The sequence below is a fragment of the Henckelia pumila genome, chromosome 1 (assembly GCF_033568475.1).
Source record: "Henckelia pumila isolate YLH828 chromosome 1, ASM3356847v2, whole genome shotgun sequence".
Taxonomy (NCBI): domain Eukaryota; kingdom Viridiplantae; phylum Streptophyta; class Magnoliopsida; order Lamiales; family Gesneriaceae; genus Henckelia; species Henckelia pumila.
In genome coordinates, this window is record NC_133120.1 from 94,409,836 (window position 1) to 94,523,901 (window position 114,066).

Consider the following 114,066-nt stretch of genomic DNA (forward strand, 5'->3'; position numbering starts at 1 on the left):
AACTGGTTCAAAAAACCAGTCCGATAGTTCGACATGTTTTTTTTTCCAAATTTTAAAAAAAAATGGAATTTTTTGTATTTTCTTATATCCCTTCAAAAAAAATTTATTTCCTATATTTAATATTTTATTTTTTGTTATATTTGATTATTTGGTTTTGAACCACGTTAAAGATATATTTTTTGATAATATCCGAGCTTACGTTGATTTATTTTTTTGTTTCAAAAATATATACAATTATATTTAATATTTTGATTATATATATGTTGAACTTTATTTTAAATTTTATAAATATATATTTATTATTATATATAAACACAAATTTAAGGTTTTTAATATAATATAACAACATTCCGGTCGATTAAATCAGTTTTAAGAGTTTACTAGTTCAATTAACGTTTCAATTATGAAAACAATGCCGAAAATATCACGAATCTTAATAAGTGAACTAGTGAAGACAAAAAAATAATAATACGCATCATATTATTTAATTTTATATAAGATGTTCGTGTAAAGTGTAAACCTAAAAGACAAATGAACTCTGGAAATTTTCAAGTTTAATGACTTCGAAATTACAATAGAGATCAATTATCAACTACAACATCCAACAACTCACTGAAAAATACAAACGAGCATCGGGCCTTGCAGCCCAAATACAATTGGTTTTTTTTTAAAGAAAAAGAAAACTGACAAAAGGGCAAAAACAAAAGAAGCCTATGCCCAATTAGAATATGACGTGTTGCGGCTAAATCCAATGTGCCAAACAATTGACCAATCATCAATTCACCATATTCATGTGAACAAAAGAGTTATATTTCTTGCAGTGCACCCAAAGTCATTTCAAGCCAGACAAGAAACCATGCCTATGTAAAAACAAGGTAAATTCTATGTCACACAGGGTAATCTCACTCACCTGGTGTAAAATCCATCGTTCATTTGATGTGTGGTCCACACATATCAAATGACACACATGACTATCATCTATCAGTTGTGTTATTTCGAGTGGACTATAGAACTTTCCTAAAAACAAGCGCAAAAAGACTTCCATAAAATGGTTTCAAGGACATCAAAAAAAATTTTCCCCGTCCCCGGTAGATAAGGCTTACAGCTTCTCGCGTTCTAAGGGAGCGCCTTAACTCCATTCGTCTCAGACAAGCCATGTTGTTTCTGTAGCACAGAATTCAAGCGGCTAGATCACATTCTCTTTTCCTGCCAGTTTAGTAGGCGTATGTGGGACGATATTCGTGCATGGCTTCAGATGAGCTATCATACAACAACCCTTCAAAGAAGGCCTATAGAGATACATCTCACCTTGTCGAGGCTCGCCTGCCTTGAAGCTTTTTGGGCCACGGTCTACTGCCTTTGGAATGGGTGGAACTTAGTGCTGCTTTGGATTTAGATTCTCTATTTCATAAAATTAAAGTTCTTATAGATGACAGAACCAACAAAATTTAGGCTAAAATTTACCAAGTTTTGTAGGTACATGAATACAAAGTATGTGATACAGACTAAATCGGACATGCAAGCGCGGTGATATTAATTATACAAATCATTCTTGCATGTACCAAGATACGGGCCAGGAGTGGAGATAGGAGGGCCATAAGAGTATCTCCATTCCCCACAAGCCATGCATCTATCTGCTTCAATGCTGTTATCTAGGGTGCAAAATTTGCACGACCAGACTTTTAACTTCTTGTTATCGCCCACGTCTATATCCTTTGGGGCTCCACAAGCTTCACATGTAAGAGCTAGTGTCTGTAATCAATAAACTGTATCAGTAGAATCCAAATATCAAACATCCCGAGACCATGGGGTGGATGAAAGGGGGGGACGTGATTAAAGAAACTAGTGTATATACAAGCGGCGTGAGGTGTAAAGAATGGCTAATAGCGTGAATGGCTAATAGCTTGTCTCTGTGCTACTAACTACGAGCTTGTAAGATATTTGTTGATCAAGTATGGAGGCCAAAAACTTTGTGACTAACCACCACCAAAGTCGAAACAAAAGAGAAGCCGGGAGCAGTGAATCTTACCTGATTTAACAAGGTGCAGGTTGTGCACTGCCACATCAAATCATCTTTTCTACCCTGGATGGATACGGGTACAACAAATGAAGTTTGAGTAGAACTATCGCCCTGTGTAACTGGAATTTCCGAGTTTTTAGAGGACCCCTCGCTCTCAACTGATTTGGATCCGCACCACAGATCATCATGTAATCTTCTTTCTGCAGCCATAGCTGCTGCTTGGATTGGACTTAGTACAGCTTTAATGCTGCTATCACCACCAAGGCGTTTAGGCCCATGAGGCAATAAACCTTCACGCTGTACTCTGGTTTCTGCAGCAGCCCGAGCTTTCTCGCGGAGGGAAGATAAAGGAGGCTGACGAGAATACCCACCCAATCTTCTCCCCGGAAGATCAAATCCTTGCCCACTGCCGGTAACGCCTTTGGCCATAAGTTCTTCACATTCCTAAAGAACGAGAAAATCTCATCAAATGAATGATAACCATCTAGCAGAAGGAAGAAGGGAATATCAATCCATATCAGATGAATGCCTATGCTAATTGATCAATCACAGAAGAAACATCTAACATACACAATCTAGAGAACATAATAGACATCCATCTGCCGGGCTTCTATAACCGAAAGATAAGAACTTTGAACGAAGAAAAGACATTAGAAAAGCAATAGAGTCAAGAGGCCAACCACACCAAAAATAAAGGGGTGCTGTATTGAAAATTGAAATCACAACCTTTCTAATTTCATCCAAAAGATTGTAGAAATCAGCATTATGTGGGCCATATTCGTTGTGACAGAGCTCATGAAGCATGGTGTCGACAATCTGTGGATAAGGGAAAAAATCCCACTCGTTGTTCGGCCTGCGCAGTCTCAACTTAACCTCTGCACCTCCTCCAATATTCAACCCTAAAAGAGATGGATTCGCTGGCCTGCAAATTATGTCTCACGATAAGCACATGGACTAGGCAGGAGTAACAAAAGAGTAAAAAACATAAAGGGAATATAAAGAAAGCCACATTCTACCAAAACTCAGAAAGAACCCTGACTTTCCACTTCCTTTTCCGCATGATGGGTTGCACTTGCTTCGCTACCTTTTCAAGAATTTCCCTGGCTTCATCTTCCCTGACTTTCTGTAGAGGCTTGACTTCCCAAACTTTGTTAAGATCATTAAGGTCCATGTCGATTGCCCGAAATCCCAACCAAACTGGTGAGGGATATATTCCAATAAGTTAACTATAATCAAATAGAGCCACATAATTTCTAGTCCTCCAAACATCTAACCAAATCATAATCATAAAAGTTGATTAAAAAACTACACAAATATGTTAATTGATTGCCATCACCAAGATTAACTTAGTCCTGGTATCAGTTTCGTCTGGAAATTAAATAACAATAGAGTAGAAAAACGGACCAAGGGTACGAGATCTTCCCTAATCGTAAAACGACTGCAAGGAAAAATCATTAACGACTCAAGAACTCTCTTGTGAATTTACCAAAAAACACAACAATCAAATTACACGAAGCGGAAAGATGTTAAAAAATATGGAAGTACCTGGGAATTGGGAACTCAAAATAGCAAATAACAATCACTCCAACCGCATAAATTTTCTGTCAAGATTATGAAATTCAGCACTTAAAAACGAATGCGACTTTTGTGGGCAATTGTGTTTAACTTCTGCAGCAAGGCACCACCAATCAAAGTCGGGCTTCCGTCTTTAAGTAGCCCATCATCTGTTTGGGTTATATTTAAGAAGTAAATTATTTATTTCATTATCCTTTTTCCACAAAATTCATATCCATAAAACGCAAAAATAAAATTGTTATTTACAAGATTTTATTCCACTAAATTTTCAAACTAAAGACTCAATTTTGTCGATGTCATCTAAATTATTTCTAGATAATATTCTTGAAAAAATCTAAATTTTGTATTAAAAATAGGTATTCTTAATCTATCAAAATTAATAATAAATTGAAGGCTTTGAAGCCGTTGGACAGATGCGTCAAAATTGAACTGAATTTCCCACCGAAATTCTACTGCTCGTCTCTCTACTCCACCTGCAAACCCCAGAACACTTCCTCTTCCTCTCTCGCACATCTACTATTTCATCATCGGGACCAAAAAATTCTAAACTTTACAACAATGGCGGAAATACCATATGTTCTTTGGCCCCCATTTTTCGTTTTCTTGATGTTCAACACTCTCATTTCCCTACCCATATTACACTCTCAACAAAGTAATGATCTTCCGCTACTTCTTGTCTTTTATTCTTCTTTTTGATTTAAGGCTTGATTTATTCTCAATTTCTTGTTCCATTTCATGGATAATTCCTTCTTCTTTTTCTTCTTTTTCACTGAGTTCCTGGAATCAACTGTATTGATATGATATTTTATGCTGTGTTTGCAGGTCCAGTTTATATGGGGTTCGTGTCAAACGCCACGGAGTTTCCCTCAGAGGATTATTATGATTACATCATAGTGGGAGGTGGCACTGCAGGCTGTCCATTGGCTGCTACCCTATCTGAACATTTCCGGGTTCTTGTTCTTGAGAGAGGGGGTGTTCCTCATGGGCAGCCGAATTTAATGACTCAAGACGGATTTCTCCAAACCCTAATGGAAGTTGATGCCTATGATTCCCCTGCTCAAGCCTTTACATCTGAAGATGGAGTCCCCAATGCCCGAGGTCGGGTTCTTGGGGGTAGTAGTGCGATAAATGCTGGTTTCTATAGCAGAGCGGATCAAGATTTTTACCAAAATTCAGGGATTAATTGGGATCTCAGGGTGGTTAATCAGTCATATGACTGGGTTGAGAAGACTATAGTTTTCAGGCCGGAGCTCAAGAACTGGCAATCTGCGGTTAGAGATGGGATGTTGGAAGCTGGGATTGACCCTTACAATGATTTCCGTTTAGATCATGTTTTGGGAACCAAAATAGGGGGTTCAACATTTGATAGCTTTGGTACAAGACATAGTGCAGCGGATCTCTTGAACTATGCAAACCCATCAAACATTAAGGTGGTGATGCACGCCAGTGTGGAGAGGATTCTGCTGGCATCTTCATCCTCGTATTCTAATGCGAAGCAATCAGCTATTGGGGTGGTATTTCGTGATCAAATGGGCCGGTACCACCACGCAATGGTGGTAAATGGTGGCGAGGTTTTGCTGTGTGCAGGGGCGCTTGGCAGTCCTCAGCTCCTGCTGCTGAGTGGAGTTGGGCCAAGGCCTTATCTGGCTTCATGGGGAATTCCAATTGCACACCACTCGCCGTATGTTGGCCGTTTTTTGTACGATAATCCCAGAAATGGTATCTCCATTGTGCCACCAACTCCTCTGGATCATTCTCTGATTCAAGTTGTGGGTGTCACAGGTTTAGGGGCTTATCTGGAGGCAGCCTCAAACATTGTCCCTTTTGCATCCCCTGCTCGACCGGTCTTCATAAGAAATCCTGGCACTTCGGTTTATCTCACTGTTGCCACTCTAATGGAAAAAATCATTGGGCCGCTGTCCGCCGGTTCCCTAACATTATCATCCACAGATGTGAGAGTGAATCCCACTGTTCGTTTCAATTACTTCAGTAATCCTGATGATCTTGAGAGGTGTGTGAATGGCACGCGAAAAATTGGTGACATTTTGAGAAGCCGAGCTTTGGATGATTTCAAGTTTCATGAATGGTTTGGATCTAGAGAGTTTAGATACGTTGGGCCTGAATTGCCTGTAGATCAGTCAAACGATGCAGCGATGAGAGAGTTCTGCAGGCGTACGGTAAGCACCATATGGCACTACCATGGTGGATGCCTAGTGGGAAAGGTAATTGATAAGAATCTCAAAGTGATAGGAATTGATGGTCTCAGAGTTGTTGATGGTTCAATCTTTAAAGTGTCACCTGGTACAAATCCTCAGGCTACTCTTCTGATGATGGGAAGGTAAATATCCAGCCTTGTCTGTGCTCTGAATGAAGTACAACTTTTCTTAAAAAGCTCAAAGATTTTATTATTACTAATTTTTTGGGGGTCTTCTCTTGTTTCAGGCATGTTGGTCTGAAGTTACTTAGGGAGCGGATGAGATAAAGATGAGGTCCTTCAACTAGATTGTCTTGTTGGTTGTGGATGAAGGATTTTGCCTAACGATGGAGTCATGTTGTATTGTGTTCTATTCTTTGATTCATAGGGAGATTATGATGTACACAACAAAGGAATGTTGCATCTGAAAGAAGTTTCTTGTTTAATAATGAAATGTATATAGCGCTTTTCATGTATTCTACAACTCTTTTTTTCTTATTTTCTTTTTGAAGAAATAGTGAATGACATTAACACGACAATAAGTATGAAGTACAGAGGAGTTCAAAAACAAGAGAATTGCATTCAAATAAACCAGATTGCTTCCATTTTGTAAGCTTCTTCTTGCAAGTTCATTAGCCGCTTGATTAGCACCTCTCGAACAGAGGAGTATGGTAATCTACAACTCTTGGAGATCATCCTAGTGGTTTAGCTAGTTAAGTTTATGCATTCCAACACCTAAAACAAACTTGAAAATAAAGCGGTTGCCAGCATCTGTAAGTTGCAGGCCTTCGAGCGACAATCTTTAAACACTATGGCCAAAGTAATACCGAAATCCCCTCGATCAAAGGAGGACTGAGGAATAAGGGTTTACATGTTGCAAATAAATCTGAAATCTCAATACAGAAAGAGCTAATAAAATGAAAATTACATTTCTTGGAGATCATCCTAGTGGTCTAGTTAGTCATGTTATGTGTCGAATTGAACCCTGGTAAGAGTGTTTTGCTTGATCAAATCATGCTGCTGCAGGGGTGGAGGAGAAGTGGTCGATAACATCATTCTTCATTACGCCAAGCATATCTGTGCAATTAACGCCTTCAAATTTTCCCAGTTTCATTTGGAACAAAGAATTGATTAGATTCTCTAAGCTCTCAGCTGTGTACCTTACACTGTTTCCCATATCAAACTCGGGCAAATTTTTTTGCAAATAGCTCTTATAAGATGGAACAATAGCCTTTGCAACAAGATGGCATGTATTCAATCTTAAGCCTTCGTCCAAAAATACCCATTTGGATTGCTTTTTATACATGCCATCAAAGGCGTCACAGAACATACCAATTCTTTTCTTGACAAGATCACGATCAATGGCCCTGCCCCCATCGAACAATACTAGGTCCTCTTCGCCTAAAACCACCAATAGTTTCTCCCAACTTTCTTTCAAATACAATGCAACATAATACTCCATTGATTTTTCTTTTGCCCAAAACCAAGAATGACCCATCACCTCTCCAAGCTTGGTCTCACTGTTATTGTTGCACAAGTACCAACAACTATTCATCATGAAAAGGCAGGAGAGCGCCGAATCATCGTATTTTTTGGCCCAACTCTCTAAATTGAGCTCAAGTGCTCCCATTATGTTGCTGATTTCGCTAAAAAGCAAGCCCTCTTCTAATCTCGTGTTGTTCCATTCTTGATGTATCTCCAAAATACGCCTAAGAAGTAAGCTATTATCATAATCGAGAAGCTGGTTGCAGTATTCAGTAACGAAGCGAACTGTTCTTGGGACACTACCATCTGGTGGTGGGCTAGTTTCTTTCTGCAGCTCCACCTGCGTCAAAAGTTCCCGGAAAATTTCATATGTCCCTTCAACAACTCTCTTGACAAGATCCCTCGTATGATTTCGAATCTCAACACAAGATTTCCCTCCGAACAGTTGGTTGAAGCTTAACCGCAGTTTGTCTAATGTGCCAAATATTTTCAGCAGCATCAAGAGCTTGATTGCATCTTTCTTGCATTTAGTAACACTGCTTCCAAAATTGAAAATGTCATTGAACCCGCATTGTGATGTGATCATTGCAAAGCAGTTAGTCCATACCTCGGATCCAGCTTTCCTGAACACCTCATTGCAAAGCTTGTATTCCATCTGTAACAAATGCCTCACACAAAACTCCATGTGTTTGTCCCACACATCAATATGGCCCTCCACAATTTGAACACTGTCAAATTCAGATAATTGTATGGAAACATAATCGGTACTGAGGGATTGTAAAGTAGCTTGAACATTTGCACTCCGGACCCCAGCGAATATTGATATGCATCTGTGAAGCCTATTTTTAGCTGCCAATACTTCAGTAATAGACCGCAAATCTTGAATAAAATTAACTGGAAAGTAACATACGCTCGAGTAATCCTCATAATATTCCTGGGCTGGAAATGGAGAACTATAGTCCGTCAAGAGATGCACATACGCACTCTCCAACTTGTCAAGGGCATAACCCAAAACCCCACCATTTTGGCAAGCACAAGCGCCTCTCCCCTGCAGTGCCATGAATGTTTTCATGACTTTTGAGACATTATCAAGGTACCAATCATCATCAGCGGCTTGAATAGTTTTCAAAAGTTGCATCACATCATCAAGCCACAGGACAACCAATCTGCAGTTATCCTCAAGAAGCTTTTCCGCCTCTTGAAAGCGTTTGACATTGGCAAGATAGGGGTGCAAATTGGTTCGAGGGTCCGTCGTCAGTAATGAATCTTGCAGCTCACGTACCACGTCCAAGACCTTCAGAACAGCAGCAGCAGGCCCAAGGGTTCGATCAATGGGATCTCTAATCTCATAAACAGCACATTCACGAGCCATCTTTTTAATAGCAGCTTGTAAAAATGCCACTTCATCGCTTGTTTCTTTCAATCTTGAGCCAGTTTCTTGAATTGCTATGGCCACGTTCCTTGATTTTTCTATGCTGCTCTTCAGAATTTCTCGAGCAGAATTTAAGCTATCCATTCCGTGAAATCCTTCCATCATTATTGGATCAAGGTTGTTATGGTTTTATAACAAAAATATTTATCGTGATATATATTTACAACAACAGAGGAGTGGGGAAAATTTAGGACACACTTAAAACGTACAGAGACCGAATATAAATTTAGTTTCCTTTTCTTCACGGTTACATTGTTTCTTTACCTAACGGCAACAAGCGAAGTGAAAACAAGTCCACCGGATTCCAACCAAACTTTACCGCCAGTGTAAGAATCCACACCTACCCAACAGTTAAAGAGCCTGGCTTGCTTATATTAATGCAATATAAGTATTTTTTTTTTGTCAAGTCAAACATAAGTTCTTACCTGCATTTTACCCATCTCAGACGTACCCACAACATTCAGATTTTATACCATACATTAAACAAGAACTCGTCATTTCACGTGCTTTTGCTTAACTCACTGCTTTTTGAAATCCTGTGAAAATTTTTGTTTCTTATGGAACAATACTCTAGCCTATTGTTTATCCAATTAATAAACAAGCAGCAAGACAAGAATGAGTCGGATTAAATAATTTGCAACCACAATGATGTCATGGAGGATCAACCACGTATAGAATCAAGCTTTGCTTATGAAAGTTGAGCATTATTCCCACTACATGTAATTCTCAATACGTATGAGAATTTTTTCAAGAGTCATAATTTTTGTTAGGAAAAAAAGAAAAAGAGTAATCCTTCTAACTCGAATTTCAACACCCGTATCAGTTAGCAAGGGCAACGAGAAAATCAACTTCCGGTGATACGCCATCCAGCTTCAAATATATAATGATTTCATTATTCACATTAGGCAGTAGCGCAAATACAATGGCTACCTATTGATATCACCTGGAGTGAACAAATTTCAAGGTTCAATTATGCATGCCGCAACCAACAATATATATATTATTATCAGGGTGATGGGCTTATAGGATTGGATTGTGCGCTTCAATATCTACATGCCTAATACCAGGAACTATTTCCTGGATTTCTTTTTCCAGTCGATCTACTTCACTCCCAAGAGCCGTAACAACCTCCTCACCTGCCACAAAAGACAATGAACATGGTTGTTACACGGCACTAGCAAATCGTGATTGCTTATTTTGTCGCATACCGTAGTTTGACATGATCTTGAGCAATGCAGAATCATCTCCTTGCTTGGAAGCCTCACGAAACTGATCAAATCACATAAATCAGGATTGGATAAATTATGAATAATTATTAGCAGAAATACACAGCAAAATGCTAAAAAGAATCGACAGGAAATAGAGCAAGATATTAGTGGCATGAGAAGTAGATATGCAAGGTTATGCTATTGCTTCTCCCGTGTTCCATAGCTGCACAGTTCTGGTATGAACTGAAGTCTGTGTGAAGAATTAACAGTAGACTCATTATTTTACAACCAAGATCACCATACTCTCATAAGAAACGAAATTTAAAGAAATAGGCATAGATAGTAATCAGTCCACAAGCAATAATTTAGAAAGCAGATCTCTGAAGTGCATAAAGTTTAGGACTTTGAGATCACCTGCTTAGCCCACTCTTCACGCCCAGTTCTTTTTAGATAGTTTTGCACCAACACTACACCATTGAAGTCTGTGACACAATCAAACTATATCATTCAGAAACTGTGGAAAACTGGGATGGGACTATCAACAGGCAAAAGTAAGTCGTACTATGTGTATATCAAGATGATATTTATTTTTGGATGAGATGATTTTTAAATACAAACCAATTTATTACCTATTTCGGCCTTGAATCTGAAAAATCCAGGCCCAATCACCTCACTTTTGCAATCATAAACAGAATCGACAACCTACGGCAAAAACACCATAGGTTCAGCCTGGATATCATTTGTTACAAGCAAGAAAATTAGGAGTTCGTATTTCCAAATACTGGGTCATTTTGGAGAAAGTGAAGAACTCGCTCCATATCATTGTTATCGATCGCTCTACCAATCAAAGCATGACGATTCCTCTGAATCAGAAATATTGCAACCTGCATTGTATACGTCATAAATTAAGGCTCAATATCACGACAGCTGTTCCCCATTCATCAATCTTGCAAAGATGAATAAGGAGGAAAATTGTAAGTAGCATTCAAATTGTTAAACGTAAGTTGCAACATTCTCATTCACATTGTTTATTTTCCGTAGTCATTGAGCAAATTCTTCTCCGACACACCAAACCCAATAGGTTGTTAATGTAGCATTGAGATTTACACTATTCAAAGCTTTCTTGAAAGTAAACTATTGATTTTTTACTAAAAACTATTCTGCAATCTAAACCATCCAAGAAGCTTTAATGATTGATTATTTTCTAACCATTTTATACTCTAGTCTGAATAAAAGATTAAAAACAATTAATGACCAACTGTGTACAACTATATGCTAGTGCTTCTTTTTTATTCTTTGACATCCTTTTGAACAGTAATACTAAAAAATGCAGATCAGGAGTCGGAGACACAGAGTTAATAAATATATACCATGCCCAAAAGGTTGCCCACTATAATTGAACCTATGGGATCATAAATTGCATTTCCAGTGGCATTAACAGCCACTAGTGATGCAGCAGCAATGGCCAGTCCAGCAACGGCAGCACCATCCTGCATAATTGAAATTGATATAAGTATCACCAACATAACTTGAGAATATTGTTTCTTGCTTGTGGTCTCCAACAACATGACAGCTATAGCTGTCAAGCCTTCAGCGAATTTTCTAAATACAAACAAATACCATCTCTTACAGAAACATTTTTTTTTCTCCTATGATGCCGCACGACAAAATCTAACTCACAATAGCTGGAATAAAACAATTCTTCTGCACTTTAGCATGCTCCATTGTTACATTATAAATACCTATGCCCTCAAATATCAACAAATATGACATGAAGTGAAGCATCAGATGAATGTATAGATATACCAACATCAGCCGAAATGTTTCCAATCATTATGAATCTTTACTCTATGCTATTTCACTTTTTAAAAAAATAAAAAATGTGAACTACCAAAATGGGAAAGCTACAACCTCTGTCATGACAGCAACAGCCGTTGGATCATGACCTCGCCAGATGTAATCTCTCATTTTCATTCCTTCTGCAGCAGCACCTTTTCTAACAGCATGGATGGCCACAACAAGAGAAACACCTGAAACAAAACCATAGTCAATCTAATAACTATAAAGTATAAACAAGCAATGAAAAACTGATTTGTAGTAAATCCAGCAGCCAAACATGTAAAATGAGAATCCCACCTTCTATAATGAATGATCCACCAATCACTAAGGCAGCATACTCTATATGTTCAGGAGGCTGGAAAAAAAATGCTAATTTTACATCACATATCCCTATAAAATAATGCCGTTTAATAAAATGATATTTTTTTTAACAATGTCCATGGTACGTTACCTGAGAAGTCCACAAGTTTTGAATGCCATGAATGATTGTAGCTCCAGAGCCAAGACAGAATATACCAACAGCAGATATCAACGACCAAACAAATCTTTCTTTGGAATAGCCGTATCTGAGATAATTTAAGGCACAAGGTTCAACATCTTTAGACCACCATATTTCCTCCCAACATGACGCATTCAGATTTATTAAAGCTGGTGCTTCATCACAATGAAAGGAGTTACTATGCTACATGGTAGATAACAGTTGAAATCATTAAATCATATATATGTATATACATATATATATATTGTCTTAATCAGATCCATGGTGCCAGGTCGAACCCCCCATTTAAGCCCTTCATAGGACTGTATGGCAAAATATGGAATTTGTCACCATTACAACAAGCTTAGGTGTGAGACTGAGATCTTAAAAGATGCAAATGGAAACAACCAACTTATATAATTATTCCATCTATATAGCTTCAAAGTGCATTGGACTCCTTGAGGTTTCATAATTAAAAGAAGTTGAAAGCTACCTATTTTTTTCCTTCAATTTGTTCATGATGCTTGCTCTATAATAAGGAATACTTACGGGTGCAAAGCATCAGGGGCACGGCGTGAACTACTCAAACCATATGCGAGAAGAGCCTATAAATAAGCATGAATTATATTATTTGTTTCTGATATATTCAAACACTAAATAAATAGATAAAATTACCAAAAAAGAAAAAAATAAACAATGACCTGATTTGCAAAATCTGCAGCAGAATGCACGACTTCAGCCAACATAACATGACTTGAGGTGGATAACCAGACACCAAATTTGAGAGAAAACACAAGAAAGTTGCACCATAATGCTGTTGTCACTGCTCGCTGGCTGAAAAAAAAAAAACAAACAAACATATCGGGTGAGCAAGGAAACCAAGACCAAAACATTTGCAAAGTAAAAAAAATTCAATCCAGAAAATTTTGTCAAGTTCCAGAAACGAAGCAAGAACGTAATAAACCTCCTTGAAATGAGAGGGACACCACCAGAAATTACCTGTGACCATCCACCTCGATAGCCTCGATTTTTTTAGCTCTAGTGAGAAAACCTGCAGGAAAACCGCCAAATTGTAGTACCGGCTTTAAACTCGCACGATAATTACCAAAACTAAACAAGATTAAATAGTCCATCAGAAAAAAGGGGAATTCGTTTACTTCGCGTGTCATGACGCTGGTGGTAACTAAAACAAGGTAAAGTCAAGTCAGCTGAATGTAGGATAGAAGACGAATTCGGCCTCAAAAATATCCCAAATGGTGCAAATCCCTTCCTTTGAGCAGAAAAATTGTTAAAGTGTTTGTTTTGAAGATGGCCTGATTTGTTCTCCGGGGAAACCGGATTCTCCTCGGTGGTAATGATTTGGGAAGCGGAGCAGCTCAACAAGCTGTGCTGGTGATGAAATTGGCCACAACGAAGGCGAGACAGAATACGAGAGCGTCGCATTTATCGATAAATCGCAGTAGAATCAGCAAGCAGATTATGATCCAATGATCTGTGAAAAATTTCTCCTCAGTTAACTAACCCTCTCGAAAAATGGCTTAGGGTTCCGCCATTGCCAAATTTTCTTTCTTGGAACACCTCTGCTTCCTCAAAAGAGACTCCCAACTGTGGTTTAAAAAAAAAAAAAAATCCCAACTGTAAGAGTGCACATATGTTAATTAAATCAATAAATAACATTTTGTATTGCCTGTCAAATAATAATAATAATAATAATAATAATAATAATAATAATAGCATTTTGTATTAGAGGTTTAGAACACTGATTTTAAACCAAATTGTAATATTTTTCCAACTTCATCCTATTCCTCGTCCAATGTAATTTGATAACGAGAGTATTCAATTTTAGATTTTAATTATGTAAGTTTAATCATGTTTAGGTTTTTTTGTCTTTTTTAATTAATTTTAATAAATATGTTGATGTAACGTCAGAAAATTGACAAATCACATAAACTAGTGTATTTGCACACACGTTGTGTGTGACGAAAAATTTGTTTTTTTTTATTAAAATTAATTTTGAAAAAAATCTAATAAATTTATGGGAACAAAAAATAAATGTTTTTTGGGTTAAATATTAGCCATAAATATATGAGGAGTATGTTAAAAGACCATAAATTATATATTTTTTCAATTAATTTGAATTTCAAATTAAGTTCATACCAAGAGACCAAGTTGGTTTCTCTAAGGTCTTCTCACTTAATAAATAAGTATAGATAATTGCAAAGTACTCAGAAATATTAATATGTTTAAAGTCTCAGTATTCAATGAAAAAAATAAATAAAAACAAAAAATAATTTAATTTATAAGACAAAAAATGTAGAATCACATTGTTATATCATATTATAAATTTGAACAGAAGATAAATTTTATTTTTCACATTAAAAAGAAAAACTATAAAATGATTCGTATATACAAGTATATTAACATATATTAAATATGAATTATTTTACATTGAATAATTGGATATAAATATTTAATACATCGAATAAAATAAATTTAAATTAATATTTTTAAAAATTGGAGAGGCCCTGGCCCATTATGCAAATTTAGACTGTTTGGTTATGGAGGTCCATGTAAGGCCCATCATCAAGTCGTTTCCAGCTCAGCCCTAAATCGATATGTTAAATTTTGAAATTACCCCTCCCAAATCTACATATTTACTTCTCTGCCGCAGTCATCGTCTCCTCTATATATGCGACCACGGAATCGGGTTTTTGATACATTGGTTCACATAATTCGGTCGTACGACGTATGGCAAGAATCGTCTCTCAAGCTCTGTTTAGATCTGCCTCCCCGTTCGAAAATCACGTACGGATTCGATTTGTGGCGCAGCGTTTCCTGTCAGACCGTCCGCAGAGCAAGGAGCTGAGCGCGGCGGAGGCTGAGGCTAGGGCCGTGCAGAGGATCGAGGACGCGATCCATAGCATCATTATCAAGAGATCCAAACCGGATTGGTTGCATTTCGTGCCTGGGGCCTCCTATTGGGTCCCGCCCCGCAGAAGTTCGTACGGAATCGAGCAGATTGTTGACAAGCTCTCCAACACCCTAACTGATGAGGAGTATTTGTCCCTCACAGCCCTTCATGGCTGGCCGTCCTCTTCTTTCTACATTAACAATGGTAAATCTGATAGCTTTCGATTTCCCATGTCCAGTTTTGTTTTAAATTTTATGACTATCGTGTAGCGTTGCATTTTACTACTGGGCATGGTATTTTCCCGTTCACGTTTAAACCAAAGGTTCCACCTTTTATGTGGAAAAAACACCCATTAGTCGTTTTTGTCTGTCCATGGCCTATCCCCAAAATTAATGTATGAATACTTTGTCAAAATATTTTTAGTTATGGAAAATTGAAATGTAACGTTTTTTCTTCGATCGAGGGAAGAGGCGCTCTGAGTCATGTGCCTCCTTCTGTATAATGGGTGTTTCTTTTGTTCGTTAGCTGCCTTGTAGTTCTAGGGTGTGTGTATTGATCCCACGCTGTATGAGCGTGAATTGGCAAATGATGTACTCTTTGCAGTGGAGTGCCCAATTCACATTGGGTGTGATGACACTCAGCTGAATAGGAAGATCTGATGCCTCCATTGCTGGTTTTATACCTGCATTTTTCATTTAGCTGTTCATTCTGAGCTATGACTTGTGTTTTTCAAATTTCGCATGTTTTTTTTTATTTCTGGGCATGACGTGGATTGTTGATGTGAACAAATCCCAATTTGTCATCACCCTTTTGATTTAATCTTTGGAAGTCTGCCATCTTGATAATATATCCCCCGTTAAGAATCTGTGTTGCTCAAATTTTTAGGGCCTTATGGTTTTATAATTCTTATGTCCAGTCACATGTGGAAGCCGGTGATGACATCTTATGGTTATCCTGAAATAAACATCAGTAATAATGATGACTTGGATTTGAACTAGGACGGACTGAGGCTTCCCGTGCTTGTGTAACTATTGAAACGACAGATTTGAAGTAGCTTCGACAAATGGCTTTGTTAGTTTTTTTCACCAGGAATTGTAAACTATTGAGTCTGCAATATTCACGAGTGATGATAAAATCATTTACAGTTATCCCTGTCTGATAACTTATGCTGAATGTTTGTGATCTGATGTGAAATGCTGCAGAAACTCATACTTTTCCGGACTGGATTTTATCTTCAATTTCTTTTGCTGTTCTAACTCTTATTTTCAATCTATTTGTATTTTATTATATTATTATACTATGCTAACACATTATTGTAGCTATTGCAATTTTCATATATTTTCTCTAGTATGCTGTGATAATATCTGCAAAAGAGCTATTTTTTGCTACCAAATGAGCAATTTTACTTCTCAAAATTGTATTTGTTTGTTTTGATTGTATAATTAGTCACTGAAATGGCCAGTGATGACACTTGGAATCACAACTGAAGTGACATATCGATAGTTGAACTGTTAGTGTTTTTGAACTAGGACGGTCTGAGGCTGTAAATCTCATTCATTGATTTGATGATACACTCATACAAGTTGATGAATTGTGATTATGTTTTTTTATGGTAACATTATATTTCTTTTTTTTTCGTGGAAATTTTGATGGTCTGTGGGAATGATGAGACAAAACAATTCACAGTTATCCCTGTCTGATGCATTACTGTTGAAAGTTTGTGATCTGACCAAAGTTGAACCGTTAGTGTTTTGAACTAGGACGGTTTGAGGCTGTATATCTCATCCACCGACATGGATGATATAAGTAGATGAATTTTTATTCTGTTTTTTATCACAACATTATATTTCTTTTTTCTTGGAAATTTTGACAGTCCGTGGGAATGATGAGACAAAACAATTCACAGTTATCCCTGTCTGATGCATTACTGTTGAAAGTTTGTGATCTGACCAAAACCATTTGAATTTTTTCTTTGTTTTCACAAGATATTTTTTCCCTTCTGTATTTGAGTGTATTTTATTTTGGGCGTGGCAACACTATATTCTACTATGAAATATGAATAAATTTACCATATTTTTTAATGCAGACGCACTGTCTCATTCATCCAAAGATGAAACAACATCAACCGACTCATCTTCACAGGAAGAGGAAGAGGGAAAAGGATGTAAAGATTAGCAAGGATTTCAAGGGTTGCATGGATAGAGCCAGTTGATTTTGTGTGCATATACATATGATATGGTAATGTCCATCACTCCATCCTATTGTAGGAAATGCTGTGTTTTGCCATTGCAACTTGTAATATTTGTAAATAACATAGTGTGAGGAGAAGAATTGATATGTTCCTAAATAAACACCCTAGTGGTTTACAAGGGGAAATACTATATAACCTTTCATCATGCTGTATATATATATGTATACATTTAGTATTATAGTTGCATATGGAAATGGAAATGGAAATGGAAATTTAGAAAACAATATTACAATTTACTCCTATATTTTGTTGGTTGTAGTACTTGTGAGTTGTGATTTCTCAAACAGAGGGCCAACAGCATCTACATTTCAACACCAAACACTGTAACCTGCATTTCTCAAAATGAAAGCAGATAAAGGCAACAATTATTCAAGCAAGTAAAATCTGACTAAAAAAAATGTTTCAAATGTGTAATAGTGAGCGATGCAAACGTATACAGTTCAAGGAAGCAAATCAAGAGGCTAAGAATAGACGAATGGACGCTTACAATTGCAGCAGACAAGAGGGGTTTTCATGATGGGAGGTGTGATCATAATCCAAGGAAAACGCTGACCATGAGGAAGCGAAGACGTTTTCGGTTAGCAGAGAGTGGTGGTCGAAGGGGAACGAGTACCTGTGATGATCAGGTCCTACACTGACGGGTAAATTGCCATCGTCGTCTTCTTCTTCAGGTGTTGGTGGAGTCGAAGTTATCGGAGAAGCCATTTTCCTCCATCCCACGCATTCTTTTTTGGTTTTTTCATCATATATAACCAAACGGTCTGTGCATGTGTTTGTTTGTCTACCAGTCAGCTTCATATATTTGACATGAAAGAATCTACCTGAATTTCTTTGAGGTTAAACTTGATCAAAACCATCTGTCCGAAAAAACCGGTGGGCAAACTCTATAAGAAGCATGCATGAGTTGACTAGTAGACGAAAAATGAACAAAATTGACTCGAACAAAGAAATATGTCGGAGAATTTGGAATTAAACAACTGTTCCGACACAAATCGTTGCTTCAGCACCACCACTCAACAAATGCTTGCATGATAGAGATGTGATGGTAATATACTCTTGATGGGTTTGAGCTCATAGGCGTTTTGATAACATATTTTTTCCTTTAACTTCATTAGTTTGCAAAGGCGAAGAAAAATTGCGGGCGATTAATCTCATCTTGATTCTTGTGTGAAGTTTACGGAGGGTTATTCGAACTGAAAATGGCCATGAACAACTGCAAAATCTTTTGACCCAATATATTTGTTGCACTTCTTTTCTGAGACATAAGTTTATATAAATTCCCAGTTTGGTCAAAAAAACAATACTGCGTAACATTAATATCATTACAAAAAACATAAATTTGTTGTTTTTTGGGGACGAACTGAGTTATTGGAAATATATTGGTAACCACGAATTGAAATTTGCTATATTCCACAAAATGTTTCCAAATGAAAATAAAACATTGAAAATTTTTCTTACCATTCACCCTCGAATTCTTTAGGAACCCACTTTCAGTAACAACACTTGCTTGTTTGAATCAATTGTTTATATGGATAAATAATTGCACATCTACAGCTTATTCAAGCCACAATAGAACTAACACAATGTATCTCTTGGCTGATGCCCTCTTATTACTCACCAAAACATGGGGCACTCGTAAAAGTACAAGCTAAAAAAACCATATTGGACCAGACAAAGAACCCCGCAGATCTCTTTTTTTTCTTGCCACTGTATATGAATTTCCTCAATAAATACTGATAGATTTCACCTGGTTTCATCCTCAAGATTGCGGAAACCAGCAGTCAAATCATCATAAAGTTTCTTAAACTTTGTGACCAGGGTTTCCTCGCCTTCTGCAGGATCCTCAAATTTTTGAGACCTGCATCATTGAAGCGAAGAGAAGTCAGAATGATCATAAATACACAAGCTCCATATAATGTACACTGCAGTACAAGGTTTTTCACCCCTCTAAATTTTCATACACATCACAAAGTTTTGTTCCTTGCTGATGATTACGGGTGAGTGCAATTGGTCATTTTGGTCACCAACCAAACAAAACTTACCTCCAAACTGTACTAAGTGAACAAATTTTAAGCACAAACAAACTGAACCAAGATGCACAAACCAAACAAACTGAACCAAAAACACTGAATTACCCCAACAGAACATGTTCAAGAACGAACCTTTTACCCCATTTGGCTTACTCGTCTACTCAGTTTTTTTTAAAAAAATAATCAAATCAAATCAAATAGCCAATGCTTTTAAAAGCTAGATCACCAATTTGTCGAAAAATTACAAACTAAACATCAAATTATATTAATTATGTTGGACAGTGTTAACTGGTTTTTGCTTATTAATGGTTTCACTTACACTAGACGATAAAACAAATCTCCTAGGCGATGCTTGATGAGGGTGTAAGTTATCTTCTGCCCATCCATGCCAGCTCCTCGCTCCACTGCCTGCATAGGGAATCACATTTCAAAGCAATAGCTGCTGGTTAATATGCCAAAAATAAATAGTTCTCAAGTAATGTATCTTGAACAGTTCTCCATAACATAGTAGTCATGACTCATGATACTAATTAGGGAATCTTTTAGGTCAGGGAAACAGAATAAATGAAGGTTTTCTTCAGATATATATATGACTTATTTACTTTTACAACAACTCTTTACGGAAAATCAAAACGAGAATCATTAAAATCCATGCACTAGCTACTTTACCTGATTAGCTAAATTATAGAAATGAATAATGTTGCGCATCATCCAAACAGATTTGTAGAACGGGCAAAATTTATCATACCTGTCACCAATTAAACATGTAAATAACTTTCAAGGGGAATAATACCAAGTCAAAATATGTAAGCAACCACTAACGGAGTAAAAGCATTCTGTGCGAGATAGTCCTCCCTCAAAAGCTTTGCAGTTTCCAGGGTAATTTTATCTGTTTCAGCTAAAGCATCTTTTCCAACTAGCTGCAAGAAGCAAAATAACCAGACTTTAATCAAATATCCTAAAGCTCAAATATGATGTTTAAGCCTCCCATTTTCTTTTCTCGTATCATATTTCTACAGCTTGCAAAGTTAAAGATACAAAGTGGAATCTGCATCATTTGTCTGAGTATAAATCAAATGCAACAGTTAATTGCCAAACAAAAACCAAATTCAAGATATGCAAGGGCAATTTAAGGGATCGCTTCATAACTCTAAATATATGCATTCTAATTGAAACTTCATATTTCTGATGGTGGCAGTAACCACCAAACATTGGAAAAAGAATGTGCAGGTTAGTTTATTCCACGTGCTAATAATGTCCCTTTAGTAGAGTCTCCAAATTGTTCCAAAAGAGACACAAGCCAAGGCATTCAGTGATACCATTCTGCCCACCAGAAATGTAAAACACAGACACAGTTGAGTTCTCTCAGCGTCTCATCAGAAGCTCAATAGTTTGCCCCCTACTTATAATGGAAATGCAAATTCAAAACTAAAATAAGCACGAACCTGCACAATCTCATTCAAATCATCCTCTCTTTGCAGCACTTCACGTGCTTTTGTCCTGATATCAATGAAATCTGGATCGAACTTCTCATAAAAGGACTCCAGTGCCTTGAAAAGGTTCAGAATTTCGGTGTGTTCAAAAAATATTTCAAGTAAGGATCAATCATAAACAGAGTGGCAAAAAAAATACACAATATTATTCAAAACTCAAAAGGCTATAAATATAATTGGAAGAAATAAAACATACCCCAGAATATTTTGAATAAGATATAAGCCAATTTACAGAAGGGAAATGCTTCCTCTGAGCCAATTTTTTATCAAGACCCCAGAAAACCTGAAACAAGGCAATATATTGCTGTGTAGAATGTATCGCAGAATAATTTCAAGTTGTTCAGTATCTGGATTAATACCTGAACAATACTGAGAGTTGCAGATGTAACAGGGTCTGAGAAATCTCCTCCTGGAGGAGAGACAGCTCCAACAATTGTCACACTTCCAGTTCTTTCAGGTCCACCAAGACATTTCACTTTACCAGCACGCTCATAGAAGGATGCCAGACGTGCCGCTAAATAAGCAGGATATCCACTGTCGGCAGGCATTTCTGCCTGTAAAAAGAGAAAAAAAAAAACCCGAAGAAAAGTGCGTTTAAACATGAAATGAGAAAAATGTTGGTTAATGTCTCCAGTCTCTGTTAACTAAACACAGTAAATGTTGTGCATTTGGCTGACAGTTTTTCCACCTTGTTTTATGGTCAATAATAACAATTACCATTATTGCGCATAAAGATAATATTCTTATGCATTCAGTATGATATTTAAAAGCATTTCTGCATTAAAAATTCTCAAAAAATTCAGGTCCGCGGAGGTTTTAACAATGACCGCTGCCTTAAGCCAATTATTATGGTGGAGAAATTAAATGATACATACCAATCGACCAGAAATTTCACGCAATGCCTCTGCCCATCGAGATGTCGAATCCGCCATCATACTGACATTGTAACCCATATCTCTAAAATATTCAGCTATTGTGATTCCTGAACATCCAAAAGTCAAGATTATCACGAGTTACTCCACAAAACCATCGTTTAATGGTTAAAGAGGACTGCAGTGACGGAGATGGACTTGATCCATGATTCTTTCTTTTTCTTTCGAGGTAACACACATCTCCAAATATGTACGTGTAGAATGAAAAGCAAGTCACTCCAGCAAGTAGGGCTTAAGAATTAAGAAGATTGAGAATCATAGTTTACTATAACTTACAGTCACTACAAGCCATATGAAAATGTAATAAAATATAATCAATAAAACATGAAGCCAACTGGAAACTGAAAAAAAGTGAGCCTTGGTGTCACCATAATGGTTAAAATAAGACTAAGTTTTGATCGAATTTGTCTGGCATTTTTACCTCATAGAGAGGATCTCACTCACTTCCACGTGAATGGGATTTAAGTACTTTTAAGTTTTAACATCATTATTAAAAGAAATGTGATGGCTTGACGTAATTAAAAAAAAGTTGCGTACGGTTAAAATAGACAAAGTTTTGATCGAATTTGTCTAGAAAATTTACCTCATAAAGAGGATCTCACTCACTTCCGCATGAATGAGATTAAGTACTTTTAAGTTTTAACAACATTTTCCAAGAAACAGATATATTAAGAATAGAAACCAAATAACAGTTCAGTTACCTGTATAAATTGAAGCCTCACGAGCAGCCACAGGCATATTTGAGGTGTTAGCTACCAGTGTAGTACGCTTCATGACAGATTCCTCTCGGCCATCAGGTAGAGTCATTGTCAATTGAGGAAAATCCATAAGCACCTGCATTTGATATCTAGTTTAAACTATGAAGATGCCATGACAATATACTGAATGAGCGAGTGAACTAAATACCTCTGCCATTTCATTTCCTCTTTCCCCACAGCCAACATAAACTACAGTGTCGGAGTTAGAGTACTGCATTTATGTCACCAGAACAAGACACAATAAAATAGGTTTCATAACTGGTGCATTTTTGTCACAGAAAATTACCAACACATGAAATAGATTACTAAAATTAATGTACTTCACCTTGGAAAGAGCCTGACTAATAACTGTTTTTCCACAACCAAATGCGCCAGGAATGGCACAGGTACCACCAAGTACAGAGGGGAATAAAGCATCAAGAACACGCTGAATAGAACAAAGGCATCAATTTGTGTAACCCTTACAGAGTAAAAATAATGAAAATGGAAGATGTGCTGGGAACTTGGGAAAAATAATTCAGTAGGAATGGTCACCTGTCCAGTCAAGAGAGGAGTATCAGCAGCAAGTTTTGAAGCTACAGGCCTAGGTGTACGCACAGGCCAAGTCTGCAGATAAGGAAGTATATTTAATGGAACTCTTCACTCATCCGACAACAGATGAAGCAGTCACGCATATCCCAAAAAAAATCATAATTTGAAAGATGACCTGAAGCATGGTAAATTTCTTTGTGACGCCTTGAAACTCAAGCTCAAGGACAGTGTCCTGCATAGGAGAGATAATACAGTGAATATAAAGTTGATCTATAACATAAAAATATGATGGGGATATTAGATATATGCATCAATTGCGCTATTTGATGGAATACCTTCAATGAGTATTGACCAGCCGGGGCAATGTAGGATATCTTCCCCATTGCATCAGGAGGAAGTGCAACATGATGTTGCATCAAACTGTTCTCAAATACGGTCTGCATTGTGATTATTGCAACAAATTACAAAGTGTAGACAAACTGAATAATAGCATTTCACTGTCAGATATTCACTGTGTACATTAGCATATTTCAATCAAACTTACAGCATATAGGTCGCCCCCTGTCAAAAGATCTCCCTCTCCTGCCATTGAAAATTTCACTAAATTAATTACCAAGGATAACTTTGTGTAAATACAAATTTTCTACTTTGAATTAACGATGTTAAATCTATTCATTTATGAAATAAACAATCAGTACCTATTTTCTTTGGCTGAAATTCCCATAAGGTATCTTTATCGAGTGCAGGGACAGATACACCACGAGGAATATAAACATCACCAGATTTTATGGCAATGGTTTTTAGAGGCCTCTGCATTGAGTATTTTACCAAACAGAAAAGAAAGAACCACCATTACATCAAGCTGCAAAACAGCTATACAACTATTGTACGATAAAAGTCATTTTTTTTAGTAATAGAAATTACAGACCTGAATACCATCAAAGATATTTCCCAAAATTCCAGGACCCAATTCAACAGATAAAGGCTGTAAAAAGTTGGTGGAGTAGGTATAGTGAATAATAAGTAGCTAGAAAAAACAAAAGTTCCACACTTCAGGAATAAAAATGGAAGACAATAACCTTGTGTGTTCGAAGAACAGGATCATTCACCGTCAGCCCAGCCGTTTCCTCATAAACTTCAATAAAAGAATAAAATGACTCCCATAATCATCATCCGGATATCATATTATATTTGATTATTGAAAACAGATGAGGAAGAAGACAAGGGTTTTCTCTTTTGTCTGATTCATTTGAAAAGTGTTTATAGACTTGATTATGTTGGACAACGGCAGAAAGGCAAGAGTATGGCATTGCTAAGATCTAGTCTTAAAAGGCTTGGCATTGGACGGGATCGGTGAACATTGAAGAAAAGAATAGTTTGAAGGATTCAAAAAACACCAACCTTGAATAGTAGCAGAATCCCCTTCCAATCGAATAATTTCGCCGATAAGATTGTCATGTCCAACGCGAACAAGTTCATACATAGCAGCTCCTGCCATTCCATCAGCAACAACCACAGGTCCAGAAACCTGCAATGAAGAAACAATATGTAACACCAGAAGAAAAGGAGATTGTCATTTTGACATTAAACCCTTTGCATCTGTTAGACTGTTGCAAGTGTGAAAAAATTTGTGATGGCAATTCCATGAGGGAAATGCATCCAAAAATAAAAGTTGAAATCAAAGTGTCAAATAAAAAATTAAACGGCAAAACCAATATTCGCAAGTGGCCAAATTTACCTTATGTTTTACAATGACAATGTTACTTCCAATAGGAGCATGGAGTCAATTAAAGAAAGAAAAGAGCATAAGAAATCAATTATTCAAAAAACCTTTCCATAAAACAAACTTCGGTTCATTATTCAGGCACGTCGCCTTTTATGCACTGATTGTATGGAGCATGAAATCCTAATCAACACCACTATTGTGACTAGAAAAAAAACACTCACACACGCACACACACAACTCTTTGTAACATTCACTAATTATACCAAAGTTACACTTATTGAGTTATTTCCAAAAGTACATACTTCATCAGACTACCTAGAACCTAGAACCTAGAACCTTCAGTCAGATTTGCTGGGATTGCGACACCTTCTTTTTTGACATGTTAAATGGAATGATAACACCAGAAAAGACAGATGCCATCGAAACCATAAATACTAAGAAGCATTTACAAGCACCACCAATGATGCGCAACCATCTACAGCAACCAACCATATGTGCAGACTAAAGTGAGGCAAAAAACAGTAGCAATGGAATATTTCCTGGTTCTGAGTTAGAAAATCCCACAGAACCAAAAAAAAAAAAGAAACGAGGTAAAAAATATCACAAATTGTTAACAAAGTAATGGATCCAGGCCAGAAAAGTCTGAAAAACAACAGGAAAGAGATCTGCCCAAATTATAAGAGGGTGGCATTCTGTAAGTTGGAAAAACAAAAGCCAATCACCCTTGTTTAGTACCAGTTCTCGATTGGTTCAACAGGCACCACTAAAGCCAGAAACTTTCGACTGTCAAACAAACAATAAGCACTTCCACCTTTAAGGAACTGCTAAACACTCGACTTCATGTCACGGAATCAAGAAAATTACATAATCTAACGAATCAACAGGATTAAACAGTCGAAGTATCGCGCAGCAGATGGCGGAAACGTGATCAAGAAAATTATGCCAACTTGAGGATACACAGGCATAAAGTATATGATTAAAAAAAAAAAGGTAAAACAAGTTAAGAAAGTTAAATCTAAGCAGGTGGAAGACCTTGCGAACGTATCCATACTCGCTCTCCTTCTCGGCATCCTCGAAGGTGGTCAAGGGACCTCCAAAAACAGACGGCATTTTCAAATCAAACAAATTCCGATGGCCAAAGAACTCTCAGTTGGTTTTCCAATGGGGAAACTTGACCAGATCAAGTTTTATTGACAGATGAGGAGAGAAGATGACAGGAGAAACTCAAGTGTGATTGATTGTCCAAGGCGCTGCTGATTTACCAAACGGGGATCCTTTTTTCATCTTAAATTAAATATAGGAACCGGGATTGCAACATCCTTGGTGCCTTGTAATTGATAAATTCTTTCTCAACCCCAAAATCGTTTCACGATTCTATATTTCTATTTATTAAAATTATTTTTTTCATACAATATATATATATATATATATATATGATCATATTGGCTAATCTTATCTTATCTTTTTTACAAATATAAATATAAATATATGAGGTCGTCCCATAATAAAATTACTCGTGTTTTAGTTGCAAAAATAAATGGAACCGGGTCCGGGTGAGGTGGTCTAGTAAATGACTTAAGTATGTTCGGTTAGAAAAATGATGGAGATAAAATCACTTTTTTAAAAAGAAAAAAACATTTTTCTTAAAAAGTTTTGTGTTTGGTTATGAAAGCTGTTTTTTAAAAAAATTAAATAGTTGTTTTTTTAAAACCAATAATTTCTGGTTTTTGGATTTTTACTTCTTACTTCATTTAAAAATTAAAATAAAAGTATTTTTTAACATTATCCAAACACCGAAATTACTTATTAATACTCACTAAAAATTGGAAGGTTCAATCCAAGGTCCGAATCCAACCTAAGCCCAAAACTTCAAGTCCGAAGTGAACCTGAAACCAAGCAAAGAGTGTTAGATGAGGCCGGAAGGGTGTCCCGACATAGCCCCTCCGACGCTCAAGTCAGAGTCGAAAAATAAATAAGAGAAGAGGAGAGCTTGGGCGCCCCACAAAATAAAAGTAATAAGTTGCAAATGAAGTGAGCAAACCCGATATTTATAGGAGAGAAGATCCCACACATATTCCGTAAGGGACCACGTGAGTAAGAGTCACACGCTTGCTCATTCGAGACTCGTCCTTCCGGGGCGGTTCAAAATTCAAATTGTGACCTCGCCCTTGAGGCGAGGTTGAAGCTAAGTGATCTCGCCCTCGAGGTGAATATTAAGCTAAAGGCTCGCCCATCTCAGTTTGACTTTACCCTAGTTACTCTCCTCCGTTGTTGTCATCCTCAACTCCTAGGCTCATCCCCACCTCTTTAGCAGCTCATTGACTTCCCAACTCATAAGCTCATCTTCAACTCCTGTGGCTCTAACTCCAACATATCTAGCCTCCACCACCTACTGTCTTGGGTCAATCTTACCACTTAGATCTGGACCTGATTCTTGTTTTTTGGCCATGATTGAGCTTAAACATGTGATGAACCAATTCGTGGGGTATCAATTATGTTTTTTTTTTAAAAAATAAAAACACTTCAAAAAAACGAACTTATTTAAGTGTGTTTTTAAGTTACAGCTTTTGTATTCAAATTGACTCTTGTACTCCACCTTAGATCAAATTTTAAGTTGGGACCATTCTTTAACTCAAATATTAAAAAAAATAAAGAAAATATATCGGGATTGCTAACCTCGGTCTTGAATATTCTAAAAAGACACATCTTTTTCTAATGAGAAAATATACTTGTATTTATAAATAAATAATTTTTCAAAAGCATAACATATTAACATTAGGTACATCATAATATAATATATTTAAAATATCTAAAAATTCCTTTTGTTGCAAGTAGATAGGTGATAGGTTACACCTAAAAGTTTAACTGGGCCTGAGCCCAATCATGAAGGTCCACTTCAAATATTTTTGAGGCCCAAGCTTATTTAATATTATATATATTTAATTCAATCAAGCCCTGAATTCTACAAAAGCCCATAAGAGGCTCAAGCCCGTGAAACTCTCCGAATATCTATAAATAGTTCAAGTCACCTCATTATTAAGGTACACACTTTCTTTAGCACTATACACTTTCTTTAGCACTATAACGCTCTACTCTAGATTATTATTCTTTGAGTAATCGCTGACTTGAGCGTCAAAGTGCCTTCGCCGGGAACCCTCCCGGATCCTCTGACTTTGTTTTGGGACGTAGGAATAACCCACTGAGGATCTCCATCGGGAACATACAAGGATCCGTTGATACTCCAGACTTTGCAGAAGCAGCGTGTCATATACAAATGATTTTTGGCTACATCAATAGGCAATAATATGCCTCATAAAAGTATAATTATACGAATCATTTGTTTTTTCTTGGGAGAAAAAAATTTAAGATACTTTAAAAAAATTGGAGGATTCATATCGGAAAGTCTATTGTGTAGTGAGTGACCTTTTAACTTTTGTAAAGTGGGAGGATTTATTGTCCTTGCCCGGTTTTACTTTAGAACCAATCAACATCAAATATTCATATTCCTATCATTTTTTAGTGGGATCATATTCTATATATCATCCAGTTATTCTCTTTTATATAATTATATATTCCTTTGAATGCAATATTTATATATATATATTTTTTTAGGGAGCAATATTTATACTTACACATCACACCACATCACATTAACTTCATTTCATCGTAAAAATATATATTGGGTCTTGATAAAATCATGAACGGGGCCCGATAACAATTTAAAGGCCCGTCAAGTTCGAGGAAAGATACCATGGTCCAGTTAGCCCATTATCTAGCAACAATCAATCCATGTAGGTAATATAATATTTTATAAATTACACTCTATGATGAGCGTATTCTGTATTCAATTATTCACACACCATATACTACCATGAAATAATATATTCGATCAAATTATTGAAAAAATAATTAATAGAAAATAAGTATAAAATATGCACGCGTTTATATAAATAATTTTAAGAATATCATCGCATCCATAATTTTGATCAAAGACGTCTTATAGCTTCCACTTTCGAACTTATTAAGGGAGTGTTTGCAAAAGATTATGATTTTGTATAGGTGATTAAATTTATAAATTATAAAAAATTTAAAAAAAATCAAAAGTTGGTAGTGTTTGGAAACAAATGTGAAAATCTAAAAATCAAAGTTGGGTAGTGTTTGATAAATAAGTGATCAGAGTAATTTTAACATTAACCTTTTTATTAGAATCACTTTTGGAGAATCATAATCACCGTATGACTAGCTTTTGGATTTCAATTAAGTTAATCATAAGTTAACACATAATTTGAGTTTAAAAAACACACAAAAATGATTTTTTTAAAGCCAAAATCTAACAATCATTTTTTTAGTGATTGCAAACACTCCCTAAATATGAAAATATTATACATGTTCGAATCGAACTAGATTGGCGTCCTTCAAAACTTGCATTAAGTAGTAGTTGTTGCTGCTGTTGTTTGTCCTGTTGCTACTTGAACAATGACGTGACAATGATTTTTGGCCTAATGACAAGAGTAAGGTCTTAAAAACATTGAGTATTAGTAAATTTCACTTATTTGAATACTTGGTACTGTTTGGTTTCCTTACTATTAATATATGTATAATTTATCATATCCAATCTCACGTTCTTTTTGTCATATTATTTATCCATCTACTAATTATTTATCATACATCAATCAAATTATTGAATTTAAATTACTAAATTACTCTTTATAAATAATATTATTCATATTTTTTAATTATTAAAAAGACAAAATTGTAATTTTATCATTTTATTTAAATTTTAATCAATCAAATCAAACAAACTGTAATCTATCAATCAAATTAAATAATATTTTTATTTTTTAACTATCATTTTTATTTATTTTTTTATTACATTATATTACTTATCTCTATATTATTTATCTTATTTAAGTAGAAAAACTGTCGTGTCTCTATATTTCATGAGGTTTGAACCAATATTACATGCACATTAGCAGTTGATTTTGAAAATTACATATAATTCACTCGATTTTAAAATTATTCACTTGAGTTATTTTTAATTAACTAAAATATATGAGAGAATATGTATGTAATTTTCGTCACAAAAACGCTCATTAAATGACATTCAAATCAATTTTATGATAAAAACATTCTATTCAATCTAACTCAAGAAAAATTTTCAATGTAGATAAATAACTTTCAAACATAGCCATAAAAAACTAAACTTTTTTTGCAATTATTGTAAATATGATAGAAGTATTATAAGTTCACTGTTCATAATGTCTTGATTTTATGGCCATGGAAAAAAGAAGCAACCACAGGTTGGCAGCGGCGAAGGGGATCGATGTGTGTTCTGCTGTTTCTGACAATATGCTCTGTTTGGATCCCTCTCCCCAATGTAATGCACTAAAGTACTGTTTATTAATGCCAACCAATTCCTTCCCTCTGTCCTTCAAATCTTGTTTTTAAGATGTAATTACTGCAGCTTTGCGGATCTCAAGACATAATTTTTATTATAGTTATAGTGAAATAAACGTGAAAACAAGAATAGGGACGCGAACGTACCAAAATCTAGGCCAAAGCTCGTTCGAGAATCACATTCAAATTGTGAAAATCTGGCATTTATTGCATGCCACGGATTTCGTTAAACCCACCGTATATGTGTGTACTCTGCAAACTCCAACGAACCGCTGTCTTTCTCTCTCTTAGGGTTTCGTCCCTGTGAGGTGGCTGCGTGATGGAGTCTTGAATGTTCCGACGTTCATTTTTGTTAGTGTTCTGTTGCGCTTTACCTCTGTTGTTGCGTAAGTGTATTGTTTTTTTTAGTTCTTTCTTTATTTTGCGTTCGTCGATTTTCTTTTTCCCTTGTTTGGTTTCCTCTGTTTCTGGGAGCACCGAGGGTGGAGGTTCGAGATGTTAATGAGGCCGGGGACTCGTTTTTTTTAGAGTTTCTATCTTCTTTTTTCAGAGAATGTATTCAGGGTGGAAAAAGCACTGAGCTTTATAAATTTTCTTTGTGGTGGTGACTCCTAGTGACATCTTGACTTGTCCTTGTGCGTAAAGCTCGCCTTTTAACTTGATCAGAAGCGTTTGAGAAATATCCCTACACCACTGCACTAAAGATTGTGGATCTGATGACAATTTTAAATATTCGTTGTATGGTTGAAATCATTGATAATAACATATGCCTTTTGAGGGCCCTATAATCTCGTTTGAATTTTACCAAAAGGGGTTTAGATTCTCTAGAGATTAAGAGCATGTTGTTTTTCCTTGTGGAATTATTATTTTGTTGTCTTACCATATAATCAGTTATATGGCTTTTGGCATATGTTGAAACGAAAAATAGAGTTATGGTGATGCTAAATCTGCCAATCTTGCAGGAGAAGGGCCATAGAGAGCAGCTGTACAACCATTTCATTTATGGATTTCTTCAAACTGAAGAAGTTTAGGAATGCCCACAAACCAGATGCAAAAAATGTTAATCATGATCAGCCAGTGAGACAGCCAGAGGAGCCCAGGAATGGGGATTGTGATGTATCGGGTAAATCAGTTCATGTTGATTCTACAAATGCTGAAATGGAAGATGACGATGATGATTTCATCACAAATGAGGTGAAGAAGAGGCTGAAAGAGTTGAAAAGAAACAGCTTTATGGTGTTGATACCTGAGGAAAGTTCTCCGGTAGATGAGGAAGAAGAGGAGGAAGAAGGGGGTACCAGTGCTTGTGAATGGAGGGACGTAGAAGCAGAAGGGCGACAGTTTTGGTCTGGTTTCGATGCTGTGTATGACATATATTGTGAGCGCATGCTATTTTTCGACCGCTCAATTGCCCAGCAACTGCAAGAAGTTGGTAATTTTTCTTCGGCATTATAAATTATAAGGATCTTTATTTGTTTTTCTTTTTAATTTGTTTGTGCTTAGAATCTTTACCTCTGCTTTTTTAGTATATCCTCAATCTGACGGCATTCACGCAAAAAAAGGGTACTTTCTTTATATTACAGGATCACTAAGCAAGCTAATATCATCACTGTATTAAATGCAAAGGGTGAACAGAATATATGCTGAATGTTAGCTAGCGGTTTGGATTTTAAAATGCGGTTCATTAATAAGGAGACCAAAACCAGAGATTGTAATTCCAAATTGTAGCATAGATGGCATCGAAGTATAAATATTTACAAACAAGTGCTTTTGCCTTGAAAATATCTGAGATTTTTGGTCACTGCCCGATTCAGTTTTGTTGCTTATTTCCAACTTTTCAGCTGTGCTTGGATTCTATTCATACTTCTGTATTGATGTAGTTGATGCCATCATGATATGCAAGCTCATAAAGAAGAACTTATGTCCTTATATGGTTGTTATCTAAAATCATCTATCAGTGAAGATTATAATAATTTGTTTCAAAATTTCTAATAATTTTCATTCTTAATTTGTCTGTGACTGTTTGAGGATGCTTAGTTCCAACGGCTCATTTAGATTTTAGACTCGGTGTACTATGTTGTTGTAAGTATTAATTGGATTATTTCATGAAATGGAAGTCAAATTGTGTGAAATAGGTTTTCAGGACTTGGTGAGGCAGCTTTATTTTTGTGTTTCTAAATCTATACGCACAGTAAAGCTTAAAATGCCTCAGGATCTCAAATGCTGTCAACTCCAACCCCAAGGTCTTCATCTAGAAAGCTTTCTTCTCCCCTTGGGTGCCTTTCTTTGAGAAAATTTGAGGCATCGAAAGAGGAAAATGAGCATTTGCAGCAGCCTGTTAATGACCCTTTACAAGAGCTTGAAACTGCGTATGTGGCTCAAATGTGCTTGGCTTGGGAGGTGCTACATTGCCAATACACTCAATTGAGTCAGAAAATATCTAGCCAACCTGGAATCTCCACCTCTTACAACCATAGTGCTCAGCAGTTCCAGCAGTTTCAGGTTCTGTTGCAAAGGTTCATTGAAAATGAACCTTTTGAGGTGGGTTTGAGACCAGAGATCTACTTTCAATCAAGAAAATCTTTGCCCAAACTTCTCCAGGTCCCAAAGATCGAAGGTATGGATGGTGTAAATGACATAAAATGTTGTGGGCACATATATATTTTTTCCTGTTTGTTTTCCTTGCTTTAAGAACATGTATTCTGACCTTAAGATATTACTAGAACAGATTTCCTTGACCTATTCATCAGGAATTTCTATTGGTGGCTATTTCTGCACTAATATTTATGCAGTGTTCATTGTGACTTCGAATTTCCAAGTTCTTATCCCAGATAGATGAAGGCAATTCCAGGACTTGATGATATTAACAGCATTATCAGATCTTCTAACATTTAATAAATGTTGATCCATTTTCTACTCTTCCCTTTCTAATTTTGAGAAATATTAGAAATTGACTACAATTATTTGAAAATGCTCACTTTTATCATCCTTGTTTTATTGATGTCTTAATTCAATGTTATTCAACTCCTCGAAATTTTGTGATGCAATTCTTCATCGTCCAATTATTTTTTGCGCTGATGAATTCCTCCTTTCGAATTATTATTATTTAGCCCTGAGTTTGTTTTGTTTTTCTTTCTTTCCTTTTTTTGCTTCTTCTTTTTCTGAGTCAATCTCTGTTGACTTTAGGTTTTGACGGGCAAAACACTGGAGAAGAGGCATCGGATATTATAGTACTTGCCTCAGATTTCATCAGGATAATCGAAAGCTCAATCTTAAGCTTTCACCAATTTGTTAAGATGGACAAGAAAAAATCCAGCAGCTCGCGTAATTTATTTGGAACTCAAAACCAAATGGCTACCCCTGTTGAACAGATTCAATCTTCTCTTGAGAAGGTGAAGCCTTTCTCTTGACTCGACTTCTCTTTTACTTCATGATGCTGGTCATTTCAGATTGGTTTCCTAAGGTTATTTTTCTCCATTAGAGGAGGAGAGAACATAAAATTTGGTTGGTTGTAAGGTGTCATGATACTGAGGTTTCTTGGTATTGTAAAATGTTATTACATGATAAAATTCAATCCATAAAATTGCAGAAAGCAATAAAACTGAAAGAGCTGCAGAAGCGGAGTAAGGGCCACAAAAAGAAATCAAGAGAGGGCATGGACATGGACATGGTGCTTGGGATCGTGGATGTGAAAGTATTGTCAAGGGTCCTCCGATCATCGAAGATTAGCAAAGAGCAACTCTTTTGGTGCGAAGAGAAGATGAAGAAGTTAGTTATAGCTGATGGAAAGCTGCAGAGAGATCCCTCCCCCCTCATTTTTCCTTGTTAGTTTTGACGAAAATGGTAAGAATTGTTGGACTAGAAGGAAAAGTTGCTCTGTGGACAAGAAAATCATTTATCATTTTACATACGTCCGTTACTTTAGAAGCTGGCAAGTGGCATGAAACCCACAAGTTTATTGCTCAAATTTTTGCAGGCAAATATGAAAAAAAAAAATACAAAATGTCAGAGAACACACAAACACACTCGTGCACAAAAATAAATACCGCCGAGCTAGAATGTTGCATCAGCCAGAGGGGTTGACATAACTTATGACACTGTATACAGTCTGGATTATGGTGAGTGCAAAAAGAAATATTGCAGCAGCAACGGAAAGAATGGCCCATGGATTAGTGAAATAGGTATGGATGAGATTAGCTCTCCATTTGTGCCATGGCCTCTGGCAATATTGGATAACCTCCTTACGCACCTTGTCTAAGCTGCTCTTGGGATCAAGTGTTACGTCTTTTGACAGAGAGTTGAACAAGTTAGCCACTGCTTTGTCACTGCCCAGTGCATTCTGTAAGACACCGCAAGAATTCAACGAGATCACATCTCTAGCATTGTCGATTATGTTATCCATGAAGAAAATGTATGAAGTGATCTCATTCCCCGCACCCACATGGAACCTCTCGAACGCTATCAAGTTCAGGTATAGTGACTCGAGCGCGTCGTCTACCACAATCAGCGGAAGCTTGAGAACCCCTTTACGGAATGATATGTCCTTGAGGCTTCTTGTCTCACTTTCCTCTATCCGAATTCCAGCTTCGATGAGCTCTGTGGCTGACCGTATGATCTCGTCTCCACCGTGGTTAACTTCATGTTGGGGTTGATCAGTACTCTGTTTTGTGTTTCTTTTTCCGCGATGGTGGACGTCCTGGAGTAGGCTCTTTCTATACACGTCTAATATGTGCAAGCAGTTGTCGAACCCTTTGTTCTTCACAGAGGTTTGAGCAAAGAAATCAAGAATCGCTCTCGTCAAATCCTTGCCTTTCTGGAATACAGATGAAATTACGTAAAAAGAGGACAACCAACATCAACAGAAAGCGGGTAGTGCATTTAAATAATACGTAAAAACGGATTTCATTCGACCTTTGAGGGATGATCATTTTGAACGTCAACTAGCTTCTTAAGAACCAGGATGGGTATTTGATTCTCGATCATCAGCATGTCACGCTTCAGATAGGGAACAATGTAGAGCTTGCCATGGCTGCTAAAGATGGGATCATTCGCAGCATAATTGTGGTTTGTTGTCTGATCAACACCACCATCAGTAGTAGGCTCCGTTTGGGACGTGGGCTGGGGCTCGGAGGTGGTACGCAATATTTCCAAGATGAAGCAGCCATCCATGATCATGAGCTTTATGAAAGCATCATTATCTTGGTGCCACTCGAGGTCTGTTAACTGATCATAGGCGTCCTTGAGCTCCAGCACCACTGGAGTCAACTTGTCGATGAAGCTCTGGAGGGGTTTGTTGGATCGTTTGAGAAAGTGAAGGAGAGCGCGGTGCTTGTGCTCCTCCATCGGCCTCAAGTTTTCCTCCCCGTGATGGTATGGCCCGATGGATACGAGCTGTGGCTTGTAAGCTCGCTTGTTGAGATCGGTAACACAAGCTGGCACTCGGTAGATGGATCGCTTTCTCCATTGCTCGGATTGAGTAGAAGTATTCGACATGTTGTTCAGTTGTTTGTTTATTTGGATAACCCATGGCTCATCGTTTATTTGGACAACACATGGCTCATCGTCTCCCATTGGAACTGATTAATGGACAGCCAACTGATGATCTCTTGATAGATAAGTACATAATAGATGTGTGTTCATGTATATATATGTATACACATAGAATCATGTCTTACCTAAGATGGAAAGCAACCCATGTATTCTCTATAATCATGCAAGCAATGAGCTGGAGCTATTCCTTAATTGGTTCTAAGTTTTATTCCTTCCTTGAGACTTAGGCACATGTAAAAATAATACCTTTTTTAAAATATATATACATGATGCTATTCATATATTATAACTTAACAATAAACAATGCATGCAGTATATATATGCGATGTTTTTTAAGGGCTTTTTACACGTGATTTCACAACACTCGGTAGATCTATCTAGGGGTGCAATCGAGCTCGACTCGTATTTAACTATTCGAGCTCGATCGAGTAGTTAGTTTCGTGCTCGAGTTCGAGCTCGTCTATAGCTCGAACTACTCGAGCTCGAAAATTATATATATATATATAAATACAAAATATATGAATAAATAAATAAATAAAAATATTATATACATTATATTTATATTATATTTTATATATATGTGTGTTATCGAGTAGAGCTGTAATCGAGTCGAACTATAGCAAAATTTTAGTGTTCGAGTTCGAGCTCGAGTTCGAATTGAGATAATCGAAGTTCGGCTCGAAGTTCGAAATTTTTTTATTTTCGGCTTGAGTTCGATTCGATAGAGAATTCGAGTTCGAGTTCGAGTTCGATTCAAATATATTATATAATATTATCTATATATAATATAATATTATTTATAATATATATAATATTTTATATAATATATATTATATAAAATATTATATATGTATATTATATAAAGCTGGTTCGCGAGCCGGCTCGCGAACTTTCGAACAAAAGATTTTAGGCTTGAGTTCGGCTCGTATAATAGTTTGAGTTCGGCTAGAGTTTGAAAAATTCAAATCCGAATCGAATATTTTTTCGACCTGACTCGAAAATTTCGCGAGCCGGCTCGGCTCGTTTACAACCCATTATCAAGTAGCTCGCGAGCCACTCGAACACATATATTTGAAACTTGAGCTCGAGCTCGAGCTCGATTGTATGCTTGAGTCGAGCTTTGACCGAGCTATTCACGAGCTGCTCACGAGTAGCTCGACTCTTTTGCACCTCTGGATCTATCTATTTTTGTCTACTTTATTTAGACTTTTCTAAGTCTATATTTAATTTGTTGGTAAACAAATTAAAGAGAAGATTGTATCATGGGTTCAATACTCAAAATCTTACGATGATCCTATTATATATACTGATTATATATCTTTTTGGCAAGAACATAATTAATACTCAAAATTTGAGAGTCCTCCATTAATAAATATTTAATATGCATGTTATAGTCAGGCAAATAAAAAGCATTCAAAATACGACCAATATATATATAAAATTTGTTTGGTTCATTAATTCACAAAACGTAAGCGGGATAAAATGCAATATTTTTATGTTGGCGGGGAGCCAAAATGCTGATTCTACAGCTTCTGGAACATGAGAAAGCTGCACGCACGAGTCAAATAAAAGCAGCTCCTTGATTGGAATTTTGAACAAGTTGGATTTGATCATTTGGTAGATCAACTTGCATTCACGTACGTGACATAAAAAAAGATTAATGTTTTTTACGTCTTTGACGATCTTTAATTTGGTCGTGAATTATATTATTAGATATAACACAGTTGTGAACATAGGGCCCCAGCTCCACAGCCCCACTCTTTGGTCATTCTTTTAGTCTGGTTTGTTCAATTGTTCTATATATCAAAGTACATTATGTATTTGTATATTCTGGATATTCGATCTATATATTGTCACCTACCTTTTTTTTTTTTTAATAAAAAAAATAGTGTCGTGCACTTTTATTTTATCAAATTACAATTAATCATCAATATCATATTATACATGCATATTTCATCATCTCAAATTCATGAATCAACAAGAATAATTAATATATCGTATACTGAACATATATATTTCTCATGTATATAGATATGCTTTTTTTTTTTTTGAATGGCATGAAGAATTACAGAGACTTAGTTTAATCTATTTTTAGATATTAGAAACAAAGTCTGAAATAATTAATATAAAGAAAATTCCTATTTTAAAACATACATGACTAGGTTGACTTTTTGTGGTAAATTAATTATGGATAGTTTTCATAATTTAAAATCAATTAATATTTATGAGTGAACGTGTATATAATGAAAGGATCAGGTGCATAATAATTAGGTTCGTGTTCCTTCAACTTCCTATTGTCTGCTGTACGCAATATAATCTGATCATATACATATCTCCTCATGAAATGAGTCGATCGACATATCCCATCTGAAAAAAGTAACTGTAGTCTCATGAAATAATTAATCTTATATACATGTAGATCAAGTGTTCGACCGACGACGTGCAATATCAACCAAAAAATGGCGACTGCGGGTTGCTTCGGCATGAGAGGCCGGATCGTGCAGCCCGGAGAACGCCGGATCAAAACCATAAAGCTCTTAAAGTGCGACGGCGAAACGAGGATCTACGACCGACCCGTCAAGGCCGGAGAGCTGATGGAGGAGTTCCCGAAACACATGGTGTGCCGCTCCGACTGCTTGTACATAGGCCAAGAGATCCCGGCTCTGCCCCAGCACCACCGCCTCCAGCCGGGCCACAACTATTTCCTTCTTCCGGCTAACTTTTTCCAGTCCACCTTCACATTCGCCTCGTTCCTGCGCTGCTGCTCCAGCTTCGGCGCCGCCGCTTTTCTCATAGAAAAGACTCCGGCGGGGAGTCTGAGGATCAAACTTTCCGAAGAGTACGGACAGGCGCGGCAACATGAGGCCGCCGCTAACGCATTGATCATCACGACGCCGCAGTTGCGCAAAGACTACGAGCAGCTGGTGGCGCTCGTGCGACGAAACCAATGGAAACCGAAGCTCGACACCATCGCCGAGAAGAAGAGCAGTAAACGGAAGCCCAGGAAAATCAAGAAATCACCAGTAATTTTATAATTAATTAATTGTAACTAATTAAATTGGTTCTTAATTACCAAACTTCATTAGGGGCCGGGCCAGGTAATTGTAAACTAACGGTAACGGCACTGGAAATTAATACATGGTCCATATTTAATATATCTTCTTGCTTTTCTTGATTTTTTTTCCCCTTTCTTCAACATATAATATATATAGTATAGGGATTCAATAATTCATGTGAAGAATATGATATATAGTTGTATTTCGAAAGGTGATTTCTCCAAATTCTGTAATTTCTGTGGAGAATATATATATATATGATAATTGTATTGATCAATCAAGTATATACATATTTGCATGCATCTCTTCAATCGACACTTTTTTGCTCGTATTTAATTTCGAACTCTGCAAAAGTTTATATTATATTAATTACTTTACCACGCGATCAATCCATAATTCATTAGATCATTAATGAACAAAATATTTTCTGAAAAAGAAAAATTGGTAGAGAAATATAATTATATATTGCATGGGGAATAATATTATCCGATCCGTAATGTTGGCTGGAAAATGAATCTGAATGGATGGATCGGAGAAGAAAGCCAAATTAAAGGTCATGAGATATATAATTGGATGGGGTAGCTCGAATTTCGAATATTGGACAAAACAGTGGTCAATTGTAGTCAGCTCGTTCCAGTCCACATGACAACAAAAACGTATGCACTTTATATTTTTTTAATTAATCAGATGCATATATATAATATATATGGATGCTTACGTTACGTACGTTAAATAAATAAAATCAAAAGTTTTGTTTAAGGGTCCTGAACAACATTGGCACCTGTGTTTAAAGTCATTTCGTTTGTTTGATTGATGACGTATGTACGTTATTATGTGCAAATTATTAATCAATCCGACCAATTTATTTGTGAATTAATGAGCCACCATTTGAGCACTGTGTTTGCCAAATAATAAAATTGACTGGTGAGTCGTGACTCGAGAGATCGTGTTGTAGAAGTTTTTTTTGGTGCTATCGTGTTCTACCATACTTGTATTTGTTTAGAATTGTGACATGTATGCTATCACATTGAGATTAATATCGGTCTTTTTTTTTAAAAAAAAAAAAAAATCTATATTGAGAATTGAGATCGAGAAATCTAATATAATTGGATTTCACAAAAACTATTATAAGATGATTTATATGTTAATTTTATGAAACGAATCTCTAACTCGATCAAACTCATAAAAAATTATTATTTTTTGAGGCGCAAAATATTATTTTTAATTACATCTAAATTAGAAATTTCTCTTAAAAATTATATATATTCCACAATTTTCTATATAAAAAATTTGAAGAATTTTTTTATTTTTAAAATTTTAAAATGACAGCTACTTATTTGATGAATAAATCTATACTATCTATACTATTATATAAAGATTGAGAGCATTAGAAAAACTGTTTTTTTGTGTGGCATGAACACACCAAAATTTCTTTCTTATTTGCCCTTTTCTAATGTAAATTATATATACTAGCAACCGTGGCACATGCGTTGCGTGTGTAACAAAAAATATGGCAAACACGTTCAAGTGTAACTTAATACATGTTCTCAAAATAAATTTAATGCAATCAAATAATATAACTAAAATATTTAAAACATATATATATATACACACATGTAACTTTTATAAAGAGGTTGAACTAAAAAAAATTGAAAATGCAATCCTAATATATACGTGTTCCACGAAATAAGTAATTATATATATATATATATATATATATATTATGTTGAACATGCAACGCGTGTACTATGCCACTAATATTAATTAAACGATAATATTAGCTAATTCAAGTTTTTGATCATATATATTACTTTATGGAATTCAGTTTTCGTTTTTATCCGTCAACCAATATTGATGCATGTTCGATTGCTGATGATCATCTAGTTATATAAATATAACTTATTTTTGTGATTCAAAAATAAATTATTATAAATAAACGGAAATCTTTTTTTTATTCTGGAAAAATTTATTTTCACAATGATTTAATTTAATTTATTTAATTTAAAATGACATCGTAAGGAATTTAAATCCATTATTTTATTTTAACTTCGAAGATACATACATTTTATTATTCATTAAAATTTATAGTATACCAACAATATTACAAGTTTGATTTATTAGTGAATTTTATTTTTAAAAAATTAAGCTAATCACAACACAAGAAAATATTTTTGGATGTAAAGATATTCTTCGAAGGTTCTTTTATTTTATTTTATTTTATTTATTTAATGACCTTTCTTCTACATTTTAACAGAATTGAGTATTGGGCTTCAAACCTACTAAAAATAGAAAATGAATTGGGCTTCAAACCTATATATCCTTTCCTTAGTGGACCTCTAAAAATTTGCTCGTTTAAATTCTGCAGCTCTGGTTACTCTCGAGTCTCGTCCGTCGAGTGTCTCCGCCGAAGCCAAATTTCTCCTCCGATCAGGTTATCTCATCTGCTCTTCTTAGTGATTATTTGTTTGTCTTGTACTTTTCCAGATTGAGCCAGTAATGTAAAGAAAGCCTATACTATTCATTTTTTTTTCCTTTTAATAGCATTTCTTAGATAATTATTTGTTGCCTACGCTTTAAATTTGTTTTGTGCTTGCCGTTTTGATTTTTCTCCCTCCATTTAATCTTCTGTTGCTTTAGTCCATGAAATCGAAAAATTATTAGTGATCAAGAACATGGCCCTATCCGATGCTCGTGTGTTTGGGTCAAAGGCTTCCCTTTTTCTCGTGCTATCAAGAATCCAGCTATTTATGTTTTGTTTTGATGCGTGAGTCTTACCTGCCCTGTATCTTTCGCTTTTGTTGGATTTTTTGTTCTTATTTTTTGGGCGGCTTACCCGCGTTTAGGAATCCTTTAACCCCCACCTCATTGCTCATACTCCATTTTGCAATCTCGTTGGGTTAAAAGTAAGACACTCTACGGCACGCACACTCAATCACGTTCATACGACTCGAGCCCATTTTGGAATTTCTTGATCATTTCTATTACTCCAATCTTTCAGTGCAGGTTCCACGGATCCAAGTGTCTCGAAATCGATCGAACACGTTTAAGGTGAGCTTCATTCTAGGTATGTATTTGCGTTTTATTTTTAGATTTGATAATTTTTGTGTGAATTCATCCTGTCTGCACTTAAAGATTCGAAATGATTTCTGAAGTTGATTGAAATAACGAGCTATTATTTGATCACACTCTGAATTTGATATTGTGGTATTATTAGGTCGCGGTTACATATATTAATCCTATGTTTTGTGGTATTTGGGCTCAAATTTCCTTGACCTTTGTTTCATTTTGATAAATTTATAGTTTTATAATTTGATTTCAGTGTTCTTGTTTTGGTTTTAGTTTGGTTGTTAATGTCAACTGAGAAATGAGGATAGAAAAATGTTCCTTTCCGTTGTGTTACGTAGTTTATTAATTTTTCAGATGAATTAGGTGTTAGGTGCATAGAAACAACCTGTGGTTATTGTAATTGCGTGATTAGATAACAAAGTGTGTTGGTTAAGTTCAACAATATTTCACTCCAGCATCTTGGTAGCGATTTGATTATGTCTTGTGGTGTTTTGCTGGATTTAGAATATATTTACCTTATTTGAAGTTGAAATATAGTCTTTTCATTCTTGTAAATCCCTCCCGATGTTATGTTTCTGAAATCATGGAAGTTTGTGAATTCAGGATTTGTACACCTCTATTAGCAATTTAAATGGCTGGCTCTAGGGTTGCTCATGTCACTCTAAAAGGACCAAGCGTGGTGAAGGAGATACTGATAGCAACTGCACTTGGCCTCACTGCAGGCAGTTTTTGGAAGATGCACCACTGGAACGAGCAAAGAAAGACAAGGGCGTTCTATGATTTACTGGATAAAGGCGAGGTCACTGTCGTTGCTGCGGAAGAGTAAAACTTCTGTATCTTTTCTTGGTTATTGTTACTCATACTGGTGTGATGCTGGTCAGAATTTGTGTTGCTTTGGCTCTTTGTGATCATAATTGGGTTGTTTAGTTTGGATTTCTTGTCAATAATTGCAGTCCCTATATTCAATCTCCTGCAAATACTGAAGTTTCTTGGTCTCTGTTGTCTTGCTTTTGGTTGCTAACCTGATATGTCCTGGAAATATTCAAGATATCAATGCTTTCAATGTTACAATTGAATATGTGCTGCCTGTATGTATGTAGTTTGATTTTAGTCCTGGATGTTTGATTATTGCCATTCATTTGTATGGCAACACATCTGCTATGCTAATTTCTTTTATCCAGATTAACTTGCAATAAACTTCAATGAGGAGGATATATGTTGTATGAAATCCTCTTAGATTTCAACAAGATTCGGAATGAATCTATAATAAGTACACAAAAACTCCTATCTGTGGGGTATAAAGGTCAGTGGCATGTAAAATAGAGGAAAGCAAACATTACTCTAAAATGAACATGATATATTAGCCTTACAAAGTCAAGTATCCAGAACACAAATTGCGCTTATCAAACAATATAAAATCATAATTATCTTCCAAGTGATAATTAATTTCTTGTTAATGTATATAGATGAATGATTTATGATTTTAGAACACATACAAAAATGACTAAACACACACCTACATATCATTCACTTGCATACGTGAAAAGAAACAGATATCATGTATTGATAAAATTAATTGGAATAAACAAAATATTTATTTAAAAAAGAAAAATTGGTAGGAGAAATATATATGCATTGCATTCGATTAATATTTTCCATGACTTTGGCTACTAAATGAATCTGAATCGATCGAGAAGCTAGCCAAATTAAAGGTCAGATAATTAATTGGGTGTGGTCGGTAGCTCGAATATGGGACAAAACAATAATCAATTGTAGTCAGCTCGTCCACATGACAGCAAAAACGTATGTTATTATAATATGATGCGCAAATTATTAATTTCAACCAATTTATGTTTGTGAAATTGGCCATAGAATTTGAGCTCCATATTTGCAACTATTCCATAGAAAGTATAATGCCAAATTAACAACAGAAAACGTAAAAAAAAACACCAGATAAAGATGAGAATACACAAAACTGTAACCAGTAGCTCTTTTATACATCTAAGCGGACATACTCCAGTTATGGAATCAGTCCAAATGTACAAACATTTTTTATTTGATCAATTTAATGACCATTCAAGCTGACCTTGTACAATCAAGTTCAAACCAATAACACCACCTCAAGAACATCAAGTATGGAAATCCTCTAAGTCTATTTAAACAACAATTCTTGAACTCATGTTTCATGAGATACGGTCAAGTGATCAGCCGGTCCTCCTAAGCAAGAACTCGATCTTATACATATCAAAAATGTAAATCGGGTTGGACGATATCCATGATTGGTGCTCTACATATTGGACACTTTCCGCCACCCCGCTGCAGTTCTTGGGCACACTTCAAACATGTGCACATGTGCCCGCATCTAAACACCGCGGAAAAGATGTACAGCTAGTTAGTTAATTCTAGGACATCTGAATGATGTATGCAAGAAATACACGGTTTATTTAATAGAAATTTCACTTTTACTACGAAGTACCTGTATAGGAGAGAATCGACTTTCCTTTTGTAGCATATGTAACATCTCCCTCTACTACCTCGATTCCGTTGTCCATTCTTATCATCTGCATTTGGTCACATAAAATTGCAGTTTTCAATTTGCATTTGTGTCATAAAAGAGATTATACACGTGTTAAAGTAAATTAAAAACTATAATTTTCATGGTAGTTCATAATGGTAGGTAATCCCACAAATCAAGTACTAGATTTTTTTTCCAGTAGATACAGATATCATATACGAAGCATTGGTTAAAAAAGACCAATCACCTGGATGACTGGAGGTTATGGCTACCTCTTGCTTTATGGAACGTTGTAACATCATCTGCATGCTCATGCAACATTTAATCGATCTTCGCAGTTCAGATATCTCTTGATGTAGTTGATCCATGTGCCCTTTTAGATCATACAAGAGGTCCATTTCCTGTTTTTCCACCATAATTTTCTTCAATCACATAAGTAAAGTAAATCCCTGATATGTATCCTACAAGAATATAAAGAGTCTGACTTACGTTTGCAGAATGGATAGCACTGGATGAATTATGATCCTGTGAATAAGGAGTGGATGAAAGAGATTGGTATGTAGAGGAAGATGGAACTGGATATGAATAATCACTCACGTCGTGACCTCCATGTTGGGGCCATGAAGGTGGTGGGGTGGATGTGGTATCCAAGTAATCATTATATTGTTGTCCGACTGAGCTTTCGGTTTCTTCATCCTCATCATAATAACCACCGAATTCATCCCTTTCTTCATCTTGGACGTCCTCTACTTCGTCCTCTGCTTCTACTTCCTCGGATATTACAACTTCCGAGTCCTTGTCTCGAGCTTTCTCCAAGGGCAATTGTTCTTCTTCTTGGGTCTGATTTCTTGTCAACGTTGGCTGCCCTTGAGAACGAGATAGCATAACTTGATCTATCTGCTCCCTCAGACCACTAGAAAGAAAACTAGAGACTGTTCCTCTGCACATTTTGTTTTGGGGAAAAGAATATATAAAATCAGACAGCACGCCTATTGGAAATTTAATCATATACACAAGCTAGCATGGGATAGTTGAACTCTAACTTTGGAGCTTTTATACATTTGAATATACAGTTGGAAATCCTCTCTGTTTTGATTGTCCGATTCATCTTTCATACTCGAAAATTTAATTGTCCTCCTCTAGGCGTTGGACACTGATAAAGATCTGATGGGGCATACATATAAGAAAATAAATGTACTTGTGTGATTATACTATAGCGGACATTCAGAAAAATGGCACACCTTTGAAGTAGTGAACGAATATCTTCATTTTTTGAGAATGGATCGAGCATCTCTTGATATCTTGCTTTCCTGAGATCCTCCCAATCACCACGAGGACGTGATACCTCAAAAATCCAGTCTGTGTTTTTCACTTCTTCCCATCCAACCTCTGGATGAGAAACTTCGCTTCCTGCTAAATGTGGGCTACCGCAGTCTTCTCCTTGCGAGTAAGCAGAATCTCCTAACAACTCATTATAATTGTCTTCTGCAACCTGCAGTTGTGTGGCCTCTTCAGGTTTCATGGCAAGATCAAAGCCATGGTTACTTTCCTCACAGCCCGAGCCTGAACTTCCTTTATCTGGGAGAGGTGGATGTTCAGCACCAAACAACTGTGGTGAGTTCTCCTGTACATTTTCTCTAGCTTCATGGGAACCATGGTCAAAAGAATATTCTTTCGAAGTTGTAGAGCTTTCTTTGTCCATGATGCTATCTTTCCCTACAATCCGCACACTCTTTGAGCAAATAACTTCCTCTTTCGTATTTTCTATTTCTTCTTGGTTGGATGTGGGTGCATTTTCCGTCACTGAAGTAGCATCCGCTACTTCTCTGCATGAGTGGACACTTGAATTGAATCTCTCCCTGAAGTAGATCGAGTAATTCAACATAATTTGCCGTTGCTTTTTGTGTCAATAATGTGTATATATACGATTAACTAATTCATTAATCCATTAAAATACTAGAAATTTAAATCAGGTTCACATATACCAACAATTTATGCTTGAAAAAATGGAGACAAATGGTTTCCTGGAGCAGACCTTATCTGGAAAATGGCGGGTTGTGTTAATCTTTTTGGATCAGCTGGTGCTCCATTTGCTTGACGGCCTTCTTTGGCTTCCAGGCCACGACGTAGAAATCTAACCCTAAGCAAAGCCTGTTATAATTTCGAACACAACCCTTAGTTAAGACAAAGAATGAACCTTGGAGAACTGAATCATACATTATTCCAAACTTTCATTAGTACCTGTATGCGGCCTCTATGAGAGTACTTGGAAACTGCTTTACAGGCCTCAAGTCCCCGGAGCTCGTTGTTCCTATCGCGCTCCATCTGCAAGAACAAATCCTGAAATGCCTGACGGCCCCGGATCATACGCGGTGAATTGATGACAGGAGAAAAACACCTCTGCTCCGATTGATCCAACGAGGTTCTAACATGAGGCAATGAGTCGCAGGTAATTCGATCATCAGTCAATTTCTTGATGATGTCTGCTACCCTCAGCCTCTCGTTCTCCGTGGCATCAGAATCTCTGCCTCGAGAAGAAGGCGGACCGCTGACAGCGGTCCTATCGGACTCCCAATCGCCAATGGAATCATCCTCGTTCGAGACAGATGGCGCAGGCGCTGGAACGACAATGCTGTTGGGATTTCTCCTGCTGCTGCACTTAGCATCCACCTCGAAGCATCTCCATTTCTGAACCAGGGAAGAAACTCCCACCAAACATGGAATTTCTACCGACGAGGCCCGAGAAATAGTGGGTGATTTCCCATTACTATCCTCGCAAGAGAAAACCATTTCTCGAGCTCTTGCCCATTTATCTCCCCGGCGTCCGCCATGGTCGTTGTTCTTGTTATAGCCGCGTTCATGGTCGTTCCCGTTGCTGTTGTGGCTGGTTTTGGTGTCTGAACTCGCTTGCCTTGGAGGATGGTGAACCCACAAATCGGTGTAATCAGAAGTATCGGCGGCGCCAATGCATGAGGCCACGAAAGGGTGATTGGGGATGCATCTACCAAATGGAGAGGAGCTTGAGATCATATCCAATTGAGAAGACGCTGTTATCATCATATAATGATGATGATACCGCTGATTCCAATATTTTTCTTGCAGCACCTCGGATTGATGATGATGCAATAAATGCTTGACCAATGATCCAATAATCAAGGACAAAATCACTCCAATCAATTCCTTGATTGCTGCAAACGAGTGCTGCTTTTCTGAAGAAAATATTTGATTCATTCAACATAACATTCCCCAACGACCATGATCTCGATGAAAAATTGTGTCATAATTTGGAAAGAAACTAAATTTCCGTAATGGGTAATTAGAAAGATTGTTTTTTTTTTTTTGGGCAGAAGATTGAGGAAAAGAAATACCAATGGCCAAGAAAACGAATGCTATGAACGGAAAGAAAAACGAATGGTTGTTTGGAATGTATTGCATTGTAGTTTACATCATTAAGAGGAGAAGAGAGGAGAAGAAAGAGGAGAGTCCTTGTAATATAAATGTGTACACCGTTGAATTAATACGCGTATATTTTTAGATTATATATACACGTTAATCTATACTATTCGTACAGCTTACCATATTCAAATTTCTATCTGATCCCATTTGTTTTTTATTTTAATAACAATCTAAACTTCAAAAAAAAAAACAAAACTATAAACATCATGGGAACAAGTAACAACAATTAATGTTTATGTGATTTGTATTAAAAACATGCAACCACGTTGAATCGAACCTAATATTTTATAATTATTTATTGTTCGAAATTTAATCTGGAGTCCCTTTCTAATCAATTTCAAGAAAATTGAAGAAGTAGTTTATATATGTATAGAGATTTTAGTAGAGTAATATATATTCTTATAACTTTCTCAAATTGATGCAGTCGATTGATTATTGTTGATTAATGCCGTGGGAAAAAAAAAACTTGGAAAACAAATTTGTCTGTACGTCCATTTTCTACTGATAATAGATATTACTACAACTTATTCTAATTTTGTATTTCATCTCGATTCATGCATGGAAAACAATTTCTTTTAATTACATGCATATATAGATCTTCATAATTTTTCGAAATAATAATTAATACATATATTCCTCGTACACCGATTGCATATCCAGACAATGATCACATGAAGAATATAATGAGAGACGAGGTGATCTGGAGTAAATTACAAAGGATGAATTTAGATTGATACGTGCGACAAAATGTAAGACATTCAGACAATGTATTGTAACGGGTGTGTGTGTCTCAGTATGTTAAACGTTAATTGACATAATTGCAGTTGTGTCGAATTTCGCCATGTTCATCATCAGCTAAGTAGTCCTGAATGTTGCCAAGCTTGACCATGGAAGCCGCAAATTGATGGCTGAAGATGGATGATTCGGAAGCCAAAGTGGAGACGAGTGGCGCGGTCCTCGAATCCGAGTAGAGCAATTGATCAGTGGAGAGGAGCCCCATTTTCACCTGGAGATTCTTGTAGTACTGAACATCGAACGTGTGGGGCGTGACAGGGTCGAAGTCCACATATTCAGAAGCCCATCTGCATTTTCTTCTCAAGAAGTTGAGATACTTGGGGTTGATGGATGGGTCGGGCTTGTGGGTTCCTTTGTAGTTGAACAATCTGTACTGTATAGCGTCGCATGTGCTTCTGCCGATGGTGTGCGCCCCTGACAGCACCACCAAGTCTAGCACGTTCAGTCCCTTGGACTGGAAGAGCTCGATCAAGTCCGTGATTTTCTCGTGCCCCATAGGGACCGATCCCGCCTCTTTACCCGACGATATTCGACCGTCTTTCCTCCCATAAGGCACCGACCAGAACGGGCCGCCGGCCGCCACCGTGGCGTCTCGTGCAGCCGAAGTGAGGATGTCGGCGCAAGACACTGTCTTGGGGCATTTCTTCTCCACCTCGGCCTTGATGTCGTTGATCACCTCGAATCCCCTCAGGGTCTTGCTCGCGTTCGCCCTTCTTTCGCTCCCTTTGTGGTTTAGAAGAATTGATGCATCACATCCCTGAAACATCGACATATATACGTCTTATTTTTAAATTTTGCAAACACCACCTAAATCATTTCAAGAAATCATGAAACTAGATGTACCCGAACAACGCAGTCGTGGAAGTGGAGCCTGATGAGAGCAGGAGCCAAGGTGGGGTCTTTTTCGACCCAGTGTTTAACCTTGTCGTGGATGATCTTTTCCAAGCTAGGGCAGCTACTGTGATAATACGAGTAGCTGAGGGGATCATCGTACTCATATTCGCTCCCCGATGCGCCTGAAATCGTCATCATCAACGACAATAGTAACAACGTCGCATAGCTGATGCTGATCATCCCCATTACTTGTCTCCCCAGAATATGAATTTACTCGTATTAACTTCGATCGATCTCACTAACTTCACATCTTTAATGGGAATATTTATACTATGCAATTTAGATTATTGCAATTCGTGATATTTCTCAATTCTAAGTACACACAAAAACGTGACAAGCACCCCATCGAAATTTCGTACTCGGCGACGTGCGGCCAATTTATATGCATGATATATAATATTTCTACTCGAGAATCATTAAGCGTTTCAATTTTGTAAAACGTGGGCACGACTTACCCAAACTAATTTCATGTACCGATTACATAATTTCAATATAAATCTTTGACAAGTTTTGAATATCTAAGTTAATTATGATAATTTTTTCTTCTATCTAATGAAATTTTCTCTGAAACACTTGTTAATTACAATTAGTTCACTATCGCAAAAGTCAATGTTCAACAATTTATTTTACATGTATAAAATTCAAGACATAATAAAATAAGGCATAGTTAGAAATATTCCAACAAATTCTCCAAACAAAGTAATTTTTATCTTATGACCTCAAATTTCGTCAACAATATAATTTATGCCTGTGATCAATTCATGGGCACTTGCGATCAAGAAAGCTTCGTCTTCTTCTTCGCCTCTCCAGGCTCTCCAACTCTATTCACAACTGCATCGCCAATCTCTCCCTGTTGATAGCTTTTCCATCCTCTTTGCTCTTAATTCCTGCTCCCATATCTCCCATGGCATCAACATCGTTCGCCACCTGCACGCCCACCTTCTCAAACTCGGCTTTGGTGCCCACACTTACGTCGCCACCTCGCTCTTGCATGCATATGTCATACAACACTTTCATGATGCGCGTATGTTGTTCGACGAAATGCCCAGTCGAAATGTAGTGACATGGAATGTAATGATAACCGGATTTTCGAGACAAGGAGATGTTAGGAATGCCTACACCTTTTTCCATGATATGCCACTTAGAGATCTTGGTTCTTGGTGTGCTCTGATTGCTGGTTACATGCATAATGCCCGCTGGAAGGAGGGATTGGCACTTTTTCGCGAGATGGTTGATGATCAATGCCTAAAGCCCAATCAAATGATCCTCTGTTCAGTTTTATCAGGTTGTGGGCGTATCGGTTCTGCCGGATTACTGTTAGGAAAATCCGTACATGGTTTCGCAACTAAGACCGAGTGGAAGTTGAATGTGGAGTTGAGCACTTGTTTAATTGACTTGTATACTAAATATGGGCTTCTGAACAATGCTTTCTTGATGTTCAACATGATAAAGGATAGTAATGTGGTGACCTGGACAACCTTAATCTGTGGCGCTGCACAAAATGGTTATGGAAAAGAGGCGCTGCTCATCTTTGAGAAAATGATGAAATCTGGAGCAACGCCTAATGAGACGACATTCACAGGATTACTTACTGCCTGTGTGCAAGCAGGTATGGTGGAAGAGGGCAGGAGATATTTTAGGATGCTCAAAGAGTGTGGGTTGAGACCAAGGATTCAGCACTATGGCTGCATGATTGATTTGTTTGGTAAGGCAGGTTTGCTGGGAGATGCGTATGAGGTGATTAGCACGATGCCTTTGGAGCCTAATGTGGTTATTTGGAGTTCTTTCTTGTCATCTTGTAAGTTGCACAGACAGTTTAAGATGGCCGAGAAAGTGATTGATCAGGTGATGGGGATTGTGCGGCCAGAAAATGATGGAGGGGTTTATTCACTTATCTCTGATTTGTATGTGCTGAGTGGTAAGTGGAGTGAAGCAGAGAGTTTAAGAAAGTATATGTGCAATCAACATGTGAGGAAGGTTCGAGGATCCAGTTGCATCACTAGCGGAGTCTTGTGAAAGAAGTACCAGAAAGTATATGTGCAATCAACATGTGAGAGTTTATCTCTGATTTTTTAAACGGATTTTTCCGTGTGCGATTTTGGTGTAAAAAGAAAAAAACCACGAAAACCCAGATTTTAGTGGTCGCACGTATATATACATATAAGCTCGTGCTTGAAAGCCGTGAGTCTTGCGATACTCGCGCAACACACTCCGTTTATGAGCAAACAGGGCTTACGTTCACTTATATGTAATTGAGTAAGTTGGTCCAAGATTTTAGTACAGATTCCGTTTAATGACCACAATTTTTTTGGGTTTGGATCCCCTACTGTGGCTTAGCCACAGAGGGGATGCTGGGGGGTAAAACGGCAACGTTTACCCCCCACAGCCAAATTTTCTTCTTTTTTTTTTTCTTTTTAAATATTTAATTATTTATTTTTATTTATATTTTTGGGGTTTTTCTCTCTTTATTATTAATTTTTGTCTTTTTTATTATTCATTTTAATTTTAAAATAATCTTATTATTTTATCTTATTATTTTCTTGTAACATTTTTTTCTTATAATTTATATTTCAATACTATATAATAATACACCAACGATTTAATGTTAATACTTAATATGGAAACACACGTAAATAATTCAAATGTTTTGTTGTTTCATTTCAATTAACATTTTTATAATTTCAAAAAAAAAGAAGACAGTTGATTAAAAATATTTAGTAGATATACATTACTATTGAAATTAATGATTTCAAGATAATTATGGATGAATATTGTATTAGTTAAATCAAATTAACCCACGGAATGAATTCAAAAACTGATCAGTTCGGTTAATTCAGATATTTGATTTTAGTTCTAAAAAATTTCGATTAATTCAGCTCGATTATTGGTTTTAATTAAAAAAAATTGGTTAACTAAATTAACGGATTATAAATAATTTATATTTTGATTTTTTTAGACTTTACATATAATTTATTATACTTTAAAATATTTATATATTTAATATTTTTCTATTTTTAATTTGTCTAACTATAATGTGTTTTATTATGATAAAAAAATCTAATATTCAATTATTAATTAAATTTAATTTCCAATGTTTAGAAAACAAATCGATTAATTTGATTTTTTTAACTTTAGATATAATTTATGATATTTTTAACTGTTTATATATATTTAATATCGTACTTCATTTTTATTATTTTTTTCAAGCATAATAAAATTATATAAGAAAATAAAAAGATACAAAAATGATTTAAAATGTATAATAAAAAAAGATAAAATAGAGAAAAAAAAATTGCAAAAAAATCCCAAAATTTTGAATAAAAATAAATAATATAACTAAATTTTTAAATAAAAAAAAAAAAGAAAATTTGGCTGTGGGGGGTAAACGTTGCCGTTTTACCCCCCACAGCATCCCCTACTGTGGCTAAGCCACAGTAGGGGATCCAATTCCCAATGTTTGTCCAAAAAATGTTAAGAGGAAAGCTAATTTATATACATGCATTAAGACAAAAGTTTCTCGAACATCTCCACAATTGATTTTTCATGGTTCTTTGCTATTTACAATAAGGTCTCAAGAAATGAGAGGACTGCCATACTAGCTGCCCAAACATCATCATCGGATACATGCTCGGATGGGGAATGACTCACACCCCCACGACAACGCACAAAAAGCATCCCAACCTGTAAAAATTATACCATAACCAACAACGCTATCACACCAAAAATTACCATCAAAATGGGAAGCTTCTTACCTTTGTTAGATGAGACATGGCCATTGCGTCATGTCCTGCTCCACTCATTAATACAGGAACATCATCTGGATTCTCATCACTCATTCGTTTCAAAGCAGCAAAAGCTGCTGATTTTAGTTTGGAACTCAAACCAGGATCGCAGATCACTCCATTAGCATCATGCTGAAATGATCCAAACTTTAAATGAGCCATAATTTACAACTTGGTACAAGTATCAAGAAATTTGAGGACCCAAATCTCTCACCTTCCGTTCAATAGCACATAGGACTGAACGCCTATCACATATTCGGTGCATTCTGTTTGACACTTCATAGATAATAGCTTCTCGTCCTAGGTCATCCATAGCACGAATATCAACAGTAAAGGTTACCTATGAAAAAGTAAAATAAATAATATCTCATTTTCCTAAAATTAATCAGAGGTGAGTTTTCAGGGCCTATACCTGCCCAGGAATTACATTACTTGCGCTTGGCCATGTTGAAATTTCTCCAACAGTACAAACAAGGGATCCTGCAAGAGTTTGTACAGTAGATGATGTGCACTGACCATCATAGGACAAGTAATGCTCAGGTTGTTTACAAAGACTTTCCAGCAACACAATCAGTTCAGCAGCTGCAGCCAGAGGATCCTGCCGCATGGTCATAGGGACCGTTCCTGCATGCCCTTGTGAACCTTTCACAGTTACCTATAAAATCATGAAACTTCACTCAAAACCAGAGGAAACGTGGAAGATGGTTTCAAAAGTATGTCAAGGTTATTCACCATATGGTTAAAAAATTAATGAAATGCGACCAAAGTCCTTGCTTTTAGACATGCCGATCGGGAATTATATTACACGGGCTAAAATGTATTTGAGTTTACACTTGCTAGAGTATGTTTTGTGGTTCTTAGTTTACAATAGCTAATAACTGAAATTAGTAGAGGGAATCTGTGTTAAAGAATACTTAGTACCCTCATCCGGGTTTGCCCTGCAATGCCTTTCACCAAACCAAGAGGAAGACCAACAGTCTCCAGTACAGGCCCCTGTTCAATGTGAAGCTGTGACACAAAATATGAATCACAGAATCAGGATGACATCTTATGTATTTCACAATTGTTAAAATATGGCGTCAAAGGGGAGTCGTCTGCTAAGGTGCAATACTTGGCCTACCTCAATATATCCCCAGACAGATTCTGGGTCATATTTGAGCTGCAAAAAATTTTCCTCAGTAATCTCAATTGAATTCTTTCTCAAAGCACCTTGCACTGTCACACCGCTGAGAAAATTGTTTATTAGTCAGACAGCACTTCACCACATTTTCAAGCAAACATAATTTTGTAAACCTCTTATCATGTGCATGCAGAGTTGAAGCAGGTAGTATGCCCGCAATTGCTGCACTTCCTAAGAAGGTAGATTGGAACCTAACCCCTTCCTCATCACTAAATGCAATAACCTGAAAAAAATATATCAAAAGATAGAAAGAGATTGTCACTTTCATAAAGATTATCTGAACATGCCACCACACTGTGTTCAATAATGATGTTTCATATAAACAATGTCACCTCCACTGGCCTCCTAAGTTTTCCAAGCATTCCAGTTATGTTCAACACCTTCATTGCCATTATTGGAGTGATAATTCCCAATGCACCATCAAACATTCCAGCATCGATAACCGTATCCTATAAAAGACAAAAGTATACTTCGACTTAACTTCGTTTGGCCTTCTATGATTTGATCAGAAATAGTTCATATGAGACATAAACATATTTTATTATAGAAATGTTAACCAAATGAGAGCCGACTATCAGCACTTTCTCACTTGGGTTCATTCCATCAATTCGACCATGGACGTTGCCCATTTCATCTGTCCATCTAGAAAAAAAAGTGATGTCATTCAAGTCTTTTGAACATCATAACATTCAATATTTGACGTTTGAGAGCTCACGTCTTTAAGCCAGCCTCCTCCATCCATACACGGATGAGATTTCCAGCTCTCACAGAAGCTGGGGATTGGAAAGTTCTCTCAAGATATTCCTCTGCATCACTTACCTGGCACGTCAAAAGCCATAATATCTTGTTTTTATTATGTTTCATTTTCAGCCATAATATCTTGATAACCAGGAAGTACAAGATATTTAGTCACTTACAATATCTAAGCTGAGCATTTACAGGATACCGTTTTTATCTGAGCAATAGATGGTGCATGATACCATGTCATATAAAAATGCCAGATCATAAACAACTAAACAAGTTTTGTAGATCATAAACAAGTTTTACCAGATCATGTGTATTCATAGTGTTTTAGCATGTAATACAGCACAGTGAGGTTCAATAATGTACCTTTCCAAGCTCAATGAGTCTTGCCACAGCCTCATCCCTAAGTACATCTCGATGCAGATGGTTTGTATCTTCTGCATGTTTAAGATATACATTGTGAGTTGAAAGAGTGTTCAGTGAATAATTCTATAACTAACACATGTTGCTTACAAAACTATAGGCTGCATATGGTAGGTCCGTTTACCAGTAACATAACCATGTTTTATGGGCTTTTTTTTTTTAAAAAAAGGACAAATAACAACTGGAAAGTGAATAATAACCATGTTTTATGGGCATTTTTTTTTTTAAAAAAAGGACAAAGATAACAACTGGAAAGTGAATAAGGAAAGATTCACTGGATCAGATCATCAGAGGCACAAAAGAAAAAGGAATCGTTACAAAGTTTAACTACAGCAGAACTCTAATTCCTTTATATATACTTGCGACTTGTTAGAGATAACAGTCCCAACTTATGAAATACAGCGACAAAATGATGAAAAAAGAGTTATCTGTAATGATGCAAGTTGAGTGTATGACATGTATACATATAAAAAATAATTTGCAATCTAAAAGGTGACCGAAGAATGAGGGCCCCAGTTTCAATTTTTTACATACATATCATGGAACATCCAAAGAGGGTCTAAATCATATAATGGCATTTTAAATTTAAACAGAGCAGAGTAAACGAAAAAATGGCCTGAAACAGCATAAAAAATAGAGTGTTCGGTGTTCTCGCAGTAAAAACTCGAGCAATGTAACGGCATCGACCACAACGATAGAGGTCAGCAATTCATTAAATAAATCGAATAAATGGATCAGGAATTCCTTAAAGTGCCTTTCTGAAGTAGAAGAAGAAGAAGAAAAGATTACCAGAGAACTCGTTGGCTGAGGACAAGGCACGAGGGAAAGCTAGCGTTACTACCAAAGAAGATACGAGCCAGAGAGAAGAAATGGAATGCACGCAAAATCGCAGGTCCGCCATGGCCGCGAGTTGAAGGTGACGAAACGAAAAGAGAAAGAAGAAGTGGATTTTGTGGTAATGGCCGCCAGCACTTTGTGGTTGCGGCCACACTGTGAATTTCGGGCAATTGGGCCATACCAGCCTAACTTTAATACATTTTTTTATATCGTATTTATTAGGGGTGTTCAAACTTCGGATAAAACCGAAAAAACCGGAAATCCAAATCGGAAAAACCAAACACCAAATCGAACCGAAAATCGAAATTTGAAATTCGGATATAAATGTTAAAACTGAAATTTATTTGGTTCGATTTCTGATTATATATCTCAAAACCGAACCGACCGAAAAAACTAAAATTTTATTAAATTAATAAATTTATTTATATAATTTTTTATATTATATATTTTTTGAGACGATACCTAGTGAATAAAGAATCATTTTTAATAATTTTTAGTTGATTGTTGTTTATTTAAGTCATTTAAACTTTGAATTTAAATATTTTACAAAAAAATCATTTAAAAGATAACATATTATATTTTAAAATATATTTATAATATTAATTAAAATAATTATATCAAAACCGAAATAATCGACCGAAATAACCGAACCGATTTAGTAAAAAACCAAACCGAACCGAAGGAAAATGGTTCGGATATCGGATTATATATTTCTAAAATCGAAAACCGGAAAAATCGAAATAAAAAACCGAAAACCGGACCGAACCGACCGATGAACACCCCTAGTATTTATATATCCATGTTACCCCACGTCGTCCGCTTAATCCTCCAAGACATAATAAATCAATTTTTGCCCATGAACTATTTGTGTCAATGGATTAGTTCGATCTACCACTAAAACGCGGGTTTTAGTGGTTTTGGGTTTTTTTTTTTCATCACTAAAACTCACGATCGCGGACGAAATGGTGAAAAATGATTGGACAGCTGAAAATTCATATATATATATATATGAAATTATCTTTCTAAATTTATATGGAATATATTAACGGAAAGATCTTCTTATTAGTATAATTTTATAATTGCATGTATATTACACATAATAATAATAATACGTGTATATATAACATTTTTCTTTTCTTATTGAACCCATTAAGTTGCAATTGTGATTCAATTTTACTTCTTTCTCATTTGAATATTGATACCCATTATATAAGTTGCAATTGTGATTCTATTTTACTTCTTTCTCATTTGAATATTAATATAATATTAGAAAATGACATACTTCTTATTGAAAAATTCTGATGTAACGTCGGATACGAGCTTTCGAAGAAAAATAATTAATTTTTTTTTAAAAAAAATATAAGGTGATATATTAATTAGACAATGACTTGAGATAACATGAATTTATTATTTTTTTTAAAAGTACACACAGAAATATAATTTTCTCGCATTTGATTGAAAATTAACATTTAATGACATATAAAATAAAAGCAATTCGTTCGAAAGTGGGCTAAAAAGTTCCCTTTGTATCTATATAAATAAAGATAATCAGGTTTATTACACGCATTATACATATTAATTAAAACATTTTAGAAATCTGTTGATGCATATGTGATTAGATAGCACCGTGTCCCATTCATGTTTGGCAAATGTCACGGGACACCGTTATATATATATATATATATATATATATATATATATATATTATTTCACTATATTTATTGATACTTACCGTTGAGACAAGAACAAAACATTAAAAAAACCGTCCACAAGTGACAACATTCAAGGGTATAGGCGAGTTGGTAAAACCTAAAGAGATGTGGGAAGAAATTCTCCAGCGTTATTGGTTCGATTCTCGTATGGAGCATATTTTCTACTAAAATATTGTGAAGATATGCTCTGAGGGTTGACCATGGTGTCCCTTTTTTAAGATCATGTCAACTTTTATATTGAGAACCTACACAAATATGCATGTTTTACTTCTCCGCAAATAAATATTCATATAAAATTAATATAATCTTTAAATAGCTTTTTTTTAATTTGATTGCATAGCTGCTATATATATTTTTTAAAATAAAGTTGATTTATTCCTTTTTGTTTTGTTCTTACGGAACTATATATATACGAACATATCATTGACACAATATTATAAACTCTTAGGCACCGTTTGGTACAAATAATAGGATAAGTGTATGATATATAATACAAAGACAACTAATGGATAATTAAGATGGTTGGATAGAGTATTGAATGTTTGGTATCATTTTGACATGGGTGATTAAATTTGTGTATTTGATTGAAATGACAAAATTGCCTATATCATAACAAATCATTATTTTTGTGCTGTTTAGATTGTTATAAATACTTGTAAATTTTAGAAATCTTTTTTCCTCACACGCGCACACAATTTATTTATTTACACTAGTCCTTATTATAAGTTAATTAATTTATATTTTTTAAAAAATAATTGATGCTCGTATTTAAAAATATACTCAAATATTTACACTTGTAATTATTTCTCAATGTTTAATTTTTTTTCAAAAATCAAACAGAATATATTATTATTTTTTAAAACTAAAATAGAGAATAACACAACAAAGAGACAACAATTTTCAAACCAAATAGTAACATTCTTCTGGTGAGTCAAACAACCAAGATAAAAATTCAATGGTCAGTAGCATTAGATTTTAAAAACCAAAGCAATGAACATATCTAGGAATCCCACTGTCAAAAACAATAAACCATAGTTTTCAACATCAAACCTCATAAGATAACTACTAGTAAGGTGCAAAACATCACAGCATAGTCTAGCGAATATATATCGAACTTACTCTTTCTTCAAAAGTTGTTTGACCATTGAGTTTCGGCCCTCGTCAGGTAAACTAAAGAAAAGTGTCAATTTCTTCGGATTTTCCACTAGCTTGTCAGCTACAAACACTTTCTCATCCACTGTCATTGATGGAATTTTTCCCAAGTCACCGAACACATTTTTAGTTGTGTTGTCTCTGATGTCTTTAACACGAACGGCAACACGGGGACATGCAACAACGATGGTTGGAAACCTTGCTTCAGAATTCTTCAAAATCTTCACTCGAATTCTTCAGAGTATGCGCAGAGTAGTTTTCGTCTGAAGCCTCACTTTTCTTGTGCGTGGAAATCCCCTTTTATAGATAATCATCCAAGCTTTGAAGATTTCCTTAGATAGAGTCCTACAAGAATATGTAACAACCTTTTAGTAGGAAATAAAATCTATCAATACATGGAAATCAAATCATGATAATATCAAATTATATTTTATCAAATAATCACATTATGACGATATGATTTAAATTTTGGCAAATATATCTTTAACATATACGAGATATACATGGAATATTTACCAAATAATCTATCTTGTCTAGAAAGCAAAATCTTCTAATTTCCAATTAATTGGGGCCAAAATATACAAGGAATAAAATTCCTTTCAATCTCCCCCTTTTTGCTTTCTGGACAACACAATGCACAAGTATGAGATACTTATAAACTCCCCCTGAGTTAAAAACTCTTCTCCCCCTGAATTTTAAAGTCTCCCCCTGAAGTGTTGTCCCTCATGTCGTAACACGGTGGATAACATGAGCAAATACCCATGAGATTCTTTAATTCGAATATCAGAGCATAAGTGGGGTAGAAGATGTTAGTCTAGTTAACACATATATGAGCAATTAAGGCACGTAACTAGAACGAATAAAAACAGTTATATTAAAATCAGAATGAAGCAAATAAAATAAAGAAAGGATAAGAGAAGAAACAAAATCTAAATTTGACCACTATCAGAGCTATCTTGATTAAAGGCTTCATTCTCACCATCCTTAGTCCCAGATAGAACAGCTTCATCTTCATCTTGTGCACTATCTCCCCCTGTTTGGCCAGAAATGCCAAGTTGTCGCCGACAATCAGCCAAGACCGTGCTATAGAAGGCAATGTCTTCCTGAGCTTGAGCAATCTTTTCCTCGGCACGAGTCATCAGCAGCTGAATGGTGGCAGTGGTGAATTCCAGAGAGGTAGGAGTAGGCACTGTTTCTTCAGTGTTGTCTCCGTGTTGGCAACATCGGGGGCAACACCAGTCATGTCAGCAGCAGGAGTAGGAGTGGCAGTCCAGGGTAAATCCATTACGCGATTCCCCTTTAGAAGCCCAGCTGCTAACTTCAACGTCTCAGGCAAATCAGTGAGATCTTCTGTAATATTGCGAATGAATGCCTGAGATTCCAAAATGCCATAAATCAGAGATGGGAATGGCAGCTTGGTAGACTTGAGACCTCCATCAGCAAACTGGAGTACCGTCTTGAATACCATCTTCCCAAAATTAAAAGGACTCCCAGTCCCAATGGCATATAGAATGACCGCCTGAGGTCTTGTGATAACGGTGGAGTTGGAGGAGGACGTCCAATTCCTCACAGCTATCTTGTGCAGCACAGAATAAAATGATGTGAGCTTGGCTGCAGAAAAATGGTTAGAGAACTTTTTGACCATACCTCCAGTGAGAACAGTAATCACTTCGTTGATCTCTGGAGGATTTCCTTCATCAACATCTGGGGTTGAGTAGTGAGAGTTGATCACGGCTGGAGTGAACTCGAACAGCCGACCCCGTAGATACACCAAGCCATACTTTGCAGACTCTGGATCTTCAATGCTTGATGTTAAGTTGGCGTAAAATTCCAGAATCACCCTCTTACAGTAGGGTATTACAGCAACAACTGTAGAATATAGCTGTCGAAGCTTCAAAAAGTCAATGAGATTGTACCTATCATAGGAGCGAACATCAATGTTCCTCTCATCCAGTAGACCTCTGTGAGCAAGGAGAGTCCAAGTTGCAGCAGCATCACCAGAGTAAAACATGAGGGAATGAGCAGCATCCATGTCATAGTCCTCATCAACAGTGTTGTTCGTGGTGTTGACACACCAACAGCAACACTGGCAGCAGCAGCAGAAACATCCTCTTGATTCATAGGGTCTTCATCAGTGTCCATGCTAGAAACATCCTCAGAGTCTTCTTCTTCTCCAATATCTGCACTCTTATCAGAAGAGTCAGCAACAGAATCGGCAGAGGAGGAAGAGGAGGAAGAGACAGAATTTTGTTGAGCTTTTCCTTGTGCAAACTCCTCCATTATCTCAGCATCAGGCTCATCATCGGAGATATGAGCAGAGGGAAGAACAGAAGAGGAAGCCTTTCCTTGCTTGAGGCTTTCCAAAATTTGTGCCAGAGTGGCATCTTCATCCGAATCAGCACTTGCTTGAGGCACAGTAGCTGCAGGGGTGACTTTAGAAGGAACACCATCAGAAGATTTTGAATCTTCGCTATCAGAAGCGGATTCAACTATGGGAGCAGAGGCAGAGGCAGCAGTCGAACCAGAGGGTTTTTTCCTTGCCACAAATTCATAGTTGGCATCATCAGAATCATCACCGGAGCTGCGGTCTTCTTCAGCCATAGATATGCGTGGACCCTTGTAAAAGCGTTTGGATTGAGTAAAATCAGGGTTGTATCCAGCCTGCCTTTTTGATCGGCGAGCCATTGGTGCAGCAGGATTCACCTTATTCAAAACGGAGAAATCAGAAAGATTTTCCACATCAATTGCGTTCCCTGGTTCTCCAGGCATGAGAACAGCGAGAGGAACAGGTTCCATGGGTACTGGAACTATCGGCATAGAAGAAGTGGAGGATGGGTTTCCTGGTGTTGTAACACCGGCAGCAACATCAGGCTCTTTGTAGCCCATCTCACTTCGAATATCCTGTGGATCAAATCCTGCCATTGAACGAAAATTTGAGAGTGAGAGAAGGGTAGGGTTCGCAGAGAAAAGCAATCGGGAACAAAGAATTGAGAGAATATGATAATGCCCGATGATTAAAAAAAATATTTATAGAATCCTTATCTCAAACGGGAACAAAATCCTAACAAATCCATAATTACCCTGATCCTTGATCTCTCTTCAGTTACAACGGTAACTTTTCTAACGGACGAAAATTAAAAACCGAGATTAAAGAGATAAAATCCCATAATTAAGGCAATAATCTGAGATAAATATTTCAATCCAAATATTCCAGAATTACCTCCACATCAGCCTAACTCCACTGAACCAAAAATCAATCACAAAAATTCAATTTTTTAGTAAATAGGGTAAATCATCAAAATTCGTCTATTTAGAACCTTACCCAAAAACAGAACCTTATGAGCAAGAATGCATATGCATGGCCTATTTTATGCCTAAACAGAGTGTAACATAAAATAAAAATGCAATTACAAGCAAAACAATATGTTGACGAGTGTAGTGTTGCCTCTCGTGTTGCCAACATCAACTCCAACACCATAGTTTTTCAAAAAGCATTTGAGACATACACACTTGATTACCCTTGATAAAGAAAATTTCAAAAGTGGTAGCTTTCACACTAATCGAACAGTTTTCATTGGACTCAATTAGGTAGCTTTTTCCATTTTCTTCCAATTTGGATAAAGTTCGTATTTATGACATTGGTCAACAAACTTTATAAAAGATTATGACACTGAATTTGCGAAACCACCTTTCACATGGAACAAGAACATGGAATACACGTACATCCCTCAACTACTTAGTGGTTTAGTCAGAGTCTATTTTGCAAGGTCCAGTGTGTTTCAATAACAGTTTGCAGAAAAACTTGGCATTGAGTGAATCAACGAACTAGAGAATTAAACACCACACAAAACAGAATGAGTGCAGAATGTCTAAAAACAAAAAAAAATGCATGACAAGAAAAACAACAGTGTTGTCGGTAGTGTTGTAACACCAAAGACAACACATGCAAGAGATTATAATGCACACATGCTGAGAGACCTTCGAAGAGTTGAAAATCTTTCATGATCTAATGCTTTAGTAAAGATGTCTGCCAATTGGTTATTGGTTTCAACAAACTCCATTTGAATCATACCTTTTTCTACCAAATCTCGAATAAAGTGATGACGAATATCAATGTGTTTTGTGCGTGAGTATTGAACTGGATTTTTTTATATATCAATAGCACTCGAATTATCACAATAAACAATGGGGGGTTCACTCTTAAAACCATAGTCTTCAATCATTTGGTTCATCCAAAGAAGTTGTGAGCAACAACTTCCGGCTGCCACATATTCAGATTCAGCAGTCGAAAGTGACACACAATTTTGCTTACGACTATACCATGAGACCAAATTATTGTCAAGGTAAAAACACCCACCCGTAGTGCTTTTTCTATCATTCACATCACCAGCCCAATCGGCATCACTAAAACCTACAAGGTTAGTGTTGGTTTCCCTTGTATACCACAATCCCAAGTCCAATGTACCCGAAACATATTTCAAAATTCTCATGACAGCTTTTAAATGGGTTACCTTTGGATCAGATTGGTATCTAGCACATAAACAAACACTGAACATGATATATGGACGACTAGCAGTCAAATACAAAAGACTCCCTATCATGCTGTGATACATGGTGTTGTCAACACCAGACGCAACACTGTCTTTTCCTAATTTTTCACTCGAGCTCATAGGAGTTTTCATGTTCTTAGCATTCTCTTTGCAAAACTTTTTCACCAAGTTCTTTGCATACTTACTTTGACAAAGAAAAATTCCTTCATTTGTTTGCTTAACTTGCAATCCAAGGAAAAAAGTTAACTCTCCTATCATGCTCATCTCGAAAGTAGAAGACATGCATTCAACAAAATTATCAACATGTTTTTGGGAAGACGCACCAAAGATAATGTCTGTAACACCCGGTATTTTTAAATACGTAAATCTGCATGCATAATTAGGGAATTTAATTATTTAAATTTGTGATTTATGGGTTAAATAATTATGTGAATTATTTGTGCATGATTTAATTTATTTTTAAGCATTTAACCCATAATTAGTGATTTTACGATTTTTAGTATTTTAAGTGTTTTGATCGCGTAGACGGGACCGTGGACGGACGAGATGACAACTTTCTAGCCAATTTATTTCATGAGCATTTTTAGAGCCCAAGAATATTATTTTGAGTTTTATTACCTCAAAATTCTTAGTATTTAATTTTATATAATTTTAGGAGTCCATTTTTATCCAAATTTAGCCATTTTAATGACTTTTAATTATTTTTAAAATTCCCTAAATTTGTAATTTCGGGATTTTTATATTTTTAACTTAAGTTATCAGATTTTAAATTTTATTTGGAGTTTTAAAATTTTATATTTTATATTTAAAACTTTTAATTATCCTAAAACCTATTTTAATTAAAATAAAAACCCAAAACCTTATCTACCCAAACCCACCCGATCACTCACCTTATTCAGCCGCCTCCCTCCCTACTATTCATCATCTTCTTCCTCGAACCACAGCCAAGGAGGTTCCATAGCCGAATTTCTTCGAAGTTTCAAGGGTGCTCGTCGTCCCGTCGTCCCGGAATCGTCCCACGCACGTTTTTCTCTTCAATTTCGATGAAAGGCATGATTCTTTTTATTTTGGCGTACTATATCAGTGTTTATATGTGTGTGTGTGCGTGAGCATCATTCTCCCTAAGAGAATTTTCAGAAAACAATTAGTTATGTGGTTTGAAGTTTGTGTATTCCTTGTTCATCCATCTCACGTTTTTTGTCATGCTTGGATCGAGGCTAGCTGCTGGTCGGGTCTAGGAGGTTGTGTAGAAGGGGTCTAGGCTGGAATGGCTCGAGTGGTTCGAGCCAAACGAGCCTAGAACCAAGGTTGGAGCAGTTCGGCTGAGGGAGGGGTGCGCAGGTAGGGTTTTGGAAGAGGGATCGGGTTCGGTCCTGTGGGGTGGATGGGCCGGGGTCAGGGGCTAGGTTCGAACCGCCCAGACGTGGGCTACGTCTGGGAGGCGGGGCTCCGGCCAGGGGTGGCCGGAGCAGGGCGGCAGCAGCCCTAGAAGGGCTGCTGCTCGCGGCGGCCGAGAGGAACAAAGGGGGGGGGGGCTTCGGGTTTAGGGTTAGGGTTTGGTTCTGGGTCGGGTCTGTGGTCCGGGTCGGGTCAGTAGGGTAGTGGGTTGGGTTAAGTTGGTCTGGGTCCGGGTTGGTGGGCCGGGCTCGAGTTTTTTTAATTTTAAAGTATTTTATGATTTAATGGGTTTTTGGGCCAATTAATTAGGAATAAAATGATTTGGGTTCCATTTAATTATTTGGGTTAAATTTAATTATTATTGGGCTTAATTAAATTAATTAAGTGAGTCCACTAATTTTTATGGGCCTTGGGGGCCCATGGAAGTTATTGGGCCAGTCTTTGGGCTTTTGGGCCCATTGGGCAAGATTAAGTTGTTATTGGGCCTAGAATGTTTTAATGGGCTTTAATTATTTAATTGGGCTTAGAATAATTTTTATTGGGCTTAAGTATGTTATTGGGCCAGTCTCAGTGTTAATGGGCCAGATTTAAGTAAATGGGCTTGGGTGTTAGGACCAGCAGTCCAGTACAATCCATGATAAATTGCATGTGTCCTGAATATATATTTAATTATTTTTATGCATTGGAGATTATTTTTATATTTATATGTTAGTATGAAATTAAATTAAATATATATGAAGGACACACATTTTATTTAAGTACATGCATTCATGAAATAATTTCTATGCATGATTTAATGTTTAAGGTTGAGCAAAAGAAAATATTTTATGTTGGAAGTTGAAGTAGTGTGACAATTTAAGGGGGACTCGTCCCCATATGTGAACTATTGAAGGGCAGGTTACTGCCAATTTAAGAGGTGATACGTCACCGCCACGTACGTTGGTTTTCACGCTGATCAGTATTTGATGTATGATTTAAGGTTACAATATGGATACAACCATGCGATGTTAGAAAATAATTTGCTCAACAATGTTTATGTATTATGTATGATTATGATATTTAAGTTAATTTAAGTTATGTTATGTCATGATGTTATTTTAAGCATGCTCATTCATGTATAGGTTATGTATTAGTATTAAAGTGATTTAAATTATTTTAAATCCTTGTTATGTTAGCATGCTGGGCTTTTAGGCTCACTACACTGTTATGGTGCAGGTGAGAACGTAGAGGATGTAGTACCCACCGGAGGCGAGGACGTATGAGCAGACTGGCAGTGATCCCCGTGACCGTGATAGATGTCTGAGTCACGTTGCATGTTTTTGAATATGTCAGCATGTTACACATTTTAATTATTTTTCAGTGGTTGTGGTTTGGAATATTTTATTTAAATATTTTCAGTGCATGCAAACCTTAATAATTTTATTTATGCAGTATTTTAATTCAATATTTGACTCAGATATTTATTTTATTAAGGAATGCATTTTTATTTGAGTTATTTATTTATTTATTTATTTTTAAATTTTTTTATTCTGTGCATATATGTATGGGCATATATGTACATATTTTATTTAGTAAGTATAAAAAAAAATTTTTCCGCATATTTATTTATTATTTATAGAGTTAGGGTCGTTTCAGTTGGTATCAAAGCACGGTTCTTGGAGGGGTCATTACTGCTATGCGAGCTCAGAAATCCACGCTACCGGTCTATAAGTTTTAAGTGTTTATAGTATGATTTATTTTTTTAAGGATTTAAGTTAGCATTACTTTTAAACCACTTAGTTATGCATGACGATTTACGTAAAGAAATATGTGGTGGTGCAGAATGCCTCCCAGACCGATGAACAGACGTGGGGGATCTCCACCTACACCTCCACCTCCACCTCCGCAGAACCCACTTGCAGCATTGGAGCAGGCCAATGCTACCTTGATGGCAGGAGTTACGGCTCTGTTAGAGCAGCAGGCTTCACGTCCCAGAATGTCCCATGAGGAGGACGTAGCTGAGCGGTTTCAGAAGAAGGGCCGAAGGAGTTCCTTGGTACCACCGATCCATTGGTGGCTGAGGGGTGGATTCGTTCTTTGGAGTCCATCTTTGCTTATATGGGGATCACAGATGCGGACAGGGTGAACTGTGCGACGTATATGTTGAGGGGAGACGCAGCTCTTTGGTGGGAGGGTGCTGCCAGGGGAGTACACCTCCCTACACTGTCTTGGGCGGAGTTCAGGCGTGTCTTCTACGCCAAGTATTTCACGGAGGATGTGAGGAGTCGCATGATCCGGGAGTTTATGAGTCTCCGGCAGGGGGACAGGTCTGTTGTGGAGTACGTGAGCCAGTTCGAGCGGGGCTGTCATTTTGTGCCTCTAATTGCAGACAGTCCACCGGAGAAGATGAGACAGTTTGTGGAGGGACTGAGAGCGGATATTAAGCACTACGTACATATGATGGACGTCGCTACATATGAGGCGGCAGTTAGTAGAGCACTGAGGTCAGAGGAGGGTAGTAGAGAGATGCAGCGAGAGCAGCAGGGGAAGAAACAGTTTCAGTCTGGGTATCAGCGACCATCTTCGCAGCCTCCTGCAAAGAAGCAGTTTACAGGGCCGGCTAAGGGCCCGAATCCGCAGCAGAGGCCGCAGCAGCAGAGGCCACAACAGCAGAGGGGCGGGGCGCCTAATGCCATAGGTTTTCCTACTTGCCCGAAGTGTCAGAAGATGCATTCGGGACCGTGTTTGTTGGGAGCAGGGGTTTGCTATCACTGTAGGGAGCCAGGACATCAGATAGCTAACTGCCCGAGGAAGAAGAACACTGCTGGTAGAGTGTTCGTCATGCAGGCCGAGGAGGTAGATCCAGACACCTCCTTGATCACCGGTATATCTTATCCCTAGTATTTTATAATTTTCCTTTGGTTAAGAATTTCGTTTCTTTATGGAATTGTTGTACTTTGGGTTATCTATCTGCATGTTAGAATAAGAAGAATGTTTTACTTGTGATTAGAATTAAGAATTAGTAGTGACTCGTTGGGAAAATTTGGTAGTGGTATGAAATTGTTGGGAATTTTCTGCGTGCAGGGAGAATTCTAGTTGGAGGCAACTCCACGTTTGCGTTGCTAGATTCAGGGGCTACGCATTCGTTTATCTCCCTGGAGTTTATCAGGCGGGTAGGCATCACACCTGAGATTATTGACAGTGGGTATGATGTTACTATGCCGTCAGGGCAGATTATTTCTACCTCGAAGGTTATTCGAGGACTGGAGTTGGAGCTGCAGGGACACTCCATTCGAGCAGATGTGGTGGTTTTGTCATTGAGTGGTTTCGATTTGATTTTGGGTATGGACTGGTTGACAGTCAATGGAGCTTCGATTGATTTTCGTCGGAGATCAGTGTCAGTGAGACCTACAGTAGGCGACTCGTTCACTTTTCATGCATCTCAGAGCAGTGATATTCCTCAGGTGATATCTCTTATTCAGGCGAGGAAGTTGTTGAGACGGGGTTGCCAGGGGTTTCTAGCGAGTATCGTCACGACTTCAGAGCCATCTAGCAGATCATTATCAGAGATAGAGGTGGTTCGTGACTTTTCGGATGTCTTTTCGGTGTTATTTGTGAAGAAAAAGGATGGCAGTATGAGACTGTGCATCGATTACCGAGAGCTCAACAGGGTCACAGTGAAGAACAAGTATCCACTGCCGAGGATAGAGGATTTATTTGACCAGTTGCAGAGAGCTTCGGTGTTCTCCAAGATCGACCTGCGATCTGGTTATCATCAGTTGCGTGTTAGAGATGCAGATGTGTCCAAGACTGCTTTCAGGACACGATATGGGCATTACGAGTTCTTAGTGATGCCATTTGGGATGACCAGTGCTCCAGCGGTTTTCATGGATCTCATGAACCGAGTCTTTCAGCCGTATCTAGATCAGTTCATCATAGTCTTCATTGATGATATCTTGATCTATTTTAGGAGCATTGAGGAGCATAGACAGCATCTTCAGACAGCCTTGCAGACTTTGAGGGAGCATCGTTTGTATGCCAAGTTCAGCAAGTGCGAGTTTTGGCTTGAGCAGGTGGCATTTCTTGGCCACAATATTTTGAGAGATGGGATTGCAGTTGATCAGTCAAAGGTTGAGACTGTGCAGAATTGGGGTATTCCGAAGAATGCTTCGGAGAGCCTTGCAGACTTTGAGGGAGCATCGTTTGTATGCCAAGTTCAGCAAGTGCGAGTTTTGGCTTGAGCAGGTGGCATTTCTTGGCCACAATATTTTGAGAGATGGGATTGCAGTTGATCAGTCAAAGGTTGAGACAGTGCAGAATTGGGGTATTCCGAAGAATGCTTCGGAGATTCGCAGTTTCTTGGGTTTGGCAGGATATTATAGGAAGTTCATCAAGGGTTTTTCCTCTATTGCAGTACCCTTGACTTCCTTAACCAAGAAGAATGCGAAGTTTCTCTGGAGTTCAGACTGTTAGAGGAGCTTCGATCAGCTGAAGGAAGCACTCACTACAGCACCGGTGTTAGCAGTGACAGTACCACACGAGGAGTTAGTGGTGTACACCGACGCGTCTAAGCTGGGTTTAGGCGCAGTACTTATGCAGTGTGGTAAGGTTATTGCGTATGCGTCGAGACAGCTGAAGGTTCATGAGCAGAATTACCCGACGCATGACTTGGAGTTAGCAGCAGTGGTTTTCGCTTTGAAAATCTGGAGGCACTATCTGTATGGCGAGAAGTGCAAGATTTTCACAGACCACAAGAGTCTCAAGTACTTCTTCACACAGGAGTTGAACATGAGACATCGCCGATGGTTGGAGTTGGTGAAGGATTATGACTGTGACATTAGCTACCATCCGGGTAAAGCTAATGTAGTAGCAGACGCTTTGAGTCGGAAGTCGTCAGTGGTCTCATATTTGACCGTACAATTACCACTACAGAGCGAGATTCAGAGATTTGACTTGGAGTGTTATCCGAGTGGTCATGCACCGAGCTTGTCAGTGTTGACGGTGCAGCCAGTTCTGCGAGATCGGATTAGGGATGGACAGTCTACTGATGAGGAGTTGCAGCGATGGAGACAGAGAGATGAGGCTAGGGGTAACCTCTTGTATACAGTGGTGGATGGTATCGTTCAGTACCGTGGTAGGATGTGGGTACCGAACGTCGATCAGTTGAGAGCTGAGATTTTAGCAGAGGCTCACACATCTCCGTACTCCATTCACCCCGGAAGTACGAAGATGTACAAAGATTTGCAGCTATTGTATTGGTGGCCCGGGATGAAGAGTGACATCGGGAGAGTGGTGTCAGAGTGCTTGACTTGTCAGCAAGTCAAGGCAGAGCATCAGCGTCCAGCAGGACTTCTTAAACCTCTTCCTATTCCGAAATGGAAATGAGAGAATATTACGATGGACTTTGTGGTTGGCTTACCGAGGAGTGCCAGAGGTTGCACAGCGATTTGGGTGATTGTGGATAGACTCACCAAGTCAGCTCATTTCTTGCCGGTGAGGACTACCTACTCATTGACACAGTATGCAGAGTTTTACATCAAGGAGATTGTTAGATTGCATGGCATACCAGTGCCGATTGTGTCAGACAGAGATCCGAGATTCACATCTGCGTTTTGGAAGAGACTGCACACAGCATTGGGGACTAGGCTTTTGTTCAGCACAACATTCCATCCCCAGACCGATGGTCAGTCGGAGAGAGTGATCCAGGTTCTCGAGGATCTTCTGAGAGCTTGTGTCATTGATTTTCGGGGCTCTTGGGAGACTAGACTGCCATTAGTGGAGTTTACCTATAACAACAGTTTTCAGTCGTCTATAGGTATGGCTCCTTATGCAGCATTGTATGAGAGGAGATGCAGATCTCCTGTGCATTGGGATGAGGTTGGTGAGCGGATTTTACTGGGTCCTGAGATTGTGCAACAGACAGCTGACGTTGTGACTCAGATTCGAGACCGGATGAGGACTGCTCAGAGTCGTCAGAAGAGTTATGCAGATACCAGACGACGAGATTTGGAGTTCGCTGTAGGTGATCACGTATTCCTGAAGGTGTCACCTATGAAGGGAGTAGTGAATTTTGGCCGGAGAGGCAAGCTTAATCCGAGGTATATAGGGCCGTTCGAGATCTTGGAGAGAGTTGGCACGTTGGCCTACCGTTTAGCTCTACCACCAGGGCTAGCGACAGTGCACAACGTTTTCCATGTATCCATGCTTCGGAGATATGTCTCTAACCCGTCGCATGTGTTGGATTTCGAGCCCTTGCAGTTGCCACCAGATCTAGTGTATGAGGAGAGGCCAGTGCGGATCTTGGCTAGGGAGGAGCGGAGGCTTAGGACGCGGGTCATACCGATGGTCAGAGTCCAGTGGCTAAATCACTCAGAGGAGGAAGCTACTTGGGAGACCGAGGCAGACATAAGGACTCGCTACCCGGAGTTGTTCGGGTAAGTACTTTAATTTCGAGGACGAAATTCAATTTAAGGGGGGGGAGAATTGTAACACCCGGTATTTTTAAATACGTAAATCTGCATGCATAATTAGAGAATTTAATTATTTAAATTTGTGATTTATGGGTTAAATAATTATGTGAATTATTTGTGCATGATTTAATTTATTTTTAAGCATTTAACCCATAATTAGTGATTTTACGATTTTTAGTATTTTAAGTGTTTTGATCGCGTAGACGGGACCGTGGACGGACGAGATGACAACTTTCTAGCCAATTTATTTCATGAGCATTTTTAGAGCCCAAGAATATTATTTTGAGTTTTATTACCTCAAAATTTTTAGTATTTAATTTTATATAATTTTAGGAGTCCATTTTTATCCAAATTTAGCCATTTTAATGACTTTTAATTATTTTTAAAATTTCCTAAATTTGTAATTTCGGGATTTTTATATTTTTAACTTAAGTTATCAGATTTTAAATTTTATTTGGAGTTTTAAAATTTTATATTTTATATTTAAAACTTTTAATTATCCTAAAACCTATTTTAATTAAAATAAAAACCCAAAACCTAATCTACCCAAACCCACCCGATCACTCACCTTATTCAGCCGCCTCCCTCCCTACTATTCATAATCTTCTTCCTCGAACCACAGCCAAGGAGGTTCCATAGCCGAATTTCTTCGAAGTTTCAAGGGTGCTCGTCGTCCCGGAATCGTCCCACGCACGTTTTTCTCTTCAATTTCGGTGAAAGGCATGATTCTTTTTATTTTAGCGTACTATATCAGTGTTTATACGTGTGTGCGTGCGTGAGCATCATTCTCCCTCAGAGAATTTTCAGAAAACAATTAGTTATGTGGTTTGAAGTTTGTGTATTCCTTGTTCATCCATCTCACGTTTTTTGTCATGCTTGGATCGAGGCTAGCTGCTGGTCGGGTCTAGGAGGTTGTGTAGAAGGGGTCTAGGCTGGAATGGCTCGAGTGGTTCGAGCCAAACGAGCATAGAACCAAGGTTGGAGCAGTTCGGCTGAGGGAGGGGTGCGCAGGTAGGGTTTTGGAAGAGGGATCGGGTTCGGTCCTGTGGGGTGCATGGGCCGGGGTCAGGGGCTAGGTTCGAACCGCCCAGACGTGGGCTACGTCTGGGCGGCGGGGCTCCGGCCAGGGGTGGCCGGAGCAGGGCGGCAGCAGCCCTAGAAGGGCTGCTGCTCGCGGTGGCCGAGAGGAACAAAGGGGGGGGCTTCGGGTTTAGGGTTAGGGTTTGGTTCCAGGTCGGGTCTGTGGTCCGGGTCGGGTCAGTAGGGTAGTGGGTCGGGTTAAGTTGGTCCGGGTCCGGGTTGGTGGGCCGGGCTCGAGTCTTTTTAATTTTAAAGTATTTTATGATTTAATGGGTTTTTGGGCCAATTAATTAGGAATAAAATGATTTGGGTTCCATTTAATTATTTGGGTTAAATTTAATTATTATTGGGCTTAATTAAATTAATTAAGTGAGTCCACTAATTTTCATGGGCCTTGGGGGCCCATGGAAGTTATTGGGCCAGTCTTTGGGCTTTTGGGTCCATTGGGCCAGATTAAGTTGTTATTGGGCCTAGAATGTTTTAATGGGCTTTAATTATTTAATTGGGCTTAGAATAATTTTTATTGGGCTTAAGTATGTTATTGGGCCAGTCTCAGTGTTAATGGGCCAGATTTAAGTAAATGGGCTTGGGTGTTAGGACCAGCAGTCCAGTACAATCCATGAGAAATTTCATGTGTCCTGAATATATATTTAATTATTTTTATGCATTGGAGATTATTTTTATATTTATATGTTAGTATGAAATTAAATTAAATATATATGAAGGACACACATTTTATTTAAGTACATGCATTCATGAAATAATTTCTATGCATGATTTAATGTTTAAGGTTGAGCAAAAGAAAATATTTTATGTTGGAAGTTGAAGTAGTGTGACAATTTAAGGGGGACTCGTCCCCATATGTGAACTATTGAAGGACAGTTTACTGCCAATTTAAGAGGTGATACGTCACCGCCACGTACGTTGGTTTCCACGCTGATCAGTATTTGATGTATGATTTAAGGTTACACTATGGATACAACCATGCGATGTTAGAAAATAATTTGCTCAACAATGTTTATGTATTATGTATGATTATGATATTTAAGTTAATTTAAGTTATGTTATGTCATGATGTTATTTTAAGCATGCTCATTCATGTATATGTTATGTATTAGTATTAAAGTGATTTAAATTATTTTAAATCCTTGTTATGTTAGCATGCTGGGCTTTTAGGCTCATTACACTGGTATGGTGCAGGTGAGAACGTAGAGGATGTAGTACCCACCGGAGGCGAGGACGTATGAGCAGACTGGCAGTGATCCCCGTGACCGTGATAGATGTCTGAGTCACGTTGCATGTTTTTGAATATGCCAGCATGTTACACATTTTAATTATTTTTCAGTGGTTGTGGTTTGGAATATTTTATTTAAATATTTTCAGTGCATGCAAACCTTAATAATTTTATTTATGCAGTATTTTAATTCAATATTTGACTCAGATATTTATTTTATTAAGGAATGCATTTTTATTTGAGTTATTTATTTATTTATTTATTTTTAAATCTTTTTATTCTGTGCATATATGTATGGGCATATATGTACATATTTTATTTAGTAAGTATAAAAAAAAAAAATTTCCGCATATTTATTTATTATTTATAGAGTTAGGGTCGTTTCAATGTCATCCACATATACTTGACAAATAATAATTTCACCTTTGGCCTTTTGAATAAAAAGGGTTTTGTCAACTTCACCTCGTTTGAAGCCAATTTCGAGTAAATACTCGGTCAACCTACCATACCATGCTCGTGGAGCTTGCTTCAAACCATAAAGTGCTTTCTTCAACTTGTAAACATGATCCAGGTGATGTGGATCCTCAAAGCCTTTGGGTTGCTTCACATACACCTCCTCATTCAAAATACCATTCAAAAACGCACTCTTCACATCCATTTGATAAAGTTTTATACCCATATGACATGCAATAGCTAGCAATAGTCGGACTGACTCAATGCGGGCAACAGGAGCGAAGGTCTCATCAAAATCAACCCCCTCAACCTGCGTATACCCTTGAGCAACCAACCTTGCTTTGTTCCTAATGATGTTTCCTGATTCATCGGTTTTATTTTTGAAAATCCATTTTGTACCAATAACATTACCATGATCAGGTGGTGGAACCAAAAACCAAACATCATTTCGGACAAATTGCTCAAGTTCTTCGTGCATGGCATTTACCCAAAATTCATCATTCAAAGCATCATTGACATTCTTGGGTTCAATATTGGAGACAAAACAGGAATGCATTACCTGAGAGTACACAGAACTCATGCATACTAAACCAACCATCTTGCGGTAGTCAACCTTGTCCTTACCTCGAGTTTGCCTTGTTCCATGCACATCTCCAATAATCTGTGATGAAGGATGATTCTTCTGTATCTTGCTTGGAAGGTTCTTTTCAGTAATCATTTCAGCTTCCTCATTATTTTGGGAATTTTCCTCATGAATTTCTGAAGGAACCAGTGTTGTGTTTGGTGTTGTAACATCTGAGGCAACACTGTGTTCTTCGGGAGGAATTTCTAGCAAGCCTTCAACATCATCTTCAGCAGTTTTTCCTTTGAGATCTGCACCATCATCAAAAACGACATTAATGGATTCCATCATTGTTCTGGTCCTAAGGTTATACATCCTATATGCACGACTATTAGTAGAATAACCAAGGAACAAACACTTATCACTCTTGGAATCAAATTTTTCTAGGTGATTTTTGTCATTCAAAACATAACACACACAGCCAAATATATGAAAATAGTTAAGATTTGGTCTTTTTCCCATGAGTATCTCATAGGAAGTCATTGAAGAACCACTTCTCAAATAAACCCGATTGGAAATATGGCACGCTGTGTTCAATGCTTCTGCCCAAAATCTTTTGGAGATATTTTTTGAGCTCATCATTACCCTAGCCATCTCCTGCAACGTTCTATTCTTCCTTTCGGCAATTCCATTCTGTTGAGGAGTTTTTGGGGCAGAGAACTCTTGTGAGATGCCCATCTTATCACACAAAGAAGAAAACAATGAGTTCTCAAATTCCTTTCCATGATCAGTTCTGATCCTTGCTACAGTCAAAGTATGTAGGTTAGTAATCTTGGTAAACAACTTCTTAAAAACACCAAAAGTATCTGATTTTTCTCTAAGAAACCTTATCCATGTAAAACGAGAAAAATCATCAACACATACCAAAGAATACTTTTTACCTCCATAACTTTCGACTTCCATGAGTCCCATCAAATCCATGTGCAAAAGTTCGAGACACCGTGTTGTCCCACAGTGTTGTAACACGGGATGTGCAACACGGGTTTGCTTACCTTTTTGGCATGCACCACAAACATATGGAGCACCAGTCTTTAGATTTGGAAGACCTCTGACAGCTTCATACTTACTCAGATTCTTTAAGGTTTTGAAATTCACATGTCCAAGTTTTTGGTGCCATAGACTAAACTCATCAATCATTGAGTGTCTACATGCCAAGTCTTCACCTAGTTGGTAACAGTTATCCACTGATCGTGTACCTGTGATAACACAACGATTAGCATTATCAAAAACTTCACAAGTATTTTTATCAAACTTCATATGCAAATCATCATCACACAGTTGACTAATTGAAATTAAATTTGCATTAAGTCCTTCAACATGTAAGACGTTGTGAAGCTTTGGAAACCCTTCCACATTGAGTGTTCCTTTGCCAACAATCCTTCCTTTTGCACCTCCTCCATAGGTCACTCTACCACCATTCTGTTCAAGGTAGTCCGTGAGGTGATCTTTCAAACCTGTCATGTGCCGAGAGCTTTCACTATCAAAATACCAATTACCTGCAGTGTTAGCTTTCAAGAAAGTATAAATAACAAAACATCTAACATCAGGCTTTTGTATCCAGACTTTCTTCATAGTGGGCCTCTTTCTGCCAGTGTTTCTCTTGGTGTTGGACAACACGGAGGGTAACACTTGCTTAGATTCCCACAAAACATAGTAATTTTTAAGCTTACGACAAAAAGGTCTGATATGACCATATTTGAGACAATAGTTGTGAGGCCCGGTTACTCTAATTACATTTAATTATCATACAAACAAATAATTAGAAGTCAAAGTAGCGGAAAAACGATTTAAAATAAATTTTGGGCCTATAAAAATTTCGGCATGACCTCCCCGTAAGTAGGACATCTCAAAATACACAGACAACAGTTTATTTAAAATAACTAAAACTAGGAACTCAACAAACTTAAACATCACACAACCATGTGCCGGCCAGGCACGAAAACAAATTAAAACAGTTAACACATACCTGAGCCGACAAGGCTTGATAATAATTTAAAACATAGCAGGAACTCTCAAATACAACACAAATACATCGGGGCATCTCCCCGGAGAATATAAAAATGACTCTAACATAATACATAATATAACTCCGATAATACATAATATAACTGGGAGACAAGACATGATCCAACCTCCTCAACGAGCTCCGCCAGCGGACCCTCCGCCTGGTGCTGAAAAGTCACTTGGGTAGCCTACCATGGTGCCAAACAGCAGCCACAGTAGCCCCCCAGAATTAACTGAGGTTAGGATTCTGGTATGAAACAGTTAGGCAACAACAACAAAACATATAAACTATGCATAAACACATTATAAAATGTAGTACGCAATGCATGAACTGGGCTCAAAGTAAACGGGATAACAGAAGCCAACAAACGGTACGATAACAACTGGAACAATGCTCGAGCTAGAACACAGGGGAGCTACATCGTCATGTAACTAAACCGCCCTGCCAAGTATGCGAGGTATGTCGTGCTGGGTGAAATTAAACACCCACGACTCGGCCTCCATACAGCTGATAACGATACAACAGATAGGCACAATAACGAACAACATACGATGTCAAGATTCCAAGTGCATATCACACAGAAAATGCATCAAGGAATAGACAATCATAATTTCGGTCTCAGGGATACTAGGCATAAAAAGCCACCAGCTGATTCCCGAAATAACAATGCGTGTGCCCAGAGTACAATACAACATGATAACGGGTAACAAGAATGATAGGGCTCAACGTGTGACGTAGTGAATATCATGCCCTATTCTAAATGCCACAAAATATATCAAATAATTTAACATATAAACAACGAGGCATTTAAATTCACATAATCCATATAGTTCACGTAATCAACATAATATCGGCAAAACAATATTTATATTTTTATCGTTGTATGTTACCAACCGTAACATACCTATACCAATTCAAACGAAGGTCCTCAACTCTAATTCCCAAAGTTTCGGCCTACAACACAATTAATATTCCAATATATATCAAAACGATGCGATATAACCAACGAAATCAAATTAAATCCAAGCGGGTAAAATCCCAATATCGAGCAGCCCACTATACCTCAACTAAACCAGTTGGAAACTCACGCTCAAGGCTGGAAGAAGGGATTAAAACATCACAACTCGAAGCTAAACTAGCTGGACCGGGACAGCCTTCGAGCTCGCCGGAAAACTCACCGGAAAAGGCTGGAAATGAACTGAATGAACAGGGGAAGGTTCAGCTATCTATAAGCTTCGAGATACAGCAGAATTATTGTCTAAAAGACTCTGAGATCGAAGCTTTCTTACCTGAAGAAACGCAGCAGAAAATAGCAGCACGTCTAGCTTCTGAAAGTAGCTCGATTCGGGCTCAAACGGGCATCAAATTCATCGCTTCTTAGCTTGAATCGAAGCCACGGATGTAAGGAAGAAAACCCAACAAACGAATCGAATTTTGGACTCCGAACGAAGAAGTTATGGGCAATTTACCGGAGCTGCGCAGAGGGGTGACGGGAGTGACGGGATTTGGGGATGACTTCTCTTTTCTTTTTCTTTCCTTAGCTTTTGTATGAAGCGTGGATATGTATATATGTAAGGGTGTGTGTGTCCTTTATTTAATTATTATTTGGGCAACTTGACACAGTCCAGATATTTTAACGCTCGTGTATTATTTTAGCTCTAATATGTATTTTATATCGTTTAAATCTCGATATTCAAAAATAAATATTTTTTTTTAATACACTTTCTAATTTATTTGGCATAAATAATTATTTTTATTTAACATCTCAATAATTATTCTAATTATGCCAAATTACCAGATAATTAACTTTTGGGTCTTACATTTCTCCACCACTAAAAAACAAATTTCGTCCTCGAAATTTCAGTTTACACACATACATCTGAAACGCAAGACACCACAATTCTATGCTAGGAATCAAACAAATATGGATAAGAAGTTCTTATCTTCTCCTCTGTCTCCCAAGTAGATTCCTCTACCCCATGCCTCGACCACTGAACTCGAACTAGTGGTACAACTTTGTTGCGAAGAACTTTCTCCTTGCGATCCAAGACAGACATAGGATACTCAGTATAAGACAATGCTGGATCGAGTTCAACCTCATCAGGCTGAATGACATGAGACGGATCAGGCTCATACTTACGCAACATAGATACATGAAACACATCGTGGATGCCATCCAAAGATTGTGGCAACTCCAACCGATAAGCACAAGGCCCAATACGTTCAACAATTCTATAAGGACCAATGTATCGAGGTGACAACTTACCTCTCATACCAAAACGAACAACGCCTCTAAACGGTGATATTTTTAGAAATACAAAATCATCAACTTGAAATTCCAAAGGTCGACGACGTTTATTCGCATAGCTTGTTTGTCGATCTTGGGCAGCTTTCATTCTTTGACGTATCAACTGAACTTTGTCATGCATTTCCTGAACAATCTCGGGTCCAGTCAATTGCTTTTCACCGAACTCATCCCAACAGAGCGGTGATCTACATCTGCGACCATACAAAGCTTCAAAAGGAGCCATGCCTATAGTCACTTGGAAACTGTTATTGTAAGAAAATTCCGCTAATGGTAAAGCTTCTTGCCAACTCTCTTTAAAATCCATAACTACAGCTCTAAGCAAATCCTCAAGAGTTTGGATTGTACGCTCAGTTTGACCATCGGTCTGAGGATGGTATGCAGTACTCATCGCAAGTCGTGTACCCATTTCTTTTTGGAAGCTAGTCCAAAACTTTGAAGTAAATCTAGGGTCACGATCCGAGACTATTGCAACTGGAACTCCATGCAGTCTCACAATATTCTCAATAAACAGACGAGCCATTTTCTTATACGAGTAAGTCCTTTCATACGGAATAAAGTGAGCTGACTTGGACAATCTATCAACCACTACCCAAATGGCATCGAAGTGACGAGAAGTACGTGGCAAATGAGTGACAAAATCCATAGCCACATGTTCCCAGTTCCACTGAGGAACTTCAAGACTGTGCAGTAATCCTCCTGGTCTCATACGTTCTGCCTTGACTTGCTGACAGACCATACAACGAGATACAAACTCAGCTACATCCTTCTTCATGTTCTTCCACCAAAATTGAGGTCTGAGAATATGATACATTTTGTTGCCTCCTGGGTGAATGCTATAACGAGTGCAATGAGCTTCATTAAGGATGGCTGTGCGCAAGTCAGGAATATCTGGGACAACTAATCTTCCATTCAATCGAAGAGAGTCATCTAAATAAATTGAAAATCCAGATTGATGTCCTTGAGTCACTAAATCATAAGACTTCTGGATCTGATCATCTGACTTTTGGGCAGCTTTAATAATCTGAATTAACTCAGGTTCAACAGAAATCTGAGAAACACATATAGCATTCCCTTGAATCTGAAAATTCAAACCAGAAGTGCAGATATCCTCGTGCAACTTAGAAATATAGATTGAGGAGAGTTGAGCATCATTATCGACTTTACGACTCAAAGCATCAGCAATGACATTCACTTTTCCCGGCTGATATTGGATCTCACAATCATAATCTTTCAACAGATCCATCCAACGTCTTTGTCTCATATTCAAATCAGATTGAGAAAATAAATATTTGAGACTCTTATGATCTGAATAAATTACAAATTGTTCTCCAAATAGATAATGTCTCCAGACTTTTAGAGCAAAGACAATAGCAGCCAATTCCAAATCATGAACAGGATATCTAGATTCATGTGTCTTCAACTGACGAGAACCATAAGCCACTACTCTGCCATGTTGCATCAAGACACAACCTAATCCTCGAGACGAAGCATCTGTGCAAACAACAAATCCTCCAGAACCACTTGGAATTGTAAGTACTGGTGCAGAAGTCAATCTCTTCTTCAACTCAACAAAACTTGACTCACATTCATCAGACCAAATGAATTTCTGATTTTTCTGAGTCAACAAAGTGATAGGTTTAGCAATCTTTGAGAATCCTTCAATGAATCTACGATAATAACCAGCTAAACCCATAAAACTCCGAATATCTGGCACATTCGTCGGTCTTGGCCAATTCAATACTGCTTCTACTTTACTTGGATCAACAGAAATACCATGTTCAGAGATAACATGGCCTAGAAAGACAACTCTGTCTAGCCAGAATTCACACTTGGACAACTTTGCATATAATTGTTTCTTTTGAAGAATTCGAAGAATTAACCTCAAGTGCTTGGCGTGTTCTTCTTCGGACTTAGAATAAATAAGAATATCGTCGATGAAAACAATGACAAACTTATCGAGATATTTTCTGAATACACGATTCATCAAGTCCATGAAAATAGCAGGAGCATTAGTCAAACCAAAAGGCATAACTAAAAATTCAAAGTGTCCATATCTAGTGCGAAATGCTGTTTTTGTAACATCTTGTTGTCTAACTCGTACTTGGTGATATCCAGAGCGAAGATCAATCTTGGAATACACCGCCGTACCTTGTAACTGATCAAACAAGTCATCAATTCTTGGAAGTGGATATTTATTCTTGATGGTTGACTTATTCAATTGTCTGTAATCAATACACATTCTCATCGTGCCATCTTTCTTTTTAACAAAAAGAACAGGAGCACCCCAAGGTGAAGAACTTGGGCGAATATAACCTTTACTCAACAATTCCTGTAACTGTTCTTTCAATTCTTTTAACTCAACAGGAGCTAATCGATACGGTGCTCGAGATATAGGTTCAGTTCCTGGCATCAGTTCTATACTGAACTCAACTTCTCGTTCTGGTGGAAATCCAGGAATTTCCTCAGGAAATACATCAGAAAATTCACAGACAACAGGAATGTCAGATATTGACCGCTCACCTTGAGACAGATCGACAGCATAAACAAGAAAACCTTCATTTCCTGAGTCCAACAGACGAGTCATTTCGATAGAAGAGACTAAAGGAATCTTAGCTCGTGAACCTCGACCATAGAAATTCCATTTAGGAGCAAAACTAGGTCTAAATCGAACTATTCCTCTATAACAATCGACAGTGGCTTTATTAGAAGTTAGAACATCCATACCCACAATACAATCGAAATCATGCATAGGTAGGACTATAAGATTTAGGTACAACACATTATCAGCATAGAGCAACACCGCATTAAACACAACATTATCAGTTATGATCATTCTTCCCATTGGAGTAGCAACTGATAAATTTCCATTCATACTAGTGGTGCAAAGATCATGCGAAGCGATAAATGCATGAGAGATAAACGAATGTGATGCTCCCGTATCAAAGAGTACTCGTGCTGTAAAACCACATAGAGTGCAATTACCAGTAATTACAGTACCTGGAGCTGCCTGTGCCTCGTCCTCTGTCAAGGCAAATACACGAACTGGTGGCTGATTTTGCTGACCACCTGGACCTCTTGATTGCTGATGTGGCCTGCTCGACTGCTGAGAAGAGTGGGATGGTGCAGAAAATTTGCCACTAGGTGTTCCACCACCTGCCTGCACTGATTTTCCTGTCTGACTGGGGCAAACTCGAGCAAAGTGTCCTGGTCTGCCACAAACATTGCAAAGTCCTTGAACTCCCACACATTGATTGCTGAAATGTTTCCCACCGCAGTTATCACAATAAGGACCAGTGTAGCGTTGTCCACTCTGCTTTCCAGAACCTTCAGAACTAGTAGAACTAGAGCCAGATTTCTTGAATTGTTTCCCTTTTGGACGTAAAGATGAAGTACTAAAATGACTTGAAGATTGCTTGCCAGATTGGTGCTGGATAGGAGTCTTGTTTCCACCTCTCCTTCGAAAACTTGCCTCAGCCCTTTTTGCCAATTCCACAGCTTCGGGATAATTCATTGGCTTTCCAGTCGAGACAAATGGATGCAAGCGATCATCTAATCCTTCAGTGAAGCTTTCAACAATAGCTCCCTGACTAGCAGCAACATGAGGAGCATACTTCAACAGTTCGTAAAAAGTATCAGCATAGTCTTGCACCGACATATTTCCTTGTTTCAAGTTATGGAATTCAGTTGATTTGGCACTATAGAATGATGGAGGACAATAACTTTCCCTGAACTTCAGCTTGAATACATCCCAAGACGGTGTTACTTTCTGAGATTCCAAAGTCATCAAGGTAGTAGCCCACCACATCTTAGCACGATCCTTCAACTGATGGAGTGCTAGCTTCAAACGTTGCGCCGACGGATATTCAATCAAATCAAAGAGATCTTCAATCTCGGTAATCCAGATTTCAGCTTTTTCAGGTCCCTCATTACCAAAATAACGAGGTGGACGCATGATATGGAAACGGGCAACTAACTCATCCATCCTAAGTTGTTCCAATCGTCCAGTAGCTTGATTAACCTCGGTATTAACATCAATGCGAGGTCTCCCACGACCACGCCCACGTTCAGCATTATTACCACTTTCAGCCATTCTATAAATATAAATCATAATAAGAATTAGAATGAAAATAAACATATCACATATGCACATAAACATGCTGAAAAGTAGCAACAACAAGCGCAAAAATCAACTTTAGTGTCTAGACTCGAGTGTCCTAGACTCTAGTTTGAGCATATCCCAGTTTATGCTTTGATACCATGATGTGAGGCCCGGTTACTCTAATTACATTTAATTATCATACAAACAAATAATTAGAAGTCAAAGTAGCGGAAAAACGATTTAAAATAAATTTTGGGCCTATAAAAATTTCGGCATGACCTCCCCGTAAGTAGGACATCTCAAAATACACAGACAACAGTTTATTTAAAATAACTAAAACTAGGAACTCAACAAACTTAAACATCACACAACCATGTGCCGGCCAGGCACGAAAACAAATTAAAACAGTTAACACATACCTGAGCCGACAAGGCTTGATAATAATTTAAAACATAGCAGGAACTCTCAAATACAACACAAATACATCGGGGCATCTCCCCGGAGAATATAAAAATGACTCTAACATAATACATAATATAACTCCGATAATACATAATATAACTGGGAGACAAGACATGATCCAACCTCCTCAACGAGCTCCGCCAGCGGACCCTCCGCCTGGTGCTGAAAAGTCACTTGGGTAGCCTACCATGGTGCCAAACAGCAGCCACAGTAGCCCCCCAGAATTAACTGAGGTTAGGATTCTGGTATGAAACAGTTAGGCAACAACAACAAAACATATAAACTATGCATAAACACATTATAAAATGTAGTACGCAATGCATGAACTGGGCTCAAAGTAAACGGGATAACAGAAGCCAACAAACGGTACGATAACAACTGGAACAATGCTCGAGCTAGAACACAGGGGAGCTACATCGTCATGTAACTAAACCGCCCTGCCAAGTATGCGAGGTATGTCGTGCTGGGTGAAATTAAACACCCACGACTCGGCCTCCATACAGCTGATAACGATACAACAGATAGGCACAATAACGAACAACATACGATGTCAAGATTCCAAGTGCATATCACACAGAAAATGCATCAAGGAATAGACAATCATAATTTCGGTCTCAGGGATACTAGGCATAAAAAGCCACCAGCTGATTCCCGAAATAACAATGCGTGTGCCCAGAGTACAATACAACATGATAACGGGTAACAAGAATGATAGGGCTCAACGTGTGACGTAGTGAATATCATGCCCTATTCTAAATGCCACAAAATATATCAAATAATTTAACATATAAACAACGAGGCATTTAAATTCACATAATCCATATAGTTCACGTAATCAACATAATATCGGCAAAACAATATTTATATTTTTATCGTTGTATGTTACCAACCGTAACATACCTATACCAATTCAAACGAAGGTCCTCAACTCTAATTCCCAAAGTTTCGGCCTACAACACAATTAATATTCCAATATATATCAAAACGATGCGATATAACCAACGAAATCAAATTAAATCCAAGCGGGTAAAATCCCAATATCGAGCAGCCCACTATACCTCAACTAAACCAGTTGGAAACTCACGCTCAAGGCTGGAAGAAGGGATTAAAACATCACAACTCGAAGCTAAACTAGCTGGACCGGGACAGCCTTCGAGCTCGCCGGAAAACTCACCGAAAAAGGCTGGAAATGAACTGAATGAACAGGGGAAGGTTCAGCTATCTATAAGCTTTGAGATACAGCAGAAATACAGCAGAATTATTGTCTAAAAGACTCTGAGATCGAAGCTTTCTTACCTGAAGAAACGCAGCAGAAAATAGCAGCACGTCTAGCTTCTGAAAGTAGCTCGATTCGGGCTCAAACGGGCATCAAATTCATCGCTTCTTAGCTTGAATCGAAGCCACGGATGTAAGGAAGAAAACCCAACAAACGAATCGAATTTTGGACTCCGAACGAAGAAGTTATGGGCAATTTACCGGAGCTGCGCAGAGGGGTGACGGGAGTGACGGGATTTGGGGATGACTTCTCTTTTCTTTTTCTTTCCTTAGCTTTTGTATGAAGCGTGGATATGTATATATGTAAGGGTGTGTGTGTCCTTTATTTAATTATTATTTGGGCAACTTGACACAGTCCAGATATTTTAACGCTCGTGTATTATTTTAGCTCTAATATGTATTTTATATCGTTTAAATCTCGATATTCAAAAATAAATATTTTTTTTAATACACTTTCTAATTTATTTGGCATAAATAATTATTTTTATTTAACATCTCAATAATTATTCTAATTATGCCAAATTACCAGATAATTAACTTTTGGGTCTTACAATAGTGACATACAAAAGGACGCTTCCATTGTTTTGTCTTAGGAACAGAAACATCTTTTTCAACAATGAGTTTCTTACCTTTCGAAGCAGTTGAAGGATGGTTCAAGGAATCATTACCTTCCTTCACAAACACTGGTGTTTTGGAACATTCACCAGTTTCAAAAACACTTTCTTTAAAACCAAGTCCAAACTTATCATTCTTACCCATAGTCAAAATGGAATCAAGTTTGCTTGAACTGGAATTAAATTTATCAAGTGTAGTTTTTGCTCTTTCAAGTTCAGAATTCAGCAACCCTAATTCCATATCTTTCTTACTCATGAGAATTTCCAGTCTAGCCACAGCAGCTTTCAATTCAGTATTCTCTTTTGTAAGAGTTGTGTTCAACTGATTCCTCTTGTTCCAATCACTGTATAACTCTTCATAGAGTTTTTGAATACCTTCCAGAGTATAAGGATCAGCTACCTGTTCTTCATGATTGCTGGAATTGACAAGGTTAGAAGCAACAAAACAAAAAGATTTTTGGATAGTGTTGCGTCCAGGTGTTGCAACACCGGAGCCAACACCAAGAGGATTAATCTGAAAATTTTTCTTACTCTCCAGTAAAGCAGTAAAAGATATGAGATCTGCTTGTTCAACCTTTTCTTGTTCTTCTTCAGAATCATCATCACTCAGAGAAACATTCATACCTTTCCGAAGGCGATTTGCGCATTCATAAGCATAGTGGCCATATCCCTTACATTCCCTGCATTGAATGTTATCAAAATTTTTGCTTGAGGACTGAACCTTACTATCATACCTTTGGTGAGGTCCTCGAGTAGCAGCAGGTTTTTGAGGCTTCTCTGAAGTAGGCAGTCTAGGAAAATTTGAGGATTGTGCACTTTTCACATCCTTCTTTTCTTTCATTACCTTGAGATAATCAGTAAATTTCTTCGAGATCAAGGCAATAGAATTTTCCTCAAGATCAGAATCCTTTACTTCCTGTTGAACTTCAGCAAAATCATTGTAAACATTATTAGATACTTGAAAAGCAATAGACTTACCTTTCGAGTCATCTTCGGCTTCCAACTCCATCTCATAGGTGCGAAGAGAACTAATTAATTCATCCAAACCCATTATAGATGTATCTTTTGATTCATCTATAGCACAAACCTTGGTGTGCAATCTTTTGGGAATAGAACGAAGCACTTTCGATACAAGTCTCTCGTTCGAAATAGGATCACCAAGAATAGATGCTTCATTAGCAAGGCTCTTCAACCTTCCATTTTATTCCATGATGGTCTCTGATTCCTCCATTCTCATTTTCTCAAATTTTGAAGTTATGAGACGCATCCTTGTCTTCTTGACACTAGCCGAGCCTTCACAGTGGGTTTGTAGTTTCTCCCAAGCATCCCTAGCACAAGTACAAGTACCAATTAGATTAAACATGTTCATATCAACTGAAGTGAACATAGCATTAAGAGCTTTAGCATTATAAATAGCCGCAGTATTCTCTTCGGCTGTCCATTGTGATCTTGGCTTTGGTCCTGGTACATCATCATCTCTCATCGGTGGTGTCCAACCATCAAGAACACGTTGCCAAGCCCTGGACTCAATGTATTGAATATACATGCTCATCTTCAATTTCCAAGAGCCGTAATTTGTTCCATCCAAAATAGGTAGGTGAATTGCACTTGTGTACGGAGTGTCCATAACTAACCTGTAACACAAACCAGGAACTCACTTAGTAAAGTCAAGTGGTGGCTCTGATGCCACGTGAAAAAAACGGTGTACGTGGTTGTTATGTAAAATAAGACAGTGTTGTACTTCGTGTCGTAAAACCAAAGACAACACAGTGCAGCGGAAATTTAAAGCGTAAATAAAACTCAAGTAATAACTTTTGCACGAGTATAAAACTCGTGCGGGTGCCTTAGGGCTAAATATCACTAGTAAACGTAAGAGCAGTCTTACAAAACAATCCTAGTGATTTTACGAAAAATCATTAAATACTAAATTTCTCAACACGTTGAGAAATCAAACTTGCATCCTAAAATAGACAAGGTATAAAAACTTATTGGATGCAACTCCCGTGGCCTAAATTGAAGAGACAGTAAAGATCTTCAACAACACAATTCCCATAGTGTTGTCTCTGATGTCTTCAACACGAATGGCAACACGGGGACATGCAACAACGATGGTTGCAAACCTTGCTTCATAATTCTTCAAAATCTTCACTCGAATTCTTCAGAGTATGCGCAGAGTAGTTTTCGTCTGAAGCCTCACTTTTCTTGTGCGTGGAAATCCCCTTTTATAGATAATCATCCAAGCTTTGAAGATTTCCTTAGATAGAGTCCTACAAGAATATGTAACAACCTTTTAGTAGGAAATAAACTCTATCAATACATGGAAATCAAATCATGATAATATCAAATTATATTTTATCAAATAATCACATTATCACGATATGATTTAAACTTTGGCAAATATATCTTTAACATATACGAGATATACATGAAATATTTACCAAATAATCTATCTTGTCTAGAAAGCAAAATCTTCTAATTTCCAATTAATTGGGGCCGAAATATACAAGGAATAAAATTCCTTTCAAGTTGCATCATGATCATATCCAAGTTTCTTTGAGAGGTCTTCAATGCACACTTTGGTTATCTCACTGAAGCTGTTCATGACATCCACAATACGATCTTCTACTTCAGCCACTCTTTTGCGTTTTTTGCCCAATAATTTCTTACCTGATGTTGCCTCAGCTGAGATTGAATCTGCTGCAGACATTGAATCACCATTGTCTGCAGACCCACCAATAATCTTTTCCAGTCCAATTTCAATCCCAGCACCATCATCTTTCCCCAAGTTTAAGACATCCTCATGTACTGCATCAGCAAAGGTCTCGATGTGTTCCCCAGTTGCACGATCACGTCCAAAAATATCACACCAGTCATTATAATATGGTCAAGACCTGTACCTCATCCCACGGATGCTGTTGTCGATTTGTCTCGATCTTGATTGTTCATAGCATAACAACTTCTGCCAAATGATAATAAAGAATGTACAAAGTTAGTATTTCTATTACATAACTCAAAATTAATATTGTTCAATCAATATTCTTTCTTATATGAGAAATATTTAAAAAGTAATAAACTATTGAATGTTTAAACAATATGCAATAAACAAGATCGAAAACAGAATGGTTCTTGAAATTCTCATTTGAGAAATTTTTAAAAACTAATAACCTATTAATTAGAAAAGACAAACATGACTTCATATAATTATAACATATAATCATCGACAAAACCATTTTCACAAGGTGTGATTGAGTAAAGAACATGGACACTCCAACACATGGTGCAGATCAGAACCTCAGCCCACACTATTTGTAGCTTCAGTAAACCAAGCAACAATACTGTAATAAATTAGTTGTAGCACACAGAGAGCACCATCGGTGTAAAGACCCAATTTTACTATATTAATTAATTTGTGTGTTAAAAATATGTATTTATAAATATCGGGTTATAGACGATATTAAAATGCATATTTTATTTATCGAGCACACATGAGTTGAAATAACTCGAACCGGGTCAAAATTTAACTCCGAATGAATAAAATAAGACACACATTAAACTAATACATATCCATATACAAATAAATAATATATATATCATAATCTCTCTCCTCCAAAAATATCCACCACCTCCGCCTCGTCTGTTCTTCTCTATTTTGTTTTTCAAAATTTTCCTATCGCTTCAAATCTCCGTATCTTTGTCGTCGGTAATCGATTTTCGAAAATAAATATAGTTCCGGAATTCTCGCGACGTAAGCTTTCTTTTGATGCCAATTTCGTAAGGTTTTGTCGCTATCTCGAAAACCCGACTTCAACCGCCGCCATCGTTCGCCGTCGTTCGCCGCCGCCAATCGTCGCCGGAGAGTAGGGGAAAGTTGTGTCAGTTGTTTAACCCTTTAATTCCAAGATTTGAGGTTATTTTCAGTAGCTAGGGTTTAGAATTTTGGGAATTTCGATTCAATTAACTTCAGATAATTGATATTTGATTTATTATTGATTGTAGGTGTTATATCGGAGTCGATTGAAGGTATTGGCTATTTTTCAGAAATTATTCGGCCATTATTTCGAATTTTTAGATTATTGTAATTGGGATTTTCGACTTTTTAAGGTTATTGGAATCAATATTTGGATATTTGAATGTGTAGAATTGTTAGATATGAATTTCTGAAAATTTCAGATTATGTACCTTTGGGTATTTCGACATTTTAGAGTCATTTACTGATATTTAGACATTGATAGGATATTTGGAACTGTTAGTTTGATTTTTAGACTTAGTTTCAGTAAATGATTTTTCCACAGGATTGGATTATTCGAGAAATACTTGAGATATTTTTGTGGTAAATTAAGTGTTGGTTGAGGTACGTATGAGCTGTTTATATTACGACGTCTATAATGACATGTAATGTTATTGAGTATTTTGTAATGAGTGATAACGTGTTTTATGTGCTTATGTGAATTATATGATTGCATTCACTCATTTACATTGATTGTTAATGTGCAAAATTGGGAATAATTCCTATTTTCTTTTAATAAAATAAAATAAATTTCAAATATATTTTTATTGAAAATATTAAGGGATATTCGTCAAATAAGCATGTTAACAATTTTTCATAGCACGTTGAGCTTTGACTCCTTTGATTGCTATTGATATTGATCTCTTGAGATGTATTGAGTCATCGATGGAGCGAGTGACATTATTTAGTGCACTCCTGAGTTAGCACGAGATCGAGCGGGTAGCAACCGTGCTCTCGATGCTACTTACGACACTCCTGATGACATCATGAGGCCGGACGGGTAGCTCCTGTCGCCCTCGATGCTACGTGTGTGGATTAGCAGTGATTATTCAAAGTCAGCTGCGTTCCTGGCATGGGTGGCCACTGAGATTATTGTGATACGATTATTTGGACTCCATTTGGTATCCCTTATTCTATTGATACCTGTCACGCATTGCATTGCATGTCATTGCATTGTACTTGATTTTATTCATGTCAGTTATATTTGTCGTAATTTTTCTAGTTCGTCGTACTGGGGTCCGACCCCTGTTTTCTTTTTATGTTGTGGTTATTTGTGATTCCATAGCAGGTTATCCAGGGGGATTTGACGCATCTGGTGGAGCGTCATCTAGTGGTACCCAGTGAGTCGAGCGTGGAGTCGAGTTCCCAGATATATGTATATATCAGTTTAGCGAGTTTTATATTTGCCGGGGTGATGCCCTGTGTATCTGTATCGATAGTTTTGGACTTTGTTTTGGATTGTTATTTGTGTGATCGAGCCTTGCCGGCTCTGCATGTGTTTAGTCCTGGCCAGTGCGGCTATAGGTTTGTAAATTGGTTTTGTGTCTCTATTTTCGAGTATATATTGCTGGTTGTGTTGTACAGGTTTTTGGGATGTCCTATTTACGAATAGGTCATGCCGAATTTTCTATAGGCCCAAAACACAAATTTTTAACTCGTTTTCGCTGTTTACATTAGTTAATCCTGGTTTTTTATCATTAAATATTAAATCAGGATACGGGTCCTTTCATTTGGTATCAAAGCAGCGCAGAAGACTGATCCATACATTCATCACTTGAAGAATTAACTCCAGCAGGTCACTCAGGGAAATTCATTGTTGCTTCTGATGGATGTTTGCGTTATAATGGTAGACTTGTGGTTCCGAATTTGATAGATTTGAAAGAAGAGATACTACGAGAAGCTCATTGTAGTCGACATAGTATACATTCTGGAATTCAAAAGATGTATCATATCTTGAAAGCCCATTATTGGTGGGAAGGTATGAAGAAAGATATTTCTGACTTTGTGGCTAAGTGCCTGACGTGTCAACAAGTGAAAGCTAAAAGAATGAGACCAGGTGGTATGTTACTTAGTCTTGAAGTACCACAGTGGAATTGGGAACACATTACTATGGATTTCGTGATACACCTACCTCGATCTAATCGTGGTTGTGATGCCATTTGGGATATTGTGGATAGATTGTCTAAATCTGCCCATTTTATTCCATATAATCGTACTTGGACATATACGAAAATGGCGAAAATGTACATTGATCAGATAGTGGGATTGCATGGTGTGCCAGTTACTATAGTATCAGACCGTGATCCCAGATTTACTTCTAAGTTTTGGTCTAGTTTACAATCTGCTTTGGGTTCTAAATTGGCCATGAGTACTGCCTATCATCCACAGACAGATGGTCAATCTGAAAGAACTATTCAGGCACTCGAAGATTTATTACGAGCTGTTGTGATGGATTTCAGTGGTGGTTGGAAAGAATCTTTAGCTTTGGTGGGATTCTCTTACAATAATAGTTATCAAGTATCTATCGGGATGACACCATTTGAAGCCTTGTATGGCAGAAAATGTAGATCTCCGATATGTTGGGAAGAAGTAGGAGAACGACAATTGTCAGGACCAGAATTTATTCAAGAGATGAAAGAAAAAGTTGAACTGATCAGGAAAAGAATGAAAAAAACCCAGGATTGTCAAGCCAGCTATGCTAATAACAGACGTAGACCTTTAGAATTTCAGGTTGGCGATTTTGTTTTCTTGAAAGTATCACCATTTCGTGGTACTATGAGATTTGGGTGTAAAGGAAAATTAGCTCCTCGTTATATCGGTCCGTACGAGATTGTTGAGAAGATTGGTATTTTGGCGTATCGTTTGAACTTGCCGCAGAGTTTGTCTGCGATACATGATGTATTTCACGTATGTATGCTGCGAAAGTATGAACCAGATCCTTCTCATATCTTGAGGGCTGATGATGTGGAGTTGAATAGTTCCCTTAGCTATATTAAGTATCCAGTGCAAATTCTTGATCGTAAAGAAAAGCAACTTAGGAATAAGACGATTCCTTTAGTTATGGTCGAATGGAGTAGACATGGGAGAGAAGAAGCTACGTGGGAATTGGAGTCTAGAATGCGTCAAGAATGGCCTAATTTGTTTGACAATGTGATGAATTATGCCATGTACTCCGATTTTCCTATGTACTATCAGTGGTAGATGTTTAATCCCTTTGTATATAAGTTTGATGTGTGTTAATTTCGAGGAAAAAAATTTTTTTTTAGAGGGGGAGAAATGTAAGGACCCGATTTTACTATGTTAATTAATTTGTGTGTTAAAAATATGTATTTATAAATATCGGGTTATAGACGATATTAAAATGCATATTTTATTTATCGAGCACACATGAGTTGAAATAACTCGAATCGGGTCAAAATTTAACCCCGAATGAATAAAATAAGACACACACTAAACTAATACATATCCATATGCAAATAAATAATAGATATATATATATATCATAATCTCTCTCCTCCAAAAATATCCACCATCTTCGCCTCGTCTGTTCTTCTCTATTTTGTTTTTCAAAATTTTCCTATCGCTTCAAATCTTCGTATCTTTGCCGTCGGTAATCGATTTTCGAAAATTAATATAGTTCCGGAATCCTCGCTACGTAAGCTTTCTTTTGATACCAATTTCGTAAGGTTTCGTCGCCTTCATCAGCCGCCGTCGTTCGCCGCCGCCAATCGTCGCCGGAGAGTAGGGGAAAGTTGTGTCAGTTGTTTAACCCTTTAATTTCAAGCTTTGAGGTTATTTTCAGTAGCTAGGGTTTCGAATTTTGGGAATTTCGATTCAATTAACTTTCGATAATTGATATTTGGATTTATTATTGGTTGTAGGTGTTATATCGGAGTCGATTGAAGGTATTGGCTATTTTTCAAAAATTATTCGGCCATTATTTTGATTTTTCAGATTATTGTAATTGGGATTTTCGACTTTTTAAGGTTATTGGAATCAATATTTGGATATTTGAATGTGTAGAATTGTTAGATATGAATTTCTGAAAATTTCAGATTATGTACCTTTGAGTATTTCGACATTTTAGAGTCATTTACTGATATTTAGACATTGATAGGATATTTGGAACTGTTAGTTTGATTTTTAGACTTAGTTTCAGTAAATGATTTTTCCACAGGATTGGATTATTCGAGAAATACTTGAGATATTTCTGTGGTAAATTAAGTGTTGGTTGAGGTATGTATGAGCTGTTTATATTACAACGCCTATAATGACATGTAATGTTATTGAGTATTTTGTAATGAGTGATAACGTGTTTTATGTGCTTATGTGAATTATATGATTGCATTCACTCATTTACATTGATTGCTAATGTGCAAAATTGAGAATAATCCCTATTTTCTTTTAATAAAATAAAATAAATTTCAAATATATTTTTATTGAAAATATTAAGGGATATTCGTCAAATAAGCATGTTAACAATTTTTCATAGCACTTTGAGCCTTGAATCCTTTGATTGCTATTGATATTGATCTCTTGAGATGTATTGAGTTATCGATGGAGCGAGTGACATTATTTGGTGCACTCCTGAGTTAGCACGAGACCGAGCGGGTAGCAACCGTGCTCTCGATGCTACGTACGACACTCCTGATGACAGCATGAGGCCGGACGGGTAGCTCCTGTCGCCCTCGATGCTACGTGTGTGGATTAGCAGTGATGATTCGAGGTCTGCTGCGTTCCTGGCACGGGTGGCCACTGAGATTATTGTGATACGATTATTTGGACTCTATTTGGTATCCCTTATTCTATTGATACCTGTCACGCATTGCATTGCATGTCATTGCATTGTACTTGATTTTATTCATGTCAGTTATATTTGTCGTAATTTTTTATAGTTCGTCGTACTGGGGTCCGACCCCTGTTTTCTTTTTATGTTGTGGTTGTTTGTGATTCCATAGCAGGTTATCCAGGGGGATTTGACGCATCTGGTGGAACGTCATCTAGTGGTACCCAATAAGTCGAGCGTGGAGTTGAGTTCCCAGATATATGTATATATCAGTTTAGCGAGTTTTATATTTGTCGGGGTGATGCCCTGGGTATCTGTATCGATAGTTTTGGACTTTGTTTTGGATTGTTATTTGTGTGATCGAGCCTTGCCGGCTCTGCATGTGTTTAGTATTGGCCAGTGCGGCTATAGGTTTGTAAATTGGTGTTGTGTCTCTATTTTTGAGTATATATTGCTGGTTGTGTTGTACAGGTTTTTGGGATGTCCTATTTACGAATAGGTCATGCCGAATTTTCTGTAGGCCCAAAACGCAAATTTTTAACTCATTTTTGCTGTTTACATTAGTTAATCCTGGTTGTTTGATTATTAAATATTAAATCAGGACACGGGCCCTTTCAATCGTGCAATATACCTGAGCCACAGATCCACGAAATACCCAAAATAGAAAAAAAAAACCAAAATAAAGGAAAAATAGCATATAGAAACACCATAATCGATTTGAAGACAAAAAATAATTAGAATCATAGTACAAACTAGAAGCAACCATGTTGCCAGTGATGCACAATTCTAGAAAAACCAAACAAATTCATCAGGAAAGCAAAACGTGTTCATAACACAAAATAGTATAAAAATAACTTCAAACAACCAAGGAAAAACATGTATCATGTTCGATCTAGTCACTAAAATAAAAAATAACACAAAATCATATAAAAATTACCAAAATATTCACGAAAAAACAAAAAAAACAACTAAAAAAGAAAAAGAAATGTCATGGCGACGCAAATCTCACCTCCCCGAGTCAAGTTCTCAAGGTTTCTTCGTGCCTATTGAATCCTGGTTCTTCGCGTGGTTTCTCTCTAGCGCCGCCGAGAGAAGAAATAAAGTTTCTGAGATGTGAGAAATGAGCGTTAGGGTTTCAACGGATGGAGGTCATTTGGGGGCAATAGTGTCATTTTACATAATTATAATTTTATCCACCATTTATCCCTCCAACTTGTAGGGATGTTTTCTCCTTGGTGAACCAACATTATCACGGGCCCAATCAATTTTTGTGGGCTTTTAAAAAATGAACCAAGCATGGGTTGAAGAGTGATAACTCATTAATCCTTTATTTATCAAGTGTAGCAAACAGTACCTTAAGGAATTAATGATCAATGAATAAATTTGTTGCTTTTATTAAATGGATTTACGTTTTAATTATTTAATTACAATACTAAACATGTTATTAATTTGATCAATTAAATACAAATTAATCCATTATATATGTTACTGACTTATAAAATATAATATTATTAGACTCATATACAGACCAAATTAACCAAACGAATAAATTAGAAAGCCAGCAAGAAGAAAATTATTTTATTTTATATTTAATGCATTTGATATTTAACTTCCATGTATAAGTGATCATTTTTGCACATGGCAAAGGATTATCTCCTTATGTGATAATAAGATGCTATCATTAGTACAATACCTAAAAATAGTATTTGAGAGAGCTTTATAAGAAGCATTTTTCAGCTTTTCATTAATAAAATTTTATGAAATTTTTTTAATGAGAAGCTGAGAAGTGCTTATTAGAAGTTCTCCCAAACACTATTTTAATTCCTTAAAGATAGAATGAAATTTATTCTCTCTATTATATGGAGATATATTAACATTTGGGTAATGATGCCAACTTCCATTAAAATACCGAGGACATATATATGATTTAAATGGTGTTAGAATTTGGGTAAAATTATTCCGAATGAAACATAAACTAAACTTGAATGAAGGGTGTGAATGCAAAAATTCCTATAATTAACTAATTATATTAGTCATAAAATCAGTAGATAAAATCCTTTTAAAAAAAAATTTCCTTATATTAAAAAATTGATTAAACGTTGACCACAATACACACTTCACCTCACCGGTCATCATTGTTATATATATTTGTTGTTTTAATAAATTATTTTAGATTAAGAGACGAGCATGGACCCATCGTTGATGCTTTAGATTATAATTTCCATGGCCGCCGGAAGAAAAAATTACTTTCATGTTTTGGTGGAGATATATAAATTAAACAACATTTTATTGCAAAAAAATTTAATTTAATTTATTGCAAGAAATTTCTATGAAGGTCGATGTTGGGACTTCATAGGTCAAGTATATGTATATAGTCTCTTTCAGCCACAATAAAACCAAATTAAAGCTCGTGAAATTATAAATATATATCATGGTCCACAGGTAAAACTTCTAGTCCATTAATTTCATGGCCTATTAATTTGCAGTAGTATTCTAAAGAGATTTGGTATGCTCGTGATGTCCCTACGTACGTACTTGCATTGGATTGAATTCAACTTGAATTATATATGTTAATTCGATGCTCATGGAGACAATTATATAATTGTAAATTACTTAGTAGTTTCGGCATTGACCAAGACCATAATATCACTCAAAAACCTCACTCACTCTTTCAAGTGCTGTTGTTTATAAAAGTCAATTAATTAAGCTGCCTGCCGCGAAAGAAACTATCTTGATATCTGCCGCTCTTCTCTCCAATATCGCTAGCTCCTTCCGGCCGCCGGCCGCTAACCGGTAAGTCTACTCAACTAATTACCAGCTTCCCTTAACTATCAATTATCCTTTGATATTCTTAATTGATTATATTATATATAGCTTAACTCTAGAGTACTTGTCATGCATCTTTAATTTTTATATGCAGGCGTTATTGGTTTAAGTACTAATGGAATTAGAGGTCGAAACGGGAGGTCGCCGATGGGAGAAAGTGAACCGAGACAAGTCAAGGGTGCTGAAACGAAGAGCAACTCTACTTCTTTCATCATCTCGTAAGTGCAACTGCATGGTGTCGGTAATTCGATCCGTCTAAATTATATAGCTCAATTTTGATATTTTTACGTCTTTTTCTTACTCTTTCTTTTTTTTAAAAAAAAAATAATAATAATTCAATTTACTCGGTTTTATTAAATTAATATTATTGGTTGCTTGTATAATTTTTTATCTCATTAAAATTTTCGATAAATAAAGGCAAAATTGAAAATCGTTCTATTTCCAAATTCTTTTTAATTAATTGTATGAAAACACACCCAATTATTTAATTATAATATAGTGGGTGGGTGAGGTTGGTCCGGCCGGACAAGAAATATCGACCTTGCATGCATGGTCCCTTCGTATAATTGAGCCTCACAATTATTACATATGACGTATATCATACTTTTTTAGGTGACGTTGGTTGATTGAATAATAGTTAAATATCTGTAGATCAATTTGAATCGACAAATTAAAGCTCATTTTTAACGTACATTTTTTTTAGTGTGTTACAATTTTACTTACTTTTAAAAATTAATTGGCCCAGGTTACACTATTTTTTTTTTTCATTTTTAAAATACCTATAATATATATATATATATATATATGTGTATATATATATATATATATGATCTTAGCCTAAATTAGATATTGTTGACTATTTAATTAGACAAAGAAGGTTATAATTAGTGCAACAACTTGTGTCATATTTTAGTTTTAATTAGTTACGGTTGTTGGTCGGAGTACTGCTCACATATAAATAATAGTAATATCCGATATATGTCAAAAAAAGGATTTCAATTAACAAGAATGAGACTAATTGTTTTCTTTAAAAATATATGAGAAAATTACAATCTTTATATTGTATATTTGGAGCCATTTTGTAATCTTGATTTTATATATATACTGTGAAAATTTCATTAATTTCCATATGTTATTCTCTCTTTTCGCTTTGTTTTTTTGGAAATTTCGATCAATTTTCTAACATGACATTTTAATTAATTAATAAATATTAACGCGGGTCGAGTTGGTTTGTGCACAGAAGGAAGATATCTGAGCGGGTGTGTTCCCCTGCACAAAGCTGCGTTGAAGGGTGAGTGGGAGAGTGCTGAAAGCTTGTTGGCCAACGATATGACCTTGGGTCAATCTCGCATCACAGAAGGCGGGGAAACTGCGTTCCACATAGCTGCTTTGGAAGGGCATGCACTTTTTGTTGCTAATTTACTTCAAAGGATGGGCGACCAATCTTCCCATGTACTGGAAATACAAAATCAAAAGGGAAACACTGCACTCAGCTTCGCTGCCGTCGCGGGGCATGTCGATATCGCTGTTTTGATGATAGAAAATAACCCAAGATTGCCCACAATCCGCGGTGATGGTGGTGTCACCCCACTCTTTATGGCGGCGTTTTTAGGCCACCGCGACATGGTCGATTATCTCTTCCCATTATCCGGTTTTGACAAGTGGGATGAGAACGATCAAATTGAGCTTCTCACCACTTCCATCGCCTCCGGGTTGTATGGTGAGTAATTGACACGTACGGTATGCTACATGTACACATTGAGTTATACACTGGGTTACACGCTACGTACATATGAAATTACAAAATTATCCCACCACTTGAGGACGACATATATCATCTAAACAATGAATGGATGCAGATCTATCTATCAGAATATTACAACAAAATAACAATCTAGCTGGGGTTGAAGACCGCGAAGGCAACACACCTTTACTAGTGCTTGCACGGGATCCGTCACATTTTCGCGGCCTAAGTGACACCATGCAACAAGGAGTACTCAGCTGGAGAACCATTGCCCGTGCATGTTAGTGATTTTTATAATATATTTCGTTATATATGTTCGCAATTTCCTATACGCTAGCTGCTAAATGCATGAATTCTATCCCTAACTCCGAGTATGTGTACAGTTGCTTCAGTGCTGCCTAATAACATGAAGTACTTGCCGAAGCAAGAACTGCCACCAACAGATGATCAAGATGATGATGCATATACACTGCTCGATTATCTTTGGTATCTTACCGCATCAAGCCATCAACGAAATGATATCGAAACCGGACGAGCTAATAATATGGAAGCAGCTTTTGGAAACGCTAATGCGAAACTTCTCTTTACAGCAGCAGAATCAGCAAATGACGAATTCTTGGTGGAGCTGATTCGGCGTTATCCGGATTTCTTGTACAAAGTTAACGAGTTCAAACACAGCATATTTCATATCGCCGTTTTACGTCGCCATGTCCAATGCTTCAATTTAATATACGAAGTTCACGGTGTGAGAGATTTGATACTAACATATATAGACACCGAAGGCAATAACATAATGCACTTGGCAGGCAGGTTAGCCCCTCAAAATCAACTCAATCTCATACCAGGGGCAGCCCTTCAGATGCAACGAGAAGTATTGTGGTTCAAGGAAGTCGAAAAGTTGGTCCAACCATCATACAGAAACATGAAAAACGATCAAGGCCAAACGCCACACGACGTGTTCATCTCAGAGCACCAAGACTTGATGAAAGAAGGCGAAAAGATGATGAAACAGACGGCTAAATCATGCATGCTAGTCGCAATGCTAATCGCCACGGTGGTTTTCACCACCGCCTTTACCGTGCCCGGCGGGTACAACAACAACGGTTCTCCGAGCCTACAAAACCAGAGGCTTTTTTATGTTTTCCCCATCTCCGAGGCCGTGGCGACCCTATCCTCTTTGACATCAATGCTGATGTTTCTTTCCATACTCACGTCCCGTTACGCGGAAGACGATTTCTTGGACTCGTTGCCTTTTTGGATGGTGATTGGGGTGGCATCCCTTTTCGTGTCCATAGCCGGGATGATGGTCGCCTTCTGCACATGTCTCATCTTCTATCAACACGGATTGGCGTCCATAACTGTTCTTCTACTTTTCTTTGCTACCGTGCCGGTGATGTTTATAACCTTGAAGTATCCTCTTTTGGTTACCATACTACGTTGTACCTATAGTTGCAGGTGGCTGTTTATTTCAAACAATCGGTTGTTGTCCTAGCCTAGCTATATTAATCATATCATATAATATATATATATATATATGAATAAAATCGACTGCACTGAACATGTCTTGTGCGGTCTACACGATATGGGCGTCTCGTAACGCCAAGTGGTTGGATTTTGTATGTGTTTTTAATTTCTCTAAGTTTTATTTGGTGTCCAAACTATGGCATATATATATATATGTAAGGTTTATCGAGTTTACTCGAAAAGTAATGGTGGCAAACACGGTCGGCATATATATGTATGTTAATTCCTTGCAATTAATCTCGATCTGCTCAAAAAAAAAATTATATTTATGATAATTATTATGAATTGCTCAAAGCTCTTCAATTGACCAGTACGTTATCACTATGATGTAATCGGAGATATATTTCCAACTTATTAACTCAGGATCTTTTTCATGTATTTCCGACGTTGTAGAACTTTGGTTAAATTCTCAACAATCCTCCTCTCAAACCAAGGACCACGATTATTCCCTCAAGCCCAACCGTCCTCCAATCGAGGTTGCTCCTCCTCACTGTGTAGAGGTGCGTGTCTTATATGAAAGACCGAGGACATCACCCACCTCGATATATTATCAAAACTTTTTACCGAGAGTCCTCACCTCTTTCGTTTTAAGTGTCCGAGGAACATTCCAAATTTCCACCCAACCACGGGCGGAGCCACTCTTGGGCTAGGGTGGCTCCAGCCCCACCTATTTTTTTTAAAAAAAAAAATTAGTAGTTTTAATTTAAAAAATTTTCTTTGCAGCGGCTTTAAAAAAAAATTCAGTTATTAATAAAAAATTAAAAATTAAACAACTCTCACAAATCACACTTCATTCCATTTTATTATTTGGTTTATTATAGTAAATTTCAACATTATGAGATTTTGAGGTAAAATTGACGGGAGTGCATCCCCTACTGTGGCCACAGTAGGGGATGCTGTGGTGTCAAAACGACACCACAACACCTTTTTCCTTTTTTTTTTTATTAATATATATATTTTGATTTTACTTTATTTGTTTTTTGTTTTCTTTTTTTTTTCCTTTTTTTAATACAGTTTAATTTTTTAAATTTTTTTATATTGTCAATTTTTCTTGTATCAATTTTTTGTTATAATTTATCTTTTTACAATATATAATATAATAATATACCAACGGATTAAATATGTCAATATGGAAATATAAATAAATAATTATATGTTTTACTTCAAAAATAAATAAGTTTGGTAATCAAACAATTAGAAAAAAACTGAAATACAAATGATAAAAAAAATCAAAATTTTTATATTAAAATATTCTCATTTCCTGTTATAATATTTTTTAAAAAATAAATAAAAGAAAAAAATTGTGCAGTAGTACTAAAAATTATCAGTATAAAAGTATAAATTATAATAAAAAAATTACACAATAAAATTTGACAAGATAAAAATAAACTAGTATATATATATATAAATATATATATTTTTAAAAAAATTTAATGTATTAAAAAATAAAAACAAAACAAAACAAAACAAAAGTCATAAAGTGTAAAAGAAAATAATTAAAATATATAAACTAAAAACAAAAAAATTAAAAATAAACTAGTATATATATACTTTTATACTGATAATTTTTTAGCACTACTACACAATTTTCTTCTTTATATTATATATATATATATATATTATTTAAAATTTAGTTTTTTAGACTTTTAGTTTTCATCTTTCTTTTATACCCTCTCAAAATTTTATTTTTTAAATTTTTTTTAGCTTATATTCATTTTTTTATTTCAATTTTTGGACTATTTTTTTTGGACATCGTTTCTCTTTCTCGTTTGGGAGGAAGACATAATTTGTATTTCATTTTTACTCATTTTTCACGTGTTTGATTATTCTTTTTTTTTGAAATAATGTTTGATTATTCTTTTTTTTTTTCTTCTTCTATTCATTTTTAAAAAAAATTACAACAGGGAATGAGAATATTTGAATATAAAACATTCGATTTTTTTATCATTTGCATTTTAGTTTTTTCTAATTTTTTGGTTACCAAACTTATTTATTTTTGGATTAAAACATATAATTATTTATTTTTATTTTCATATTGACATATTTAATTAGTTGATGTATTATTATAATTTATATTGTAAAAGGATAAATTATAATAAAAAATTGATACAAAAAAATTGATAATATAAAAAAACTAAAAAAAATTAGACTGTATTAAAAAAAGGTAAAAAAAAAAAAAGAAAACAAAAGACAAATAAAGTAAAATCAATATATATATATAAAATTTAAAAAAGAAAAAAGAAAAATGGTGCTGTGGTGTTGTTTTAACACCACAGCACCACCTACTGTGGCAAGGTCCATTCCCAAAATTGACAACCCTAAAACTATGTTGCATATTTATATGCGATTATTTCAGTTGTCATAATATTGACTAATGATATATATGAGTTTGAATTTTTACCCTAAAAATCTATTGTCGCGAATTTTAGGAAAAATAATCAAGTGGTTGAAATATTTAAGAATTATTGATGCAATAATTGTTGGTCTTGTATTGCTGTTTTTCGATTTAGAATAAACCTAAATAATTATGAGATTTAAAAAATAATTCTTTATTGAAATTTTTTGATAATGATTAGATTTCTAGTAAGTTAACTTAGAGAATGAAGAAAATAACAAAATATAAAGTTATTTTAACCAATATAGCAGACATGTATTACATTATAAACGTGAGAAAAATATCTGTTTGAACCGAAATAATAAAATGAACTGAATTAATTTGAAAAAATGGTTCGTGTTTATTTGAAATTTTAATTTTAGTTTTAAAATATCGAATAATTCAGTTCCATTTCGATTTTTAATATAAAACTTTAATTTGTAATTAACCAAGAAATCGAACTTTTATAAAAAAAGTTAATATTATTAAATTTTTAATAAAGTTTATTAGGATAAACATATTACAAATTTTTAATAAAATTTTATTGGACAATAGAACTAGACTAGAATATATATATATTTATATATATATATATATTTAAAATAGAATTTAAACTTATTTAGTTCAGTTTTTATATTGAATTTTTTTGGTTAAAACTTGATTATATTTTTTTAAAAAAAAATCTATAAGTTTAGTTAATTCAGTTTCCGACCGAAATAACAATTTTTTGGTCTGGTTCGTTCCATTTTGCAATAAAATTACTTGTATTCGGTTTAATTTTTCGATAATTAGATTTTAAAAAGTTTGGTTCGATTTGAATGTAATATTCACTATAATCATTACGAACATGAGCCGGAGCCAATCATATCTCACCTAATTTTGAATCCTGACTCCGCCCCTGCATCAACATATATATATATATATATATCTATATATCTATCTATTACTCTTATAAATATATGAGTTTCAATTGTGAATTTTCTAATTTACCCTTCTTTATCTTACATATTATTAATTAAATATTTTTGTCATTTCCAATGTTTTTTTAGGTTTTTTATTTCATTTTCTAGATTAGTTAAGAGTAATTAATTTTTGTCCATTTATTTATTAAAGATATATTAATTGTTAATATTTAATTCATGTCTTAAACTAAAAATTTATTATATTATATTAATTGAAATATGTCTTAATTAAATTTATATGTCTATGTCTATTATCTATTATCTACTACTCTTATAAATATATGAGTTCCAATTGTGAATTTTTTAATTTATCCTTCTTTATCTTACATATTATTAATTAAATATTTTTGTCATTTTCAATGTTTTTTTAGGTTTTCTATTTCATTTTCTAGATTAGTCAAGAGTAATTAATTTTGTCCATTTATTTATTAAAGATATATTAATTTTTAATATTTAATTCATGTCTTAAACTAAAAATTTAATATATTATATTAATTGAAATATGTCTTAATTAAATTTATATGTCTATATGTCTATATATATATATATATATATATATATAGAGTTTTGCTATGCTGTCCATCTTCCGTGCCCACCTCCATGCCCACCTATGAGGTGGCAATCATCCCATGGATGAGATGAATCATATACAAATGGTTCATTCAATGGATAAGTGCCACCTCATAGGTGGGCATGAAGGTGGGCACGGGAGGTGGGCAGCATAGCAAAACTCTATATATATATATATATATATATAAGTGACACTTTAATTATTATCATTTTTTATTTATATTACATACTATTAATTAAATATTTTTTATTTTAATGTTTTTTTAGGTTTTCTATTTCATTTTCAAGATTAGTCAAGATTAATTAATTTTTGTCCATTTATTTATTCAAGATATATTAATTGTTAAATTTAATTCATTTCTTAAACTAAAAATTTATTATATTATATTAATTGAAACATGTCTTAATTAAATTTATATGTCTATATCTATATATATATAAAAGTGACACTTTAATTATTATCATTTTTAATTTAATAATTAATATTTTTTTGCAATGTTTATAAAAAAAATTTAGGGACTACAAATGTAATCACCAATATCAATATTTTATTGTCCAATGTAAAAAATATACTCATTTTTTCCCACTTTATTAGGCTTGTGTGTATTTTCACATATAAATATATATTAATAAATCGTTTGAAAAAATAAATTTTAAAGAAATTTCTCATTTTATCTTTATTTAATGAAATTTAAAGAAAATAAAATGATTATACAAGTAGTTAATAATATGAATTTAATAGAGATAAATTGGTAAAATAATATGACATGATATTTAATATGAAATAAAAGTGGAACTTTATTTGTTATCATTTTCACTTAATAATTAATATTATTTTCAAATATTTTTGAAAATTTCAAGGACTACTAATGTAATCAACAACATTAATATTTTTTTGTCCAAGGTAAAGATTATAATCATTTCATCCCACGTTTTTCGGGTTGTGTGTATTTTCACATATATATTAAAAAAGTGTTTGTAAAAATAAATTTTGTAAAGAAATTTTTCATTTTGCCCATATTTAATGAAATTTTAATAAAATAAAATAATTATAAAAGTAGTTAATAATATAAATTTAATAGGGATAAATTGTTAAAAGAATAGGACATATGATATTTAATATTAAAACTAAATTATATAATTGAGACCGATAAAAAAAATAAATGTAGTTTAAATAAGTGAGACATAAAGAGTATGATTATAATTAAGTTTCATGTTGATATGTGTACTATAATATAATACTTGGCTAATAGAATTTTTTTTAAAAAATAATACTTGACTAATAGAATCAATTAATACTAATAACATAAAATAATTATACAAGTAGTTAATAATATGAATTTAATAAGGATAAATCGGTAAAAAAATATGAAAATTTAAAAGAATTAATAAATAACATAAATATTTTCTTGTCCAAGGTAAAAAAAATATATTAATTTCGTCCGATTTATTTAGGTTTGTGTGTATTTTCACATATATATATAAGAAAGTGTTTGTAAAAATAAATTTTGTAAAAGAATTTTTCATTTTGCCCTTATTTATTTAAATTTTAATAAAATAAAATAATCATACAAGTAGTTAATAATATGAATTTAATAGGGATAAATTGTTAAAAGAATAGGACATATGATATTTAATTGAGAACTAAACTATATAATTGAGACAAATAAAAAATAAATATAGTTTAAATAAGTGAGACGTAGAAAATATGATTATAACTAAGTTTCATGTTGATATATGTATTACAGTTTAATACTTGGCTAACAGAATCAATTAATATTAATTCTTATAAAATCGTAAAAAGTTGCATGACATAGAAAATCACACTAAATTCAAATCGATTTTTAAGTGAGACAAGTTATTCTTATATCTAAGTTACTTAAATCCCATAAATGATTGATAATATATTGCAGATAATATATTAAACATATTATTCTTAAAAATTACATATTAATTATCACATGCCATATGAATGCCTTTTATGGCATGTACAACAATATGTGTTTTATATGTATATCAAATTTAAAGAACCTCAATTAAATTATTATTGAATAAAATTAAGAATAAAAACAGATTCAAGTCAAAAATTGAGATCGAATATTATTGAATTGTCAAAAATCACGTCATGGACTAACAATATATAGTCAAAAATTAAATGTTAGTGTACCAAAACCAAATTTGACAACTCAATGGATTAAAACTCAAATTTGAACAAGTTAATGAATCAAATAATCATTTATCTGAAAGAAATTAGTGTAGCAAGTCAAACTACAACAATTATCTAATGATTAACATGATTTATCAGAGAAAAAATAATACGTGGTTTATATTTACTTTATCAATAGAAGATCAAAATTCATCTTTAAATAAAAATTTTAAATAAAGGAAAAATAGTTTTTTGTTTTGTTCACAGCTTATTTAATATTATGCTTTGGTCCACTAAGTTTATAAAGTTTATTTGTGATACGCTAAATTTTAATTCGGCTGCTTCTGGTCTAATTGGGGACGTGACAATGGAAAATAGAGATTTATAATTTTAAAAAAAATACTGACACGACGTAAAAATGCTGAAGTGAGATCGAACATTGTTGAATTGTCAAATATCACGTCAGTAATTGGACTAAAAATAATTAAAAATTAAATGTTAGTGCACCATAACCAAATTTGACAACTCCTACAAAACTCAAATTTGGACAAGTTAATGAATCAAAAAATCATTTCTGAAACTACTATTTTTTCTTAGAAATCAATATAAGTAAAATTATCATTTAACATAAATTGTTTATGCTGGGGTGCAATAATAGTGGCTGAGAGCATTAATCAAAACATGACGTTTGAGATTTTGTATTGTTTAAATTTTTGAGTCGTATTGTTACCATCAACTATAAATTTTGATAAAGTGAGACATGTCCGGTCATACAATTAATATCAGAGTCAACCTCGTAGTTTTGATTCATATTAATTGAAAGCACAATTATTGATAAGGTGGTTGTTTGGGTACAATAATTGTCTCGTTGGGTTGAACAATTGAAACATATGTTTGTTTGAACTGCGATACGATCTAAAAAATTTGCGTTACACAATTAGCACTAACTATATCTTTTAGTAAAACACAAATCTCTTGATCCTACAATTTGTAACAAATAGATATATTTATGTTTTTCAATAAAAATATAACAAGGTGCTTTTCAATTAACAAGGTGTTTGGTTGACAAAAAAAAGTGTTTTTTTAAGTCAAAATTAGAGTTTTTTTAAAAGTAAAAAATTGTAGCTTTTAAAAGCACTTATTTTAAAAAAGCACTTTTTTAAGTGCTTTTCAATTAACAAGGTGTTTGGTTGACAAAAAAAAGTGTTTTTTTAAGTCAAAATTAGAGTTTTTTTAAAAGCAAAAAATTGTAGCTTTTAAAAGCATTTATTTTAAAAAATCTCTACAAAATTCAAACGGGCTCTATATGTTATCACTTTTACACAATTGATAAAGAAGACGAGCGTACAAAATATTAAATAGATGGGAGAGATTGATGCAAAAATCCCTATGGTTTGTGACAGAATCGGATTAATTGAAGACAAAAAAATGATTAAACATAGACCAAAATACACACTACATCGGTCGTCGTTGTTATATTAATTGTTGTTTTAATTTAATTAATTACTCTGATTAGAGAAGATATGCAATGCATGGACCCATTGTCGATTCCTTTCCACGGTCGATGGACAAAAAAACAAAAACTTACTTCCATATTTTGGTGGATTGAAGACGACGTGTTTTAATCAAGAAATTTCGAAGAAGGGTATATATATATGTTTCCCTTCCTCCCATTTTTCCCATATAAATGTCATGTGAATTCAAAATACAAAACAAAATAAAAAGAAAATTTGATTATCGCAAAATATTTAAGATTTACTTTTGATAAATAAATACAAATTCTATATCGCTATATGAATCGTTATGTTCTATAATGTTCTGTAAAATTCAATACAATATTTATGGAAAATATAGATTTTATTCTATATATTATATATATAGTATAGACACTATACACTATAGTAATATACTATAAGGGTCCGTTTGAAGTTGAAAATTAGATAAATAATATAAAGATAAATAATATATTGTAATAAAAAATAAATAAAAAATGATAGCTAATATAAAATTTGATTTGATTGATAGATTATGGTTTGTTTGATTTGATTGATTATATATTATATGAAAATAGTAAATTAATATTTTATCCTTGTAATAATAATTAATAAAAATATGAATAGTATTATTTATAAAGAGTAATATAGTAATTTAAATTCAATGATTTGATTGATAAAAGATAAATAATTTATGATTTGATTGATGTAAGATAAATAATTGAAAGATGGATAAATAATATGACAAAAAAAACATGAGATAGATAAAATAATTTATAAGTTGACTAATTATCTACCACTTCAAACACACCCTAAGTGTATTGAATTCCTATGCATAGAAAATATCTATTATGCGGGCCCGCTTAGCTCAGAGGTTAGAGCATCGCATTCGCGAAGGTTATATACGCGTTTATATATATGTTACCTTTGAAAATTACGAAACTATATGCCTATATCTCACATGTACTAGTGAAATATCTTTTCATGTGATATTTTTATAATTTCAAAGATAAGGTGTAATGAAGTCGGATTAGATATTGAGGGGGTCAGTACCCAACATGAGAAAGATCAAACATTTATTAAAATATTTAACAACAAAATTTAAATACGTTATATATATTTTCATCAAATATTAATCAATATCCTTCATGAAGATTCCAAAACACATCGTTGGTCGTTCTTCCCGGATCAATTAGATTTAGAAAATTTGGCAGGCCAAGAAATTTCCTAAGCCGTTATGATGAAGGGGATGATACCTTCATCTAGGAATGGCAGTGGATCGGGTTCAGGTCGGGTTTGGACAAACCCGAGACCCGACCCGCCTCCCCTTGGACCCGTCCCGACCCGCCCCGTGAACTTGGCTGTCCAATCCGGGTTAGATCCATTGGACCCGTCAAATTTTATATAATTTAAATTTTATTAAATAAAAAATTTAAATAAGTTAAAAAATTAATAAAAAATCATTAAATTTATTTTTCAAATTTATTTTTGCTCTGATCTGGTTCTAATCAATGTTAGCTTTGATTATGACTCTCTGATTTGTTCTAAGTTTTTTCTGCCATGACTTAAGTGTTGTGAGGAGATGTTAGGAACATCCTCGACAACATCTGTGCTTAGACTAAGGGGGAGAATGTATTTTCGTATTCAGGGAGAGAATTGCTATTCAGAGGAGTTGTGATGTGTACTGAATTGATTAAATGTGTTTTGTGATTCACTTTTGAACAGGTATTAAGTATTTTCTGATATCGCTAAGTGTTGTGTTCAGATGTTGCCAACATCCTTGACAACACTCAGAATTGAAAGATCAAATTCAGGGGGAGAACTTATTTGAGAAGTTTGAACTCAGGGGGAGTTCTGAGAATTAATATTCAAGGGAACTTGCTGAATTGGTTTTAGGTGTTTTGTCCAGAAAGGCAAAAAGGGGGAGATTGAAAGGATAATTATTCCTTGATATCTTTCCATGTTTTGAAAGATTGTATTAATGTGTTTTGCCTTTCTAGGATTGATAGTTAATATTGTGTTTCTTATCTATATGCTTGATATATTTTAAACTAGGAATAGTTTTGATTTGAATTGAGATAATATAATATTCCTAGATTTAAAATATGATTTCTTGGACTTGAAGTTTAGATCTTTTTAAATATCTTATTGGTTGAGATATTTTAAATAGGAATTGTTTTATATTGGATTTTAGAATGATATATTCCTATATTTTAAAGAGCTTAAATATTTCTATATTTACTTGATTATTTTGTAGGAGATATTACGTACTTATCATAATATATCTCTATCTCCTAACTTATCTTTGTTTCCTTATCATTGCAGATTCAAGTTTGAATTAAGGAAACAAAATCAAGACTCTTTTTGAAGATAAGGATTGTTCACGCTTAAATAGAAGAAGAGCGTAGAGATTCAGACGGCTTGGAGAAAAAACGAGAGAGCGCAAAAAATATAGATCAAGCCGTGATGAGAATTTGAGCGTACAAAATAAAAGAGAGAGACGAGAGAGCTTAAGTTTAGAAGACAAGGAAGTCGACTTTCTGGAGTGCTTTCACGTTCAAGAGTCCTTGTCTATTTGTTGAAGTTATTTTCTGAGATGCCATGAAGAGTTTGAGAGCATGTTGATTGAGGATTGAAGATCGAAGATTGAAAGCCTTTTTGCTCTCGTGTTTTGGCATCTAGGGCCAACTCTATTCTCTTGATTTTCTTGTCTACCTTCAGTAGACTTTTAGGAGTTGGTTTATTTGTTTTATTCTTTATTTTCTCACATATTTTGAGAAAATTGATTTTTACAATAATTCACTAATTTTAGGGTTTGTAAAACTCTTTGATTATTTTCTAGTGAAAGTTTTGCCCTGAGGCGCTGCAAGAGTATTTTATACTCTTGCTTAAATATTTGAGTCTAATTTATTTGGTTGCTTATCTATTTTATTCATGCTTTCAAAAATTCTGATGCATGGTAATCAAGGTGTTACTGAAGATGTTGTCAACACCTAGTGACAACATCTGAATATATTTGTATGTGCAACCTTTTATTACTTTAGTACTTGTGCGTATTTACTCTTGAGTATTTTTACTGTTAGTTTGCTGTTACTATTCACGTTTTAATATTTTCGCTGCATGTTGAGTAGGATGTTGTCAATACCTAGTGACAACATCTGATTCTGATAATTTTTATGAACCATGATATCTCTTACAAGTGGTATCAGAGCCTACTCTTGATACACTAAGAGCTGATTCTGGATTATTTTTTCAGGAATATTATGGATTCAACAACAGCAAACTCATTCTTCAAACCTCAAGAAGTCTTTGAATCGGATTTGGGAGATGACTCGTTGTCACTCATCACAAAGAAGTTTGGTGATTATCTGAAGAAGATGAGGGAGACAAAGAAGACTGATCAGAAACTCAAATCTCCACTTTTTCCGGTTGCTAACAAAACTCTGAAAATAGGCGGGCCTGATCAATCATCAAGGAAGTTTCCCGATCCTCAAAAGCCTCGACTTATGCTGTAAGGAGAGAAAGAGCCTACTGCAAAGAAGATTGACACGGTGTATTGTCATGAATGTCAAGGCTATGGTCATTATGCCATTGAATGTGCAAACATGCTTCGAAAAGGGATGAAAACATCTTTGAGTGGTAAAGATTCTGAAGAAGATAAAGAACGGAATGAAGAAGAAAGCCACACATCCCTGACAGCTTTGATGGAAAGAAAGAAGCTGATGCAAGTCAATCCTTTAGGTGTTGCCGCAGGTGTTGCCACACCTGGCCGCAACATCTCCCAAAGGTCAGTATGTTTAAATTCTTTTACTGCTGATAATGTGAATAATTCTGATGCAGGTGATGAAAGAATGTATCTGGAAGATGTGCGAATGCAATATGAAGAGTTATATGCTGATTGGGTTGAACGAAATAAGAAGAACACTTTTATTTCAAGAGAAAATTCTGATTTGAAGGCTGATATATCAAGACTTGAAGTTATGCTGAGTAAGAAGAATCTGGAATTAAGTCAGGTTAAGGATGAACTCATGAAAGCTAAGGCTACATTGGCTAAATTCAATTCAAGCACAACCAAGCTTGATTCTTTGCTCATGATGGGAAGAGATGGTAAGGCTGGACTAGGTTTTGAAAACAGTAAATTTGAGGTTGGTGAATGTTCAAAAGCTCCTGTATTTGTCAAAGAAAATAGCTGTCCAGGAAGCTTAACAGAAAAGGTCACAACAATCGATCCTCCAAAATCAAAGCCACAGCCTACTGCCCCTTCAAAGTCTAGAAGGAAACGTAAGTACATTTGTCACTACTGTCATAGACCTGGTCACATTAAACCATATTGTTTTAAGTTGCAGGAAGACTACAGACATAGATCTGCATCGAAGGTGTTGCCTAAGGTGTTGTCAACACCCTCCCACAACATTTCTAGGAACAGATCTACTGTAAGAAAGGTTTGGGTACCAAAGGCTGATATTCATTGTTATATGATTTATACTGCTTTGAAAACTAATGTTTCAGGTGCTTGGTACTTTGATAGTGGAAGCTCACATCATATGACAGGTTCTATGAAGTTTTTCTCTGATTATGTTGAACAGAAGAGTGAGAAAGTGACATATGGAGAAGCAACAAAGGGAAATATTGTAGGAAAAGGCACACTGGATGTTGCTGGTTTGCCTAAGCTTCGCAACGTGCTTCATGTTGAAGGATTAACTTCAAATTTAATAAGCATTAGTCAGCTTTGTGATAACAACTTGCATGTGCAATTTGATAAGAAATTATGCAAAGTTTTTGATAGCTCTAACATGTGTTTGATGACAGGTATGAGGTCGTTTGATAATTTCTATCAACTTGGAGAGGAGATGGCATGTAGAAATTCAAAGGTAGATGAATTTAACCTATGGCATCAAAAGTTGGGTCATGCAAACTTCAAGACTTTGAAGAATTTAAGTAAGTTTGATGCTGCTAGAGGTATGAATAATTTAAAATCTGGAATTTCATTTGTTTGTGAGGCATGTCAAAAAGAAGCAAACCAAGGTGTTGCACCAGATGTTGCCAACATCTGAGACAACACTCTGTCTTCAGCTTGTATATATGGACTCAATGGGTCCAATGGATGTGGAAAGCTGTGGAGATAAGAAATATTCTGTTGTTTGTGTAGATGATTTTTCACTACATACTTGGGTAAGTTTTTTTAGAGAAAGATCAGATACATTTGATGTTTTTAAGAATTTGCTCACTAGGATTATGAATCTTCACAATTTGAAGGTGACCAGAATTCTCACTAATTATGATCTGAAGAAGAAAACTGTCGAAGATGAAATTTATGATCTGTTTGAAAATTCTGGAAATTTAGATGTTGTCCAAGGTGTTACAACACCTCCTACAGAATCTCCAGAAACAAAAATTTGAACAATCCACTGCTGAAAATGACAATGAAGACAGTGAGGTCATTGGAGATGTGCATGGAGATATGCAAACCCGAAGAAAAGAAAATGTGGATTATCGAAAGATGGCTGGACTAATTCGCATGAGCTCCACGTTTTCACAGGTAAGATTTTCGTGCTTTGTGTCAAATAGTGAACCAAAAAGGTTGGCACTGTATGGATTGTAGCAAGCACCACGTGCATGGTATGTAAAATTAACCAAATACTTGATGTGAGATTGATAAGACATTGTTTGTGCAAAAGTCTCAAGGTAATATTCTTATTTGCCAAGTTTTTATGGATGACATAATCTTTTGTGCTTCTTGTGAAAAACTTGTTGATGAATTTGTGAAGTGCATGTCGTCTTCTTTTGAGATGAGTATGGTTGGTGAATTGAATTATTTCTTGGGGTTTCAAGTGAAACAAATGCATGGTGGAATTTTTGTGTGTCAAATACAGTATGCTAAAA

At 36.0% G+C, this 114,066-nt stretch overlaps 16 protein-coding genes and 5 non-coding genes across 36 annotated transcripts; 12 read left to right on the forward strand and 9 right to left on the reverse strand.

Moving 5' to 3' along the window:
* Positions 1-1,447: 1,447 nt before the first annotated feature.
* On the reverse strand, positions 1,448-3,723 carry LOC140875201 (DNA-dependent metalloprotease WSS1-like). Of its 3 annotated transcripts, XM_073278802.1 has the most exons (6): positions 3,566-3,723; positions 3,357-3,458; positions 3,037-3,217; positions 2,747-2,942; positions 2,030-2,464; positions 1,448-1,752 (listed from the first exon to the last, which is right to left on the reverse strand). In XM_073278802.1, the coding sequence occupies exons 3-6, from the start codon at positions 3,189-3,191 to the stop codon at positions 1,534-1,536; spliced, it is 1,005 nt and encodes a 334-aa protein (XP_073134903.1). In that variant the 5' UTR covers positions 3,192-3,217; positions 3,357-3,458; positions 3,566-3,723; the 3' UTR covers positions 1,448-1,533. The 3 variants fall into 3 exon arrangements, with proteins under 3 accessions (XP_073134903.1, XP_073134902.1, XP_073134904.1); XM_073278801.1 differs by lacking the exon at positions 3,357-3,458; XM_073278803.1 differs by lacking the exon at positions 3,357-3,458 and having other exon boundaries at positions 3,037-3,246.
* Positions 3,724-4,030: 307 nt separating this feature from the next.
* Positions 4,031-6,176, forward strand: LOC140876105 ((R)-mandelonitrile lyase-like). The gene is made up of 3 exons (XM_073279972.1): positions 4,031-4,247; positions 4,418-5,933; positions 6,038-6,176. The coding sequence occupies exons 1-3, from the start codon at positions 4,154-4,156 to the stop codon at positions 6,075-6,077; spliced, it is 1,650 nt and encodes a 549-aa protein (XP_073136073.1). The 5' UTR covers positions 4,031-4,153; the 3' UTR covers positions 6,078-6,176.
* A 579-nt stretch (positions 6,177-6,755) lies between these two features.
* On the reverse strand, positions 6,756-9,230 carry LOC140875957 (exocyst complex component EXO70A1-like). Its single transcript, XM_073279789.1, has one exon. The coding sequence runs from the start codon at positions 8,809-8,811 to the stop codon at positions 6,802-6,804; it is 2,010 nt and encodes a 669-aa protein (XP_073135890.1). The 5' UTR covers positions 8,812-9,230; the 3' UTR covers positions 6,756-6,801.
* A 347-nt stretch (positions 9,231-9,577) lies between these two features.
* On the reverse strand, positions 9,578-13,860 carry LOC140891422 (metal tolerance protein C4). 2 transcript variants are annotated; one of them, XM_073299905.1, is made up of 13 exons: positions 13,389-13,858; positions 13,231-13,282; positions 12,933-13,065; positions 12,781-12,836; positions 12,205-12,319; positions 12,051-12,108; positions 11,826-11,944; positions 11,285-11,404; positions 10,697-10,798; positions 10,544-10,616; positions 10,329-10,396; positions 9,915-9,975; positions 9,578-9,842 (listed from the first exon to the last, which is right to left on the reverse strand). In XM_073299905.1, exons 1-13 carry the CDS (start codon positions 13,672-13,674, stop codon positions 9,727-9,729), a joined length of 1,359 nt encoding a protein of 452 aa, XP_073156006.1. In that variant the 5' UTR covers positions 13,675-13,858; the 3' UTR covers positions 9,578-9,726. The 2 variants fall into 2 exon arrangements, with proteins under 2 accessions (XP_073156006.1, XP_073156013.1); XM_073299912.1 differs by lacking the exons at positions 9,578-9,842; positions 9,915-9,975 and adding an exon at positions 9,982-10,164 and having other exon boundaries at positions 13,389-13,860.
* Positions 13,861-14,907: 1,047 nt separating this feature from the next.
* LOC140876233 (uncharacterized) lies at positions 14,908-17,571 on the forward strand. Its single transcript, XM_073280141.1, has 2 exons — positions 14,908-15,346; positions 17,229-17,571. Exons 1-2 carry the CDS (start codon positions 14,980-14,982, stop codon positions 17,315-17,317), a joined length of 456 nt encoding a protein of 151 aa, XP_073136242.1. The 5' UTR covers positions 14,908-14,979; the 3' UTR covers positions 17,318-17,571.
* On the forward strand, positions 16,071-16,153 carry LOC140876552 (small nucleolar RNA snoR20a). The gene has a single exon (XR_012148856.1). It is a non-coding gene; the product is annotated as a small nucleolar RNA snoR20a (small nucleolar RNA).
* On the forward strand, positions 16,258-16,336 carry LOC140876537 (small nucleolar RNA R38). Its single transcript, XR_012148842.1, has one exon. It is a non-coding gene; the product is annotated as a small nucleolar RNA R38 (small nucleolar RNA).
* Positions 16,600-16,684, forward strand: LOC140876551 (small nucleolar RNA snoR20a). The gene has a single exon (XR_012148855.1). It is a non-coding gene; the product is annotated as a small nucleolar RNA snoR20a (small nucleolar RNA).
* Positions 16,797-16,877, forward strand: LOC140876538 (small nucleolar RNA R38). The gene has a single exon (XR_012148843.1). It is a non-coding gene; the product is annotated as a small nucleolar RNA R38 (small nucleolar RNA).
* On the forward strand, positions 17,017-17,097 carry LOC140876539 (small nucleolar RNA R38). The gene has a single exon (XR_012148844.1). It is a non-coding gene; the product is annotated as a small nucleolar RNA R38 (small nucleolar RNA).
* A 1,256-nt stretch (positions 17,572-18,827) lies between the features above and the next one.
* Positions 18,828-26,206, reverse strand: LOC140876232 (V-type proton ATPase catalytic subunit A-like). Its single transcript, XM_073280140.1, has 20 exons — positions 25,896-26,206; positions 24,539-24,665; positions 24,217-24,272; positions 24,066-24,122; positions 23,836-23,947; positions 23,682-23,719; positions 23,473-23,574; positions 23,313-23,369; positions 23,141-23,212; positions 22,932-23,033; positions 22,755-22,817; positions 22,550-22,682; positions 21,792-21,898; positions 21,276-21,470; positions 21,113-21,199; positions 20,869-20,973; positions 20,246-20,343; positions 20,093-20,171; positions 19,743-19,831; positions 18,828-19,251 (listed from the first exon to the last, which is right to left on the reverse strand). Exons 1-20 carry the CDS (start codon positions 25,971-25,973, stop codon positions 19,137-19,139), a joined length of 1,872 nt encoding a protein of 623 aa, XP_073136241.1. The 5' UTR covers positions 25,974-26,206; the 3' UTR covers positions 18,828-19,136.
* Positions 26,207-30,100: 3,894 nt separating this feature from the next.
* On the forward strand, positions 30,101-34,227 carry LOC140888643 (uncharacterized). 2 transcript variants are annotated; one of them, XM_073296344.1, is made up of 6 exons: positions 30,170-30,240; positions 30,552-30,646; positions 31,223-31,692; positions 32,473-32,877; positions 33,447-33,652; positions 33,850-34,227. In XM_073296344.1, exons 1-6 carry the CDS (start codon positions 30,187-30,189, stop codon positions 34,087-34,089), a joined length of 1,470 nt encoding a protein of 489 aa, XP_073152445.1. In that variant the 5' UTR covers positions 30,170-30,186; the 3' UTR covers positions 34,090-34,227. The 2 variants fall into 2 exon arrangements, with proteins under 2 accessions (XP_073152449.1, XP_073152445.1); XM_073296348.1 differs by lacking the exon at positions 30,552-30,646 and having other exon boundaries at positions 30,101-30,240.
* LOC140888654 (UPF0481 protein At3g47200-like) lies at positions 34,209-35,945 on the reverse strand. The gene is made up of 2 exons (XM_073296355.1): positions 35,172-35,945; positions 34,209-35,073 (listed from the first exon to the last, which is right to left on the reverse strand). Exons 1-2 carry the CDS (start codon positions 35,829-35,831, stop codon positions 34,327-34,329), a joined length of 1,407 nt encoding a protein of 468 aa, XP_073152456.1. The 5' UTR covers positions 35,832-35,945; the 3' UTR covers positions 34,209-34,326.
* A 2,152-nt stretch (positions 35,946-38,097) lies between these two features.
* LOC140876068 (uncharacterized) lies at positions 38,098-38,965 on the forward strand. Its single transcript, XM_073279922.1, has one exon. It carries the CDS (start codon positions 38,270-38,272, stop codon positions 38,843-38,845), a length of 576 nt encoding a protein of 191 aa, XP_073136023.1. The 5' UTR covers positions 38,098-38,269; the 3' UTR covers positions 38,846-38,965.
* A 2,241-nt stretch (positions 38,966-41,206) lies between these two features.
* Positions 41,207-43,042, forward strand: LOC140875022 (probable cytochrome c oxidase subunit 5C-1). Of its 6 annotated transcripts, none has more exons than XM_073278532.1 (3): positions 41,207-41,297; positions 41,865-41,930; positions 42,536-43,042. In XM_073278532.1, the coding sequence occupies exon 3, from the start codon at positions 42,564-42,566 to the stop codon at positions 42,756-42,758; it is 195 nt and encodes a 64-aa protein (XP_073134633.1). In that variant the 5' UTR covers positions 41,207-41,297; positions 41,865-41,930; positions 42,536-42,563; the 3' UTR covers positions 42,759-43,042. The 6 variants fall into 6 exon arrangements, with proteins under 6 accessions (XP_073134633.1, XP_073134635.1, XP_073134632.1 ...); XM_073278534.1 differs by having other exon boundaries at positions 41,218-41,297; positions 41,870-41,930; XM_073278531.1 differs by having other exon boundaries at positions 41,226-41,297; positions 41,865-41,914.
* A 1,018-nt stretch (positions 43,043-44,060) lies between these two features.
* On the reverse strand, positions 44,061-47,817 carry LOC140876009 (uncharacterized). 2 transcript variants are annotated; one of them, XM_073279848.1, is made up of 8 exons: positions 46,689-47,817; positions 46,483-46,598; positions 45,689-46,306; positions 45,045-45,387; positions 44,937-44,972; positions 44,695-44,848; positions 44,409-44,493; positions 44,061-44,294 (listed from the first exon to the last, which is right to left on the reverse strand). In XM_073279848.1, the coding sequence occupies exons 1-8, from the start codon at positions 47,676-47,678 to the stop codon at positions 44,177-44,179; spliced, it is 2,460 nt and encodes an 819-aa protein (XP_073135949.1). In that variant the 5' UTR covers positions 47,679-47,817; the 3' UTR covers positions 44,061-44,176. The 2 variants fall into 2 exon arrangements, with proteins under 2 accessions (XP_073135949.1, XP_073135948.1); XM_073279847.1 differs by having other exon boundaries at positions 44,937-45,387.
* Positions 47,818-48,708: 891 nt separating this feature from the next.
* On the reverse strand, positions 48,709-49,827 carry LOC140876431 (peroxidase 7). Its single transcript, XM_073280389.1, has 2 exons — positions 49,542-49,827; positions 48,709-49,455 (listed from the first exon to the last, which is right to left on the reverse strand). The coding sequence occupies exons 1-2, from the start codon at positions 49,776-49,778 to the stop codon at positions 48,709-48,711; spliced, it is 984 nt and encodes a 327-aa protein (XP_073136490.1). The 5' UTR covers positions 49,779-49,827.
* A 463-nt stretch (positions 49,828-50,290) lies between these two features.
* Positions 50,291-51,876, forward strand: LOC140875868 (pentatricopeptide repeat-containing protein At1g33350-like). Its single transcript, XM_073279691.1, has one exon. It carries the CDS (start codon positions 50,337-50,339, stop codon positions 51,606-51,608), a length of 1,272 nt encoding a protein of 423 aa, XP_073135792.1. The 5' UTR covers positions 50,291-50,336; the 3' UTR covers positions 51,609-51,876.
* Positions 51,877-53,063: 1,187 nt separating this feature from the next.
* On the reverse strand, positions 53,064-56,721 carry LOC140892626 (allantoate deiminase 2). 2 transcript variants are annotated; one of them, XM_073301580.1, is made up of 13 exons: positions 56,511-56,558; positions 55,665-55,735; positions 55,472-55,509; positions 55,270-55,373; positions 55,112-55,196; positions 54,887-55,003; positions 54,668-54,777; positions 54,495-54,600; positions 54,296-54,382; positions 53,787-54,029; positions 53,589-53,714; positions 53,345-53,506; positions 53,064-53,273 (listed from the first exon to the last, which is right to left on the reverse strand). In XM_073301580.1, exons 3-13 carry the CDS (start codon positions 55,487-55,489, stop codon positions 53,151-53,153), a joined length of 1,281 nt encoding a protein of 426 aa, XP_073157681.1. In that variant the 5' UTR covers positions 55,490-55,509; positions 55,665-55,735; positions 56,511-56,558; the 3' UTR covers positions 53,064-53,150. The 2 variants fall into 2 exon arrangements, with proteins under 2 accessions (XP_073157681.1, XP_073157674.1); XM_073301573.1 differs by lacking the exon at positions 55,472-55,509 and having other exon boundaries at positions 56,511-56,721.
* Positions 56,722-77,154: 20,433 nt separating this feature from the next.
* LOC140876108 (uncharacterized) lies at positions 77,155-85,738 on the reverse strand. Of its 5 annotated transcripts, XM_073279974.1 has the most exons (6): positions 85,379-85,725; positions 85,141-85,276; positions 84,983-85,032; positions 84,206-84,265; positions 82,519-83,612; positions 77,155-77,400 (listed from the first exon to the last, which is right to left on the reverse strand). In XM_073279974.1, exons 5-6 carry the CDS (start codon positions 83,609-83,611, stop codon positions 77,345-77,347), a joined length of 1,149 nt encoding a protein of 382 aa, XP_073136075.1. In that variant the 5' UTR covers position 83,612; positions 84,206-84,265; positions 84,983-85,032; positions 85,141-85,276; positions 85,379-85,725; the 3' UTR covers positions 77,155-77,344. The 5 variants fall into 5 exon arrangements, 3 of the variants coding, with proteins under 3 accessions (XP_073136075.1, XP_073136077.1, XP_073136076.1); XR_012148674.1 differs by lacking the exon at positions 82,519-83,612 and having other exon boundaries at positions 85,379-85,738; XM_073279976.1 differs by lacking the exon at positions 84,206-84,265.
* An 11,482-nt stretch (positions 85,739-97,220) lies between these two features.
* On the forward strand, positions 97,221-100,833 carry LOC140874630 (uncharacterized). The gene is made up of 5 exons (XM_073277972.1): positions 97,221-97,337; positions 97,465-97,588; positions 98,611-99,090; positions 99,230-99,394; positions 99,498-100,833. Exons 2-5 carry the CDS (start codon positions 97,486-97,488, stop codon positions 100,604-100,606), a joined length of 1,857 nt encoding a protein of 618 aa, XP_073134073.1. The 5' UTR covers positions 97,221-97,337; positions 97,465-97,485; the 3' UTR covers positions 100,607-100,833.
* Positions 100,834-114,066: the final 13,233 nt, after the last annotated feature.

Coding starts and splice junctions, on each gene's coding strand:
- LOC140891422 (XM_073299905.1), bottom strand. CDS start 13,674: ATGCGACGCTCTCGTATTCTGTCTCGCCTTCGTTGTGGCCAATTTCAT. Junction 12,837..12,932: donor CTGCAGATTTTGCAAATCAG/GTCATTGTTTAT, acceptor GCTTATTTATAG/GCTCTTCTCGCATATGGTTT. Junction 10,799..11,284: donor TGGGCAACCTTTTGGGCATG/GTATATATTTAT, acceptor TATACAATGCAG/GTTGCAATATTTCTGATTCA.
- LOC140892626 (XM_073301573.1), bottom strand. CDS start 56,622: ATGGCGGACCTGCGATTTTGCGTGCATTCCATTTCTTCTCTCTGGCTC. Junction 55,374..55,664: donor GACTCATTGAGCTTGGAAAG/GTACATTATTGA, acceptor TTGACGTGCCAG/GTAAGTGATGCAGAGGAATA. Junction 53,274..53,344: donor CCATGTCTCATCTAACAAAG/GTAAGAAGCTTC, acceptor TAATTTTTACAG/GTTGGGATGCTTTTTGTGCG.
- LOC140876068 (XM_073279922.1), top strand. CDS start 38,270: ATGGCGACTGCGGGTTGCTTCGGCATGAGAGGCCGGATCGTGCAGCCC.
- LOC140875022 (XM_073278532.1), top strand. CDS start 42,564: ATGGCTGGCTCTAGGGTTGCTCATGTCACTCTAAAAGGACCAAGCGTG.
- LOC140875201 (XM_073278801.1), bottom strand. CDS start 3,191: ATGGACCTTAATGATCTTAACAAAGTTTGGGAAGTCAAGCCTCTACAG. Junction 2,943..3,036: donor AGGGTTCTTTCTGAGTTTTG/GTAGAATGTGGC, acceptor CATAATTTGCAG/GCCAGCGAATCCATCTCTTT. Junction 2,465..2,746: donor TTTTGGATGAAATTAGAAAG/GTTGTGATTTCA, acceptor CTCGTTCTTTAG/GAATGTGAAGAACTTATGGC.
- LOC140875868 (XM_073279691.1), top strand. CDS start 50,337: ATGCCTGTGATCAATTCATGGGCACTTGCGATCAAGAAAGCTTCGTCT.
- LOC140876233 (XM_073280141.1), top strand. CDS start 14,980: ATGGCAAGAATCGTCTCTCAAGCTCTGTTTAGATCTGCCTCCCCGTTC. Junction 15,347..17,228: donor TTCTTTCTACATTAACAATG/GTAAATCTGATA, acceptor TTTTTAATGCAG/ACGCACTGTCTCATTCATCC.
- LOC140876232 (XM_073280140.1), bottom strand. CDS start 25,973: ATGCCGTCTGTTTTTGGAGGTCCCTTGACCACCTTCGAGGATGCCGAG. Junction 23,213..23,312: donor AGAAATTTACCATGCTTCAG/GTCATCTTTCAA, acceptor CCTTATCTGCAG/ACTTGGCCTGTGCGTACACC. Junction 20,974..21,112: donor CTTATTCAAAATATTCTGGG/GTATGTTTTATT, acceptor AACCTTTTCAAG/GCACTGGAGTCCTTTTATGA.
- LOC140876105 (XM_073279972.1), top strand. CDS start 4,154: ATGGCGGAAATACCATATGTTCTTTGGCCCCCATTTTTCGTTTTCTTG. Junction 4,248..4,417: donor CATATTACACTCTCAACAAA/GTAATGATCTTC, acceptor CTGTGTTTGCAG/GTCCAGTTTATATGGGGTTC. Junction 5,934..6,037: donor ACTCTTCTGATGATGGGAAG/GTAAATATCCAG, acceptor CTCTTGTTTCAG/GCATGTTGGTCTGAAGTTAC.
- LOC140874630 (XM_073277972.1), top strand. CDS start 97,486: ATGGAATTAGAGGTCGAAACGGGAGGTCGCCGATGGGAGAAAGTGAAC. Junction 99,091..99,229: donor CATCGCCTCCGGGTTGTATG/GTGAGTAATTGA, acceptor GAATGGATGCAG/ATCTATCTATCAGAATATTA. Junction 99,395..99,497: donor GAGAACCATTGCCCGTGCAT/GTTAGTGATTTT, acceptor GTATGTGTACAG/TTGCTTCAGTGCTGCCTAAT.
- LOC140876108 (XM_073279976.1), bottom strand. CDS start 83,611: ATGGCTGAAAGTGGTAATAATGCTGAACGTGGGCGTGGTCGTGGGAGA. Junction 77,401..82,518: donor CGAGGCACAGGCAGCTCCAG/GTACTGTAATTA, acceptor GCACCATGGTAG/GCTACCCAAGTGACTTTTCA.
- LOC140876009 (XM_073279847.1), bottom strand. CDS start 47,678: ATGAATCAAATATTTTCTTCAGAAAAGCAGCACTCGTTTGCAGCAATC. Junction 46,307..46,482: donor CCCGCCATTTTCCAGATAAG/GTCTGCTCCAGG, acceptor GATCTACTTCAG/GGAGAGATTCAATTCAAGTG. Junction 45,388..45,688: donor ATTCGTTCACTACTTCAAAG/GTGTGCCATTTT, acceptor CAAAATGTGCAG/AGGAACAGTCTCTAGTTTTC.
- LOC140876431 (XM_073280389.1), bottom strand. CDS start 49,778: ATGGGGATGATCAGCATCAGCTATGCGACGTTGTTACTATTGTCGTTG. Junction 49,456..49,541: donor TCCACGACTGCGTTGTTCGG/GTACATCTAGTT, acceptor TCGATGTTTCAG/GGATGTGATGCATCAATTCT.
- LOC140888654 (XM_073296355.1), bottom strand. CDS start 35,831: ATGGGAGACGATGAGCCATGTGTTGTCCAAATAAACGATGAGCCATGG. Junction 35,074..35,171: donor AAAATGATCATCCCTCAAAG/GTCGAATGAAAT, acceptor TCTGTATTCCAG/AAAGGCAAGGATTTGACGAG.
- LOC140888643 (XM_073296344.1), top strand. CDS start 30,187: ATGTGTGTTCTGCTGTTTCTGACAATATGCTCTGTTTGGATCCCTCTC. Junction 31,693..32,472: donor CCAGCAACTGCAAGAAGTTG/GTAATTTTTCTT, acceptor AAAATGCCTCAG/GATCTCAAATGCTGTCAACT. Junction 33,653..33,849: donor TTCAATCTTCTCTTGAGAAG/GTGAAGCCTTTC, acceptor ATAAAATTGCAG/AAAGCAATAAAACTGAAAGA.
- LOC140875957 (XM_073279789.1), bottom strand. CDS start 8,811: ATGATGGAAGGATTTCACGGAATGGATAGCTTAAATTCTGCTCGAGAA.